Raw genomic sequence first — 144,179 nt, forward strand, 5'->3', positions numbered from 1 at the left:
GGGTTTGATTTATTGTTTTCTTGATAGTCTAGAATTAAGAAAGTGATGGAGAAAATGTTAATAATCCAAATCAAACTGATGTTTACATGAACTCATTGCTAATCATGTACCAACATTTCTGGATCTGACACATGACTGAATCATGCAAATGTATTTGTGGAAACAGAAGGGTTTGTATTGGCAATTCAGGACCCAGACAGTTTCAGAAGAAAGCATAGTACTGCTATACTTAAGAAGCCTGGATTTAATGATAAATGTACATCCTACCTTGAAACAAACAAACAAACAAACAAGCAAACAAAAAGACTCCACACATCTCTCCAGGCTAGAAAAATTGAGTATTTACCAAATATCCACCAATATATAGCTTCTTCTCTCAGAGGCTTGCTATGTTTATTGGATTTATAGGTACTAAACATCACATTGCAAGTAGTACACCCAAAATATCCAAGAGAACTCAATCAATAAACTATACTGGATTGAGGATATTAGCAGAATCTCAATTTTTATCCACAATCACTGAGACATAATAGTGATTCATATGATTTAACAACATTTTTAGTAGATGCCATCATCTCATAGTCAGTTTCATAGTGACATGGAGCAAGGCATTTCCCAAAGCATAGAAATTTGATTGAGGAGATCACAGTCACATGCTACAGGATAAGGTAATTATCTGGATAAGATATAATACTTGGTTATTTTTTCAAGGTCAATTGTTGTTATGGAAATCAGAAATATACTCATAATTTCATCAAAAGTTTTTCCATAATTGGTGGATATGATTGAAAAATGAATATTCTGATTTAGTAAGTTTACCTAATAATGCTCTTCTTTCATTTGCATTTACCTTTTTCTATGGGATATCTTTTTTCACTTTTAACAACCCTTAAGACCAAGAGTTGAAAGAAACTTAACTTAGAACAGACAATCTAATAGCTGTAATACAAAATGGTCAACAAAGATGAATGACACTTATTCTGTCTCATTAGTCTCAAGGCCTTTGGTGCTATCTGTGCTAGAACTGAAATAAAGATGCTTACACAGAACAAGCTTTAATATAAATATTTTATTTAGCGATAATAATAGCAGGATAGTGACTTGTCTCAGATTATTTCTATTTGAATCCTAATGCAAAATATGATGGAAACCAAATAGTAATAGCATCAATAATTGGTATTTACATAGAGTTTTAAGGTTTACATATGTCATCTAATCTATATCTATAATATATGACATTATTATTTATAATATATAATAATCTTATCAATATGATTGTATATATATATATTTTAAATCTATATCTAATATACTAGATAGAGACCCCAGGAAGACCCAGGTTCAATTTCTGCCTTTGAAATATAATTGCTGTATGATGCTGGGCAAATCTCTTAATATCTTAGTTCCCTTGGAAATTTTCTAACATTATAAAGTCCAAAATAGATGCCAATGTTTACTGACAGAGGGAATTTCTTCAAGGAGAGTTTCTACCATGAAATCACAAGTCTAGATAAAATAACCAAACAAAAGCAATAATCCTATGAAGAAAAGTGAACCCTATTATTACACTTGGAGAAGTAAAATGATTTTCTTAGGGTTGTTAGAGATATAACATTTGAAATAAGATCTTCTGGATTTTTGTTCAACTCACTCTCTGTATCCAGTTACCTAAGGTCCCAGAGTTCATAAAGGATCTTCTGATTTCCAGCCCACTGTACTTGACAAATCTTTAGAGCTCTGTACTTGACAAATCTTTAGAGCTTTCTCTCTTATTAATTCGCAGAAAACGTACCTCCAAGTCATCATGGATCATAACATCTGATTCTCTGAACTGAACTTATTACTTAAATAACTGCTTGGATTACATCTGATGAGCCCCTCTGCTGCTGTATCATTTGAAAGACATTATGTTATTCAGCTCCATTGTGAACAATGTTTTTCTTTTGTTCAGTCATGTCTAGTTCTTCATGATACCATTGAAGATTTTTTTGGCAAGAATACTGAAGTGATTTGCTATTTCCTTCTTCAAAGTATTTTTCAGATGAGAAAACTGAGGTCAACAGGATTAAGTGATCTGCTCAGGGTCATGCAGTTAGCAAAATGAAATTTGAACTCAGCTCTTTTTTACTTCAGGCCAGGCACTCTAACCATTGCACCATCTAGCATCCCTATGAAAAAACAGCATGTTTCTATATAGAACAATATAGGATTGTTACAGCTACAAAACTGCTTTGTCAACACCAGCAGAACAAACAATCTTTTCTCCAGGACTATTAAATTAACAGAATAATGTTTAATTTGTATTTATACAGCAGAGATGTGATAATTGAAGCCTTGAGTGTGAATGAGGTTGCCAAGGAAAAGACGGAGAAGAGGAAGAGGTTAGGTGAAGAAGAAGAGCATGGGAATGAAATCCAAAGTCCTTTCCAGGTGTGAATCTATGACTCTAACCTAAACCAGCACAGAACAAGAAGTAATCAAAGTGATTGTAGGAAAATTAGGTGAAAGCAACATTACAGAAAACAAAGGTGTAGACCAGAGGTGTTCTGAGAAATCTTAAACAACCATTTCTTAGGGGGGGAAAATGTGAGCTTTTGTATCATTTACATTAGTGATACATTTTAAAGTGATAACAAAAACATTAATGAAATCCTGATTTATATGTTTGCCGATTTCCAAAGTATAAATATTTGCACTGAAAAAAAAATCTAAGAATTAACTCTTGCAATTCTGTTTGAGTTAGCTCCATCACACTTCAAGAAGACTATCTCCAAAAGGTCTGAGGATGGAGTCAGCAGTGTCAAATGTTGCAGGACAAAGAAGGCTAAGACTAAGATATAGCTTTTCAAAAGGACACCCTCTTCTCTCCTTCCAGGTCCCCAAGGTTGCTCTGTACTCAGGGAATATCAAGAAATGGAGCCGTTAGTGCCTTAGGCCAATCAAATCTTGAGAAATGTCTTAATTATATTTAAAGATATATTAGCCCAGTGTTCATAGGGGTGAAGGTTAAATATTATTTCTACAAGAGTGAATATTCAGAATCCAAGGAGGTAGGGGAATTTTTCTTTTCTTTTTTTAAATTAAAGCTTTTGATTTTTCAAAACTTATGTGTGGACAATTCTTCAACCTTAGTCCTTTCAATTTACAAAACTGACTTCCAATTTACCCCCTTCCCCCATGCCCTCCTGTATATGGCAAGTAGTACAATATATGTTAAACATGGTACAAATATATGTTAAATCCAATATATTCATACATATTTATACAATTATCATGCTGCACAAGAAAAAAAGAGAAGCAAAATAAAATGCAAGCAAACAACAACAAAGAGAATGAAAATGCTATGTTGTAGTCCACACTCAGTTCCCATAGTCCTCTCTCTGGGTATAAATGGCTCTCTTCCACACTGAATAAATGGAACTGGTTTGAATCATCTCATTATTAAAGAGAGCCATGTCCATCAGAATTGTCCATCATATAATCTTGTTGCTGTGTATAATGATCTCTTGGTTCTGCTTATTTCACTTAGTATCAGTTCATGTAAGTCTCCCCAGACCTCTCTAAAATCATCTTGCCGATCATTTCTTATAGAACAATGATATTCCATAACATTCATATGCCATGATTTATTCAGCCATTCTCCAATTGATGGGCATCCATTCCATTTCCAATTTCTTGCTACTACAAAAAGGGCTGCCACAAACATTTTTGCACATGTGGGTCCCTTTCCCTACATTAAAGTTTCTTTGGATATAAGCCCAGGAGAAACATTGCTGGATCAAAGGGTATGGGCAGTTCAATAACTTTTTGAGCACAATATATATAAAACCATAACTTATTTGGCCATTCTCTGATGAGGATCTACTCAGTTTCCAGTTTCTTTCTACTATGAAAAGGGCTGCCACAAACATTTTTTGCACACACAGGTCCCTTTCTATTCTTTAATATCTCTTTGGGATATAAGCCCAGTAGAAACACTGTTGGATCAAAGGGTATATAGTTTAATAACTTTTTGAGCATAATTCCAAATTGCTGTCCAGAATGGCTGTATGTATTCACAATTCCACCAACAATGTATTAGTGTCCCAGTTTTCCCACATCTCCTCCAATATTGGTCATTATCTTTTCCTGTCATCTTAGCCAATCTGAGAGGTGTATAGTGGTATTTCAGAGTTGTCTTAATTTGAATTTCTCAGATCAATAGTGATTTAGAGAACCTTTTCATATGACTAGAAATGGTTTTAATTTCTTCATCTGGAAATTGTCTGTTCATATCCTTTGACCATTTATCAATTGGAGAATGACTTGAACTATTATAAATTTGAGTCAATTCTCTATATAAATAAAATGTTTTCTTGTGGAGTTCTTTTTCTTCTTTAAAATGATATAAGGTGGTTCTCTCTGGGAGAGAGAGCAGGTTCTCGGGGAGGTTTTCTGGAGGCAGCCTTAGTATCAGTTCAGATCAATAATTATCTCAAATGCAGCAGGTGATAAAAATTCAGATCTTTTATTGTCTCCAATATAACCCGATTAGCTTAGAAGCCTACCTCTCTGCTTGGTTCCAAGAGCTCCCTCTGAATGTCTTCAAATCCAAAGGTTTGTCCTTCAGTCCTCCAGCCAGCTAAGTGGAAAATGGAATGGATCTCTCTTGCCTCGGAGAGAAGGCTTCTGGCGTAATTTAGCTGAAATCTGACTGAGAGCCTCTGTCTGTCTCTTACATATGAGAGAGAGGAATTGTGGGATACGAGAGAGAGAGAAATTATGGGTTTTCTCCCATAGTGCTCCCTGGCCCTAAGAGCTTCAAGGGAGGTGTGAATTCACAAAGTTACAAGTTAACTTTGTGAATCTCCCATACTTGTGAATTCCAATGAGTAAAGGTGTAAACACAAGCATTGTATCAATTAGTTCTACTTAGTACCTTGTTTCAGGTTCTGGCCCAAAACATCTTCTTGTAAGATCAGATCAATAATCTATCAACTCTAATGAATTAGCAGTTTGTAAAGATTCCAACATCTCCCTCTTTCTTTTGTTTTAGAACATAGGGTGGTCATGACCTCCCTTATTTCTCAAGGTTCTTCAAGGAGAACCCCCCAAAAAGGTGATCACACTTTCCCTGACACCTCAGGAAGAGAGATGAAAACACCAAAGGAAATAGTAAGTCAAATCAGATTAGCGAGTTTCTGAAAGGGCTCACTTGAAACAGGTACACATAAATCCATCAATATGGGCCAGAACTTTGAACCAGATATACATGATATACATAAATCCATCAATATGGGAAGCATTATACATAATTTACATAAGCACATAGCAATATAACACAGGCTAGTAGTAATGTAACAAATACCATGAATCAACATGAAAATTTAAGTACTGCAATAGTCTCATCAACAATTTTTCATCTCAAGAAATCCAATGATTCTTGCAATTACATAAAATACATAAGCACATAGCAATATAACACAGGCTAGTAGTAATGTAACAAATAACATGAATCAACCTGAGAATTTACACATGTCCATAAGTTCTAGAAATAGTCCAAAAGGATTCCATTGTCTGTTAGTTCATGTGCCAGGAATCCAATAGTTCCTGTAAGCTCTGAAGTACTGCAAAAGTCTCATCAACAATTTTTCATCTCAAGGAATCCAATGATTCTTGCTGGTTTTTCAAGAACTAAAACAGCCTCATCTTGTGTTAGGAAATCCAATGATCCCTGAAGATTTTAAAAGTCCTTTTAACAGTTTCATTGTCAGCCATGCTCTTTCAGTGTCAGATGCTTCTTAAATGTCCTTTGTTTTGAAGTTTTTCTCTTTTTCTATTTCATCTCAGGAAATCCAATGATTGTTGCTGGTTTTTCAGGAACTGAAAGCTGAAGATTTTAAAGTTCTTTTAACAGTCTCATTGTCAGCCATCTGATTCCTTCTCCACCTATGGAAATATAAGCAGACCCTTTTCCCCAAGCAGTTAACCTATATATTTCCCTTCTATTTACCACTTTTGGGATTTCTCCTCATCATCTGGTAATTACATTGGAGCTGTTTGCACTGGATATTGCCTTGTTGTCTTAAAAGGCCTGTATTCTCCCCAACTGTGATCCTGATTGCTTTTTTGTTGGTAGATGACATCAGAGTCCTGAATTTCTAAAGTCTCTTTGGGTGTAACCTCAGCTGCTATCATGCCCCACCTGTCCTTTGACTGATACCTTGGAGTTGGGCCCTGCCTCTCACTTCTCTGGGTCAATCTACATTCAGAGGCCCAATGAAAGCCTGGGTTACATTTTGGACATGGGGTTTTTGGTTTTATCTCACCCTGTCTTCTCATTCTATCTCCATTTCTACAATGAGCTCTCAAATGTCCAGCTTTTCCACACTGAAAACATTGATGAGTTTCTCTAGAATTCCTTTGCCAAGAGGGACCCTGTCTTTCCATGTTCATCATAGCCTGGGCATAATAAGCATTTGTGCCCATTGTGGCACAGTGTCTTATGATCTCCTCTAAAGGAGCATCTTTGTCTATCCCCCATATAATTCTTTTGCAAACCTCATTGGCATTTTCCTTAGTCAAATGTCTAGTCATTATTTCTGTTGCTGCATTGTCTCCAATGGTTCTTATTACAACTGTTTGCAAGCATCCCACAAAATCTGCAAAAGGTTCATTGGGACCTTGCTCTATTTTTGTAAAAGCTTTATTTCCATCTTTCTGTCCAGGGAGAGAATTCCAAGCTTTTATTGCAGCCTTAGAAATTTGCTCATACACTGTTATGGGATAATAATTCTGTTCTGAATTTTGGCATACTGACCTTCACCAGCTAGTTGGTCAAAAACTATTTGTCCAATAGCTCCTGTTTGCCTATTGCATTGGGCTTGAATCCTACATAATTCATGAAACTCCGAATGCCACAATAAATTTTGTCCTGGTTCTAGACATGTCTTAGCTATGGATTTTCAGTCATTTGGTGTTATGAGTTCAAATGTCCAACAATTTGGGGTTAAGATTTCATAAGACAAATTATCTAGTAACATCTTCCCATAAGATGATGTAGCCCCATAAAGAGTGCAACCCTTTTTCAAATCTTTAATTTTTTCCAAATTAAAATGAGTGTATCTTCTCCCTTTTTGACCTGAAGAATTGAGCTCTTCAATCACAGAATATGCATTTATAAAATCAGATATATCTTCTCCTTCATTTTTTGCTTTAATTAATATCTCTTCTAATCTTGTCATATTCTGCTTTACAGAAGACACTGATTGTGTTTCTGCCTCTCTCCCTCCCCCTTCTTCCTCCACTCATGAAGGGTTAATTGAGGGGGGAGGGTCATGAGATGTGGAATGACTTAATTCCTCCTGATGTGAAGTATCATACTCAGAATTGTACTTAACTCCATTCTTATCAACTACTTTAGTTGGCACTTCTCCTTCCTGCTGTTTTTTCTTTTTCCTTATTTTAATACTAATAAAATTTCCTAACACCAGTTGTTTTAAATTATATGTATTAAGTATGTCTTTGAAAATTGAGTTAGGCCCATTTTTATTATAGAATTGACAAAGATCCTCTCCTACCAATTTCCACTCATTTATATCCAATTCCTTTTCCAGAGAGAAACAAGGACATATGTGCTTTAGAGTTTGTAAAAGTTCGGTGATCTGCTATAAAATTATAATTAAACCTTGGCTTTCCATAACTTTGACAATGTTCTCTAAACATTTTCCTTGAACAGAAACAGAAGGCTGTTTTCTAAACATCTGTCCCATCTTAGCTGAAATTCTGCTTTAACTCTTTTAACAAAATTTCTTTGTTGTACTCACCCTAATTTCTGGGTTGAGGAGAATTTCCACTGGAATCAGGATCAGATGCTTTTCCCTGCTCGGTTCTGAGCCTGCAGCTTTGTCCTTTGCCTCTGCTCCCTTCAGCCTCCAGCCAGTACAAAGATGAATCTGTCTCTCTTGCCTTCTGAAGTAATTCTCTCCTGCCTCTAGCTCAACTCCGACTCGTGGCTACTTCTGACTTGACGTTCCCCTCTCCGTGAAATTTGGCTGAATTCTGCCCCATTGGGCCTCTGCTTTCTTCTTAAATACCAGAGAGTGGGATTATGGGTTTTCTCCCATAATGCCCTCTGGCCCTAAGAGCTTCAAGGGAGGTGTGGATTCACGAAGTTACACAATTAACTGTGAATCTCCCATACTTGTGAATTCCAGTGAGTAAAGGTGTAAACACAAGCGTTGTATCAATTAGTTCTACTTAGTACCTTGTTTCAGGTTCTGGCCCCAAACATATTTTTGTAAGAGCAGATACTATCTATCAACTCTAATGAGTTAAGAGTTTATAAAGATTCCAACATTTTCCTAATTTATTACTTTCCTTCTTATCTTCTCTGCATTAGTTTTGTTTGTACTATCTATCAACTCTAATGAGTTAGCAGTTTATAAAGATTCCAACATTTTCCTAATTTATTACTTTCCTTCTTATCTTCTCTGCATTAGTTTTGTTTCTTTTTAACTTAATATAATCACAATTATCTATTTTGTGATCAATAATGATGTCCAGTTGTTCTTGGGTCACAAAATCCTTCCTTCTCCACAGATCTGAGAGACAAACTATCCTATGTTTTTCTAATTTGTTTATAATATTATTCTTTATGTCTAGATCATAAACCCATTTCAACTTTATCTTAATATAGGGTGTAAGGTGTGGATCAATGCCTAGTTTCTGCCATATTAGTTTCCAAATTTCCCAGCAGTTTTTGTGATAGTGAATTCTTATCCTAAAAGCTGGAATCTTTGGGTTTGTCAAACACTAGATTGCTATAATCATTGCTTACTTTGTCCTGTGAAACTAACCTATTCCACTGATCAACTAGTCTATTTCTTAGCCAATACCAAATGGTTTTGGTGACCACTTTATAATACAGTTTTAGATCTAGTCCAGTTTAGATTTACATTTTTTTCATTAATTCCCTTGAAATTCTTGACCCTTTGTTCTTCCAGATAAATTTTGTTGTTATTTTTTCTAGCTTAGTAAAATAGTTTCTTGGGAGTTTGATTGGTATAGCACTAAATAAATAGACTAGTTTAGGTAGTTTTGTCATCTTTATTATATTTGCTCGATCTATCTAAGAGCACTTCATATTTTTCCAGTTGTTTAGATCTGATTTTATTTGTGTGGAAAGTGTATTATAATTTTGCCCATATAGTTCCTGACTTTCCCTTGCCAGATAGATTCCCAAATATTTTATACTATTGACAATTATTTTAAATGGAATTCCTCTTTATATCTCTTGCTGTTGGATTTTGTTACTGATGCATACAAATGCTGATGATTTATGTGGATTTATTTTGTGTCCTGAACTTTCCTAAAGTTGTGGATTATTTCTAATAATTTTTTAGTTTATTCTCTAGGGTTCTCTAAGTATACCATAACATCATCTGCAAAGAATGATAACTTGGTTTTCTCATTACTTACTCTAATTTCTTTAATCTCTTTTTCTTCTCTTATTGCTGAAGCTAGCATTTCTAATACAATATTGAATCCTAATGTGATAGTGGGTAACCTTGTTTCATCGCTGATCTTAATGGGAATGGGTCCACTTTATCCCATTACATATGATGCTTGCTGATGGTTTTAAATAGATGCTCCCGAATATTTTAAGGAAAAGTTCATTTATTCCTATACTCTGTAGTAGTTTTAATAGGAATGGATGTTGGATTTTATCAAATGCTTTTCTGTATCTATTGAGATAATATATGGTTTTTATTAGTGTAGTTATTGATATAGTCAATTATGTTAATAGTTTTCCTAATATTGAACCAGCCCTGCATTCCTGGTATAAATCTTACTTGGTCATGGTGTATTATCCTGGGGATGACTTTCTGTAATCTCTTTGCTAATATTTTATGTAAGATTTTTTGCATCAATATTTGTTAAGGATAGAGGAGTCATCATTTCCAAATATATATAGAGAATTGACTCTAATTTATAAGAAATCAAGCCATTGTCCAAATGATAAATGGTCAAAGGATATGAACAGACAATTCTCAGACAAAGAAATTGAAACTCTTTCTAGCCATATGAAAATATGCTCCAAATCATTATTAATCAGAGAAATGCAAATTAAGACAACTCTGAGATACCACTACACACATGTCAGATTGGCTAGAATGACAGGGAAAGATAATGCAGAATATTGGAGGGGATGTGGGAAAACAGGGACACTAATGCATTGTTGGTGGTATTGTGAACACATCCAGCCATTCTGGAGAGCAATTTGGAACTATGCTCAAAAAGTTATCAAACTGTGCATACCCTTTGATCCAGCAGTGTTTCTACTAGGCTTATACCCCAAAGAGATACTAAAGAAGGGAAAGGGACCTGTCCAAAATGTTTGTGGCAGCCCTATTTGTAGTAGTTAGAAGCTGGAAAATGAATGGATGCCCATCAATTGGAGAATGGTTGAGTAAATTGTGGTATATGAATGTTATGGAATATTATTGTTCTGTAAGAAATGACCAGCAGGATGAATACAGAGAGGCTTGGAGAGACTTACATGAACTGATGCTAAGTGAAATGAGCAGAACCAGGAGATCATTATATACTTCAACAATGATACTGTATTCTGATGGAAATGGATTTCTTCTACAAAGAGATCTAACTCAGTTTCAGTTGATCAAGAATGTACAGAAGCAGCTACACCCAAAGAAAGAATACTGGGAAATGAATGTAAACTGCTTGCATTTTTGTTTTTCCCCCCATACTTTTACCTTCTGAATCCAATTCTTCCTGTGCAACAAGAGAACTGTTCGGTTTTGCATACATATATTGTATCTATGATATACTGTAACCTATTTAACATGTATAGGACTGCTTGCCATCTGGGGGAAAGGGTGGAGGGAGGGAAGGGAAAAATCGGAACAGAAGTGAATGCAAGGGATAATGTTATAAAAAATTACCTTGGCATGGGTTCTGTCAATAAAAAATTATTAAAAAAACAAACAAACAAACAATAGAGGAGCCACAATAAGGATTACCCAGGATCTAACAGCACCCATATTAAAGGATTGAAGGGCCTGGAATCTGATATTCTGAAAGGCTAAGGAACTTAGTATGCAGCCAAAAATCACTTACCCAGACAAAATGAGCATTTTTTTTAAGGAAGAAGGTGGACATTCAACAAAATAAGTGAATTTCTTCTATTTCTGATGAAAAAACCGTAATTAAACAAAAAGTTTCATCTACAAATATGGAACTCAAGAGAAACCTAAAAAGGCAAAAAGAAATCTTGGGAACTATATTTCTGCTATAAAGATATATAAAGAAAACATGTATACTTTGTTCTAGTAACTAGAGGTAGAAAGGAAATTATACCCAGAAAAGGGTAAAGTGGGGGTACTACATCTCATGAAGAGGCAAAGGAAACCTATTATATCTGAGAGAAAGAATGGGGGGGGGGAATGAACATAGTGTGTATCTTAATTTACATCAGAATTTTATCAGAATTACATCAGAATTAAAGAGAAAAGTATTAGACATTTGATTTATGGTGAAACCTCTCCCACCTTATGAAAAGTGGGAGGGGAAAAGTGAAAAGGGAAGGAATAAGCTAAGTGGAAGGGAAAACAGAAATTGTGAGGAAAAGGAGTAAAATAGGGGGAGGAATTCTATGGTGAGGGGAGGGATACTAAAACGGGAGGGCTGTGAGAAGGAAGTGGTACTCACAAGTTTAATACTGGGGAGGGGGGTAAGAGGCAAGGAAGGGAGAAAAGCATAAACAGGGGTTAACAAGATGGCAAGTAATACAGAATTGATAATTTTAACAACAAATGTGAATGGGATAAACTCCCCCATAAAGAGGAAGCAGTTATCAGAATGGATTAAAAGCCAGAATCCTACAATATGTTATTTACAGGAAACACACCTGAAGCAAGGAGATACATACAGAGTAAAGGTAAAAGGTTGGAGCAGAATCTACTATGCCTCAGGTGAAGTAAAAAAAGCAGGGGGAGCCATCCTGATCTTGGATCAAGCAAAAGCAAAAATTGATCTAATTAAAAGAGATAAGGAAGGGCACTATATCTTGCTAAAGGGTAGTATAGATAATGAAGCAATATCATTATTAAACATATATGCACCAAGTGGTGTCGCATCTAAATTCTTAAAAGAGAAATTAAGAGAGCTGAAAGAAGAAATAGACAGCAAAACTATAATAGTGGAAGATCTCAACTTTGCAGTCTCAGAATTAGATAAATCAAACCACAAATAAATAAGAAAGAAGTAAAAAAAAATAGCATACTAGAAAAGTTAGATATGATAGATCTTTGGAGAAAACTAAATTGAAATAGAAAGGAGTACACTTTCTTCTCAGCAGCTCATGGAACCTACACAAAAATTGACCATATATTAGGACATAAAAAACCTCAAATTCAACTGCAGAAATAGTAAATGCATTCTTTTCAGACCACGATGCAATGAAGATTACATGCAATAAAAAGCCAGGGGAAAATAGATAAAAAAAAATAATTGGAAACTAAATAATCTCATACTAAAGAATGATTGGGTGAAACAGCAAATCATAGACATAATTAATAAATTTACCTAAGAAAATGACAATAATGAGACATCATACCAAAATGTGTGGGATGCAGCCAAAGCAGTAATAAGGGGAAATTTCATATTTCTAGAGGCCTACTTACATACAATAGAGAAAGAAAAGGTCAATGAATTGGGCTTGCAATTAAAAGTGCTAGAAAAGGAAAACATTTAAAAACCTCCAGTCAAATACTAAATTTGAAATTCTAAAAATAAAAGGAGAGATTAATAAAATTGAAAGTAAAAAAAAAACTATTGAATTAATTAATAAAACTAAGAGTTGGTTCTATGAAAAAACCAACAAAATAGGTAAACGCTTAGTAAATCTGATTTAAAAAAGGAAAGAGGAAAATCAAATTGTTATTCTTAAAAATGAAAAGGGAGAACTCACCACTAATAAAGAGGAAATTAGAGCAATAATTACGCATTACTTTGCCCAGTTTTATGCCAATAAATTCAATAACTTAAATGAAATGGAAGAATACCTTCAAAAACATAGCTTGTCCAGATTAACAGAGGAAGTAAATTGGTTAAACAGTCCCATCTTAGAAAAAAAAATAGAACAAGCTATTAATCAACTCCCTAAGCAAAAATCCCCAAGACCAGATGGATTTATGTGTGAAATCTACCAAACATTTAAAGAACAATTAGCCCCAATGCTATATAAACTATTTGAAAAAACTGTATTGGAAAAAAAATAGGGATTGAAGGAGTCCTACCAAATTCCTTTTATAACACAGACATGGTACTGATACCTAAACCAGGTAGGTTGAAAACAGAGAAAGAAAAGGACCACTCTCCCTAATGAATATTGATGCTAAAATCTTAAATAAGATATTAGCAAAAAGACTACAGAAAATCATCCCCAGGATAATACACCACGATCAAGTAGGATTTATACCAGGAATGCAGGGCTGGTTCAATAGCAGGAAAACTATTAGCATAATCAACTATATCAATAACCAAATTAACAAAAATCATACGGTCATCTCAATAGATGCAAAAAAAGCATTTAATAAAATCCAACATCCATTCCTAATAAAAACACTTGAGATCATAGGAATAAATGGACTTTTCCTTAAAATAGTCAGGAGCATATAAACCGTCAGTAAGTATCATATGTAAGTGGGATCAACTGGAACAATTCCCAGTAAGATCAGGAGTGAAACAAGGTTGCCCACTATCACTGTTATTATTCAATATTTCATTAGAAACGCTAGTCTCAGAAATAAGAGTTGAGAAAGAGATTAAAGGAATTAGAGTAAGAAATGAGCAAACCAAATTATCACTCTTTGCAGATGATATGATGGTATACTTAGAGAACCCCAGAGATTCTACTAAAAAGCTATTTTAAATAATTCACAACTTTAGCAAAGTTGCAGGATACAAAATAAATCCACATAAATCCTCAGTATTTTTATACATCACTAACAAAATCCAACAGCAAGAGGTACAAAGAAAAATTCCATTGAAAATAACTGTTAGTAGCATAAAATATTTGGGAATCTGTCTACCAAAAGAAAGTCAGGAATTATATGAGCAACATTACAAAACACTTTCCACATAAATAAAGTCAGATTTAAATAATTGGAAAAATATTAAGTGCTCTTGGATAGGCTGAGCAAATACAATAAAGATGACAATACTCCCTAAACTAATCTATTTATTTAGTGCTATACTAATCAAACTCCCAAGAAACTATTTTAATGACCTAGAAAAAATAACAACAAAGTTCATATGGAAGAACAAAAGGTTGAGAATTTCAAGGGAATTAATGAAAAAAAATCAAATGAAGGTGGCCTAGCTGTACCTGATCTAAAAGTATATTATAAAGCAGCAGTCACCAAAACCATTTGGTATTGGCTAAGAAACAGATTATATGATCAGTGGAATAGGTTAGGTTCACAGGACAAAAGAGTCAATAGCTATAGCAATCTAGTGTTTGACCAACCCAAAGATCTCAACTTTTGGGATAAGAATTCATTATTTGACAAAAACTGCTGGGAAAACTGGAAATTAGTATGGCAGAAATTAGGCATGGACCCACACTTAACACTGTACACCAAGATAAGATCAAAATGGATCCATGATTTAGACATAAAGAACGAGATTATAAATAAATTAGAGGAACATAGAATAGTTTATCTCTCAGACTTGTGGAGGAGGAAGGAATTTGTGACCAAAGAAGAACTAGAGATCATTATTGATCACAAAATAGAAAATTTTGATTATATCAAATTAAAAAGCCTTTGTACAAACAAAACTAATGCAAACAAAATTAGAAGGGAAGCAACAAACTGGGAAAACCTTTTTACAGTTAAAGGTTCTGAAATAGGCCTCATTTTCAAAATATATAGAGAATTGACTCTAATTTATAAGAAATCAAGCCATTCTTCAATTGATAAATGGTCAAAGGATATGAACAGACAATTTTCAGATGATGAAATTGAAACCATTACCACTCATATGAAAGAGTGTTCCAAATCACTATTGATCAGAGAAATGCAAATTAAGACAACTCTGAGATACCACTACACACCTGTCAGATTGACTAAGATGACAGGAAAAAAAATGATGAATGTTGTAGGGGATGTGGGAAAATTTGGACACTGATACATTGTTGGTGGAGTTGTGAATGAATCCAACCATTCTTGAGAGCAATCTGGAATTATGCCCAGAAAGTTATCAAACTGTGCATACCCTTTGATCCAGCAGTGTTACTACTGGGCTTATATCCCAAAGAGAAACTAAAGAAAGGAAGGGGACCTGTATGTGCCAGGATGTTTGTAGCAGCCCTTATTGTGATCTGAGTTTGAACTGTTTGCCTTTTTGTTTTTCTTCTCTGTTTTTTACCTTCTGAATCCAATTCTTCCTGTGCAACAAGAGAACTGTTTGGTTCTGCACACATATATTGTATCTAGGATACACTATAACATATTTAACATGTATAAGACTGCCTGCCATCTAGAGGAATGGGTGAAGGGACTGAAGGGAAAAGTTGGAACAGAAGTGAGTGCAAGGGATAATGTTGTAAAAAATTACCCATGCATATGTACTGTAAATAAAAAGTTATAATATAAAAAAATTATATTATATTATATTTGCCCCAAGAGTCTCCACACCTCCACAGATCATAACATCTGAAGGAGTTGCAGGGTAGCCTTTGCTGATGCAGGTGTTGTGGACTAGAAATAAGATAAAGTGGAGACAGAGAGAAGAGGGATCAGACAATGCATTGGCCTCTCAGTGAGAGAGGTCAGAAAATAGCAACTGCCTCTCAGTCTCCTTGTGTCATCCTCTCACAAAAGGAGATCTATTCTGGGTTGGACCTCCAAGCAGCCACTGTCAGGTGGCTCCCATGTGTTTCAGCAGCTCTCTCATATATTCCAACAAATATTCATTAGGGAAATTGGTCTATAATTTTCTTTCTCTGTTTTCTTCCTACTTGGTTTAGATACCAGTACCATGTCTGTGTCACAAAAGGAGTTTGGTTGAAGTCCTTTTCCCCCAATTTTTTCAAATAGTTTATATAGTATAGGAGTTATTTGTTCTATAAATGCTTAGTAGAATTCACATGTAAATCCATCTGGTCTTGGAGATATTTTCTTAGGGAGTTGATTAATAGCTTGTTGTATTTCTTTTCCTAAAATGGGACTATTTAAGTAATTTATTTCCTCTTCTGTTAATCTGGGCAATCTATATTTTTGTAGATATTTCTACCTTTCACTTAGGTTATCAAATTTATTGACATAAAGTTGGGCAAAATAACTCTTAATTATTGCTCTAATTTCCTCTTCTTTGGTAGAAAGTTTTCCCTTTTCATTTTTGAGACTAACAATTTGATTTTCCTCTTTCATTTTTCTAATCAAATTAACTAAAGGTTTATCTATTTTTTTGTCTTTTTTTCATAAAAGCAACTCAGCTTTATTTATTAATTCAATAGTTTTTTTTACTTTCAATTTGATTAATCTTTCCTTTTATTTTTAGAATTTAAAGTTTGGTGTTTGATTGGAGTTTTTAATTTGTTTTTTAATTAGCCTTTTTAGTTGCAAGACTAATTCATTGATCTTCTCTCTCTATTTTATGCAAGTAAGCATCTAGAGATATAAAATTTCCTATTATTTGCATGCATCCCATCAATTTTGGTATATTGTCTCATTATTGTCATTCTCTTGGATGAAATTATTGTGTCTATGATTTGCTATTTCATCCATTCATTCTTTAGGATGAGATAATTTATTATCCAATTACTTTTTGGTCTATTTCCCCCTGGCCTTCTATTGAATGTAATTTTTTCTTGCATCATGATCTAAAAAAATGCATTTACATTTCTGCCTTTCTCCATTTGATTTTGAGTTCTTTATGTCATAATATATGGTCAATTTTTGTATAGGTGCCATGAATTGCCGAGAAGAAAGTGTACTCCTTTTGCTCTCCATTCAATTTTCTCTAAAGATCTATCATACCTAACTTTTCTAGTATTCTATTTACTTCCTTAACTTCTTTCTTATTAATTTTGTCGTTCAATTTATCTACTTCTGAGTCAGGTTGAGATCTCCCATTATTATAGCTTTGCTATTATTTCTAAAGAGGTATTTTTCTAATATATGAGTTTTAAACCCTCATCAGTGTGCTACCTCATTTTCAGTTGACACAAATTGGTTAAACAGACTTACTCTAACTTTTAGAAAAGGGTATTTAATGGGGTCCTAATTAAGAACAGTTGGTAGAAAACATTTTCAATGGCATATAACACATTTGCCCAACAGAGACCAGGGAAAAGTGGGCTTAGAAAGCACATATAGCCAAAAAGTAACTCATAGTGCTTGGTTACTGGAGTCCTTTTCTCTATCATGTGAAGAACTTCTGATGTTCTCCTTAGGAATGGTGTACCTTTTCTTCTGGGCTTCTTGTAGAATTATAAAGCTCTTTTTCCTCATAATGTCTAGTCTGTTCTTCATCAATGATGTCAACTGTTTTGGAAATACCAGGGAACCAATGTGAAGTTCAGGATTATCCCACCCTTCAAATTTTACAAAATCTTCCTCTGCGGAAAGGTCAGGGTCTGGGATGGGAGAAGTCACAGGATCTTGTCATCTCCCGATCACTGCATTTCTTCTCAGAGGTTTGTCTGGGAGTTTTCTCCTTTATCCTAGCAAATGTGTTTAAATTAGACTGCTATAACTAATTATAGTTTCCATAGGATATGAACTACTTGCTCAATCAGATTATTTTTTATATCTAGAGGAAATGATTTTGATTGATTTGGTGAACCTGTGGGGCCAACTTAACTTGCTTGATTCAGTCGAAATGTTAAATCTTGATAAAAGTGTTGGCCCTCACCCTTACAGTGTTATATAATGAAGTTCACAAGTTCCAGAATTTACATTTTATTTTGATTTTAGAAAAAAATTCAAAATATCTAATCAAGTTAATGATAATACAGTTTAATTACTTTGACAACAGAGACTATTTTAAAAAAAATAGCTTCAGGAACTGGCAACTAGTAAGTGCTTAAAATGGCTATATTATTTCTTTTACCATAACACTGGAAGTAAATAGGTTGTTTACAGATAATGAATTTGAGGCATTTAGGGATTAGGTGAATTGCCTATGGAAAAGCATTTCACTTTTGTAATTTACTGGGTGATAAATAGTGGAAATCTATATGCTTTAATTTTAAAACAGTGGCCATAATGTCATTTATTTCATTTCCTTCAAGTGCCATTTAATGTTGCCTTCATTTATGAAATTGTCATCAATATGTATGTATGTGTATATTGTATGTATATACATTGTTACCCTGATTCCCACTGCCTGGAAGGGCAGGCATGTTACATTTCAGTCCTCTCTAGGATTCTCTTGTAGGAGAGAATCTACTACTTCTTGCTGCTGTCTCATACCCAGTTTCCTCAGGTGAGAAGACCTCAGATTATAGGTGTAGTACACCCTGAGCCTTCTAACTCCTGCTGGATGAATTGTATTTCCTGAGCAAAGGCTGCTTGGAGCAGACTGGGTATCATCTACTTTCCTAAAAGCAATCACTTCCATCGGTACTAGTACAAAGTATCTTCTATCTTTTGCTACCTGTTGCCAGTTTAGTCTTCCAACTAAGATGTAGAGAACACCCAATGCAAAGGAGAGCAACCTTTCTTCAGCTTTGGGCCTCCTGTCCTTGGAAGGTAAAAAGACTAGCACCATCACTTCAATAATGAACATTCTCACACCTGATCATATTTTTCACATCCAAGTGAATTTTAAATTTTATAGATCATCATCCAAAATCCACTCAATATTTCTTACCATCTGATTTCTCATCCTCATCCTCAAACCTTCCACTCCAAAGTTTCATTCTAACTCCGTCCTTTCACCATGCGCTCTGGAATGCCTGTTCCATAGATAACAAATTTTCCTTCATCTTAAATCTATTTCTCTTGTAGCCCTTCCAACTGTTAGCTCTTACTCAAACATGATTTTTTGGCTTTGTTACACTGATTCTAGATGTCCAGTGGTGTTATCAGTTTCCTCTTGCCCAATTCTAATTTTTAAGGAATTATTTTTTTCAGTAAGCTTTTTTATCTCTTTTAGCAAATTCTGTTTTTTAAAATTATGTTCTTTGTATTTTTGTGTCTCTTTTTTAAAGAAAAAATTTGTTAATTGTCTTTTCACAATTTTATTTCTTTACTTAGTTTTTTCTCTTTTTTACCATTCTTATTTGATTTTGAAAATAATTTTAGCTCTTTTAGTAATTCTTATTGATCTTATGTCATCACATTTTTCCTTGCTTGAATCCCAAGTAAAATCCCACTTTCTATAGAATCTTCCCTCTAAATTCCAGTGCTTTCTTTTTTTTTTAGTTATTTCCTAATTATCCTATATATAACTTGCCTATGTATATTTGTTTGCATATTGTTTCTTCCTTTAAATTGTAAGTTCCTTCAGGACAAAGGCATTCTTTAGCTTTTTTTTGTCTTCTTTGCACTTAGCACAATGCTATTACATAGTAGACACTTAATAAATGTTTATTCAGTTGAAGTCAATTTGAATACAAATATGTTTATTTACATACCATATAGTTGTACATCTATTTTATGTATTATGCCTGTCTATATATACATACACACACATACATACATCTGTGTGTGTGTGTGTACACCCACATATATGTATGTGTGTGTGTGAAAGAATAATCTTAGTTGTATGATTTCTGATTAAAAAATTATGAACAGCATGGCAACTTTTATTCTAGATCTATATTGCTTTCTAAATGCAATATTGGACAGATCTAATAGTAGCTGCTGAATGTGCTTTTTTTCATGGTCTAGATTATACTGAAGTTTGCTCATCTTTCTTTTTTGATAGGTGTAAAATGATACCTATAAATTGCTTTAATTTTCATATCCCTAAATTTGAATAGATTTACATCCTTTTTAAGAGATTGATGGCTTGTGTTACTTCATCTAAAAAAATGGCCTAATCATAACGTTTACTGCTTCTCAACTGGGATAAAAGCTTTCAAATATTTTTATTTAGGAAAGCTGAGCTTTGTCAATAGCCAAAATAGGGCATGAAAACAATAAGGCTTTGCAATTGACTGATGTGCACAATACAATCAGGAATGCAGATAGACAGAGTTGACCTGGCCTTCTTAGCTTACTTTCTGTTTTGACAAATTCATTTGTAAACTAAGCCAGAAGGGATTTTGGAAAGTCAGAAAGGATCTCAGAAGTACATATGAGTCCCTAATCTTTAATTAGATTGTTATCCATAGTAAAAGTCTTCCTCTGAGATATCAAGGTTGAAAAGAAAAAAAAATCATTAAAAATTAATTAAAAGGCATTTATGGAAGTCAAATTGTGTATATCTATGCAAAACTGTCATCAATATTCTTAAAATTGTCATCATTATTAAGATAATTGGAAAGAAAAGCTAAAAACCAAAATTTCTTTGATTTTAAATAAATTTTAAAGAAAAGAAAAGGAAAAAAAACTAACCTTCGGTTGATGTTGTCTCTGCTTTTTTTTTTTTTTTTTTTTTTTTTTTAAATCTGGGTGCAATGGTCTTGAATAAACCTCCTGGGATATGGGAAAACTTGGACACTAATACATAGTTGGAGGAATTGGGAACTGATATAACCATTTTGGAGAGCATTTTGGAACTATACTTAAAAAAACTTTTTCAACTGTGCATACCCTTTGATTCAGCAGCATCTCTACTAGAATGTATACCAAAAAGATAATACAAAAGGGAAAAGGACCTAACTGGGCAAAAAGGTTTATAGCAGCCCTTTTTTTTAATGGCAAGGAATTGGAAACTGAGTGGATGACTATCAGTTGGGAAATAGTTGAATAAGTTATGGCATGTGAATGTTATGGAATATTGTTCTATAAGGAATGATTAGCAGGATGATTTCAGAAAGACATGGAGAGACTTACATGACTGATGCTAAATGAAGTGAGTGCAACCAAGAAAACATTGTACACAGCAACAACAAGATTATGTGATGATCAACTTTGATGGATGTAACTTTTTCAGGAATGAGGTGATTAAAGCCAATAGACATATAATGGAGAGAGCTATTTGCATCCAAAAAAAGGGCTGTGGGGATTAAATGTTGTCCATAATATCATATTTTCCCCTTTTTTGTTGTCTGCTGGTTTTTATTTTCTTTTTTTCTTTTTTTTTCCTTTTTGATAGGATTTTTCTTGTTCAACATGAAAACAGTGGAAATGTGTATAGAAAAATTGCATATGTTTAACCTATATTAAATTATTTGCTGTCTAGTGGAGGGAGGTGGAGGGAAAGAAAGGAGAAAATTTTGGAATGCAAAGTTTTGGAAAGGTAAATATCTTTGCATGTATTTTGGAAATAAAAAAAATTATAATTAAAAACATAACAGTGAGAAGCTCTAATCTCTATATCCTAGTGGACTGACATTGAGACGGCAGTCTGAAGAGATGAGGGCAGAAGATAGTAGCAGGAAGTAATTCATAGTAGAAACTACATACTCAGCCATTGCTAGACCAATGTCTAGCACAGTCCAACAGGTCTTAGCAGTCCAGTGTGCTCAATGAAGGTAGGACTAGAGACATTTAAGAATCTAGAAGGAGATACAAACTTGACAACAATGTGTGCAACAATTGTAATGATGGAGAGATATGGGTGAAGAGCTCAGTAGAAAAAATTTCAAGAAGAAAAGCCATGGTCATTGAGGAGCAGGCCTAGTAGTGAAACTATCTCCAAGACAAAAATAGAATATAACAAAGGTATGTAGTATAAGAGATATGAGTTCCCTTCTCCCCCAGGTCTTTAATATTCCCCTCATGTGGGTCTTTCATGTGTGATTCCTTTCATGTTTTCTATCCCTACTGGGTTGTGTATATGTGTGGGAGATTGTGCCCTAGGTTTATGTGGGAATCTTTGATTGAAAATCTTATTTTACCATGTCATGAAATCTTTTTGCTTTGAATGAATTATTATGAATCAGACCAGACCGAGCCCAGCCAAGTGATTCAGGTTTGGCACTTCAGGAATGAAATGAGAAATAGGTTAAAAAGGAAACATAGAAAAGATAGTCATCAAGAACATAGCATTAACTCATTTGAGTGCAGTTTACCTATTGGCATACTTGTAAAGCTAGAGGGAAGAGGTTTTGACTTCCCCTAGATTGGCATTTATAACTAAGGCAACTTCTTAGTTGCCTTAGCCACCTAGACTAAGTTTTGGAAGTTTCAAGAAGAGTTTCACTATTTATTTATAGAAAAACAAGGCCAATTGACTTGGAAGAGACTTTAGAATATATTACTTCACACCAATCACATCCTTTGGTTGATTGGAGAAAAAATAAATATATTAATGAACAATCTTACTGAGGGCATGTAGATTCAAGAAGAATTTTAAACTTCAGGTAGCTATTCTAGGGTAAGTCCAGAATATGGGCATATTTCATTTGCTATATTTCAATTACCTATAGATTTTGAATTTCATGCTTTTGGTAGATACATTAAATACAAAGATTAATTTTTAATCTGTCTTTTCTTATTCTGACTGCAATGTTTTTATTTATACAAAAACTCTAAAAATTTTTCATAGAAACTATCTTGTCCTTTAAAATTTCTTTACAGGACAGTTGTTTAAACATCTCTTCCTTTATCCATTATCGTTAAATAATCTTCGATTTTCCTCTTTTTAAAAAATAAAATGCGTGTCAATGTTTAGCTCATTTATCCATTTGGAATTGATTATGGTATTTGTGTGTATTCATTTCCCACAAACTACTTTTTCATTTTCCCAGCAGTTTTCACTAAATAATCAAGATTCACCCCCGTGGTTTTCATTCTTATATTTATTGAGCCATTGTTCAATAAGTGTTTTTGCTTCTAAATCTTCTTATTCTAATCCATTTCACTTATGTCCTATTCTATTATTTTCCTACTACCAGGTAGTTGAAAAGCGACAGTTTTGTAATATAATTTGAAATCTATAAAAGCTAGTTCCCCAGAAAAGATTATGAAAGCATTTTGGAGGCATTTTTTCCCTTGAATCTCCAAAATTGAAGTGGGAATTCATTAAGAGGTTCTTGTTTCTCAGTGCTGTGGAAATGGCACATTGCCCTACTAAGCAAGGTTCTTTCCCAAGCCATCTAGATGACTGTCTTAAAAAAAAAAAAGCTTACCATAAGTACTTTCTTCCCACTTCCAACCACAATTTTAACTTACCTAATTGGTGATTTAAAACTTTCTCAAAAGATTTTCTCTTTTGCCATGTGTTGTAAGCTCTAAATATACTGTTGGAACAGACTTTCAGGTTGATGAAGAGCCTTGTGTATATCAATCAGCAAGGGGCAGTAATGGCTGAGTCCTCTGCCATTGTTTTAATATTAAAACACTTACCACTGATATGTGTATGCCTACTCCTTATGTCAGGGAACCCCAGGAGACAGGGAGCTGTTCTTGGAGAAAGAAATTCCCCCTCTGACCTTATCAATTTCTTCTATGTGACGATTAATAGCAAGTTGTATAGGATAGATTTTCAGTTTCATGTGCAATTGTCTCTTACTACTACTGTTACTAATTATTATACATCATGGAAGTATTTATTTTATTCCATAAATTAAGAAAAGAAAAAAGAAAGAAAATCTACTACCTAAAACTTTGTGGAATGGAACACTGTACTGTGAATCAGGATAACTTGAGCTCATATCTTGACATAAACTAATTCACTTTGTGATCCTGGGCAAATCATTTAATCTCTCTTTGCCCAGTTCCTCATTTGTAAAAGGGGGGAATTGAACCACATGACCCTTGTAAGGTTCCTTTAAGGTCTAAGTATGTGATTACAATTTGGTAGAGGTGATTAGTGTTTTGTTTTATTTTGAATTATTCATTTAGAAAAGCTTCTCAGTTGAAGAAATCTCAGATATAGAGGGAAAATTCTGTATGTGGGGTCGAGGACTCAATCTGGATTGAATTTCTCCTTTTAGACAAGTTCCCTTTGCAGTCTGGGCCTCAGTTTCCTCGCCACTAAAATAAAGAAATTGAATGACAGTCGCTGATCCCAAGAAAATCCAGGGAACGCCTACAATCAGCGTGAGGATGAATCCGCGCGAATTGGGCAATTCAGCCGGTCTGGGCTTGTAGGTGGGGAGCCCTGGCGCATTGTGCGTTGTGATTGGAGAGCTGTCGATATTAAAACCTGCTCCCCGCTCCGCCCTCTGGTGACTTTGGAGTCCAGAAGCAGGTGCCTTGGGCAAATGGTCCTCATTGTGCTCCTGCATCTTCTTTCCTTTAGGCATTTGGAATCCCGTACGGAGGGTCAGAAGCTGAGAAGGATGTGGAGCTGAACCCTGGCTGGGAAGCCGGCCATGAAGCTTTCTCCTCGCAAGCTGATTTGAGTTTAGAAGAATCTTTGCCTGATTTTCTTTGCATCTCGTGGACCCTGACGCAAGAGAGAAGTTTCTCTGAACTTGAAAATTGTCTTGGTCCTAGTTCTTGCGAGCCTTGTAACTGCTCCTCTTTTCTCTTCGTTTGGAGGCACTCCCCTTTCCTTTTCTCTGTCTGTTTTCCCTAATCTTGTGAGGTGCAGTGGAAAGAAAACTGGATTTGGAGAGTTCCGACTCTAGTCGAGCTAGTTACCTCGGAGAAGTCATTTGACTTTGCCCTGCCTGTTTCTTGTCAAATGAGAAGGTTGGACAAGATCACTTTTAAGGTTTTACTGTGCGATACACTTCTAGGCGAGGACCTGCATTGATCCTCTTGCTTCCTCAGTAGGTGAACAGTGGCGCTCAGATCACAGAGCAGGAGCCAAGAAGGAACCGCTCCCTGCAGGTCAGGCCCCAGCTGCTAGTAGGGCAGTGGAAGCTCTCTAGTTTTTGCACTTCCCCTCCCCTCCCCCGCCTCTGCACGGGCTTCCCAGCTTTTCCCTTGCACAGTGGTGCGCCCAAGCGCACCTTCGCAGACCCGCTTCAGCCCACTCCACTGCGCTGTCTGCACTCTTAGTTCGAGCAACTGACCACAGCCTCGGGACCCTGGACAGCTCGAGGTTTTAGGTGCGGGACCAGAATCTTGTGCCTACTTCCTTAGTCCAGTGAGGTACTTTTCCCTGCGCGCCATGCAGTCCCTCAACATCACCTCGGAGCAGTTAGCTCGGCTCCTGCAGGAGCACAACATGAGTCGCGAGCAATTCATCTCCCTGTACGGGCTGCGGCCCCTAGTCTACAGTCCCGAGCTGCCTGGCGCTGCCAAACTAGCCTTCGTACTCATCTCTGTGCTCATCTTTGTCTTGGCACTTTTCGGCAACGGCCTGGTACTCTATGTGGTAACCCGAAGCAAGGCTATGCGGAAGGTCACCAACATCTTCATCGGTTCACTGGCACTCAGCGACCTGTTCATTACCTTTTTCTGCATCCCGGTCACCATGCTTCAGAACATCTCCAGCGACTGGCTAGGTGGTAAGCGTGACTGTGCTTTATCTCTTTTCTCTTCTCCTTCCCTCCACTAAAACCACCCCCATCCCTATCTTCCAATCCATTGTCTTATTCTTAACCAGAAATTCCCAGATCTTTCCTCCCTTTTCTCTTTCTTGGGATTTTTCTGATGTTATTAGAATTTCATTTTTACCTCTGCATTTTGGATAGCCTTTCGTCTCTACTGGCAGGTTCACGTCCCCATTAATGACGGTGACTCCTGTTTCTTTAGCATTTTAAGGTTTGCAAAGTACTTTCCTTTTGATGTTGAAAGACATGAATGAAGGTTTGTCGTATCCCATTCTTTGGAGAAGGACAAGAGGCTGAGAGCTGCAGCTATTCATTCTAGATTGGATCTCTGCTAAGGGTTTGGAACTCAGGATTTCTGACTGAGTCCAACGCTCTATCCACTGCACTGGACTCTCCTGTTTCCCTATGCATTAGCCAAGAAGCCCAAAGCAAGAACCAGGCAGGAGAAATACGACCAGATTACCTTCCTCTCATTTTTAGTTATATCTTAGCCAAATAGGTAGGGAGAAAGAGCCCAGAATTTGGCAACTAGTACTTAAAATAATGGAACTTAAAGTTGGCAGATAATAGAGATTTTCAGTGGAAAGAACTAAGTCAAGAGAGATCAAATGACTTAAGGTTAAATAAAATCAATAAGGATAAAGAACTAAGATTTGAATCCAGATTTTTTGACTCTCAATTCTGTGTGCTTCCTATTACATCAGTTCACCTCTCAAAAGGTGTGGTCAAGGTGTAAGCTACCTACTTCAGCTTTTCAGAAACAAGGATAGTACTAAAGGACAGACATTTGGGTACACTGAGTTAGAGACTCTTGGGAGAGACAAGCAAAAGGAGGAAATTTAGTAGGCCTTGAATAGGATGCACCCTGTTAGGCTACAGTCCATTCCTTTTCAAGTATAAATACTGGCTTTGTCCCTTTTGGAGCATCTTCTGTACTTGAAGTGAATATAGGACTGGTGCTAGGCACGAAATCAAAGTAAATAAACTGGCAACATATTAATGGACATGAGGGAGATAAAGGATAATTGTTTTGTGGAGTTTTATTTTAGCTAATCCTTTAGTAATTGCCCACAGAAAAATCTTAAATTCAATTCCTAGTTCATAACCTTTGATTTCTATCTAAACAATGCTTGACTTCCATTTAACTTCATTTGGCAGGGGATCTGTTCTACTTAATAAATGTGCTAAAAGGATTGTTTGCCATCTCTTTTGGTACTGGAAGATTTTCTAGACCTCATTACTCATTAGGCTCACAGTGAGAGCACAATTTAAGGTTGCAGGAATGATTGGCTTTCTTTAAATATCATGATAGAATTATTCTACATAAAGTTTATAACATAATCATTGTTTTTCAATTAGCACAATGAATGAAAAGAGCCAGGCTGTGAGTTAAACCATTGAAACACATCAAGAAATAGCCTACTTTGACCTTCAGAGTTTTTCCTGTTTAACTCAATGCCTTCTGTGGTGCCTGACAGACTTAATGAAAGCTTTCAGAATTGAATTATAAATTTGCTTTTCATGGTTACAGTCTCCATACTTACATTTAAAAAATAATTGTTTTATTTTTCTGGCCATACCTGTATATTGATTTTTTAACACACATTTCTTTATTAATCATGTTGGGAGAGAAAAATCAGAACAAAAAGAAAAACCCATGACAGAAGACAAAACCAGAAAAAAGTGGACATAGCTTGTGTTTTAATTTATATTCAGTCTTCATAGTTCTCTTTCTGGATGCAGATGTCATTTTCTATCAAAATTTTATCAGAATTTTCTTGGATTTCTTAAATTAAAAAAATAAATCTACTAACTTTCATTAAAAAAAAAACTGAGCCCCAAATTCTTTCCTTCCTTTTGCTCCCTCCCCTATCATTGATAAAGCAAACAATTTATCAATAAAAACATGAAAATATAAAAAACACATTTCCATATACACCATATTAAAACAGATTTAAGTAAAAATATGCTTCAATCTGCACTTTGGGTTCTTTTTTGTGGAGATGAATAGCATTTCTCATCATGAGTTCTCATAAAGTGTCAGACATATAGGAAGCCCTGTACAAATAAAAGATCTATATAAATCTTCAAATATCTGCTGTTACCTCAATAATAATAATTGGGAAGTAACTAATATTTATAGAGCACTTCTGTGTGCCAGGCCTTATGTTAACCACTTTACAATGATTTTTTTCCCTAGTAAATTGATTTATTTTTAATACACATGGCTTTATGAATCATGTTGGGAGAGAAAAATCAGAGCAAAAGGGAAAAACCATGGGAGAGAAAAAAAAAACAGAAAAAAAGAAGTAAACATAGGAAGTGTTAATTCATATTTGGTCTCCTTAGTTCTTTTTCTGGATACAGATGGCATTTTGGTCCAAAGCCTTTTGGGATTGGTTTGGATCATGGAACCAATGAGAATAATCAAATCTTTCATAATTGATCATTGCACATTCTTGCTATTATTGTGTACAATGTATTGCTGATTCTGCTAGTTTCACTCAGTATTAGTTCATGAAAGGTCCCAGACCTTTTAAAAATCAGCTTGTTCATAATTTTTTATAGAACAATAATATTCCATTACCTTCATATACCACAATTTGTTTAGTCATTCCTTAATTGATAGGCATCTACTCATTTTGTAATTCTTTGCTACCACAAAAAGAGCTGCTACAAACATTTTTGCACATGTGGGTCCTTTTCCCTCCTTTTTTTATTTCCTTGAGATACAAATTCAGTAATGGCATGGATGGGTCAAAAGGTATACACAATTTTATAGCCCTTTGGGCATAGTTCCAAATTGCTCTCCAAAATGGGTGGATCATTTCAAAACTCCATCAACAATGCATTAGTACACCAGTTTTCCTACCTCCCTTCTAATATTTATCATTATCTTTTCCTTTCATCTTAGTCAATCTGCAAGGTGTGAGGAGACATCTCAGAATTGTTTTAATTTGTGTTTTTCTAATCAATAGTAATTTAGAACATTTTTTCATATAACTATAGATGGTTTTAACTTCATCATCTGAAAATGATTTATATTCTCAAACATTTATCAATTGGGGAATGACTTGTATTCTTATAAATTTGACCCAGTTTTTATATATATTGTAGAAATGATACCTTTATCAGTAACACTGGCTGTAAAGATTTTCCCCAGCTTTGTACTTCCCTTTTAATCTTGTTTCCGTTGGTTTTCTTTGTGCAAAATCTTTTTAATTTAATGTAATCGACATTGCCCATTTTCCCTTTCATAATGTTCTCAAGTTCTTCTTTGGTCATAAATTCCTTGCTTCTCCAAAGATTTGATAGGTAAATTATCTCTTATTCTAATTAGTTTATGATGTCATCTTTTATGCCCAAATCATGTACTCATTTTGACATTATTTTGGCATGGAGTGTGAGATGTAGGTCTATGCTGAGTTTCTGACATTATTTTTGTCAAACAGTGAATTCTTATTCCAGAAGCTGGAATTTGGGGGTTTATCAAATACTAGATTGCAATACACCTTGATTATTGTGTTGTGTGTATCTAATCTGTTCCACTGATCCACCACTCTATTTCTTAGAAAGTAGCAAATAATTTTGATTACTCCTACTTTATAATATAGTTTTAGTTTTGGAACTGCTAAGCCACCATCCTTTGAATTTTTTTTTTTACCATTAATTCCCTTAATATTCTTGACTTTTTGTTCTTCCAGATGAATTTTGTTGTTTTTTCTAGTTCTATAAAGTTATGTTTTGGCAGTTTGATATGGCATTGAACAAGTAGACCAATTTTTTTTCCAATTACTTAGATCTGGCTTCATTTGTGTGAGAAGTGTTTTGTAATTGTGTTTGTATAGTTTCTATGTTTATCTTGGTGTGTAACTCCCAAGTATTTTATTTTGTCTACATTAATTTCAAATGGAATTTCTCTTTCTATATTTTGCTAAAGGGCTTTGTCAGTAATAAATAGAAATGCTGATAATTTGTGTGGGTTTATTTTATATCCTGTAACTTTGCTAAAGCTGTGAATTGTTTCTAGTAGGTTTTGGGATGATTTTCTAGGATTCTCTAAGTATATCATCATATCATCTGCAAAAAGTGATAGTTTTATTTCTTCATTGTCTATTCTATTTCCTTTCATTTATTTATTTTTCTTATTGCTAAAGCCAAGATTTCTAGTACAATATTGAATAATAGTGATGATAATGGGCATCCTTTTTTCACCTCTGATCTTACTGGGAATTATTGGTCTTCTCTCCATTATACATAATGTTTGCTGCTGGTTTTAGATAGATACTGCTTTTTATATTAAGGAAAGCTCCTTTTATCCCTATGATCTCTAGTGTTTTTTTTTTAATATGAATGGATGCTGTATTTTGTCAAAAGCTTTTTCTGCAATCAAGCCATTCTCCAATTGATAAATGGTCAAAGGATATGAACAGACAATTTTCAGATGATGAAATTGAAACCATTACCACTCATATGAAAGAGTGTTCCAAATCATTATTGATCAGAGAAATGCAAATTAAGACAACTCTGAGATACCACTACACACCTGTCAGATTGGCTAAGATGACAGGAAAAAATAATGATGAATGTTGGAGGGGATGCGGGAAAACTGGGACACTGATGCATTGTTGGTGGAGTTGTGAATGAATCCAACCATTCTGGAGAGCAATCTGGAATTATGCCCAAAAAGTTATCAAATTGTGCATACCCTTTGATCCAGCAGTGTTTCTATTGGGCTTATATCCCAAAGAAATACTAAAGAAGGGAAAGGGACCTGTATGTGCCAAAATGTTTGTGGCAGCCCTGTTTGTAGTGGCTAGAAACTGGAAATTGAATGGATGCCCATCAATTGGAGAATGGCTGGGTAAATTGTGGTATATGAATGTTATGGAATATTATTGTTCTGTAAGAAATGACCAGCAAGATGAATACAGAGAGGCTTGGCGAGACTTACATGAACTGATGCTAAGTGAAATGAGCAGAACCAGGAGATCATTATACACTTAGACAACGATATTGTATGAGGATGTATTCTGATGGAAGTGGATTTCTTTGACAAAGAGACCTAACTCAGTTCCAATTGATCAAGGATGGACAGAAGCAGCTACACCCAAAGAAAGAACACTGGGAAACAAATGTGAACTATCTGCATCTTTGTTTTTCTTCTGGGGTTATTTTTACCTTCTGAATCCAATTCTCCCTGTGCAACAAGAGAACTTGTTCAATTCTGCAAACATATATTGTATCTAGGATATACTGCAACATATCTAACATATATAGGACTGCTTGCCATCTAGGGGAAGGGGTGGAGGGAGGGAGGGGAAAAATCGGAACAGAAACAAGTGCAAGGGATAATGTTGTAAAAAAATTACCCTGGCATGGAGTCTGTCAATATAAAGTTATTATTAAATTAAAAAAAAGTGAAAAAAAAAGCCTTTTCTGCATCAATTAAGTTCATCATATGATTTCTGTAGATTTTATTATTGATATGGTCAATTATGGCAATACTTTTCCTGATATTGAACCAGCCCTGCTTTCCTGGTATAAATCTTACTTTATCATTTTGTATTATCCTGCTGATAAGTTGTTGTAAGCTCTTTGACAATATTTTATTTAACATTTTTGCATCAATATTCATGAAGGAAATTGGTCTGTAATTTTCTTTTTCTGCTTTGGCTCTTCCTGATTTAGGTGTCCGTATTATATTTGTGTCATGGAAGGAATTTGTCAATACTCCTTTACCTATTTTTCCAAGTAGTTTATATATTATTGGAATTAATTGTTCTTCAAATGTTTGGTAGAATGAACTCGTAAATCCATCTGGCCCCAGAGATTTTTTTTTTTAGAAAGTTCATTAATAGTTTGTTCAATTTCTTGTTTTAAAATGGGACTGTTTATGTAATTTATTTCCTCCTTTCTTAATCTGGGCAATTTATATTTTGTAAATATTCATCCATTTTGGTTAGATTGTAAGACTTGCTGCCATACAGTTGGGCAAAATAGTTCCTAATTATTGCTTTAATTTCTTTGTCATTGGTGGTAAGTTCACTATTTTCATTTTTAATGCTGGCGATTTTTTTCTTTCCTTTTTCTAATCAAATTAACCTTTTAAAATTTATTTTAAAATTTATATTTTACTATTTTTATTTATAACAATTATTTGATTAATTATTATTATTTTATATTTAATATATAAATTATTTTAAAAATCTATTTTGTTGGTTTTTCATAAAATTAAATCTTAGTTTTGTTTATTAATTTAATAGTTTTCTTAATTTCAATTTTATTAATCTCTCCTTTAAGTTTCAGAATTTCTAATTTGTTATTTAATTGGGGCTTTTAAATTTGTTCTTTTTCTAACTTTTTTAGTTGCATGATTGCTTTCTCTATTTTATTTATGTAGATATTTAGAGATACAAAATTTCCCATAAGAACTACTTTGGCTGCATCCCATAGATTGTGGCATATTGGCTCATTATTGTTATTCTCTTGGATAAAATTAGGGATTGGTTCTTTGATTTGTTGTTTGACCTACTCTTTTTTTTCAGTTATATTATTTGATTTCCAATTGAGTTTTAGTTTATCTTTCCTTGCCCTTTTATTGAATATAACTTTTATTTCATTGTGGTCTGAAAAGGAAACATTACTATTTCTGCCTTTCAGTATTTGATGGTGGTATTTTATGCCCTAGTTCATGGCCAATTTTTTTGTGTAGGTGCCATCTACTGCCAAGAAAAAGGTGTATTCCTTTTTATTTAATTTTCTCAACAGATATATCATATCTAGGTTTTTTAGGATTCTATTAATTTCTCTAATTTCTTTACTGTTTATTTTGTGTTGAAATTTATCTTGTTCTGAAAAGGGAAATTTGAAGTTCCTGAATAGTATAATTTTGCTGTCTATTTCTTCCCTTAATTGGCTTAAAATATTCTCTAGAAATTTGTATGCTCTACCACTTGGTGCATACATATTTAGTATGGTTATTACTTTATTGTTTACAGTACCCTTTTTATTTTTACTTTTGCTTTATCTGTGATCAGAATTGCTATCTCTGATTTTATTACTTACCCTGAAGCATAACAAATAATGTTTCATTCTTTTACCTTTTTTCTGTATGTGTGTCTCTGTATCAAATGTATTTCTTATAAACAACATATTGTAGGATTCTGTTTTTTAACCCATGCTATTCACTTCCATTTTATGGGAGAATTCATCCCATTTACAATTATGATTACCAGCTCTGTATTTGCCTTCAATCTAATTTCTCCCTATATATACTTTTATTCTTTCTTTCCACCCTGTTCTTTGTTATGTTTTTTTTTTAACCACCCTATCCACTTATGTCCTATTACCCTTCTCCCTTTTTCTTAGTAGTGTTTTATTTTTAACCCATGTCACCCACTACCTTATCTTCTATTACCCTTTCCCTCTTCTCTTATCTTTTCCCCTAGTGTTTCTACCCTTCCTTCTATTCTGTCCCTTCCTGGCTGTTGTTCCTTGATATTTGAAATGTTTTTGTTTGGCAGCTTGTAGTATTTTTTCCTTGAGATTGTAGTTTTGCAGCTTTGCAACAATTTTCTTTGAGGTTTTCCTTGTGGGATCTCTTTCCAAAGGTGATTGATGGATTCTTTCAATAAGTATTTCTCCCTCTGTTTCTAGAATATTGGAGCAGTTTTTTCCTTGATGATTTCTTCAAGAATGCTATTCAGGCTCTTTTTTTTTTTTTTTTTTTTTTTTTTTTTGATTTTTACATTGTCTCTTCTGGTTCTATTTTTCCAGATCAGCTGATTACATTTTTTTTTCCATTTTTCATTCTATTTAGTATATTTTCTTTGCTTCTTCATGTCATTAGATTCCATTTGCCCTGTTCTAGTTTATAATGTATGATTTTCTTCCCTTAGCATTTGTATCTTTTTTCCTTTTGTTTAATTCAACTTTTTAAGGAGTTGTTTAATTCAGACAATTTTTTCCTTACTTTTCCAAGCTATTGACTCTCATTTGCATACCTCTCATTTCCCTTCTCAACTTTTTTTTTTCTATTTCACTTATTAGTCTTTTAAAGTGTTTTGTGAGCACTTCCAAAAAGTGTCTTTGGGCTTGAGACTAATTCATATCAGTTTTTGAGATTTCTTCTATGGATATTTTGTCCTCATCTGAGTTGGTGTTTTTTTTTTTTTTTTGTTCCCTGTCACCAAAGTAGCTTTCTGTGGTCAAAGTTCTTTTTTGTTTCTTGTTCAATTTCTTTCATTTTCTTTTGATATTTCCTCTTTTGTTACTTTTATAGTGAGACTCTGCTCTGGGGCTAAAGAGATCACTATCTCAAGATTCCTGTGCAGCTCTGAGCCTTGGCTTTGAGTACAAGGGCTTCTTGTGTTTTCAGGGGGTACCTTTGCCTCCTTTTTTTTCAGGAAACAGCCTCATTTCTGAGTTGGGCCTGGAGGCTATCTCAGTAATCTATTTCTCTATTGAAGCAGGATTGAGGGTCTAAGTTGCTGATTTGCTGTCATTAAGATCTTCTCATTGGTTTTCCCAAAGTCTATCTAAGCTGCACTGAATACCGTTTTCACTTCAGTGAAGCTAACTTTTCTTAAAGTGTTTCTAGTCTACCTTGAGCTGGAGAGTGGTTTTATTCTGTCAGATTCCGTTCGAAGGTTTGGTTTCATGTAATTTTAAAGGGAAACTGGGAGAACTTGAGAAGCTTCCTGGCTTTCTTCTACTATCTTGGTTCTACCCCCAGAATTCTCAATTGTCTTCACAATTGCATGTTTAAGGAATCCTAAATATTGCTGTTTGATAGGCAAAAAATATCATCCAGATTTTAAAAAAAAATAAAAGGGAGAGGGGATTTATACTCTTCTTTGAATAGATAGATAGACTTGATCCCTGGAAAAATGCTAAATTAGATAAAGTGGTGATTTGTTAGCACCTTAGGAAAACAGTGGTCATGCTGCAAGCCAGCATGGACTTATTGAAAACAAGGTATATCAGATTAATATCATTAAAAATATAAATTGACATGGAAGAAAGATCACAGCAGTGTCAAATATTTTGTACACATAAATCTTAGTAAAATATTTGACAACCTCATGCTAATATATGAGATTTAGGAATGAAGAATGGATGTTGTACCAGTTAGATGGGTTTTGAACTATTTGAATGACCAGACCCATAGAGTAGAGGTTTGTTAGTTGTTGCCATCTCAGGAAGAAGTTTAGAAGTAGTGTACCAAGTCTCTGTTCTTGGCTCTATTTTGTCCAATATCTTTACAGATAAAGACACATTTCTAGATAAAAAGAAACAAATACATTATATGACAGAGTCTTTAGCTCTCCCAATTGGATAGCTTGGGGATCAGAGTGCAAAAACTCATAGAGTCATAGAAGTTTAAGTCAGAAGGACTTTTAGATTAGAATAATAAAGAACTGATTAAAGGTCGTCTAGATCAAACCCTTTATTTTACAGATGAAGAAACCCAATGAGAAGAAAGATGATTTAACCAAGGTCACAAAGACAATATGGCATTGTTAGGATTTCAGATCCTCTTATTACAAACCCAATTTTTTTGTCCTTATACTACATTTTATACTATACACAAAACAAATATGTTCAAAACTGTGAGGAGAGGAATGAAACCAGATTAAGAGTGGTGGAATTGTTGGGGTAGGTGGATTATAGGTCAAGGTGAGGATGAAGAATACTTTTGAGAGGATTCATATGGAGATGGCATGATAGAGAACTGCAAGAGGATAGAATTTCAGAATTCAGGATTGTGGAGATAGGTAGCCTCATAGTATGGAGTGAAAATGAAAATGTAAGGCTAGATGGCTTCTGTGCTCTCAATGTGTTGCATTTAACAATGCAACATCTAAGACATAAAAATTCTCTTATTTACCAAGTCTGCCAAATCAAGAAATGAGCTTAATCTGGCTTGACTTGTTGATGAAACTATATTCACTTGTAGGAGCAGCTGGGTGGCAGAGTTCTGGACCTGGAATCAGAAAGACTCACCTTCCTGAGTTCAAATCTGGCCATAGTTACTTATTAGCTATATGACCCTGGGAAAGTCAGTTACCCCTGTTTGCCTCAGTTTTTCATCTATAAAATGAGCCAGAGAAGGAAATGACAAACAACTCCAGCATCTCTGCTAAGAAAATATCAAATGGGGTCACAGTCAGACATAACTGAACAACAATAGCAACAACACCAACAATTATTTTGTATTGTGATCCCTGTTTCTTGACAGTGCTCACTAACCATCCCTTTCTTTGTTCCAGTATTTTCTCAGGAATACATTGAAGAGCAAATATTTTTCTTTTTTTTAAATAAAGATAATATTTGCCCACCTCTACATCACTAATCTGACTACATTCCAGTCCTGCAGCATAACCATCATTCTGCAATTAATGAATTTGAGGTATATTAAGATTGAGGTCTTGGGAGTTAAGGAGGGCCTCAAGACAAGGGTAGAGATTGACATGTCAATCAATTTGTCAATAATCCTTTGTTAAGTTCTTACTATGTGTCAAGCAGTGTGCTACACATCCTATAGAATAATGAGTGAGGTGTAGAATTCCTTAAGAAAGGAGCAAGAATGACTTTAATATTGGTAGATGAATGAAACAATGATCTTGATAGAGTAATATAGATATATGGATGAACTGAAAAGGAGAGGTTTCTGATTGAGGCATCTGCAAGTGGTATCCAGGAGCAAGGAATATGTCTACTACTTCTGTTGACCAAATATTCAAAAAAACATAATAACAGTTAGTTAAGAAGTGGTCAGGAATTAGTATCTTTCTGGAGCATTATGCTTCCATAAGTGATAGATGATGTGAAGGGTGTTAGTTGAAAAAAACATCAAATTTTTAAAAGAATGAAGGGCACTCTGTTAATAGTAGAAGTTTGGGAATTTGAGAGTGGTTTTAGAGAAAAAAATGAAATGAAAAACTACATATAGATTATGCAGGTGTAGGCTGAGATAAAGATAAAATTAAGAAATATATTGATGAAAGGATGTGGGAGGAGACTGAAAATCACAGGAAGGTAGGGGTGCATTTGATTAGAATTTACCAGCTAGATGATGGGGAGGGGCTGGAATACTGAGGCTCCCATCTCTAGGTGTTCTGTGATGAATGAGCATATCAGTCTTGGGAAATGACATCTTCCAATTCTTGCCACTCCAAACATTGGGGAGATAGTGTGTAGGTGGTAGGGAGTTTTGTCTGGGTACCTCAGTCAATAAATACCTGGTCTTCAGGTATCAAGGATAAGATTGAACTCGATCTGGAAGACTACTTCATACTTGAAGGATAGGGAATAAGACCTTCTCAGAAGGTATCTTGTATGTGGAACATGTGACTTCATCAAGATTGTCACATGGCTAGGAACTCTACTTTGAGTCCATGGAAGGCTAGATCTATGGTACTTTCAACAGTCTAACACTGGGGATCTCTGATGGAACTGCTCTGGCTTGCTTATGGTTTGTCATTCTCTTTGATTCAGTATCTCTGCATTCCTGAGGCCCAGGATCTCTTATGGTAGGTATCTGGGTGATGCAGTAGATAGAGTATTGGACTTGGAATTCAGAAATCCTACGTTTGAATCCTGCCACTTACTGTTTGTGTGACCTTGGGCAACTCATCTCACATCTGTCACCTTCACTTTATGTGTAAATGATATTCTTATTATCAACATTATCAATTTCTTTATTCAAAGACCCAATTGGAAGTTTCTAATGATGATTGTGGATGGGTTTTCATCAATAAAAGTGGCTGAATGGAAGCCAGTTATGACTAGTACAAGAAAGCACTATCTCCATTCACTATTTACACATCCAGGTCCCCTTGTTGAGTTAAGGAGACAATTCAAGCTGGAAAAATTGATTGTACTAGATGGCTGTGGTGCTCCTTTACAGATCTCAGATTCTTAATCATAGAGTAAGAACAAAAATATCATCAATGTATCCTCCCTGTAACCTTTTGAGGTAGATATGGTAGATGATATCCATTATCATAATTAGGAAGTTGAAGCTCAGAGAAATTTTGTCTTGATCAAGATTGTCATATGGCTAGGAGCTCAGCAGCTGAGTATTTCTGAATTACAGGAATGTGGTGAGTCTTTGCTTGGTAGGAGTATGACAGGTGCTGAAGATAGAATTCTGGTCTTTTAAGTATTAAGTCTGTGTTCTTTCTACTACAATGTACCAACATATCATTTTAGAGTATATTGGATTTTGAAAAAACCCCAAAATCATTCACCTTCAAATCTGTTGAGTAATGTGGGTACAAAATATAAGTGATATAGTATTTGATTTGAAAAGTTACTGGAATAGCTTTTTTTCTGTAATTTGAAATTATTTTGTGTAGGAGATTTTGAAAAACATCTCCAAATTACTCAAGCAATGACTGCATCATTGACATGAGTACTCTGTTTCTCAAAGTGGTTACTTTGAAGAGTATATCCCTCCTAGGATCAGAGTTATATCTGCCAGGGATTTCAGAGAACATTTTGTTTGGCCCTCTCATTTTTTTTTTTGATGAGAAGATTGCAGTCTAAATTTATATTATATTAAATTAAATTTTTTTTGTATAAACAAAACCAACAGAAAAGATTAAAAGGGAAATACAAAGTTGGGGAAAAAATTTCCAGCCAGTATTTCTGATAGAGGTCTCATTTCTAAAATATATAAAGAATGGTGTCAAATTTATAAATACACAAATCATTCCCCAAATGAGAAGTGGTCAAAAGATACGAAAAAGCAGTGTTTAGATGATGAAATTAAAGCCATCTGTAGTCATATGAAAAAATTCTCTAAATCACTATTTATTAGAGAAATGCAAATTAAAACAGCTTTGAGAAATCATCTTATACTTCTCAGATTGCCTAAGATGACTGGAAAGGATAAAGATAAATGTTAGAGGGGATATGGGAAAACTGTGACACTAATGCATTATTGATGGAGTTGTGAAATGATCCAACTATTCTGGAGAGCAATATGAAACTATGCCCCAAGTGCTATCAAACTGTACATACCATTCAATCCATCAGTTCAAAAGAACTCATAATACTCTAAGAACTCAGAACCAGAACAATTGACATTGTTCTCTGTGTCAATTACAGAGGTTACACTCACAACAACTCTGCACAAAGTCACAGCAGCAACAACAAAGGAAAATAAAGGGACACTAAAAGACATTAGAAGTCAGATCAATGCAATAGTTAGTCTTCATTTCTGAACATCAGAAAAGAAACATAACTTTTTCCCCTTAAGTAGAAACATAGTGTGAGATGTGATGGAACCCCTGTTTCCCAAGAATTAGGGAAAAAAGTCAACAATTGGCTTTATTGGCTAAAGAAAAGGAAAAAGCTTAAGCTTTGCTCCCTTGACAGTTCTCTGTTGGTCTGTAACTATGTGAGCCTTCTGGTCACCAATAGACATAAAAAGTCCTACCCTTTTGGAAAAAGACCATTTTGATTTAGTGAATATCTGAAAATTAGAAAAGTAACCATACTCAGTCTTTGTGAGAAGATAATTTTCCAAATAGAAGTTGGGGAGGGGGTACATCTATGAAGCTACATGCCACTGTATCCTCATTACATATGCTATAGTAGGAACAATTAACCTTCTGTTAATTGTTCAATTACTTTTGAGTACCTCATTTCATCTCAGTGTTACTATACTGCTAGCCTGGTAATTCAGTTTAAGTTAAGTTAAGTAAAACTTCTTTGTTACAAAAGAGTTCTATTTGGAACTTACTGAGAACTGACATTTAAAATAAGTGAAGAAAAAATCTCAAGACATTATCTACAACAGTTACCATAACTCATGTTCATACAGCATCTTAAAGTATGCAAAGCACTTTAAAAATTGTCTGAATTCTTCATTTTATACATTCACAATGGGAATGTAATTTGTCCACCATTTTGCTACTATATAATGCAGCTGTGAATATTTTGGTATTCATGGAGTCATTCTTTCTGCTCTTGATTTCCTTGGTATGTAATCACTATAGCGAGAAAACTAGTTCATTCATTATGCACAGATTAATAATTTTTTCATTTCATTCTAAATTGTTCTCCAAAAGAGTTAAACTAATGCATAGCTCCATCCAACAGTATTCTAGTTTTCTTGCTTTCTCACTTACCCTTCAATGTTGAGTATTTTCATCTTTTATAACTTTTGTCAAGTTGATGCATATAAAAGGATAACTTAGAATTTATTAAAAATAATTTATCTTATAAGTGATTTGAAACCTCTCTTCTCCATGATTGTCAACAATTTTCCTTTTTTTCTGAAAATTATTTCTTCTTATGTTTCAGCCACTTTATTGTTAGGAAAAGGCTATTTTTAGAGAATTATATCAGTTTCCTATAGATTTTGGATGTTGGTTAGATAGCATTTATTAATCACTTGGGCATATGCTCATATTATCTTAAGCACTGGCTACATAGTTCTTTCCATGCCCCCAACAAAGAATTCACATTATAATGGGAGAGATAAAATCTAAATAACTATGTATAAACAAGACACATGTGGAATAGATTGATGATAATCTTATACGGGGAATATTCAAGTATGGAGGGGAAAGAACGTCCAGTAGAATGCTGGATTTGAGCTGAATCTTAAAGAAAGCCAATTAAACCAGGAGGCAGAGGTGAGATGGAAGAGAATTCCAGGCAAACAAGAAAGCCACTGAAAAGGAATAAAAGCAATTTATTTAGTGTTCTGTGTAAGGAACATCAGTAGGTCACTGTAGCTGACTCATGGAATCTCTTGAATGCATGGAAGGGAGTAAAGGATTAAAATGGACAGGTAGAAAAGAGCCAGTTTGTAATATCAAATAAGCAGACCTTATAGTTAAGCATGAACTGTCAGGAAACTAGCTTTTATTGAGCAGGGAGGGACATATTTGTATAGAGACAGGAAGACCATTTAAAAGGCTGTTGTAATAGTCCAGGCAAGAGCTGATGAGGTTGAAATTGAGATTGTAAGCCTGTGTGTTGGGAAGATTCCAATTCCTTTCACAGTAATAGGAAAGTTTGGAAGAAAGTCTGGAAGAAATTATATTTTAGACATAATGAGTTTGAGATGCTCAAGAAACATTCAATTTGAGACATTCAAAAGGTAGTTATTGATGCAGGAATGGGGCTCAGCCCTATTATTTAAAAATAATAGGGCTGGGTATATAGATCTGGGAATCATTTACGCAGAGATGATAATTAAGCCAGTGGGAGTGAATAAGTTCACCAACTGAGATAATGCATAGAGAAAAGGGGAGTCCCAGGAGAGTGTCTTGGTCTCACAATTAATATACTTGATATAGATGAAGATCTATTAAAACAAAGATCTATAAAAGCAGTAATCAGATAGGTTGAAGAACTAGAAGGAAGCAAAGTCACACAAACTTAGAGAAGAGAGATTCTAGGAGAAAGTGATCAACAGCATCAATTGTTGCAGAGAGATCCAGAATGATGAAAACTGAGAAAGAGAAATGAGAAGACTTCTCCATTTTAAGAATAATTATTTAAAGGGCAGCTAGACGGTGCAGTGGATAGAGCACCAGCCCTGAAGTCAGGAGGACTTGAGTTCAAATCTGGTCTCAGACACTTAACACTTCCTAGCTATGTGACCCTGGGCAAATCACTTAACCCCAATTGCCTCAGCAAAAAAAAAAAAAAAAAAAAAAAAAAAAAAAAAAAAGGCAAAAAAAAAAAAAGAATAGATATTTAACCAAATAATTAGTAACTTTACAGAGAGAGTAGTTTCATTTGACATATGAGGTTGGAAATCAAGTTGGTATCTTGTTCAAGTACCATGGTAGAACAAAATAAGGTACTTGTACTTCACTCAACAATCAACAAAAAGAAGTTTACTTAGGCATAGCATAGAAAGAACATTCAACAAGGATAGTATAGTGCTTAACTTGGGTAATTTGGGTCCTCTTCAGCTCTATGTGGAAACAGGTCTGATTAGTAGGGCCAGACTCCTGTGCTCTTGAAAAATCTGTTGAGTTTGAAGGACTCTGACTTCATATTAGTAGAACTTTTTAATGCCCTTAGATGATCAGAGAGCCACATTAATATAACCAGATGTTTTCAGGAAGGGGCATCAAGGTAGCTTTAATCTTAGCACTCTGGACCAATCAAGTCCCCAGGATGAATATGTGCAATGAATGTGAATGAGGAAGGGTTCAAGGACAACATTAACATAGCAAGGGTGACTGATTGGAATAATGTATTAATACAATATTTGATAACAGACAATTTGGAAAGAGAGAAAGATTTAGGAAGAAAGATAATGAGTTCTTTTTGGATATGTTGAATTCATCTAATTTAAGATGTCCAGACAGCAATAAGTGATACAAAAATGGAGCTCAGAAGAGAGACTAGGTCTAGATATGTAGAAGTGTGACTCATCTATATAAAGATGAGGATTTAACCTATGGAACATACAGACCTATATATATATACACATAATATGTGTGTGTATATATAATATATTAGACCAAAATATACATATACATATATATATATACACACCTACAATACTATATATTCATATGCATATGAAGAAGAGTGCCAAGAATAGAAATTTGGAGTTATATGAAAAACAGGAGGAGACTGAGAAGCAATGGCCAAACAGGTAAATAGAAGAGAACTAGGAGAGAATAGCATCATGAAAATATTAAAGAAGAGATATTACTAGTAGGAGATGGTGATTGACAATGTCAAGGGCTGCAGAAGTTAAAGCCATTATTTTTAACAATTAAGTAATTGACAACTTTGCATAAAGCAGTTTCAGTTGAATCATATCTATTATAAATGTTGACTACTGTACTAGTTATCTAGTGTAAATGGATTTTTAGGGAGTTTAGCCAAGAAGACAATAAAAGATTTGAATAATAGATAATGGAGAAAGTCTACTCAACTGAGAATTCTTTTTTAAAGGATGAGGGCAATGTGCCATGTTTGTAGATGGCAGAGGAAACTGTAGATAAGGAGATACTGATTTGAGAGTTGAATTTATTAACTCTTTGACAACATTTTCACTGTTTTTCTTATACAACTAATGCTAGTATGTGGAGTTTAGATAAAATATTTCTCACTCCTTTATAGAAGGATCTTTCCATGGGTCTGTTTTATAAAAAACAATTTTTTAAACATAAGTGACATATTTTGTTTAAGGTTTTTTTTGGGATCTATGTCAAAATAAATATGTGTGTTGTTTTACTTTTCCTTCTCTTTAATCAAGTCATTGTCAAATTTCCCTAATATTGAAATGTGCTTACATCAATGGTATAAATCAGCTTGATTACAACAATTTAAAAAAATTAGTTGCTATAAATTTGGAACTATGCTCAAAAAGTTATCAAACTGTGCATACCCTTTGATCCAGCAGTGTTTCTACTGGGCTTATACCCCAAAGAGATACTAAAGAAGGGAAAGGGACCTGTATGTGCCAAAATGTTTGTGGCAGCCCTGTTTGTAGTGGCTAGAAGCTGGAAAATGAATGGATGCCCATCAATTGGAGAATGGTTGAGTAAATTGTGGTATATGAACGTTATGGAATATTATTGTTCTGTAAGGAATGACCAGCAGGATGAATACAGAGAGGATTGGCGAGACTTACATGAACTGATACTAAGTGAAATGAGCAGAACCAGGAGATCATTATATACCTCAACAATGATATTGTTTGAGGATGTATTCTGATGGAAGTGGATCTCTTCGATAAAGAGAGCTAATTCAGTTTCAGTTGATAAATGACGGACAAAAGCAGCTACACCCAAAGAAAGAACACTGGGAGATGAATATAAACTGCTTGCATTCTTGTTTTTCTTCCCGGATTATTTATACCTCCTGAATTTAATTCTCCCTGTGCAACAAGAAAACTGTTCGGTTCTACACACGTATATTGTATCCAGGATATACTGTAATCTATTCAACATGTAAAGGATTGCTTGCCATCTGGGGGAGGGGGTGGAGGGAGGGAAGGGAAAAATCGGAACAGGAGTGAATGCAAGGGATAATGTTGTAAAAAATTACCCTGGCATGAGTTCTATCAATAAAAAGTTATTTAAAAAAATTAGTTGCTATAGTTTTTAAAAAGTAGAATACATCAATGTCTACTAATTATGTTGATCATAGTCAATTCTGAATAAGTACCTTTGATTTCAGCTACCTTAGAAAACTTCTCTTGAAGCAAAGCTTATAAGTAGTAAGCAAAAGGAGTCTAATACTCACATGTGTAATACTTATTTAAATAATATTTCTCTCTCTGTTATCTCCTTAGGTTCAGTTTTGTTCTTCTAAAGTATACAGATTGATGACCGTGCTATGTGCAAGTTTGGGCAAGGCTCTTGCCTTTTCTGAGCCTAAATTTCCCCATTTCTAAAATTAGGAGTTTAGATAAAGGAAACCATCTTTAAGTTTCCTTTCATCTCTAAATTCCATAATCCTTAGCCTTAGTAAAGGGAAGAGTCACATTTTCTCAATTTGGAATGAGGGCTTGTGTCAGAGGTGTGGCTCTAAGGCTAACACCTGAGATAAAATGAGGCACTCGAAATTCATTGAGTATTTTACTATCAGGAGGTTTATTTTGTCTTAATACAGCAACGATATGCAACAAAGTTACAGTGGCACTTTGTTTCTCTTTAAGAAATGTTCAAACTATTTCTTCAAGTTCCATGTAAAAACAATTGTTAACATTCATTTAAAAAAAGTTTGAGTTTTAAATTCTCTCCCTCCCTCCATCCTTCCTTGAGAATTCAAGCAATTTGAAATAGATTACACATGTGCAGTCATACAAAATAAATTTTTGTATTAGTCATGTTGCAAAAAAAAAATCAGACCAAAAAACTCCAAGAAAATTAAAAAAAAATAAAGAAATAAATAAGTATGCTTCAATCTGCATTTAGATTCCATTAGTTCTTTCTCTGGAGGTGGATAGCATTTTCCAACATAATTCATTCAGAATTGTCTTGGATCACTATTTTGCTGAGAATCGTTAAGTCTTTCAGAGTTGATCATTATACAGTTTTGTGTTACTGTGTGCTATGTTCCCCTGGTTATGCTCACTTCACTTTTCATCAATTCATATAAGTATTCCCTGTTTTTTTTCCCCTCAAAACATCCTCCTTGTCATTCTTAGAGCACAAAAGTATTCAATTACATTCATACACCCCATTTGTGCCTCCCTTCAATTTTCAATTCTTTGCTACCACAAAAAAAAAAAAACTTCTATAAATATTTTTAAAAATATAGGTCCTTCCAATTCTGATGGACCTGGCCATCCTCAGCAATGAGATGAACCAAATCAGTTCCAATGGAGCAGTAATGTACTGACTCCCAGCTACTCCCAGCAAAAGAATTCTGGGAGATAACTAAGAACCATTATACTGAATTCCCAATCCCTATATTTTTGCCTGCCTGAATTGTGGATTTCCTTCACAGGCTAATTGTACAATATTTCAAAGTCCGATTCTTTTTGTACAGCAAAATAACGGCTTGGTCATGTATACTTATTGTGTATCTAATTTATACTGTAATATATTTAACATCTACTGGGCATCCTGCCATCTAGAGGAGGGAGTGGGGGGAAGGAGGGGAAAAATTGGAACAAAAGGTTTGGCAATTGTCAATGCTGTAAAACTATCCATACATAAAACTTGTAAATAAAAAGCTATTAAAAAAAGAAAATATAGATCCTTTTTTAAAAAAATCTCTTGGAATACAAACCCACTAGTGGTATTGCTGGGTATGCACAGATTTATTAATCTTTTAGGCATAGTTTCAAATTGCTATCCAAATGATTGGACCACTTCACAACTCCACTAACAATGCATTAATGTTTACATTTCACCATATCACCTCCCAAGATTTGTTATTTTCTTTTTCTGTCATATTAGTCAATCTGATAGGTGTGAGGTAGTAGGATTTTAGAATTATTTTAATTTTTATTTCTCTAATCAATAGTGATTTGGAGCATTTTTCATGTGACTATATATAGCTATTTTTTGCTATATACATTTGTCATAAGTAGAACTTCTTATTTTATTTCTTCCTTTTGTTGTGAATCTATAGAAATGCTAATAATTTCCATCTCACCTCTATATGGAAACTTTCTGTCTTCAGGAGAGGGTATTTATTCAAATGGGCTTTAAAAATCCACCAAGTATAAAGTGCCTAAAATCCACATGGGAGCAAATTTTTGTGCCTTTATATTTATTTTTTCTCATTTACTGTTCCTTGTGTGATGGTGGTTGATATGTTTTCCATTCTTTGAGTTGCTTGTTTCACTTTCCTTTATTTCATTAAGACCATTTCAGATTTCTTTGTAATTAATCTCAATTGCTTCATAGCATTATGTTATAGTACCATTTTCATTCACTGGATAGACTCCTGACCTGTAAAATGGGAAGACATATTAGAAATAATATGTTCCAATCTTTTCTTTTTATGTCTTGACATGTCTATATCTGTTTTTTTCCTTTTGTGATGACCTAGCTCTAGCCTATGTCATATCCCTCAAATAATGGGCACTCTATTTTCAAGGTATTTTTTGTCCTTGCAACTCCTAAAACAATAGTATATAAGTATCCCATCACCCTCAATATGTTTACCTTTAATGACCAAAAGATATAATAAATTCAAAGAAAAGGCATGTTCATGAAATGGATTAGAAATAAATATAGCAACAAATCACTACTCTAATAAACTTGTGACACCATCTCCTATAATTCCCACAATTACATATAGGGAAACAAAATATGCCTTCAAAACTGCAGAGCATCTGATGTCTTCTGGTCTTATATCCCACTGTTTTCAACAAGCATTTTCTCAGCTCATCCCTACATAATGCTGATTGGCTGGACATTGTTACATCAAAAGCTGCTCCACTAAATTTATTATCTTTATCAGGCTCTGCACTGCGGGAGTCTCTTCTGATAGAAGCAAACTATCTTTGTAGTTTTTCTTTGACTCCAATTTCTAATTCTGCTGTTTTTCTTTCTTATTAGAAGAATTGACTCCACCATAATTTTTTAGCTTACTGCCAATAGGCTTCTTTTTGCTACAGATCTTTAGAAACAGAATAAATCTTTTTAGTGAATGGCATAAAAACCTGATTTTAGCTTACCTTTCTTGTTCCCGATAGTCTTGGATCTAACTTGCATTCCCAATAAGAAATTCTCACACCAGGAATATAGGCTAATTAGAATAGGTTAGGATGCTTTCTAAGTAGCTAATATTCTCACACTTTTATCTTTTATTTTGGACTTGCTTTACCCCTTTTAATCTGTGGACTTGGGTATCTCTACTGGAAATCTCACTCTAGCTTATGATGATTATGTTCTTCTAGTGCCTTCCTAATACATAATTTGTTTGTACATAGTTGTTTGCATGTATTTGTGATACATTTTCCTTTATTTATTAGCATTTTCCTTATTTTCTCCACTCTTTACATCTATTTCCTTCCTATTTCTTTGGTCTCTTTCCTTGTGACATTTTCCTCAGGTTTATTGAAATAACACTTTTTCAATGTTTCCATGAATAAAAGCATTCATAAGTTTTAGCACTGTATGACACCTAGTGAGACAGGATTAAGAGTATGTTTCAGTTTATTAAGGTAACTCTAGAGGGAGCTCAGGAACACTAGGTGACTCAATAACTACAATGCTGGAACTGCATTCAGGAAGACTTGGGTTTAATTCCAACTCAGACTTTCTGTGTAACTCTGGGCAAGTCACTTAACTTCTCTTTGTCTCAGTTTCTTAATCTATAAAATAAGAGTAATAACACCACTTATCTCCAAAGATTGTTATTAGGATACATCAAGTGAGATAATATTTTAAATGTATTTCATGAACTTTAAATGTCAGACAGACATCTCTGCAAATGTCCTATTCTGAGGTTTCATCCCAGCACAGAGGTACCTTGGATTTTCAAAGCCACATTAATACCATCTACTACAGGAAGCCTTTTCCTTCCTCTCTTCTAGTGTTTTCTTTTTTTTAAAAAACTTACTTGTGGTGGTCTTTTTTATAATATAATGGTTCTTTGTAGGAGCAGGTTTCTTGGGGAGATTTTCTGGAGGCAGCCTTAGTTTCAGTTCAAAGTAAATAATCACCCCAAATGCAGCCAGGGATTAAAGTACAGTCTTTTATTGTCTCTTCCAAAATCTTATCTCCTTCACTTGGGGCTTGGCTAGTTTTCTGGAGGCCTTCTCTCTCTTTGGTTCCAAGAGCTCTTGCCTCTAGTCCTTTGCCTCTGCTCCCTTCAGCCTCCAGCCAGCAGAAAGGTGGAAAATGGAAAGGATCTGACTCCTCTAGCTGAACTCCGAATGTCTCCAGCCAGCATCAAAATGAAAGTTGGAATGAATCTGTCTTGCCTCCGAGAGAGGGCTTCTGGCTCTCCTAGAATGCCTCTGTGTCTGTCCCAGAGTGTTCTCTGGCTCTAACAGCTTTTTGCTTATATGAGCTCTCTAAAGGTGTGAATACAAGCATTGTTTCTATCAGTTCTACTTAGTACCTTGTTTCAAATTCTAGCCCATAACATCTCTTTGTAGGATCAGATCAATCATACTGAACCATGCTAAATTAGATAATTATTGTCTCTATCAACTTTAATGACTTTACACTTTATAAGGATTCCAACAATTACTCCTTATTTATCCTGTATATAACTCATTTTTACACATCAATTTGCTTGTTTTTTCCTTCCAGATTGTCAGTTCCTTGAAAGTAAAAAATATTTTCCCTCTTTATTTTCCCAGCATAGTGCCTGGACATTGTAGATACTTAATAAAATCTTACTGAGTTACTGATGTGTCACTATACTTTACACACCAATGGAAAACAAGTTGTCAGGTTCTGCCAAAATAGAAAAGTTTCAAGTATAACTCCAGTAATACATCACAGGACCATAGATTCAAAGCTGAAATTACTCTTATGGGTCATTCATTAAACCTGTTTATTTAAAAAATGAGGAAACTGAGCTCCAGAGAGATGAAATAACAATTGAGTCCCACAAGTAGTTCATAAGAAAGTGATGATTGCAACTTTGGTTTTTTTACTCTCAGTCCAGCTTTTTTTACTTGGCTCCATGATATTTCCTTTGTGTGATGTATCAGTCATGAGCATAGCCAAGTTTGGAAATGGACAGCCTTAATAATTTATAGAAACTGCCTATTTAGGTATTGAGGTAATTTATTTGGCACAGATATAAGGGAAAGTAGGACAACAGTGAAATCCTAGTTTCATGAGGGCATGTGCCAGGGAAGTTCCAGTTGACTGTATCTCATGTGAAATTAAAAAATACTCCCAAATGATAGGAATATGAACAGATAATTGAACTCTAAGACTATTGTTTTCTTCCCTTAAAGATCAAAGGAATCAAGAGACCAAATTCAATAGCATTGAACTTAATAGAAAATCAATTCTACTACTTCTGAGAACTAGGATTTTATTCCTCTATGTAGCTCTTTATTATTATTATTAAAGAGAGAAATAATAAGAAGAAAGGAAGGAAGGAAGAGAGAGAGAGAGAAAGAAAAAGAAAAAGAGAAAGAAAGAAGCAAAGAAAGAAAAGAAAAAAAAAGAAAGAGCTGTCTCATTCTCACTTCTTCAGTTAACAGAGAGCAGAGGATGAATCTAGATTCTGAGAAGGTTTTCACTAAAAGACCATGGACCAGTACACTTAGTTAAATCATAAGATTACATGTCTGTGTCATTCTAAAGCTTTTGCAGCCGAAAATACCTTATGATTTCTTTGGGCAGATGCTCTCATTTTGGAAGATAGCTATTTAATCACATTTGGCAATTTCACTTTGTGTAAAATGTTTTCTATGTATTATGGATAACTGGTAACTGTGGAGATTTATATATATATGGAACTGATAGCTGCATTTACAAGTTTCTTTTATTTTTTTCAAAATTAATCTTATCTCTGTAACAATGAATTACATGTTTACAAAAAGTCAGTCAAAATATTTATTAATTATGTGTCAACCATTGTGCAAAGTGCTGGGAATATAAATGTACGCAAAAGACAGGCTCTGTCCTCAAGAATCTCAGTCAAAAGGGGATGATAACATGCAAATGATTATATAGAAACAAACAACTGGCAGAAAAAGTTGAAAATAATAAACACAGAAAAGGACAAGAATTATGGGATGGGGAGCAATAAGAAGGAAGTAAAAATTAATATTCCAGCACGACCTATAAATGTATTTCCCTATATTCACTGAATAGAAGGTATATTCCAAAGATAGTGAGAAAATATCTCATATAATTCAGTGCTTCATTTTTTGAAAATCTTTAACATGTTAAATGGTGAAGGTGTTATTCATTACAGGTTTCTTTTTTTAATGAAAGCATGACAAGTTTCTGATACTAAATCTAGCACCTTGGTTGTATACTATGTTAATCAAATGTGAGGGAGAACAAGGAAGGCATGAAGGGAAAAAGGAAAGAAGGAAGAAAGGGAAAGGGAGAAGAGCAGAAAACAAAAAAAAAAGAATCTGATCATAGGAAATTATTATGGTGGCAGGAAAGACTAAGACATAAACTCAGAAAAGGACAAAGATTAAAAAAAACCCTCCAAAGATAAATTGGAAATTGTTTTAAGCCCAGAAAAACTCATAGAAGAGTATGAAAAGAAGCTTAAAATTATATAACAGAGGTAGAAGAAAGATTCAGAAAGGAAATGAGAGTGATATAAGAGAATCATGAAAAAATAGTCAGTAGCTTAGAAAATTTCTTAAAGAATAGAATTGTCCAAATTGAAAAGAAGATACAAAAATTACTGGAAAAAAACAACTCCTTAAAAAGCAGTTGGCTAAATAGAAAAGAAAGTAGAAAATATAATTGAGTAGAACACCTTACTTGCCAGTTCAGCAAGTGAAAGCTAATGATTCTAGGAGACATTAAGAATCAGTCAAAGAAATTCAAAAGATTGAAAAAAGTGTAAGATATCTCATGGAAAAACAACAGACTTGGAAAATAGATCTAGGACAGACAATATCAGAATCAGTGGACTACCTAAAAATCAAAATTCTGTTTTTAAGGAGTTTTTTAAAGCTAATTATTTTGTTTCCTTTTCCAAGATATTGACTGCATTTTCATAATTCTCTTGCATAACTTTCATTGTTATCTGATTTTTCTCCTCATTTTTATTTGATTTTAAAAATCATTTTTGAATTCGTTTAAGAGGACTTTTTGGGCTTAAGACCAATTCATATTCCCCTTTGTAGGGTTATATGTAGGCATTTTGACATTGCTATTGTCTTCTAGGTTTGTGTTTTGATCTTCCTGTTACCATAGTAGCTTTCTATTGTCAGAGTTCTTTTTTTTTCTTTGTTTGTTTGTTTTTTGCTCATCTTAAAAAAAGTTGAACTATGTTTCTGAGGTACTGGGGCACTGGCCCAAGCTTCTTGCACTGGGGACCAGTGGGTCTGGTCACTGATTATCTGTGCCAAGTCCCTTTAGAATTGGTGGCATGGCTAATGTGTTGATATAGCTTAGTCTAGTTGTTTCTGTTGTATTGTGGGTTCCAGCCTGGCAGTTTGCCTACTGTACTTGGGCCAGAGGCCTCACAGCTAGTCTTCTGTGCCAATGGCCTGCTGAACCAAAATGGCAGAACTTCAGTTGTTGATCTGTGTTGATCTGAGCCTCCAACTGGCTTGCTTGGACAATGTAAGTGCTGGGTCCCCCCTTTTATACAAGACAGACTTTTCCTGAAATTCCTCTATGCTATCTTGGGCAGGAAAATTGTTTCACTGTTTATTTTTGTGGATTTTGTCACTCCAGAATTGTTTTTAGAGGCTTGATTTAATGTTGTTTCTGAAGGAAACTGGGGAGAGTTCAGGCAATTTCCTAGCTTCTTTCCACCAAATTGGCACTGCCAGTCTAACAAATATTTAAAGAGAGCTATCTTGTCTCCTATAAGTTTTCTATCCTCCAGGCTAAAATAGCCTTCTTTCCTTCAACTAATTCTTATATTGTTTTTTCTCTATTTCTGTCACTCTCCTGGATCACCTGAATTCAGTCCAATTCAACCAAGCATTTATTAATCATTAGTCTTAATGTCATGCAGTACTAAACATTGAGCATATGAAAAAAAAAACCACCAAAATTTCATTTATGTCTTTTCTAAAATATGCTGCTGTTACTATGGCTATTGGAAGAGAACTCCTCTACTTCTATGAGCTATTGGGTACTTTGTACCCCCAAATATGAGATCTTTAGGCCTTGATCTTTGTGAATACCAGAGAATAACTACACAAATTTTTTCTCTAGGGAGATATGTTTAATAACGTCTATCAATACATGGGAGTTAGATGGCACAATGCATATAGTGCTTGTCCTGGAATCAAGAAAAAATGGATTCCAAATTCAGCCTCAGACATCTACTAGCAATGTGACTTTGAGAAAATTACTTAACCCTGTTTGCTTCAGTTTCTTCTCTGTAAAATGAAGTGGAGAAGGGAATGGCAAACTACTTCAATATTTTTGCAAAGAAAAGCCGAAATGGGATCACAAAGAGTCAGCCACAATTAAAAAGACTCAATTGACTTAACAAAAACAAAATCAACACATGATCCCCTACTCTCTACCATGCCACTTTCAACTATTTCCATGGCATGATGTCTGTACTTTATTCTCTCTTCCTCCTCCTCTCATAAAAAGTAGTCTCTTACTCAGTGGATACTAGACTCTGATTGCTGAGCTTTTGACATGTTCCCAGACCCAGGCTTGCTATGTTCTTTCCTAACCATCTTCATGTCTCTTACTGTCTCTTCCATAACCCTTCAAATGCTGTTTCTGAGAACAGTAATGAAATCAATCTTGTTATTCCTAGATAGGCTGTGTTCAACAATTTCCTTATTGCTCTATCATTCCTCTGACTTTACTATCTGAAACATTCCTCACCTTGACTCCTCTTGTGTATTCCTTTTTCTATATTAGAATACAAACTCCTTGAGATTAGGAGTTTGTCTTGCTTGCTTGTATTTGTATTCCCAATGATTGGTACAATACTTTGCAAATAATAATTGTTTAAAATTGCCTTTTTTTTCCTTTCACTAATTTGTAATATACTTTAAGGAAACTTAACAGAAAAAAAAATCTTAAAAATACTATATTATTACATATTCATTTATTTATTCATCAGTTCACATATCACAGAAATGCTTAGCTGAGTAATTCACCACAAAATAGTGGTACAATGAAGAGTAACCTGTAACAATAACCCCAAATTTGCAAGGGCCACAATTATTTATGGATCCAAATCTTTCCCTAGCATCTGCTACTAGGGAAATATGTGGATGACCAAGAGGGAAACAAGATCAAGACTCCTGATGCTCTGATGAACCTGAGAGACAAGAAATAAAAAAGCAAAGTATAAGGAAATCTTCACTTCTTTGTTCAACAAAAGGAAGTGGGGAGAATCAAAGATATAAGGCTGTTTCATTGTAGAAAAAGGGTTTTTAAAAGACTGGAATAGTGGCTAGATGACCAATCACTTTTATGTTCAATAATTAAGGAAGGGCAAAGAAAAAGAAGAATGTGTTGATCATTGAAAATGGGGCTCTCAAACTCCTAAATTGCTATCAGAAATGAACAAAAATGTTGCAGGTACAACACAAAATAACTATAAGGAAAGAAAATGAGAAGTGAGTTTAGGAGCCAAACTTCAGGTAGTCTGCCAATTATTTCCAGTCAAACCAGATTATATTATTTTAACCATGATGACTCTTCATCTCTTCCCCTACAAGAGCAAAACAATGCCTATTCATTTTAGAAGCTCTTCCAAGAATACACTTTGGGTTGAGGTGACATTGAACCCATTAAGTGAAAGAAATTTTCTCTCTTGGTCCAATCCTCATGAATCCTTGGGATGTGTCATTCTATCAAAAAGATCCTGATCCATTTAAGAATGGAAAATCATTCATTTTGTGGAACATTTTGTTCTGGGCTTGCTAAATGGCTGAGACAAATATGGTCTCAAATACTAGCTTCATATATCTGGGTAACTCTGCTATTTGCTCAACAACTTTTTTTTTGTAAAATGAAAAAAAAATAATAGTTCCCACTTCTCAGAGTTGTGAAGATTAAATGAGATAATACTTGTAAAGTACTTTTCAAACCTTAAAGTACTTTATAAGTGCTGGATTTAAAAGAATAGAGAATGGGATGGACTATTTTACTAGCACCTTCCCATTCAATAACTAGAAGGTATCAACTATTATCTATGAGAGTACATCAGGTGTGGTCTGATCAAGGTATTGACAGTAAAACTCTCTTCTTCCTTGTTCTCAACATTTGCTTTTCTTAATGAGCCATTAGTTTTTCTATATGCCATGTCCCACTATTGACCACTATTGAACTTAGAATCCATTAACACTCTTAGATCTTATTCTTAGATCTTGTTACTGTCCACGTCTCCTATATCCTTTGTTTTTAAAGTTCTTAACTTTGAACCCAAGCTTAGAACTAATTTACATGTATCTCTATGATACTTGATGTTATTTGGTCAAATCCAGCACTCTGCCCTACTGAGGTCATTTTGACATTGGGGTCTGTTATCCAATATACTAACCAGTATTGGTTTCTACCTCTTTTCCATGCTCCATGTACTTTGAAAATTTGATAATTCCTTGATACAAAATAATAGCACAGGAAAAGGCACATTGCACTTTTTAAATTGATACCAACTCTAATTTTACTTCTGATTATATTTGGGAAATAAACTGATGCCAGTTAGGATTCTTTAGATTTGTTCATGAAACGATTTCTACATTTATCACTTTTATTTTCATTAAATCAGGAGTCTGTTGGAGTTAACTTATGGGTTTTTGAGAACCATTTGTTAAATTTTCAGTATGAACATTTGAACTTTAGAAATTGACAAAAGCTATAAATCAGGGTTTAATTTAATTTTTCTTGATTGGTTAGACTTTAGTAATGGAGAAAAAGTTAATGCAGATTCAATTTAAAATTGTGCTGTGTGTTGTTGGAGAATTGGTTGTTAAATATTTACTCACAAACACTATATTTAATCTAGGCAGGAAAGTATGAAATACTTTGTCAAATACTTGGATGGATTCTGAATCTTAGATAAAGAAACCAAGACTCAGAAACATGAAATGATGAGCCCAATGTCATACAACTACTTAGTGGCAGCATCTTCATATCCTCAGACTTCAAATTTAGGATTCTATTTGTTACTTCATAGAGCTGGTGGCTGGTTAGTATGTTTAATCTGTATTAGTAACCTTTTTTTCATCACTTTCTTAAATCTAGACAATCAATGGAATAACATCAAATGCTGACTTGTAGCATATGTTGATTTTCAAGGTGTGATTGTTTATAAAGAAAACTTGACAAGCTACTCACTGAATCCTTGTTCTTTAGGTGCCTATATCCTAAAAGAAGAATGCAAAATCAGGATCAAAAAGATACCATTGAATATTTTTCTGTATAGATCAAAGGGAAATTGGATGTGAGCAATATAACAGTGTGTTTTTGGAAGAGAAACTATGAAAATTACTAAAAGAATGTACATAGTGAGGAAATTAATGAACATTAGAAAATTTGCTGGAAAGAACTAGGGCAGACTTTACATATACAACTCAACTGAACAAAATTTTTTTTAGCACCTGCTATTTGTAATCCACAGGTACTCTAGAGATAAAAAGATAGAATTAAATGGGTGTTACCTCAAATAGTTTACATTCTACTGAATCTCACAACTCTACAATTGTACCACTCTAGTTTTGTGGTTATTGGTTGATAAGGCTTTTTGTAAAAAGTTTGAAATTATAAAATATTTTAAAATAGTAAATACTATTCCTCAGATGTGATGAAATCACTTTTCAATACTTAAAGGACACTATGGATGTATTGTTAATAATAATAAAAGTGACATATAAAAAAAAAGAAAATATTTTCTATACCATGAACTTTAAATATGTGAAAAGTGCAATAGGGAATTTCACTCTGGCGGTATTGGGTTTTTCAATGTCTTGAATGCAGTGATCTGAAAAGAAGAGGCCTTAGATCTTTCATTCTTTTGGTATTTTGTCTAAATCCCCATCCAAAATTCTCTGATATGCTACCAAAAAGCAAATGTTTATCACCTAGAAATTTTAGAGGAGAGAACTGGGAAGTTTAAATGAAATTATACAAAATCAGAAGAACTGAAATATATTATAATTGAACAAATTATTCTTAGTAATGAGTTTTGGGTTTGTTTTGTTTCAGGGGGAATCTCTGAAGCAGTGAAAGAATTGTACAATTTTCCCAGTGCAATTAAGTTTATTTTCTATGGTGCTTTTGCCCATTGTCCATGTCTATGGATAAAAGGGAAAAATACTGCTTCCTGGCTAAAAGTCAGATGGGTTTGGAGTGATTGAATAACCAGGCTGAGATAGCTATTAATAGGCTAATGTTTATTTGAACAAAGTTCTCTAGTGGAACATTCCAGATACATATTCTTGGATTTGTTTTATTTGACATTTTTATAAATGACTAAAACAAAGGAATACATTGCACCCTTAGAAAGTTTGTGGATTACATGCACCTGGAAGGGATAGCTAACACATGGATGGCAAAATAGGTTCTACAAGGATCTTGACAGTATAACTTGATGGAATAAATCTAATTAGGATGAATTTAATAGGCATAAATGTGACAGAAACTAGGAAAGACAGGACCAGACAGTAGTTTGTGCTAAAGGAGTGAGATTTGCAACAAAATTGTTATGATTTGGCAATGTGGCATGATAACTTCCAGTGCCATTGTGATCTTAATCTGATTGCATTAAAAGTGAGAGTCCAGAAGAAGGATGAGAGAGAGTTTCTGTTCTCATTCTCTGCACTGGATGGAACATATCTGGGATCCTATCCTCAGTTCTGGACACTGAATCATACAAAAGGCATTGATTGACAAGCGAGAAGGTATCCAGAGGTGAAAATGAGAGGGATGAGAATTACTAGAAGACTTGGAAACAGTTGATATCATGATTGATTGAAGGGATTGGGAATGTTTCTGTGGAGAAGACTAGAGAAGACCTGAAGGCCATCTTCAAGACTTTGAAGGGCTATAGAGGGAGAAGTCACATCTTCCATGCTGGAAGGCCTCCCTCTTCCTCTCTGACTCAAGTGATATAAAAAACAATAAAGAACAATGGATAAATAAAGAAATCTGATCAGGTTTTGGAGTGACTGAAGTAGGGTTATGGCATTTAGCATTTTTCAATAATTTAAATGTAATCATTGACAAGCTTAATGGCTTTTATTGCTGTTCAAAGTTAGAAATCAAAAAATATTGCAGAATTCTGTGACTCCCTGTCATTTTAAGATTAAAATACAAGTTCTTCTGGCATTTGAAGCCCTTCACAATTTAGCTATGTCCAACCTTTTTAGACTTATTGTGCACTGCTCTTCTTTGTGTATTCTATGTTCCAGTCAAACTAGCCTCCTTGCTTCTCCTTATATACAACATCCCATGTCCCATCTCCATGAGATTTAAAGATAGGTAAATGGCCTGGTGGATAGAATGCTGGACCTGAAGTCAAAAAGATGGGTTCATATATGGTCTCAGATACTTACTAGCTGTATGATCCTTGCAAAATCACTTTTCAGCTGTCTGCCTCTGTTTCCTTAACTGTAAAATGAGAATAATAATAGCTTTTACTACCCAGTGTTGTTGTGAGGATCAAATGAAATGATTTTTATAAATTACAATAGTGCATGTTATACATGTAATAAGTGCTTAATAAATATCTGTATTTTTCTGTTTCTCTTTGTCTTTCCTTTTCTTTTTCCTCCTCCTCCTCTTTTCCCTCTTCCTCCTTTTCCTCCTCTTCCTTCTTCTCCTCTTCCTTTCATCCCCTTCACACTTTTTCCATCATGCACAGAAAATACTACCTCTTTTCTTCCTCACAGAATTCCTTTCTTCAAGGTCCAGTCAACTTCTAAATGATATCTTTCCTAAATGAGAGTCCCCAAAACTCTATTGCTAGTGCCTTCATTAAAGTTATTTTGTAATTGAAAGGTCTCATGGTGTTTTTATTGAAGCATGTTTTTTACTTTTTCACTTTCTTTCATTCTCTTTTTTGTTTGAATCTTCTTGTACAAAATAACAAATATGAAAATGTTTTGCATAATTGTACATATATAACCTACATGAAATTGCTTACCATCTCAGTGAAGGGGGAGGGAAAAAGAAGGAGGAAAGGAAGCATAGACTTTGTATCTCAAAATTTAAAGACAACCACAACAAATGTTAAAAAAATATTTTAATTTAATTGGGTGAAAATAGAATATTATTAAAAAGGCAAGAGTTTTCTTAAAACCAGGAAAACTTGGGTTCCAGTGCTTCCTTTGAGAAATACTATCTCTGTGACCTTGAGCAAGTAATTTAATCTCTCTAAGTTTCAGAGATCTGTACCAGTTGAGAGAATTTCTTCACTAGGGAGTTCTGTTATATAAATGAATTCATAGGTAAAATCTTAATGGGGAAAAAGAAAGACTTTTCTGCTTGGTCCCAGAGGGTACATTGTTACTGAATTTTAAACTTTGTGCAAGGGAAAATATTCCTAACAGAGTGATACAAAATAAAATGGGATGGTTTGGGGCACCATGGGCTTCTATGTAGCAATTTTCAGGCAAAGGATGCATGCCCATTTTTTTTTTGCAAGTTGTGGATGGGATTTTTGTTCAGCTGAGAATTTGAACTAGAGTTCTTTTCAACTGTGAAAATTTGTGATTCTCTCTTTGTGGGGAAGGGAGGAAAGAAAGGATTTTGATTGTCTCTAAAGATGCTTCTAGCACATGTTATTGTCCCATTGTGATAATGGTATTTTTCAAGGTTTGGTTTTGTCAATAAACTTTTTAAAAATTCAAGTTCTAGTTTAAGAGAAATTTATATAGAAATATCTAGAAAATCCAAATTCAGAAGCAATTGAAGAAGGGAGTCCAGTGTTTAATACAACAAATAAGATAAATTCCTCCCTATTCCAATAGAACCATTGGCAAAATGGGGGGAAAAACCTCTGGCAGAAATTAAGATTAACTGAGAATCTTGGAACATATGTCACCTTAACTCCAAAATAGATATGTGAGCTAAATATAAAATCGGAAAAAATTTAAAAAATAAAGTAGAACAGAAGCCATCCAGTCTATTAACACTTAACTGCCTATTATGTTCTAGACATCATGCTAAGCACTGGGGATATGATAAAAATAGATCTTTCTCTAAAGGAGCCCACAGTCTAATGGGAGTGACAATACATATACAGGAACAAACAAAATCTATACAGAACAAATTGGGTCTGGTGGGAGAAGAAGGGCACTAAGATTAAGAAAGAATAGAGTAGATTTCTTGCAGAAGAAGAAACTTTAACTGAGAACAGAAGTAGCCATGTTTCACTTTTATGAGAGGGAGAAATTCTTGACATTAAAACATGAACAAAATCAGTACAAGTAGCTAAGTAGAGAAATTCTTGAGTGAGGGGAAAAATATTTGAATTGGTTACCTTTGATATAAATTAATACACACATATAAATACATAAATATCCAAATAATACATATATTAAAAGTTATTCTCCAATTTGACATAGGATTCAAAGATTATGAATAGTTTTCAAAAGATAGACTGCAGACTTATAACTTTACAAAAGAATATTTCAAATGAGTAATAATGGGATAAATGCATCTACATACAGTTCTGTGGTTTTACTTTATACTTCTCAAAGTGAAAAAAAAGACAATGAAAGAGAAAAATATTCAATGTTAGAGGTGTTGTGGGAAAACAGGCATGCTGAGGCATTTTGGTATGTATGTAAATCAAATCTGGGAAATAAAATGGAATCACAAGAGAAAAAACTATTTATATTCTTTGACTGAATAATACCACTACCAACTGAATATCTTAAAGAATCCAAAGACTGAAAGACAGGTTTCATATATACCAGATGGGTATCCATTAATTGCAGAATATTTGATCTTAGAGGACAGTTCCAGGAGCTGTTGGTGAATGCTACAGAGACAAATTTAGAATTCAATTACAAAACAAAACAAAAAAATCCAAATGGACTGGGCTTCTTTAAGAGAGGGACTTCTTTCCCTGTGTATGTTAGATCACTTGCTTGTTTTGTTGGAGTTGTGATTCTTTTTGGACATGAGCTGCACTGTATGGCTTCTGAGTTCTCTTCCAACTCTCAAATTCTGTGATTCTGTGCATAACCACCTAGTGGATGGGTGTGAGCAAAGACAAAACACCTTTTTTTCCAATCACCATATTTGGCCTGGCTGGTCTGTATTATCTGCAATGGAAGTTCTTGAGCTCTGAGAAGTGGTACAAAGTATCTTTCTTTCCCCTTTCTAAGGGAAGATCCCCTTAGATTTTCCAGGTCTTAGATATTAGATCCTGGGAGAGGAAACTAGCCATTCCAAGGTTTCCTTAGGCTAAAAGCAGGATTTTTAGCTTTACACAGTGAGACTTTTCTTACTTTGCTATTCTTTTTTGTTAGTGCCAGATTAAATTTACTCTTTTATCTAGGCTTCATTTAGGATTTAAAAAAAACCCAACTTTACCACATCATTATTAAATTGAAATTCTCTCTAACTGGTTGGCTGCCATCTCAGCCAAAGAAGAAAATAAACACAATTCCCTCTCCTCCTGTTCCCCCCAAGCTGAGACTTCCTTCCCACTCACAATCCCCTCTTCATTTAACAACCAGTATTAACAGGTAGGGGTTGACAGTATTCAACTTTCTTATAAAAGCAGTAGATCCAGAACTGGAGACTAAGACAATGGTTTCCAATGCCATCATAAAAGCCCAGAAGATTTTGGTGGTCTGTCCAAGATCAGAAAGTGTCTACAAAGTGGCAGACTTGGGATTCAAAGTCAAATTCTCTGATTCCAAAAAACAGTGTTGTTTCCAATATATTATGGGACCTCAAGGAAAAATTCATGAAACTTTTCATATTAGTCATCCCAGGATGCTGCTCTAATAGCCAGTCTGTACCCTCATTCCTGCTCTTTCCGGTCAGAAAGAGGCAGAGTAGAAATTTCATAGACCTTCCTGTCTCTATCTTCCAGGCTATCTCTGGGTGGGGATTGTTCCTCTTCTCTCCCTTTCTTCTTTTCTTTCTCCTTCCTGAAGCAGGGGAGAGGTAGAAAAAAGTGCATAAAATATTAACAAAAGGCCAGAGATTATAACACATTCTCTATCTAGGAAGAAAACATTCTATCAGAAACCATTTTAAGATTACCTACCCTTTTTTCATGATCTCTATGGGACTGTTAGTAAAAATTAAATTAAATTAAAGGTTGGCTCAATTTCTTTTCCAGGTGATTTAAAAAAGTACCATGCTGGAAAAAGAAGGCTTTGGGATTTGTACTCTGAGGAATTACATCTCCATGAGCTTATGCTACTTTATATTTTAAAAATTATACAAAATGAAATGCACACCTCTGAAAATGACCACATATGTTTATGTGACAAGACAATTGAGATAAAAAGGAAGATAAAATATAAACAGAGAGTAGATTCTAAAGGTTTATATGATATAGCAGACAGTTGGGTGAAAGGGAGGAGGGAGTTGAAGAAATAAACTTTGCAGATCTTTTCCAGGTTCCTAGCAAACATAGTCAAGCTTCCTTTATTATAGAGTAGAAGTCCAAGTCCAGAGCACCAATCTTTGCACTTAGTCCACTGTTCCAAAATGACAAAGTTTTCTTGATTATTCAGTATTATTGCACACAAGCCATCTCTGTCTCTCTTCTTTTTCCAATTTCTCTAATTCTCATGGGCTGAATAATCTTTCCAATAGCCTTTCAGTCTTGGCTAGGAAGAAAGCAAAAACTCTTAGCCCCAGAAATTTTAACTATGGATTAGGCCATCCTTGATGAAGAGAGAGGAGAAGTGGAAAGGTAAGATTGAGTGAAAGATGAAACTCAGAGAATATGTTACAAAAATAGAATTGGGGGAACTAAAACTGACTAGTAACAACATTTGGTCCAGTAGCCAAAAAGGGAGGGGTACTGAGTTAAAGGACTGACTAGCAAACAGTGGGAAAAGAATGGATTCTTTATGGACAGATGGGAGATGGGAAATACAGGTATTGGTACCTGGGCTGGTATTTGTTATTGGTCCTAAGATCTGATTCAGGCCATTATCTAATTTTTTTCTCTAGTTTTTGCTTGGTCAGAATTCAGGTCCACACTTGTGCTCAGCTCCTAATTCACTAATGTCTACTCTTTACCATTTTTTACCATCACTCTTCTTTGTGCTCCTATGATACATTTTAGAGACCCAGATACAGTATATCATGACATTTTGTCAGTCTTCCTGCTCCCAATAGCATTTCCTTTGTAGCTGTCTTTTTAGCTTCTTCCTTGAATTTTGTTCAAGGTCAAGACCATAAAACCTTAGGAACTTTGGTAGTCTATCTGGCTCTAGACAAATTCTTTGTTTCTATGGCAATAAATATTTGGGTGGGGACAGGACCAATTTACACATCAATGGATAAACAAATTGTGGTATATCAATACAATGAATATCATTGTGACTTACCAAGTGTGAAGAATGGTTAATTATGATGGTTAATTATGATCAATATCAGTACTAGAAAACTGATGATAATACAAATATTATTCCTCTCAAGTCAACAGTTAGGAGATGGAAAATATGGCATACATTGTCAGAAATAATTGTTGTTTGTTGATTTTGCCCTGGTGTTCTTTATTATAGGGGAAGATTCAGTAGGGAAGAGTATTGTTCAGGGGAAATGACTTGGGTATAAAAATACTAGTAACCAAAAAATTAAAAAAATAAAATTGACACAATGATGAATTAAACAAAAAGAAAGAGCTAAGATGACAGGAAAAAATAATGATGAATGTTGGAGGGGATGCGGGAAAACTGGGACACTAATGCATTGTTGGTGGAGTTGTGAACGAATCCAACCATTCTGGAGAGCAATCTGGAATTATGCCCAAAAAATTATCAAATTGTGCATACCCTTTGATCCAGCAGTGTTTCTATTGGGCTTATATCCCAAAGAAATACTAAAGAAGGGAAAGGGACCTGTATGTGCCAAAATGTTTGTAGCAGCCCTGTTTGTAGTGGCTAGAAACTGGAAAATGAATGGATGCCCATCAATTGGAGAATGGCTGGGTAAATTGTGGTATATGAATGTTATGGAATATTATTGTTCTGTAAGAAATGACCAGCAGGATGAATACAGAGAGGACTGGCGAGACTTACATGAACTGATGCTAAGTGAAATGAGCAGAACCAGGAGATCATTATACACTTCAACAACGATATTGTATGAGGACATATTTTGATGGAAGTGGATTTCTTTGACAAAGAGACCTGAGTCTCAATTGATAAATGACGGACAAAAGCAGCTACACCCAAAGAAAGAACACTGGGAAACGAATGTAAACTATCTGCATTTTTGTTTTTCTTCCCGGATTATTTATACCTTCTGAATCCAATTCTCCCTACGTAACAAGAGAACTGTTCGGTTCTGCAAACATATATTGTATCTAGGATATACTGCAACATATCCAACATATAAAGGACTGCTTGCCATCTAGGGGAGGGGGTGGAGGGAGAGAGGGGGAAAAAAATCGGAACAGAAACGAGTGTCAATATAATGTAATTATTAAATAAAAAAATTAAAAAAAAAAGAAAGAAAGGAAAGAAGGAAGGAAGAACGAACAATAGAAAGAAAAAAGAAAGAAAGAAAGCATATTCCATGTGCTAGGCACTGAAAATATAAAGATAAAAGTCAAACAGTCCTTGCAGCTTACATGTTCATGAAGGATCAACATGAACATACTTAAGTATATACAACTTATATATCTATATCTACATCTATATATAATAAGATAATTTTGGGGAAATTTTAGAAGCTTGATGGATTAAGAAAGAGTTCACATATGTATTACTTGAGCTGAACCTTGAAGGATATCAGATATTCTAAAAGGAGAATATGAGGAAGAAATACATTTCAAGTATGAAGTATAGCCAGTATAAATATTTGTATAGAGATGAGGGATTTCTGTGTGTGGAACATCAATTTAATTTTTCTTAAGTGTAGATCATTCATAATTTATAGGCTTTTGGATGAAATGGTAGACCTGTATGATGGGAATATGTAGGTTCTCTTCAGTTTTGTGGTGATACTTTGTGGGAGGCTGCTATTCTTCATTATTGTTTCATTATTGGTTTTTCTAGCCCATCAGTAGAGTCAATTTGAGTTGGCTCAAGTTATCAATGAGTTAATTTTCCTTGCTGGTGTAGAAGAGATGGGCTTTGAAAATCAGAAAATAAAAAAACAAATGTTCACTCAGTCTTATGTTAATAATTCCCTAATTGGGAGTTTGTGGGAATCTCTGATTAGAAAGTGCTAAGGTAGGATCTTATTTGCAAGCTAATGTGCAGTGCATTTTATCTACATGTATTAATTTTTAGAAAGCCCAATTGACTTTGTGATTATTCTTTATGGATACAGGTAGAGTGACTAAAGTAGCTAGTGGAATTCTATTTAGAGTATTGTAAAAATGCAGGTTTTTTTGAGCATTTTGAGCATTTAAAAATTAACTCATTGCCTACTTAAGAGATTTCCACAGTTATGGTTGGGAAGCTACTGAAGGTCTAGGAAACATTTAAATTCTCCTTAGTAACTCTTTGAGGTAAGATTTTATCCTATGATTTGAATGCTTTTTCTCATGAAATATTGTTCACTACAGAAATGTTATTTTTTTTCTCCAGATGTGATTCTGGTCTTTCCAATCCATGGGATGATCTTAGAAAAATCTTCTTCTTTCTTGGGGTTTCTTCTTTATCTATAAAAAAATCAGACTTTTTCACAGACTGGTCTATAAGGCTATTCATTTCCACTTTCAACATTCTAAAATGCTACAGTATGAAATCCTAGGATGCTTCAGGTCTCATTCAGTTTTTAAAAGTCATAATTCTTTGATTCTGCTCTGTTCTTACTTGATATTCTTTGTGACTGAGTATTTAATAAACTCTTAGTTATAAGTTCTATTCTCTATAGCCATTAACCTGTATGAGCTCTCTCCTTTGTCACCACCTTCAATTTTTGAAAGAGCAAGAAAGGGAATAAAATTTACCTGCTATTTCTGGAAAACTAATGGTATAAGTTGAGCCTTGTAAGAGACTTCAGAAGTTAACTAGTTTAATTTTCTATCTACTGTCCAACTTTCCCTCTTCTTGTTCTAATATTTGAACAATTTACATAAGCTCTTTGGTAGAAGGAGTATAGGACTCCAGATTTGATGTAGCGCATCATAAAACAAACACTTTAATTATTGTTTTCTACAGAATACTAAATTGAATGGGAAGAAATTAAGAATTTACAAAAGGCCCTGGATCTTCAATTTTCTTAAAAGTTATAGGATATCAGGGGGGTCTTGGAGGATGTTTTGTCCATTCCATTATCTCTCATAGAATTACAAAACCATAGAGCCAGAGATATACAATTCTAAGTGTGTATCTAAGTCAACATTGTCTGAAAGAGAAATCATGATTTCAGAAACCTAACCTGAACCACAAGATCTCTGGTTGATTGATCAATCACCAAACATTTATTCAATACTTATTATGTTCTAGGCACTATAAACTGGGATAACAAAGAAAGGTAAAAAATAGCTCCTGTCCATAATGAGCTTATAATCTAATGGGAGAGATGACATGTAAACAGCTCTGTAAAATCAAGCTATAGAGAATGAAGATGGGAGGTAATCTCAAAGAGAAGGCACTAATATTTGGGGAGAAAGGAATGATCCATGAAAGGCCTCCTATAGAATGTGGTATTTGAGTAAAGGCACTCAACTATATTCTGAGAGTTAATAGAAATATAATGACAAAAACTGGAAAGGACAGAGAAAAGAGATGGAGAGACCTTTATTGATGGAATTATTTTTATTTCTATTTTTTGAAGATGATTAAAAAAACTACTTGGGAACATCTTACTTAATATTTTTAGTGAATTGAATTGTCATTTTTTAAAAAAGAATTCACTCTGTTATAGTGATAGTTTGATATGCCGTTGGTCACATTCTTTTTCATTGCTAAAATATTAAAAATATTTGATTTTGGTGTTTTATTGTATATATATATATATTAGTGAATTATATAGTCAGCAGCTAACTGTGTTTAATCTTAGGAAATTAGAGCTTTCAATATGTAGAGAATATAAAAAAAATTTCTTACAGGAAAAGAAGTTTCTCTGATTTATCAAATTAGAAATATTTAATAAGTTGGAGTAGGGATTCTGAACTAATTAATGTAAAGGTGCTGTAATTTCTAATTAAATAAGAAAATATGTAAACATACTCTTGATTACCATGGTGTTCTTGTTGGTTTTCTGGAGGTCTTGGAGCAGCCTTTGTTTCAGTAGAGTTATCACCACAAGAATAGCCAGGTGTTAAAGTCAAAATCCTTTATTATTTCCTTCACAATCTAGTTTCCTTGCCTGCTCCCTTCTTCAGCCCCCCACCAGCTTTTTGGAGAGCCTTTCAGACCAACCTTGGTCTCAGTGGGGGAAGTGCACGAGGCCAGCCACCACAGTGGTGTGAGATGAAATGAATGAATCTGGCTTGTGCTTCAGCCTCTAGCCATCACAAAGGCGATGAATCTCTCTCTCAGTCTCTGTCGACTGTTATATACTCTATTATAATTACATCATCATAGGTGTGAATCTTGTAGAACTATATTAAGTGTTAAATACATATACTGAATTAGAGAACTATTAATCACTATGCTAAACACGATAACCATTGTATTATCCACTGAGTTAGCACCTTGTAAGAATCCTTGTTTTAAGTACAGAGTTCTGGTCCATAACAGATTACCAAAGGATTCATGATGAGAATGGATATGATAGTCATCCAAGGGCAATCTAAAAGGAAATATGGGAAACCTTGGAATATGCTGTTACATAAATATACACAATAAATATAAAGAGAATAAATAAAAATAAATATAAGGTAGTTAGGGAGACAGAACCCTAACATTTGAAGAAGTCTAGAAAAGTTTCATATAGGATATAGTGTTTGAGCTATATTTTGATGGAAGAGAGTAATTTTTATGGGGTACAAGTAGGGAAGAAAGCCATATTAGGCATGGAAGATGGCAGGTACAAAAGTACAAAGATGAGAAATGTAGAACCATGTGTAAAAATCAGAGAAGTCCAGTTAGCTGGATATTAAAATGAAGATTTGGGAACAGCATATCATGAGGTTGCAAAGATTGGATGCAGTTTGTACACAGATTTACAAGGTCAATTTATATATATATATATATATATATATATATATATATATACATATATATACATACATACATACATATATATATGTGTATATATATACATACATACATACATATATATATGTGTGTATATATATATGTGTGTGTATATATATATATATATATATATATATATATATATATATATATTAAAACTAGAAGAAGTAAAAAGTCACTGAAGTTCATTGAGTAGGGGAATGATATAGCCTGAAATGCACTTAAAAGAAAATGATCTTGGCAACAGGGTGAAAAATAAACTGCATTGGAGAGAAGCTTGAAGCTAGAAGAACAATTAGAAGGATGTTGTCATAATCTATTTAGAAGTGATGAGGACCTGAATCAATGTGAGTAGAGGGAAAGATTTAGATGTAATATGATATGAAAACAGAAATGGCAAAGTTTGGCAACTTTTCCATTAGGGGCAATAACTCAATATTCAATAAAAACTGCTGGGAAAATTATAATCTAATTAGGTAAAGGTTAATATCTTACTCTTTATATCAAGATATTCTGACGAGAGAGGTTATCTCTGTTGAAACATTCCAATGTTTGATAGCTCTTATTTAAAAGAACTTCACCCTGATATTAAGCTTTAGTTGGCCTTTTTGCACCTTCACCATTTATTGCTCCTTGTTCTTCATTCTGGGTCATGCAGAACAAAATTAATCATTCCTCCATGAGAACCTTTCAGATCCCTAAATAAAGCCATCATGTTGCCTTTGGTCTTCTCCTGTAATGACCGCGTATTTAAAATCAGCCGGAGTCAGGAATTCAGGTTAGGGAAAAATCTTCAATCTTTATTCTTTGTGGAAGTGAAGAAGGATCGGGATAGCAATATGAGCAGCTGCAACAAGATGCCAGCTGGCAGCCTCTCTCTCTGCCCCCTGCCTCCACCCACCAAAATTGTCATTTCCTATACAACACATCAGGACTTGTACAAAGAGTGGGTGGGGGCCATTCTTTTCTCTAAGCATATATATTAATAGAGTATGGTCCAATTACTATTTAGCCTCACAGTTGGGATCTCAGTGCATCAACTTGAGCTTCAGTCCATTACATTCTCCTCTCCAGGCTAAATATGTCCATTACCTTAAAGCTTTCATAACTCATGAAACCAAGCCCTTTCATCATTTTAGCTACCCTTCCTTTGTCCAGTTTAGGAATATCCTTCTTAAACTATAGTAGCCAGAATACAATGCAATTATGGTGCCTTAAACAGAACAAGGAAATTTAAAAGGGGTGGGTTTTAGATATTTGCTTATAATATCATTATAGTAAATTCTATAGTATAAATCATGGGCCTTGTCAAAAATAAGTTTGATAGAATTCACTTTTAAATTCATTTCATCTTGGAGATTTTTTTTTCTCTCTCTTTGGGCATTTTTTCTGACTTGTTCATTTTTTTCTCTTAAAAATATTCATCTTTCATTTAGATTGTGAGATTCATTGACATATAGTCTGAGAAAATAGTTTCTAATAATTGCTTTTATTTTTTCTTCCCTAATTGTGATTTCATCTTTTTTCATTTTTAAAATGGCAATTTGGTTTTCTTCTTTATTTAAAAGAATCAAATTAGCTAATAATTCATCTGTTTTATTGTTTTTAAATTTAGTTTTATTTACTAATTCAATGTTTTTTAAAACATTACACTTTATTAAATTCATTCTCAGAATTTCTATTTTGGTACTTAACCAGAACTTTATAATTTGTTTTTCTATTTTTTAGTTGCATACTCAATTTGTTGATCTGCTTGTTTTTTTAATTGATGAAAGAGTATAGAGATAAACATTTTCCCTTAATTACTACTTTGGCTGAATCCCACAGATTTTGTTATATTACCTTATTGTTGTCATTATCCTTAATGAAATTTTGGTTTGTTTCTATAATTTGTTATTTGGCCCCCCAATTCTTTAGAATTAAGCTTAGTGTCCAATTAATTGTAAATCTTCGCTTCAAAGGTCTTTTACTGAGTGCAATTTTTATTACATTATAATTAGTAAAATATACTTAAGATTTCTACTTTTCTGCATTTATTTATGAGGTTTTTATGCCCTGATACATGATCAGTTTTTGTGAATGTGCCAATTTCATCACGAATGCTTAGAAGTTTTCTATTTCATTACAAAGCCATTTTTCCACTATAACATTATACTCAATTTTTCTGGATAGAATATTCTTGGATTTATAAAGCATGTTCAAAGCTCTCATTTCCATTATACTGGTGATTTCTAAATCTTATTTTATTCTGATTGTGACTTTTTGATACTTAGATTATTTCTTTCTGGCTAATTGAATTATTTCTCTCTTAACCTGGGAGATTTTTCTTTCTTTCTTTCTTTCTTTTTTTGCTGAGGCAGTTGGGGTTAAGTGACTTGTCCAGGGTCGCACAGCTAGGAAGTATTAACTGTCTGAGGTAGGATTTGAACTCAGGTTCTCCTGACTTCAGGGCTGGTGCTCTATCTACTGTGCCACCTAACTGCCCCCAACCTGGGAGATCTTAATTTTAGATATATTATCTCTGGGAGTTTTCATTTTGGCAGCTCTTTCAGGAGATGACTGGTGAACTTTTAAAATTTCTACTTTGACTCTAGTTCTAACATTTGAATAATTTTATTTTATGACTTAAAAACATGATATTTAAGCATTTAGGAATTTCAGATAATTCAGTAATTCTTCAATTATCTGTCCTTCATTTATTTTTCAGGTCAATTGTTTTTCCTTTGAGATATTTAACTTTTCTCCTATTTTTCTACCTTTTGATTTTATTATTTCCTGTTGTACGATAGACTTATTAACTTCCATTTAACCACTATTCAGTTTCAAGGATTTTTTTTTCAATTAGTCTTTGTACCTCTTTTCCCAAGTTGTTTTCATATCTTCCATGCCCAAACTCTTTTGATATTTTTTGCCCTTCTCTTGCCTCTTTTCCTATTTTTACTATTGTTCTCATTTTATTTTTAAAATTATTTTTAGCTCCTTATTTAACTCTTTAAGCAAGTCTTGTTGGACTTGTGTTGTAATTTGTGCTTTTTTTGATTCATTCTTTTGTATTTGTGTCTTTAACTTCCCTGTCACAATTAGATCTATATTGAGTTCTTCCAGCCTACTATTTGACTTTGGAGTTTTTTGTTAGTTCTGGGCTCTATACACTTTTGGAGAGTCATGTCACACTTTAGTTTCCATTGTCATGTCATTCTGATCCTTTCGCCACTCTGACTACAAGATTTCAGTTCCTCCAAAGTTGTATGATCTTTGTAGATCTATTTTTGCAAGTTTCTGACATTCATTTGGGTCTGTCACTTTGTTCAGTGTACAGAGTTTCAGCAGATTGTTATTTGATTGCCATTATTGATCCTCTGGCTGATTCTACAATGCACAGCTACTGTGCTGCCAGTTCCATTTTAGTATGAACCATTGTTCTCTTTTCTCTGGGATTAGAGCTACACAACTACAATTTGGTTTCAGAACTTGATCTGCACAGATAGGACTCAAACTCATGATCACTCTTGGCCATATATCTGTGACATGGCACTGGGTGGAGGGCAACAAAGTTTCTAGATGGCACACATTCCTGTACATAGGGCTTGCTCAGTAATTCCTTGGAATCTTTATGGTGTCTTGTCTCAGCCTTTTATTAGTCTCTGGATACTGCAATGCTCTCCACTGCTACTTAAGCCACCACATGGGTTCTTTGCCACCCCTTATCTCAATGTACACAGATCTCTCTATCTTACTTAGCCTCCTTGATATGGATAAATGATATATAATACAATTGAGAAACTTCTTATTTCGCAGTCTTGATGACTAGACTAGAAGTTACACTATGACTTTTCCTTGGCTTTGCCAATTCGTATTTGGTGTAGTTCATCCTTTAGATATTTGTTGAGGAGGTTTGAAGGAGTGAGCTGGACTCTAATAATTCCTCGCCTTCCACAAGTCTGGCTCCCTTTTGTATGAGATATCTCAACATGCATATCCAATCAACATGTTTGAAATATGGCTTATTATGTTCTTTTACTCTGCTCTTTCTTCAAACTTCCTTATTCGCTACCCCTTCCTTCATTTGAAAACCACACTTTATTTATGAAGGTTATTAGAAATAACTATTTTTTTTAAAGTAAAAATGAAAAAACCCAAACAAAATGTGAGAGTTCTCCTCTCACATTTTCCTTCCTTGTAGGGTTGTATATCTAAGACAAAAAAAAGTCAGGCTTGGCTACTACAAAAGTATTTCTACACAAATGAAAAATAAGGATTTTATTTGCAAATCAGTTTGCAAAGCTCAATGCACTCTGAACACACGTTGTTTTCCTAAGATCAAGATGGCTTATACAGACTCAATTGTGACAAGCTTTTTTTTTTTTTGTACCTCTTAAATGTAGCATGTAAGACAGTAAACTAAATGAAAAAGGTAAGATTCTGAGAGGATGCTATAGGGGAGAGCTCACTGAGAGGAAAAGCCCAGAAGTTTCTGCCTGAGCAAGAGTGTCTATCACTAGCTGATGGGTTGCCCTCAACACAAAATGCTCAATTGCCCAGTTACCTGGGGATGAAGGGTCATCAGTTTACTAATGGCATCATTTCAGGGATGTTCTATGTTCATTCTACTGGCACAGCTACTTCTGTCCTTAAAAGAGAACACAGGTAGTGGGTAACACTCCCCTTCCCCTTCAGAATATTTTTATATGGGAATCCTTGTCTATCCAAGCAGAGCCAGAAGTGGTTTTTGGAGAGTCCCCAGTTTACTATTATTTAAAAGTCATTTGAGAAAAGGAAAGCAGAGATGACAGCTGTAGCAACAACTAGCATCTACTGAAATGATCCTTCCTTCCAGATCTTGAGATCTGTCATAAAATAAATAATCCTGCAATGCAAAAAGAATCATGTATTTAATATTGGATCATATAGCTAAGTTCAACTACATGTTTCCTCACACTAACCTTCCTCCAAAGTATTGTGTTTTTCTTCCTTCAATTGACTTTCTTTTTCTTCAACTGACAATTCACATTCAAGAAGAAAGAAAAGAAATCTACACAGAGATCAAATTCTTACAGTGACATTTGGATGACAGAGGAGCCAAGATTACAAGGTAGCATGCCAGGCTTACAGAAGCATTTCCAAATTGCATGCCCTCATCACAATGCAGGGTCTGATTGTTTGATTCCTCCTCACAATGCTAGGGGAGAGAACACCTGGTAACATGCTAAAGTCCTCACTTCAGGCAGCTCCAAGCTCTACCAAGTACTAACTACATCATTGGTGGTCCCACTTTTGGTTTTGCCATCTAAAAAAGCGTTTTTTAAAAAAGTACATCAGAATTTTTTTAAAAATGAAGGCCCAATAGGTATGAAGTCATTTCAATTTTTACATAGTTATATGAACAATGTTCACCTCTCTTTGATTAGAACAATTTTCCACCATTATTAGTTAAGAAATCTTTAATATAGTCTTTTTCCTTAACTCCAAAACTTCAAGCCCAGGGGGGAGCCAAAATTATTAGTTAAGCAAATACTTTTATGTAATATGTTTTCTTTTTCCTTTAAGCAATTTTAAAGTTTTAGAAAATGCTTTTCTATTTCTTATGTTTGTGATTCAGAGTAGGATAACATTATCTGATAGATTAATTGTCAGTCAATCACTATAACATGCTCTTGCTGCATTGGAGGCAGAGGAGAAGGAATTATCTTCCACACACCTCAGTTTTCTTACCAGAAGATTATAGGTTTGTCTTATTGAGAGATTCATTAAGTTATGTGGGTGGTTTTACCATCAGCAAAGGACTTTATTTATTAAAAGGACATTTATGCTTGACATTCAACTTTGGATGACAATTTGATGATGAGATTTATAACCTTGAATTTACTCTGATATTTGGATATGTTCCCAGGACTTCTGTGCCACATTCTGGAACACTACCACCACCTCTGGGTTCTGCATTGCTGAAGCACTTCTGGGTCACTAAGAATATCATTCGGCCTAAGTATTCCTGTCATCTTAGCCATGGCCCCTCTCATTCCAGGTATGCCTCCAAAAATCCCAGGCTTACCTATAGGAAAGTCTGGAAAAGAGACAAACTGGACTCCTGAAGTTTTCTGGGCTTCTATCTGCTTGTGGGCTTGTTCATGTTCCTCTGGGAACACCCTTTCTTCACCCTTTCTAACATTGATGTCTCATTCCACACACTTTTCCCCCTATTTCCCCTGATGTTCTGCAGTGTTCTTGGCTGGACTTTTTCAGCATAGCATTGGTATAGTCATCATAGTCCAGTTTGCAAGTCATGGCAAAATCATGGGCTGATTCCTCCCAATGGCCAAGTCTGTGGGCTTTCCCTCACAATTTGTAGGGTTTGTTGGAGTTCGGATTTATTTAGATCGTTCTGTCAACAGTCTCGTATAGTAGCATTGAGCTTGTGCAGTTTTATAAAAGATACTGACTCAGCATAGAAAATGGACAAACAGAGAGTCAGTTTGGTGATTCCTGTAAGAAAATGAATGGCAGTTTTAAGATCACCACAATTGAGGAAGTCAATGGCCTCCATTTTCTTTTTGCTAGCCTGAGCCATCATCTCATCTATTGTCCTGACAATTTTACTTCCCATTTCCTGAGAGGAATCAGTATCTGCTTTAGTCATTCTTTCATTATCAATCTCTGTGTTACTTTCCTCACTCTTTAGTTTTTCTACTTTGGGGGATTCCTCTAATTTCTTACGTGCAGTCTTTCCCTCATTTTTTTCCCCCTTCTTATTTCCCTTTACGTGGAATATGTGGGATATTACTGACTCTCCACCTAGTCCGGGAGAAACCTTGGCTCGTCTGTGTGCAAAAAACCCGGGTTCTGCTGGCAGAGCCTGATGAAAGCCTGGAGCTGCCTGAGCTTGCGACTGTCCTTGTTGGGCAGAGTGGGGGTGACTGGGGTCAGAACAGCGGGTTCTCGAGTGCCGGCGGGCGGCTGCTCGCATTAGCACTCGCACGAGACGAAACCGGCTCTGGCGGAGATAGGGGAGGAAGAAAAGATGGGCAGGTAGACCTGCGACGTGAGAGAGAACTGGGTCCGGCACGGCACATCCAAACTTACCCTATTTTTGTTGAAGGCGCTATCACACATACAGTTACACAGATTTGCAATCTCAGTCATCATGGAGGGTTCTCTTTCTCTCACTTTATGTACCTAAGTTATTATCAGGTCTTGCCAGTTTTACTCTCTCCCCCCTGCCCTTTCCCCCAGCACTGCCACGACTTTCCTTCCTCACACACTCTTCTTTCTACTCACATAGCCAGGTTCCCATCATCTTTTGCCCAAACTTTAACAAATCTCCTTATTCCATTGGCTGCCCTGACACATTTTCCATACAGCTACTAATATAAACTCTATCAGACACAGCTATTACTAGGTCCATATTCTCACAAATTGTCAGTATCTCGGGTTTGCCTCTAGGATAAAATGCAGGGTTATTGTAAGGACTAAATGAGCTTAATGTAATAAACATCAGTTATTGCTATCATCAGTCCTCTCTTCAAAACACTTTGCATATGCATGGATGATATGTAGAGCTTCATTCATTAATGTTGTACCTTCAGTATGGCATAAGTTCTTTGAAATAAGGGAATATTTTATTTTTCTGTTTCAGTATTCCCAACGCCTTACACTTATCTATATTTAATAAATACATAATTGTTTGAATTTGTTAGACTAAATTTGATAGCTATCCCAAAGCAATGAAGTTACCTTGTCCTATAATGGGTTCCCCAGCATCAAGAATTGTTTATGCTTAAGCTTATTGACAATTTGTTACTGATGTAACAGAGGAGATTCTTGAATTAAGCAGAAGATTGGATTGTAGGCTTTCTAAGAGTCTTCCAAAAAATGGGTCTCTTCCATGTATGAGATTCTCTGCCCCTGTAATATATTTAAAATATGCATCCAATGAGAACACTTGAAAAGACATATGTAAAACAATTTATAATCTGAAAGTAATCGATAGGTTTAAGGGGGTGAGGTAGTTAATCTTTCACAAACCTAATACGGAAATGGGATCAAATAATGAGATGTAAATCTCACTGTAACAATTCAGCCTTACTAGGTGATCAACTTTTCCAAGGTATAAATGAGTCCCTTGAGTGAATCAGAAAGAAAGCAATGCCCTAGGGTGAAAAAAGGCAACCTCTCAGTTAACCTTTAAAAATTAATCCAGAAGAGGGACTTGATGGGTAAACTAATTCAGAGTGTACAGTGGAAAACACATGACTCTTTAAAAAAGGAACTGATAAAAAGTGAGAAGCACAGACAGGGAGGGAACTGCGACAAAAAAGGAGGCAGGATTTTGGGAGCAAGACTCCTTTTTTTACTTGGGTATGAAGACCATTAGGATTAGGATTAGGATTATTTTTATAATAATATGTTATTTATAATTCCGGTGATAAGCATTTATTAAGTGCTTATTAAGTGACAGACATTGTGCTAAGGGCTGGAAATACAGAGAAAAAGAAAAAAACATTCTTCTTGACCTTAAGATGTTTGTGTGTTATGGAGGAGACAACATGTTAAGAATTACGTCTATATATATGATATGTTTTATATTCAGTATAAATGGGAGATAAATTCAAGTAGAAGAAACAAGTGGTGGTGTTAGGATAAGGGGAGAGGACTAAGAAAGCTCTCTTATAGAAAGTGAAATTTGAGATGGGTCTTGAAGGAAGATGGGAGCAGGATAAGAAGGGAGAACATTTCAGGCATGTGAGACAGTCAATGAAAAGGCATAGATTTGGGATGGGGAATATTAAGTTTGAGAACCAGTAAGAAGGTTAATATTACTGGATCATAAAATATATTGAAGAGAATAAAGCAAAAGAAAATTGGAATGGCAGATAAATGCTATATGCTAAAATGTCTTCCCATCATCTATTTGGACTTGATAGTATTTTTTACTTTGTATGCATAGATTCCCTCATGCATATCTGAAACTTTCCCCATCTGTTAGCTTTTCTTTGTTTTAGACATTTTCTTTATAACCAGCATTAATGATTGATGTTTACTAGTCTAAGTATACTATCAAGAAATACAATTGGGAAGAGACTGAAGGAAAAACATCTCCAAGGAAGAACCAGAGATAGAGCTAACAAAGTCATTTTGCCAGAATTATTGTCTCTGGTTTGGGGCTCAAAGCTGACAAATCAGATAAAAGAATTACAATTTTTGTAGTATTTAAGAGAAAGAACATTTTTAATCAAGAGTGTTAGGGAGAGACAAAATGGAGTATTTGAATAATCTCCTCAACTCACAACTACACACTTTTATTACTAATATACTATTACAGTAATAATTTGTCATTACTATTCGAGATTGATTGGATTCAGGATAGAGTAAAGTAAAAGATACCAAGTAAAAGTATTGTTTTCTTCCAAAAATGAATGTATGGTCTCATAATGAATCCCAAGATAGAAACAGATTGAAATGACATTTTTAAGGAGGCATCCTTTTGAGTGATTGTTTCTAGACGTGAAGGAAGAGGAATAGAAGATGTTAAGATGATTTTTGGTTTGATTGTGTGTGTTTTTTTTTTTTTTTTTTTAGCATAGGGATTGTAGCCTGGTAGTATCATTAACCAAAATTTTAAGGCTAATGCTTTAATGATATAATCTCATCTGAAGAACTCTATGAAGACTTCAACATATATTCACCTCTCCTTTCTCTCTCCCTCCTATTATAGTTATCATCTATTTTATACAAATAGTTTCTGATAATTTGCTGTTTTGTCTTCTGTTTTTACTGAATAATAATCAATGGTTTATAAGCTTAACTAAATGGGAATAAATTGGATGAATCAAAATCTAAATGGAGTGATATGACAAACATGCATGAAACAAGTATTCTTTCTGATTTTATAGTAATGTAAACTAACACAGCATGCCATTGTGTGTAGTGTGCTAAGCTTTGTTAGAAAGGCAAGGTTCAAATCCCATCTTTGATACCACCTAGTAGTGTGACCCTTAGCAAGTCACTTAAATTTTATGTGCTTCAGGTAGGCCCCAAGGGGTTTATATGGATTGTGTTCATACATTTAGAATTACTGTCCTGCATAAGTTAAATATAATGCTTGTGGGTAAATATTTAACAACTAGCTTTCCAATGACCTACAATACAACTTCATTCTTCTCATATATATAAAAGATACTTCTCATTTCAAAGAGTAGAAAAGGAATTATTTTCATTAAAAAACTCATAAATTTGAGAAGCAACACATCTTCTAAAATAAAATGTTGAGGAGAGACATACGACTGTTCTCAGGTTTAAATAAAGAACTGTTCCTCAGATGAATGTACTGAGGTGACCTATTTAAAGGCAAACCAATTACTGAGGTAATTGCTGAAGGACATTGTGGTCCATCAACTAATTTGAATGTGATACAAGCAGATACCACTCCCTTCACGTCTTGTTTTTCAGGAGTTATTATGGTTTAAAATATGGCCAACTCACACTACAATTGTAAGAGTTTCAGAATTTTTAAGGCCATAATTGAGAAATAGTAAACAATATAATTAAGAACTATGAGAAAATTATTTAAGGATTTTTGGAGTCAGAATTGACAAAAAAGTGGAATTTTTCAGTTTCATATCATAAAAGATGGGCCATCTTTATTTATTTATTTTTTTAAAGAAATCATTGCTTTGAGATAATGAGAGAAAGTAGTGAATGAAGAAAGAAAGTTGAGTGCAAGGGCAGTTGGGAAGGAGGTACAGAAAGTGATGAAAAAAAGTGCTTGCAGAAGACAATATATTGCAAGCTAACTGGAGTCTAGTCAGGTTGGATATCTGATTGAAGACTGATAGTTCATTGGAAAAAAGCTGAATCCTGTCAGTATGTGAAGAACATAGTGATTTATGGATCCCTAGTCCTATGTATAGCCTAAGAGAGGGACAACCTCTTTTGTTTCTCTCTACTTCCTTCTCTGATATGAGAGGGAAAGACAGAAGAAAAAAACGATTTAGATGTGAAATAAAAAATAAAGTTTGCTGAGAGCTGATTGGACAAAGTAAAATCCTTTACTATTTGTAGATTTGAGCAGATTGGCAGTTATCTGGCTTAAGGGAACTGCTTGTTTCTAAAAGAGTGTTACACTTTGTCTATCCTTTGCCAGTTCTTGCTGTGTACTAAAAGAGTCTGTTACTTCTTCAGTAACTGGAGTGATGCAAAGATTGAAAAGAAGCATCTTTGCAACCAAGCATATAACATAGTAGGTATTTTGCCCAGAAGTAATACATGTTGCAAATTATCTATATTTATAAAAAATATATATTCATTTTAAACATCCATTTAAAAATTTTAAGTTCCAAATTCTCTCTCTCCTATCCTATCACCATCCCTTGAGAAGGCAAGCAATATGATATCAAATATACAGTTGAAGTTCTACAAATCATATTAGTTATGTTGCAAAAAATAAAAAGTGGGAAATATAAAGTTAAAAAAGTATGCTTTAATCCACTTTCAGAGTTCAATAGATGTTTTCCTGAAAATGGATAGCATTTTTTGTCATGAATATTTTGTAACAATCATTGTATTGACTAAAATAGCTAAGTTTTTCACAACTGATCATCATTACACTATTGCTATTATTATATGCACTTTTTTTCCTGGCTCTTTTCTTATTTTATTTTACATCAGTTCCTATAAGTCTTCCCAGTTTTTTTCTGAAACTCTCTTCATTATTTTAATTTTGATAATATTCTCACAATACTATTCCATCATAATCATATACTACAACTTGTTCAGCTACTCCCAAACTAATGGACATCCTCTCTATTTCTAATTCTCTGCCACCACAAAAGAGCTGTTATAAATATTTTTGTACAATTAGGTATTTTCTCGCTTTTTATTTACATTTTTGAAATATAGACCTAGAAGGGGCATTACTGGGTCAAGAAGTAAGCATATTTATAGCCTTTTGGACATAATTATAAATTTTTCTCCAAAATGGCTGGTACAATTCACAACTCCATCAACAATGCACTAATGTGTCTATTCTTCCATATCCCCTCCAGTATTCATAATTTTTTTTTGTGTCATGTTAGCCAATCTGATAGGTTTGAGGTCATAATGCAGAGTTGTTTTAATTTACATTTCTCTAATCAAGAGAGCATTTTTTCCAGGTGACTATTGATAGCTTTAATTTCTTCTTTGGAAAATTGCCTATTCACATTCTTTGATTATCAATTGAAGAATTACTCCTATTTGCAAACAGTTATCTAACGAGACATAGGACATCAAGACATACTACCCTAAGTTCTGAAGTGCCCCAAACACACTTATTCTCCTATTCAGAAGCATCCTTGAATGGTTTCTGTAAATTGTATGTCCATTCTTTGACAGAGAAAGTATGTATACAGATATCAAAAAAATGGTCCAGGTTTATGTGTGAAGTAACATTTTGATGGTATCTGCTCTTGCCTTTTATTGAATAAAATGTTATGATCATTCTTATGTTTGTTTTATTGTTAAGTAAATGTTTCACATAAATGGTGTTTGATTTTATGTAAACAAGAGACTCTCTGCTGGGGTCTTAGGTGTTACTTTGGTAAGTACTGGGAGTATATCTCTCCCATATCATCATTGTCTCATGACCTTGGGAGACATGTTGACATGAAGTCATAGACTTGGTCTATTGGTCCCATTGTGGGAAACAAATAATTCTAGACTTGCTAATACAAAGGCACAAGTTGATGAGTGAGCCAAATCAGAAAGAAAAGGATTTGTGAGTGCCATGTTTAATGTTATGTCTATGAGCTAGGCTACTTGTACAGGTGAGCCAGTGTCAAATCTGAATTATATTTTTATGATATAAACTAACAAAAACTTGTAAGTCTCAAATTAATTGATCATGCTTGTCACATATTGCTTAAATGAGATTTATTTTTAATGTCTTATTTTCCTCTTTTTCACAGGTGCCTTTGTTTGCAAGATGGTACCATTTGTGCAATCTACAGCTATTGTTTCTGAGATTCTGACTATGACTTGCATTGCTGTGGAGAGGCATCAGGGAATTGTGCACCCTTTGAAAATGAAACGGCAGTATACCAACAAAAGGGCCTTCACAATGCTGGGTGAGGTCACAAGAAAATTTGGCTATTTTTATGCTTATACTATATTCTATTCAGTCAGAATGCCCTGGACAATGATGTTTAATAACTGGCAGAGAATCCTTTCCTGGCACCACCCTAAGATGCCAAGTAAGGTCATATATTTCTCCTTAGCTTCCTTTTAGTTTCAAGGAAAGAACTTTATAAATCTTAATGCATCATATAAATGTGAGCTATTTTGTGCACCTATATTTCAGGATTAGCTAGTATAATAATTAATAATAATAATAATAATAATGATAATGATAATAACATTATCTTACTTGAGGCTCACAATGATCCTGGGAGGGAGGTACTGTTATTATAGATGAAGAAATTTAGTCTCATAGGGGATAAACAATTTCCCCGTGTACACATAGTTAAGAAATTTCAAGGATAGATTTCAAATTCAGATATTCCTAATTCCAAGTTCATAACTCTATACTTTACCGCATAACTTCTTCAATTTCCTTCTTTTTCCAATGATAGTATTAATATAGTCATAATGCTCCTCCACAAATCTCTCTCCTAAAACCTTATCGTAGTGGAAAGGTATTCATGGGTTCTCTAGAATTATATAGGCAAAAACAAGCTTTGGCAGGTCTTTCCAAGCTGGCTTCACTTCAGTCTACTAGCACTGACACAGCAATGTCTTTCACATCTGTCAGGCCGGATATGCCTTTTTTGATCCCCATAATCCATGAAGGCCTATGTGTTCAAGTTTTAGTATTTGCCTCCATGCAAACAGTGCCAAAAGAGAGCAGATCAAAATCCTGAAGTTTGGGCATCTGAATCCACACTGAAATAATGTACTAATCTTTACAGAGTACTTGATTCACAATAATTCTGTAATAATCAATTTTTTTTCAAGTGGTAAAACCTGATAAAGATTATTTGTGACTTCCTCTGGTCCCCCATAGTTACTAAATTCTGGAGATGTAATTAGAATAGAGATCTTCTGACTTATATACAGTGATCTTTCCTTGAGAAGAGCATTAAAGTTTAAATTAAACAACCTGGATTCAAATCTCAGCTTGGCTACTCATTGACTATATGACTTGGGCTCTCTGAAGCCCAGGATTCTCATCCGTAACATGAGGTGACTGGACCATATGATCTTTAACTTCAAAATCTGTTATATTGTGTGATCTATATCTGGTCTGAAGTTACATAGGTTATAAATATCAGAGTTTGAATTGGAATGCAAATATTCTGAATAAAATTCAGCATTTATTATATCTCACTGCTACTGGAATTGGCTATAGAAAGGCTATGTTAAAACCTGTTATCAAGAAAGCTTAAAAGGATTTATTTTGTTACATGCTATGTGATGGGAATGTAGTAATGGATATCTTCAGAGCCAAAAAGACCTGGGTTCAGCTTCACCATCTGGCACATGCTGGCTCTGTAACCCAGAGAAACTCACTAAACTTAGTATTCTAAGTAGCTCATCAAAAACTCTACATGATGATTGCCTAAAGTAAAAGGAGTTTCCTCACCTAGGAAGTCCCCATAAAATTACAAGACTAGTTTCTGCCTTTGTTAGACTAGTATGATTGAGTTCATTTGATTAAGGAATTAGGGTTGTGAGTTGGTTAAGCCAAAGGAAAAGATATAGACTGGAACAAATTCTAAAGACATGTATGGGGAATGGGAAAAGGACTTTTGGAAAATGTTGGAAAGAAAATACAACCTAAGAAAGAAGGTTTAGTTGAAATTTTAGGGAGAAAATCAAATGAGTAGCTATTTGCTGACACCTGGAATCTAGATTCCTCAGAATTGTGTTAGGAAAGGTCCTACAGCTTTCATTCCCTCTTTTTTGCCAGGTTCTTTCATGACTGTTCTGCCTAGGAAGAATAATGGACAGGAATTTAGAATTAGTTAAGAAACTTGAAAGGATGTCTTAAAGCTCAGCACAACAAAATAGGGAAGGTTCTTGGTTCAATAACATACATTTAATTATCTTAGTAAATTTCCTTGAGAGTTATGTTTGTCTGCTCACAGTAATGATTCACCAATCAATTTTGTTAATATTCAGAGAAAGAAAATTCTCCTAATCTCCCACCTGGGAAGAATAATTCAACTTATATTTTTAGAATGAGAGGCAGTGTTGGACCAGGGAATAAAACCATCTCTACAGATTTGTTAATTTTATGTTTTTTATAGAAATATCAAAATAGAGGAAGAAATCAATAGGGAAGACAACTGAGCAGACTCACTGTATTTATTTTTATATTTTTTTTCCTCCTGCCCTCTGAAGAGTTCAAAGAGCTGGCACTAAAAAGAATTAATATCCCTTTTATATCATTAACCTCAGAAAACAGTAAAGCTTCTTTATAGAAAGTTAAGCCCAACTTGTCAGGAAAAAATACTTTTAGTCCTTTCCTGCCTCTGTCCTCTCTTCAGTCTTCACAATTGTTCCCTCAGAACAATTAAGATTTCCAATCAATTTAGAGATTTCTTAACGAATGACATTTAAATTCCTACTTCAAGATCCCATTGCCTCTAGAGATAAAGAACAAACATCAATATGGGAGAAACCATTGTAGTTTGGTGTCAATTTCCCTTCATGATCAAATAATTTCATTGCCTGAGAATCATTTGAGGGTATATCAAATTTAAATTATATCAAAGGCAATATAAATATAATTTAATAGGCTGCTTCAAATAAGAAGAAAGGAAATACAACAGTAATAACAATAAAGATAACAATATACATTCATAAACTGCATATACATTTAAAAAGTACAAAGCACTCACACTTAACACCGTACACCAAGATAAGGTCAAAATGGGTTCATGACCTAGGCATAAAGAATGAGATTATAAATAAATTGGAAGAGCATAGGATAGTTTATCTCTCACATCTGTGGAAGAGGAAGGAATTTATGACCAAAGAAGAACTAGAGATCATTATTGATTACAAAATAGAAAATTTTGATTATATCAAATTGCAGAGTTTTTGTACAAACAAAACAAATGCAGACAAGATTAGAAGGGAAACAATAAACTGGGAAAACATTTTTACAGGCAAAGGTTCTGATAAAGGCCTCATTTCCAAAATATATAGAGAATTGACTCTAATTTATAAGAAATCAAGCCATTCTCCAATTGATAAATGGCCAAAGGATATGAACAGACAATTCTCAGACGAAGAAATTGAAACTATTTCTAGCCATATGAAAATATGCTCCAAGTCATTATTAATCAGAGAAATGCAAATAAAGACAACTCTGAGATACAACTACACACCTATCAGATTGGCTAGAATGACAGGGAAAGATAATGCGGAATGCTGGAGGGGATGTGGGAAAACTGGGACACTGATACATTGTTGGTGGAATTGTGAATACATCCAGCCATTCTGGAGAGCAGTTTGGAACTATGCTCAAAAAGTTATCAAACTGTGCATACCCTTTGATCCAGCAATGTTTCTACTGGGCTTATATCCCAAAGAGATACTAAAGAAGGGAAAGGGACCTGTATGTGCCAAAATGTTTGTGTCAGCCCTTTTATAGTGGCTAGAAACTGGAAAATGAATGGATGCCCATAAATTGGAGAATGGTTGAGTAAATTGTGGTATTTGAATGTTATGGAATATTATTGTTCTGTAAGAAATGACCAGCAGGATGAATACAGAGAGGCTTGGCGAGACTTACATGAACTGATGCTAAGTGAAATGAGCAGAACCAGGAGATCATTATGTCCTTCAACAATGATACTGTATGCGGATATCTGCTGATGGAAGTGGATTTCTTTGACAAAGAGATCTAACTCAATTTATCAAGGATGGACAGAAGCAGATACACCTAAAGAAAGAACACTGGGAAATGAATGTAAACTGTTTGCATTTTTGTTTTTCTTCCCAGGTTATTTGTTACCTTCTGAATTCAATTCTTCCTGTGCAACAAGAGAACTGTTCGGTTCTGCACACATATATTGTATCTAGGATATATGGTGACATATTCAATATGTATAGGACTGCTTGCCATCTAGGGGAGGGGGTGAAGGGAGGGAGGGAAAAAATCGGAACAGAAGTGAGTGCAAGGGATAATGTTGTAAAAAAAATTACCCAGGCATAGGTTCTGTCAATAAAAAAGTTATAAAAAAAAGTACAAAGCAACATGGTATATAATTTTATAATGAATTAAATTTAACTGAATGAATAACCATTTCTGCAACATTATAATTTAGCCAATATAATTTATTTTTTGTGACCTATTGACTTTTTCTATATGTGCACTTAAGTTGGTTGATAGGATAACCACACTGTCAATATTTCTAAAATGTGTTTTTCTCTCCATCTTAAGGAACTCTACTGAAAAGATTTTATATGTTAAAGCTATGGCCTTTAGGTTCAGCCCTTCCCATCTTGTCTGAATTATATATTCTTATCCCTAGATAAAATTACTAGTTTTTATATACAGTGTCTTTTTATATGAAAAGATGCTTTATTATTTTTCCAGGATCTCTCTGTGCTATCTTGGAAGTAAGCTGAGCCTCAATATTCTTCAGCTGCTGTTTCAATATAATAGTTTCATTTTAATCATCATTTAAGTTCTCTTGTCTGATATTGATGATCTTGTTTCAGTGATAAACTGTCTTTTGTAACTAAAATATGAAGATTGTGAAGGTTTTTTTAAATGTGGTTCTTTACTCCACTTTCCAATTTCTCTTTCAGCTAAGATGTCATAGATTAATTTTTTTATTTTCACAAATGAAGATTTTTTTTCTGATTCCACTGTATTGTAAAATTGTAAAATCCATTTACAAATTCTTTATAAAATGGTCTTTAAATCTGTTACTATCTGGATCCCTTTTCATGCTTCTTTAAGCCAAAAATAAGAGAATATTTTAGAGCTAGGCAATATTGAGTTATTCCAGATAGTTATTCCTTTGGCAGCTCTGCATTCACACTCCATCTTGACTACTATGTCTATCAACTTTTAAAACTTTGGAAGAGCCAGGTACAGAGTAATATCAACTTGATGTCCAGTTGTTTCCAATTTGTCATGACTCCATTTGTGTTCTTAGTAAAGACACCATAGTGGTTTGCCATTTCTTTCTTCAATTCATTATATAGATGAGGAACTGAGTTGAACATAATTAAATGATTTGTTGAGAGTCACATAGCTAGTGTCTGAAACTGAATTTGAACTCCTGAAGATGAGTCTTTCCAGCACTCTATCCATTGGCCATCTAACTTCCTCTTAATATAACCTAGATGCCATCTAATTTCTGGGCTATATATCAAGTTATACCTTTAGTCTAGTCTAATCTCAGGTTTTACTACTCCCCTTTGTATTTCTTGCTTTATTTTTTAATATGAACTACAAAGTTAGTAATTTATTCCTCTTTATACTGAGCAGTAATTTTAACAAAACAATTCTATGCTTCCTTTGATATCCTACCAATCCTCTCTCATAATTCTTATGAACAGGTTTACCATGTGAGTCTAGGGTGGATGTCTTTTTTTTTTTTTTTTTTTTTTTGGTATGAATGGCTATTATAAGCCTTTATTATATCAAGGAAAGTTTACACATGGATGAGATGATAGATTTATCAAATATTAAAGCATTGAAGTATCACAGTCTATTAGGTTCTAAACTCCTTGATGACATGGACCATCTTTTGTACCTCTTTGTATCCTTAGCACTTAACCAAACGTGCCTGGCACAAGGTAGGCAATAATACATTTTGACTCACTGACTACGTATGTACGTAGTAGAATAATTGAAAGGGCTATAGAGGAGTATAGTAAAATGGAAAGAATCCTGAGTCTGACAAAAAAGGATTGATTAAAGTCCTGGCTTTGTCATTTACTATCTGTGCACTTTGGGGCAAGAAACATTTGCCTTTTGGCTACTTCATTTCCACTTCAGTCTCAACCAGTAAAATAAAGAGGTTGGACTAAATGATTTTGAGGTCCTTTCCAGCCTTAAATCTATGATCCTATGTTCTCCTAGCATTTTTACATCTTACCAGCATTACCACTTTAAAATGTCTAGTATAAAGATGATTTTCTTTCTTTTTATGCTTGACATTGTTATTTCTCTGCTTTCCAAATATGGGACCTTGTGGTTATCATTCCCTTTCCCCTTTTTCTCTCTTCACATATCCAGTTGGTTACTGAGTCTTACTAACTGATCCTTTGTGTGATCTATAACAACTCTCCCCTCGTCTTCATGTCTACTGCCACCACCTGTTATAAACCCTCTTTGTTAACTACATAGATTTTTGAATAGCTTCCTAAAAGAAGATTCCTAAAAAAGGCACTACAATTCCTTTATCTAATTGATCTTTCATACCAATGCCAAAGTATTTTTTCCTCATACACAGTTCTGTGCATGTTACTTTTCTTCTTAAAATCCTTCTAAAATATCCCTATTAAAGTAAAGTTCAAAGATTTTGATTACCTATGTCCAGGAAAAGTTCCTTGAAAGAAAGAAGCTAATCCAAAGACCTGGCATACGATAGAATGGCATCTCAAGGATATTTGTCTCTTGCCACACTACCTTTTCATCTTATATTCTTATGTTTTCTTACTATACTTTTATACTTCCTCTACTCTTATATTTTTTTTTAACAGACTCTATGCTGTAGCTAAAGTAGACTTCTCTTGGTGTCTTGAACATGCCTTTGTTCCATATACCTGGAATTCCTTCTTTTTTCTATTTGTCTGTTAAAATCCACTATATATCTTACATCCTCTATAAAATCTTTCCTGAGTAGTTCAATCAGTAAAAGCTTTATATGTCATAAAGAACTTTGTTTTTGGAAGCTTCTGATTAATTTATAATATTATTTGTTATTGCTATTTATCCTTTTGTCCTTATTAGGTATAAGCCCCATGAATGAGTGAGCTCAATACCTGGTACAAAAAAATGTAAGGACTCATATGGCAAGAGCAAGTCTCTCCCTGATAACCCCAGAGTTAACAGCTGTACAAAGGCTCCCTTGTTGCAAAGCATGTCAGGTCCTTTCCAGTTCTGGAGCACCATCTCAGCCAGAGAATCCAGTTTGAGATGGACAGTTAGGTCTGTGGTCATTTGTGCACTTAACTCAGTCTCTGCTTACAAAGCAGCAGGGTCCAAGGCCCATTCAGAGAGGCAGCCCTCTCCATGGGGGAAGGATGAGGCTTGTAGTACTCCACCCGTCCCCACCCAGAGAAACAGAACTTCTATTAGAATACAGATTTCTGAGCAGATTATGCAGTTAGACCATCAAGGCAGGCAAACTCCAAACTTTTTAGGTGCCTCAAGCCAAACTTCAAGGTCCTTTGAAATGCTGAAATACTTAATGAACTGGGGTTACAGGAATGGAAAAATAGATCAGAGAGACTGCCAGTGTCAGGACAGGTGTCTGATTTCTAAAACTTTTCTAAAAAAAAATAATCCCAAAAACTGAGTCTGCCAGGGCACTTTTAACAAAATAAGGGATTCTAAAACTAAAGCATCCAAATTCAATCTGAACTAAGTGAGATCGGGGGTGGGGCAGAGATGCCTAAGGCAAAGTGAATAGGAAGCTAGGGGTTCCCATTCTTTCAGGTATTTTGAAAAAATATATCAGTTTCCCCAATGTTCTATCTCTACCTCCCTTTTTTTTTCTCACGGAAAGGAATTATCAAATGACCATTCCCCATATAAATCCCAAGAGCAAATCAAATCCCTATACATAACAGACTAATACAGTAGCATTTCCTAAAAAGGCCTAAAAACATATCAGCAATAATTACATAGTTTTAACAAATCCCATCCCAAATCTTAAAACACACAGTAATAGATGATCCAGATAAAGTTTAACAGTCAGTCAACCATTCCCAAAGTCCCTCATATCAGTCCAAAGTACACTCGATGCAGGGTCCAGTCCATGGTCTCATTTTTAAAACTCTGCTTCAGGCCGTGAAGTGATAGGAGTGTCATGCTTTCTTGCAGAGTGGGTGTGTCATGCTGACAATCAAGGCTGATCAAAGCTGATCCAGGTTCCAGAAGCAAGCCAATATCTGTAATTTGACCAAAATCTAGAACAAAAACACAAATCTAACACATAAAGATTAGATCAGTCTCAGATAGACTCAGTTCACCAGACTGTTGCAAAGTACTAGGAGGCCAAAATAAATTGACGAGCAGTTTCCTACGTGAAGAGATGAGTTTGCTTTACAGGCCAAGCAAATGGCTACAGTCTTACAGACCCCTGTTAATTGTCCACTTATCATGTAGAAACCTTAAAGGAACAAAACACAAATATCCAGTAACAGACAGATGACCAGGTGAAATACCTAGTTGCCCAAGCATTTAGGATACAATGATTACATATAACCAGACTGAAAATAGCAAGGCATGACATAATTGAATTGCAGTAACAGTTCTATTGACCATTGCTCTGATCAGAGAGAGATCAGTTACAAAAGGAAAAATTCAAGAACATAACTATAACATAACATAAGCAGTTGAGTTTTAACAGCTTATCAATCAATTGTCCCAGTAACTGTCACAGGGTGGAGCTTTAAAACTCCCAAATAGCATTAGCTAATTAACTCTAAGCCCAAAAACTCCAATAACAGATGTCATCAAATTTCGGATAAATCTTAAACAATCATTTATCATATCCTTATAAGTCATACCCAATACATAGAAAAACATCCCAAATTGCATATTGTCCATAACAAACATTTTTAAAAGGACAAAGAAAAACTTATGTCCAGAGGCCCTTTAAATAACCTCAGAATGACCCAATACAATCAATTTAAACTTTATACAAAAGACCCAATTCCACATAAAAGAATTCAAGGTGGTTTTTTTAAACATAGCAATTAAACTCTTAGAAATATTCGTACCAAAGTATGGATCACATTTATGACCATATTCCTCAACCAAGAAAACTTATCTATCTGGGGAAATTGGTATATTTTTTTAACTTTCCGAATTTTCAAATCCCTTTCAATCTATTTTTTTTTCCTTTTTTTTTTTTTAATTTCTTCCTTTCTCTCCCTTTTCTCCCTTTTTCTCACAGGCTGCTGCAGTCAGCCAGAGACAGAGAGAGAGAGAAAGATTTTTCAAACTTCTTGATATTTTCTAAGCCTGCAACACAGAGGCTGAATCCTTATCTCTTTCTTACAAGCTTACTAACTTTTAACAGACACACAGAAACAAACATGGAGCTCCAATTTACTATGCACAGTTGCAACGTTGTTTTCCAACCAACAACATAACAGACAAACCACACAGAACATAGAACATATATGACAGACTACACAGTTATAACATTAAGCAAACATATACCCAGAGGATATTCTCCAGCGTCCCAGAAAATACCCGTTTCAGAATTTTTAAACCCGTCGGCATTTATTCTGAGACCACAGGTTGCTAGCAACAGAACAGACCAGAACCAGAACCAAAACCAAATGGTACCCCAAAAGGTACCCAGACAGACTTACTCTCCCGAATGCCGAATCAAATGCCGAATCGATTTCGTTGTCCACTGTAGGCCGGACTGAGGCTGAAGAACCGCTTCAAGGAACAGACCCAGGTCCTGAGCCCCCCTCAGGTCTAGGTGGAGACCGAGAGATCTCTAATCTCTAATCCAGTTCTCAGTTTCTATTATCTCGGTAGGACCTCCAAATCGTAATGCCAGAGAAACTGAGGCAGGAGAGAGATTAGAGAGTTTTTAATATTTTATTAATGGGAGAGTAAGATTGACTGGACAGGACTCTCGTCCCAGATTATCCAGTCAGACAGAGATAAGTATACTGGGACCAAGGAATCCATATTGGTCCCAGGGCTGGAGGACCCAAAGAATCCAGCGTCCAGCATACAGCTGCCAGATGCCATTCTCCAGCCGGTGGATGTCTTTTGAATCATATGCAAGTTCAGAAGCTAAGGCATTCAATTAAGCTAATTTTTAAAAAATATATTTGGTTTCATGGTGATGATTTTATCTTACTGGATCAAATTTCTAGCAATTAATCCCTGGAAAATATGATATTTTCCTGAAGGTTTTCTAACATTTGTTTGCAATGCCTTTCTGCAATGATTTATCTAATTTTGGTTTTCATACAGAGACTTGGCATCTTAATAACTGAGGAGATTTAGCCCTTTCTTTTCTCACAGATGAACCATCTTTTTCTACCATAGGAAACCTTTGTGCAATTTTTCAGGAAGACACTCTAAGGCTACATGATTTTTCCAACCTTGCATTCATTATTCTCTTAAATAGAACCAAATATGGCTCCCATATTCAAGGAGTGAAACTAAGACTTCTTATTAACCACTCGTATATAATGGCATCAAGCCATTTAGTTCCACTGAAGAGAATGGAGGGAACAAATTAAATAACTCCTTCATCTTTTGCAGCATTTCTCCAATATTATATAAAAGTTATTCAGATCCCATAAGTATGACATTCTGAACAAACATGAAGAAGGGTGGATACTGAAGTCTTTAAGCTTTAATACATAGCTAACTTTGACATGTAATCAAGGTAATATGTACAAATACTTTGATCTCTGTAATGTTCTTCTCTAAATTATAATGTTCTCTGAGAGCAAGTTTCTTGGGGGGCTTCTGGAAGCAGCCTTAGTTTCAGCTCAAAGTAATAATCATCTCAAATGCAGCCAGGAGTTAAAGTCCAAATCCTTTATTGTTTCCTTTTAAGTCTTGTCTCCTTCCTTGGGTCCGGTTAGCTTTCTTAGAGGCCCATCTCTATCCTTGGTACCTGTTGCTAGTCCTTTGCCTCTGCCAGCTTCAGCTTCTAGCTCCCTCCGAATCTCTAGCCAGCACAAAGGTGGAATATTGCATGAATCTGACTCCACCTCCGAGAGTGGGCTTGTGGGCTAGTGGGCTTCCTCTTTAGTGGGCTTGTGAGCTCTTCCTTATATATGCTCTCTTAAAGGTGTGAATCTTGTGGAACTCTAATAAGTACTAAGTACATCTAGAGCACTGTTAAGCACCCTGTTAAACAAAATGAATCATAAACGTTTAGAAGGAAAAATATTATATTAATTAATCATAGACCTTATTGTCCTAAGGTAGTTAAAGAATAGATTAATATTTTCATGCTAAAAGGGAGAGAGAGAAATGGCACAGTCTCAGAGGAGATGATACAGAGATTGTTGTTGTTTGTCCTTCTTTCTCAGGGAGGACCAATTATATCATCAAGATGATGTCTTGAATTACAAGGGAATTGTATTTAAGTGAGGCAGAATGGCACAAAGTTGTCAGCCTTAGTCCTTCAGTGTTTTTGGAATACATGGGAAAGATAAGAGCCAAGACAATTGGCAATGTGCCAGGATACAGTGGGTAATTTTGGCTTTTTTTTTTTTACCTTAGCCTTTTCTAAATTAGGTCTTTCCCAGGTTACAGTTATTCTGAAGCAACAGAAGTTAAAAAATATTCAGAAATATTTTTGGGATAAATAAGCATTAACGCTTCACCAAGCAATAAAAGCAAAGTATATGGCATTAGATTTGTCCCAATGTAACCTCAAGGAGTGTTCCTCTAGTTGAAATCTAGTTGAAATTAAGTGAGATCTTAAAATAGAATCCAAAGGCACTCCTTGAGTAATATCCTTGGGAATTCAATCAACACTATGTTGATGATGGGGAATGAAAAGAATAATTAAGTAACACACATTTCTTTGGGAAACGAAGGAACTTAAAATGGTAATAAGGGACTAAGGATATTGCTATTAGAAATTATAGCAGCATTAATCTAGAGCCCAGATTAGCAATTTATTTAAATTTTGCAAGGAAATGGTGAAGACTGTAATCTGGTGATGACATATTTATGCTCCATATCAACCTCCTTAAGTAGACATTAGTCTGGCCCATAGGATTATGGGGGAATCTCTCTCTAAAGAATTCACCACTAAATTATCTAGAAGTACTGTGGCTACATGGCAGCTAAGTGGATAGAGTGTTGAGTCTATAGACTCATGAGTTCAAAATCTATATCCAGACACTTACTAACTATATGACCCTGGACAAGCCACTTAACTCTGCCTCAGTTTCTTCATCGGTAAAATGAGCTGGAGAAGTAAATGACAAACTCATCCATGTTTTTTTGCAAAGAAAATCCTAAATGGGATCACAAAGAGACAGGTACAATGAAAATGATAGAAAAAAAAGTTGTGGTTACTGAGGGCCAAAAAAAATACAATAAATTACTAATAACATTTAAAACACAAATGGTCTCAATTACATTAAAATATAGAGTTATGGAATGGATAAAGAAATTTTTCATAATATCTAGTGAATGCACATTTTATACAAATAGTTATATCTAGATTAACTTTGATAAAGCCAGTTTTCCCCATGATATATATTTTAAATGTTTTATGAAATCTGTATTATACATGAAATTCTCTGATATGGATATGGAAATATTCAATATGAAGGATATGGAAATTTTCTGGTTCCTTATATATTTACAAGGAGATCAACATAACAAAATGAGAGTTAGGTCAAATATTCAACAGAAAGCTTGCATGCTATTAACATAATGGAAGGCAGAATAGTTATAACAAAGGAGATCAGTAAAATGCTAAGTTTTTTGCAAAATTGGAAAATGATGAAACTGGATAAGATTCATAATTATTGGCTCAAATGCTTCATGATGGCTTATAGTATATCTGAATTTGAAGTTGTATTCATGGGTAACACTCATAAGGGTCATCCCAAGGAACTTATTTAGATAAGTCTTGTCCTTTGAAATGATGATGCAGTGCCCTATTGGTCATTCAGTGAGTGACTCAATCAGAGGGAAAGAGAATGTGGAAGTAACTTTCGAGTTTAAGAGGTCAGGGAAGGGATGGGGAAAAAAAAAAAACCATTTATTCCAGGTACTGTTTACAAATAAAATTTCATTTGACCCCAACAAAAACCCACACAAGGTAGTAACTATTACTGTTAGTATTTGAAGTTGAGAAAAACAGAGACAAAAAGTTTCTTTAGAGACCCAAAGTTCATAAGTGTCTGCAAGTGTATTTGAATTCAGGTCTTCCTAACTCCAGGGCTAGTGTTCCATCCATTGCCACTGTACCATTATCTGCCTCTGTTAAATTGGATATCCTCTATATTTTGATCTTAAGATCATCAGAAATGAAAACCACATGGACACATAATAAGGAAGATGTGCCTCTTGTCCTATCAGTTACTGGAACCTTTCTGAAGATAATCTTTCATTTGATATTCTAATTTAGCTACCCAAAATCAGCATTTCATTGACTCAAGTAATAGTCTGCAGAACGCTGATTATAGAACAATAAAGGATCACGAATTATACTTGGATAGTTTCCATAAAATTCCATTTTTGTATAATACAGGTGGTAATTTGTATATTATAGGTGGGCAAATCTTTTAACTTCTAGCGTCATTTTCCTCACCTGTAAAGTAGAAATGTTCTACCTGAAAGGGTTGTTATGAGGACTGAATGAGATAATATATAGAATTTTTGAAAGCCTTTAAATTGAGAGGGCATATGTATTATGGAATTTAATATGCAAGTGCCTCAAATTTTTAAGAAAATGGTGATGACAGATGGAGGGGTGTTTATGAATGATCAGAATGCTCCATAAGATTTTAGTATAGAATACTTTCAGTTACCAGCTTATAGTCGTGAGTAGGTTAGAATCTTAAGTCCAAAATAAATCATGATTGCAAATATCTTCCACTTCTATAGCTTATCTTTGAATATAATTATTGAGTAACTGACATATGCAATTTGATCATCTTAAAGTAGCATATTGATGCTAGTTATTATTATAATTAATTATTATTGTGGTTGCTAATTACTTGATGGTTTTTCAGGTATTGTTTGGCTGGTCGCTGTGATCGTTGGATCTCCTATGTGGCACGTGCAGCAACTAGAGGTATACAGTCATATAGCTATTTCATTTTGGAAATTTCCCCACTTGCTGTGAAATTTTTGCGTGTTCTCTTTCTTTTGCAATACTCTTCACACTCTTAAGTATTTCCTTGGGAATCTTCCAAGAGGCGCAGATAGGAAGGGATTATTTTTAGTAAATGGGGTCAAAGAGTATTTCATCCAAGCTCTTCTTTGCTATTACTTTTCTTGGGAAATTATTACTTAAAAAATAGATGCTAAGGCCTCTATCTCTCCCGTCTCTGCTCCCTTAGAGTGCTTTTTCTCATTCACTTGTGCTACCCCCAACTTTATAGTGGAAAACAGTTTCCATTAAGTAGTAGGACTTTTGCTCATTTATTATTGTGATATTCCCTATCACAATTGCCTAGCAATTGCTGTCCTGTGTTGTTTACATTAAAAAAATCTAATTGATTGATTTTATACTCAATTTCCCTCTAAAACCCTGGATCCTCATCTCCATAGCTTCAGAGCCACATAAATAGTGATTTGTATTTCAATTGCATTTTAATTTTTATGGAACATTTTATATACATTGACCCTGTAAAAGTCCAAGGATTAGTTCCATTTTAAAATCATAGAGTGAGAATTAGAGGATCTCCAACAGAGAATGTAAAAGGCTTTGTTGTTCTCTATTTCTTTTTTCTCTGGGTGAAGAGTCAAGCCGTCAAGAGAAAGCTGACTGCTATTTCTAGTCTGTTGGATCACAAACTCCTGGTTATATTCTTCCTTAGCAAAAATTCTACCTTCTATATTCTAAATGAAAGATAGTGGGGCCATTGGAGTTGTACACACCTCTGCCCCCATTTCCCTCCCAGGAATGAGTTTATCATTTTCTTCAAAGAATCTTTCTCTATTAACAATAGAAAGCTTTCCTCTAGGCATATAACTCGTCTGTCAAATTTGATCATTAGGCGAACCTAAGAATTCCTACATTGTTAAAAGCAGAAAACCAACTACTCAACTGAATTACTTGATTTGGTTTGGGGATCATTTTACTGAGATGTATTCTTTGCCTGGAGCTGGGTAAGAAGGTGAGACCTTTTATATACTGACTCTTCCTTCTCCATTTCTACTATCTTACAATTAGCTAGAAGGTAACTTGGTGACAGTTAAAATTATGAGCTAGCTAAGGAAAACTGAAGGAGTAGGTGCCTAGAGTGATGAGTAATGTCAAAGTCCACCTTCAGATCCAGAGTTAGAAGGTCAATAGAAATTTTTAATGGCAATGATTCTCAAAGGGGATGTCACCAGTTTTGCTAGATGTGTTATGGAACTCATCTTTCTATCTCAAGGCTTCCATGTATTCTGTCCCTTACTTCAGAGATCCTTTTTGTATTCCCAAGTCTGAGACACCCTTCTTGCTTCCGGTGTCAGGACATTCCATTTCAAGAAGTGAATAATAGACCTTGCATCCTGGCTTATCAAGAAAATCACAGTATAGTTCTCTCTATGGAGGCTCAATGCTGCCTTTTCCAGTGTGAATGTCAGGAAAGCAAAGATAGAAATAGGGAAAGGAAAGATGGATATCCTGAGGATTTCCAAAGTCTGGGCAATGTATCTAGATGCCTGGACAATGTTTTTAAAGCTAACTTAAACATTTGTTCTTCCAAAGAATGCTGCAAAAGGAGTGATAATCAATGATCCCAAACCTGCATTTCCACTGGAGGAAAATGCAACTAAGCAAAAGCATAATTTTTAAAAAAAGCTTTTTTTTTTTTTTTTTTTTTTTTTTTTTTTTTTTTGGTACTAAGTACAACAACTATCATCCATCCCAGGGAGGTGCCTCACTTTTTTGTTTCAGCTTACAGGTCCATTTATTTAAAGAATCCTAATATTCTTGAACCTTGCAACCATCACAAACCTGAAAGAGCTTGAATATCCCCTGAAGATGAAAGGTCTATTATTCACTTCTTGAAATGGAATGTCCTGACACAGGGAGCAAGAAGGGTGTCTCAGACTTGGGAATACAAAAAGGTTTTCTGTATTCACTTGGGTTAGCACAGAATCATACCATCCACTGATCTCTCAGAGCTCAAAAGCAGACATGTGACTCTAAGAGATTTAAAAGTTACAAAAACAAGATATGTTTTACTAGAAATGAAAAATTGAGAAGCAAAGAGTGATGGGTTTGGAGTGAGGGAAATCAGAGTCAAATCATGGCTTTATTTCAGTAGCTACATATTCAAATCTTGGGTTAATCACTTAAGTTTTCTAGGTCTCTGTTTCCTTATTTGTAAAAATGAATATTTTGAACTTCATTTCAACCCTGAATCTATTACCCTATGATTTCATGATTGATGGTGATGGGGAAGTACCTTATTGGGAAAAAAAATCATTCTTCAATCATTTTGATTCTTACAAGGTAAGTTACCAGTACTTTAAAACTCATTAAATTGTATAAGATAATTTTGAATGATATATTAACACAAAGAAGTGGACCATAATTTTTTTTGGATTTTGAGTACGAATTCCTTTTTTCTTTTATAGATTAAATATGATTTCTTATATGAAAAAGAACACATTTGTTGCTTGGAAGAATGGAGTAGTCCTGCCCACCAGAAAATATACACCACATTTATCCTTATCATCCTCTTCCTATTGCCTCTTGTGGTGATGCTTGTCCTTTACAGTAAAATTGGCTATGAGCTTTGGATTAAGAGAAGAGTGGGAGATTCTTCAGTTCTCAAAGCTATTCATGGAAATGAAATGTCAAAGATAACAAGGTTGGTTTGTTGACAGATTTGCTCCTACTTAAAAGATATTCCTATAAATGGCATAATAAAAACAATCATTAATATAGCTATTTGTATACATCAGCTTATGAAAATCTTCTTAATAAGTCTTTGAAGTAATATTATTCCCTCACTTTACAATTGTAGAAACTGAGGCTCAGAAAGCTCAAGTGACTTCTCTAGGATTACAGAGCTCAGATATATTAGACACAAGATTTGATTCCAAGTCTTTCCTGATTCTTAACTATAGCAAAGGACCTACTTTTCAAACTCTCAGGTGAATTCAATCAAATTGAACTGCAAATTGAAAGTAGCTAAGATAAATCCTAGGTCTCAATCCTAAAGATCTAGCGACACAAGAATGAGTACTTGGCACACATTTACCAACACTTTTTGTCACTCTCTAGTGGAGTTTTCATTCTTTACCAACTCTCAGTTTTCCTAGTCATTCCTCCAGATGAAAATCACTCCCTCCAACTACCTTTAATCTGTCCCTCCTCTAAACCAATTTACAGTTTCCCTCCCAAACCTCTATATCACTTCACATCCAGTAACCCTGTTCTTTTCCCAGGTAATTCTCAGTTCACCAAAGTTCCTTGAATGTCCAATGAATTTCCTAAGGTTGCTTCCTAAATTACCCAGGTGAAAGGGAATAGTGACATCTCTTCCCTAGAACTGCAGTCCAACTGTGGCCTTGATATAAGTGCATGGTTACATACATGCATGCAGGCATACAAGCATACATGTGTTTTGGAGCTGGTTCCAACACATCATTGAATATTCACATGCATATGCATATGTCTGTATTGTACAATGCATTTATATGCATATTTATCTATTTACATGTACAAAAATAGATATGTATGTAAATGTATATATGTATGTATCCCAACTACCTACACATGCACATTTATACATATGCACATGGTGTGTGTGTGTGTGTGTGTGTGTGTGTGTGTGTGTGTGTATCTTTAGGGGTATATTGGAGCCAGCTTAAACTGCTTTTCAAAAGCCAATTGTTAAATTTTTAATGTGATGTGTATATTTCAGAAAATGTTGCTACAAATCAGGGTTTGATTTTTGTTGTTCTTCTTGGTATTATTGATTGTCTAGACTAAAGAAGGTGATGGATATAATACTAATAATGCAGGTCAGACTTAAAAGTCTGTCTTGCAAATATGTTTTGGTGTGAGGGAAACAGTTGCTAAGCATTTACCAGAAGATACATACATGTGTAAATACATATATAAATATATGTCAGTTATCTATTATAGTGTAGCAGATATACACACTATATTTTTTTGCTTCCAGCACTAAAATTTTTGGTTTATCCTATATGTTCACAAATATAGATATGTGTTTACATGTATATACATATACACATATGTAATCTTTTTAAAATCTGCATTTTGTTTAAAGTACTTGGTGAGTGGACAGAAGTGTAATTATTTTTGAAGTATACATGTAGCAAACTCTAGTGGCTTGTATGTTAAACATTTGCTTTCCACTTTCAATTTCCTGTTTTTCTATTCCTTTTTTTTTTTTTTTGTTCAGTTATTTTTCAGTCATGTCTGACTTTCCATGAGTCCATTTGGGATGTTCTTGGCAGATACTGAAGTGATTTGCCATTTCCTTCTCCAGTTCATTTTGAGGAAACGGAGACAAACTGGGTTAAGTAATTTGACCAGGATTACACAGCTAGCAATTATAGCAGTCCAAAAGTAGAATGGAGTGCCTTAAAAAGTAATGTGTTTTCCTTTACTTCAAGTGTCCATATGGTTGCTGGAGACATCACTGAAATAGAAGTTCAATTTGATGAGCTTGGCAGTTCCTTCCAGTCCTGCTATTCTGAGATTGAATCCTTTTTTTTTTTTAAATGTTACTTTATATTACTCTTTTATTATGCTTTAAATATTTTCAAATATTTCCTTTTTAGAACAAATATTTCCTTTTGAAAAAGTGACATTAAAATAGAGCTTAGAGAATCTGAGTTTTTCTTAAAAGAAAAAAAAATCATTAATAATAATGAATGAATGGCATATATTGAATTTTTCTCAGCTTAAAAATTGCTTTGTGTTTAACAGTGCCATGTCTGGGACCCAGTTCCTCTTGTTCCAATTCATGTGTTCTTTCTACTAAATATATAAAACACTTTTCAAAGTATAAAGCATTAAATATAAACTGGTTATTATTGTTGCTGTTATTTACATATTTCACAGTCAACTACCCTAGGAAACAGACTTATGTTTTATCTTTGTTCTTTTTTTAAAGCCACCTATTAGATAGCTCAGAGAGTAGAATGCCAGACTTGGGTTCAGAAAGATCTTAGTTCAGATTCTGCCTCTGATACTGGCTGTGTGATACTGAGCATGTCATTATAGCTTACATTTACAAAGCATTTTCAAATCTGTGAAATGTATGATATTCATTATTTCATGTGACCCTCCTTATGAGGTATATATTGTTCTTATCTCCATCTTATAGATGGAGAAATTGAGGTTGAGAGATGTGAAATGGTCTATCTAAAGTCACATGGGTAGGAATTCTCTGAAGTAGGATTTGAATTCTAATCTTATAGTCCAGGTTCAATATTATCTAATGTGCTATAGTGCCTCTCTCATGAAAGGAAGACCAAAGTTAACTTTTCTGCTAATGTCTTGAGTAGTATTTGAGAAATGGTGAGTGAGAATTCCTGGCCAAGTAGGCTAGCTAGCAGATAAACACATTCATTTACAAAAGAATCAGGATCACAATGACAATAACAAATGTAATGATGCATGGATTCACAATCATTCTGGAGCTGATTGCTTTTTTCCTCCCAGGAAAAAAAAGCGAGCTGTCATAATGATGGTGATGGTTGTTTCCCTCTTCACTGTATGCTGGGCTCCTTTCCATGTAACTCACATGATGATGGAATATAGTAAGTGCTTATCATTCCTAGTCTCAAGATATTACCATTTTCTTGCTTCTGATAATGAGTTATATATTATTTTATATAACTCATAAAATAAAAATATAATATTATGTAAAACATGTTATATAAAATAAAAATAATAACTAATAATGTAATATATTATAACAAATAATTATCAAATGATAACAATAATACAAATATAATAATAATTTACAATAGTAAAAAATAAATAATGACCAAGGGTAGAAATTGCTTAATATTTAACACTGGCCCCTTCCCTATTCTTTCAGAAATATGCCACTATCAGACTCAGGGACCTAGATAGTAATTAGGTTGCATTCCTGCAGATAGGACTTGAATAATTGCAGATATTATGGAAGAATTTAAGATTGTCTAGGCATATTAGTTTATCACACATCCCCAAAAGTGAATCATTCCATTTTCATTTAGAAAATGTACACATTGTGAAATCTAAGAGACAAAGTTTTAATCTGTCCTAATTTAAGTCTTGACTTGAAGCTGGTAGAGCTTCCAGTGTCCTGGATTTCAGCCAGAAATGTGTAGGTTACATTTTCTTTTGTTTTTTAAAACCTTGTTTTTCCACATTGTATTTTTGCCCTTACAATCTATGTTTTACTAATATGCCAGTGAATGTCAGAGAAGCTCAGAGAAAAAAACACATACTGTTTAAAGTCTACAGCTTTCAAGTTGACCTCATTGGAATTGATTATATCCTTAACAAGGAAGATAAGGACGTGGAACTCTTTTGGCCAAGGATCATCTATGTCATAAAGGATATGGGTTGAATTTTAAGGATTTATCATTTCTCTGGATTACTTGCCCTCTAAGGTCATCATGGTACCCCCAATCTACCACCACTAAGGTTATTGTCATAAATCCTCTTTGCAATCATGTGGATCAATAAGGCTCAAAGTATGAACTGGTTTCTTTCTAGGATAAATAAAGCAAATGAGGTTTTATAGACCTCTTAAGAAATGAGGACACCTTTGTGTGAGCCACTTTAACAAGAAATCTGAGGAACTTTGAGTCATGACCTTGGTAGTCTTCTAGGAAGTATTGATCCTCAGTATGATTCTTTTGTAGAAGTTTTGATGATTGCTCCTAATTGGTATTCCACTCACTTCCCAATTCCTTTAAATAGTTATATAATACAATGTAGTTTATGGCTTTCATTGCCGTAGATGGAAGGAAGACCCATTTTGGGTCTGCTGCTGACCAAGGTATCAGTACATCTCTCCACAAGATAACATTGTCTTTCTTTTGCCATTTCCAGGCCATGGTGAAATCAGAGAGTAGTCCAAGAACCACAGGATATATTCTAAAATTACCTTATCTTGGCAGACATACTTGGCCTTCTGAATCCATCCCCCTCTTAATTCTGACTTCCTACAGACTTTCTGAATTGTATCTTTATAGATCCTTCTCAATGTGTAGAACCACTTAATCCCTGCAGATCTTTTAATTATATCCCTGCTCTCAGAATCAGATGGGATCAGGATTGATTGCTCAATGCTTCTCCTACCCCCACTATCAAGACAAGTAGTCTTTTTTTGTTATAGTTTTTTTTTTTACTTACAAAACATATGCATTGGTAATTTTTAAACACTGACTCTTGCAAAACATTCTGTTCCAAATTTTCCCCTACTTCCCCCCCATTCCCTCCCTTAGATAGCAGATATTCCAATATATGTTAAAATATATGTTAAATCCAATATATGTATACATATCCATACAGTTATCTTGCTGCAAAAGAAAAATTGGATCGAGAAAGAAAAAAAAATCCGAGAAGGAAAACAAAAATGCAAGCAACATCAGAAAGAGTGAAAATAATATGTTGTGGTCCACATTCAGTTCTCACAGTCCTCTCCCTGGTTGTAAATGACTCTCTTCATTACTGAACAATTGGAACTAGTCTGAATCAATTCATTGTTGAAGAGAGCCATGTCCATCAGAATATAATCTTCTTGTCACCATGTACAATGATTTCCTGGTTCTGCTCATTTCACTCAGCATCAGTTTATGTAAGTCTCTCCAGGCCTCTATGAAATCATCCTGTTGGTCATTTCTTACAGAACAATATTATTCCATAACATTCATATACCATCATTTATTCAGCCATTCTCCAATCGATGGGCATCAGTTTCCAGTTTCTAGTCACTACTAAAAGGCTGCCACAAACATTTTTACACATATGGGTCCCTTTTCCTCTTTTAAGTTCTCTTTGGGATATAAGCCCCATTGTAACACTGCTGGAGAACAAGTAGTCTTATGTGTCTCAGTGACTCCAATCAATCTAGAATAGGGATTCTTATTTTTATGTCACAAATCCTTTTGGCAATTTGGTGAAATCTATGGAACATTTTTCAAAATATCTTTTAAAATTTATACTTGAAGGAGATGCTAAATTTCATTTAGTGAAAATAAAGATTTTTTTTTCCTGTCTAAGTTCAAGGACCCCTTGAAATCTGTCTACAAACCACTCATGGACCCCAGATAAGAAACCCTGATCTAGAGACTCACCAGAGCCTCCAATTTAAATTTGCATTCTTATTTGCATCTTTCAATTCCAAAAGTCTCTTGGGGTAATACTGGGTGGAATTATTCAAATCACCTGAGCCTGCTTTCCTTGACATACAGAATAGAAAAGTGGGAATGAGAAGAAGGGTTACCAAGCCCTTCTGCCTTGCCAGGAAGAAAAAAAAATTGCAACCTCCCATGTGACAGATACCTTATTATACCAGATGATTTTAAAATCCACAGATATATGTACATAGTACTTAAAAGTACTTTAAAGTACATAGAAGATGTAAAAGTCTAAAGAAATCTTCTTGTGAAGTGTACTAAATATTTTATGGCTTGGTAGAGAAAATACTGGATCTGAAATCCAAAATCCTAGTTCTGAGTTCCAGCACTATCATTTAATGACTAAATGTACCCAGAGAAGTTGCTTAACATAACCTTTAGTTTACTAATCTGCAAATAGAGGTGATTAGAGTAGATGATGTGTGTCCCTTCTGCCTCTAAAATCGAATATTTAGTTTTAAGATTCTAGGTTTTATTCAGAATGAGTGTTTCCTTCAGCCATTAGGTAAATGTGTTCAAAAGTTGCTGTGGCCTAAAACAATTTACTATCTTGAAATATAAGTAGAGGGATTGGAATGAGGTTTGAAGTGGACTAAGATAAAGAAAAAAAAAAACCCTTAACAATTTCAAACCAGATCCAGAATCCAAGTTATTCCTAAGTAGAAAGTGGAGGTGATTGTCAGAGTAAAAAAGGTATGCTAGATAGTGGGTAGGGAAGTAGCATGGAGGCCTGAGTTCTTGCAAAATAAGACAAATCTCATTTAACAAAACTGCTAGATCCAAAGAAGAAATTCTGAGGTACTAATAGCCATTCAATCAGATTGTTACGGTTTAGAAAGTGCTTTTTCCACAATACTTTCTGGAAATCCTTAAAAGTGAGATTAATAAAATTGAATATTAAAAAGTCATTGGATTAATCAGCGAAGCTAGGAATTGGTCTGATTCAAGAACTATTACATGATTAATGTGGAAATACATTTAATATGATTGTACATGTACCTATTTAAGGTTGATTATTATCTTGGGGAAGGCTGAGGGGAGGGAGAAAAAATTGAAATAAAAATTTTACCAAATTAAATGTAAAACATCTACTAAATAAATGAAAGAAAAACCCAGTGTATTTTTCCATTTTGTGAGTTGGAGCCTGAGGACTTATATGTGCTCACAGAGTCAATGGATTTCAGCACTCAAGAGGCAAATCTTAGCTTCTGGCACTTAGGCCAATGCACTGCTCATTGTACCAGAATATTTTTTATAAAACAAGAAAAATGAGTAGGGCTATTTTATTACTGGCCCTACTTGATGAATCTGTGTGCTAAACTATTATTCTTTCTTTTTAGGTAATTTTGAAAAAGAATATGATGATGTCACCATCAAGATGATTTTTGCTATCGTGCAAATCATTGGCTTCTCCAATTCTATCTGCAATCCTATCATTTATGCTTTCATGAATGAAAACTTCAAAAAGAATTACCTATCTGCGATCTGCTTTTGCATTGTCAAAAAGTCCCTCTCTCCAGGTAGAAGACGGGACAGGCTGAATCATCGAAAAGGTGCAGTGGAGGAAATGAGGAAAGAAGCCTTCAGTGATGGCAATATCGAAGTCAAATTGTGCTAGCAACCAGAAGTAGTACAAAAGCCTGAAGGGATCTCACCCTGTATAACACTGATTTTTAAGAACATTCTCTATTCAGAGAACTCTGTATGTGGAAATGGAAATTAATTGTCCCTTGCATTTGGCACTTTTATGTATTATACAGAATCATTTTGGATGATTTCCATTTGGAGGAAGAAAGGTCAAAGGCTTTTTGTCAGCTTTGAATGGTAGACTATTTAATGGATCTGTGGTTATTTTGGACATTTATTATAGTGAGAATTGGCTTGGAGTATATCTGAAAGTGCTAATGTTTCCAGAAGTTGCTAAGGGAACTAAGTGTATGTTTCCATGTGACAGAAGCCAAATAGACATTACTGATTTTGTTGGATTTCTAAAACATGAAACCATTTTTAAAAAAAATGGTTGCTAAATTTCTGGGAAAATATTGTAGGGTTATGGGTGCAGAAATATGTAGAGATCTTCTGGTATTAGAAGTAGCTATTCATTACAAGGATAACTGGGTAGCATAGTGGATTGAATGCTGGACTTGAAGTGAGGAGAATTCAACTTCATGAATTCAAATCTGACCACAGATACTTATTAGCTATGTGATACTGGATAAGTCACTTAACCCTGTTTCCTCATCTATAAAATAAGTTTGAGAAAGAAATGGAAAACTACGCTAGCATTTTTGTGCCAAGAAAACCCAAATGGGGTTGTGAAGAATTGGACATGACTGAAAAATGATTTAACAACCAAAAAAATCCATTATACATCTGATGATAGGAAGTCATTAAAAAGGAATATAAAAGCCTTGCAGGATTATAAAGTAAATTTTAGTAAATTCATTCTTCACGTCCTATCCAACCAGTACATGTTAACTCCAATCTAATCTAACTGTACTAACATTTCATAAAGATGAAAGTGGGGATGTTGAGAGATGAAATAACCTATTCTTGTTCCACATGTACTTGTCTCTGTTGAGATCCTATGTTTGTACCTAATTTTGTGTAGAGAGCTCTGGAACATACCCCAGGGCTTCCTGTTTTCACTGAATATGTTTTAGGGAATGAACCATTGCCTCACAGAGAACTCCAGCTGATCTCCTGGTTGTGGGCAGGAGAGTGGTTCCGGTAAGAGATATCAGGCTTTGTCTTGACAGAGGTTCCCCATTCCCTTCCTAGGCAAGTTTGGCCCCAGAGTCCTAGATGTTCTTTGAGATATCCCTTCCAGTACTGTTATTCATGAAGTAGAATGAAATCCTCCTATGATGGCTATGATGGGTCCCAGCTTTCCTATTCTCACTTCCAGTATTTCAAGGAAGGGGAGGATTCTTTTTCTTACTGGAGATTTAGCACCCTGGTTGTATACAGGACTCTGACTTGAAGGGAAAAGGAAAGGAAGGATTCTCAGGAGGTCCATAGGTAAGGGAAGAGCTTTTATGGGTGTAGCTGGAAGAATCATTGACTCACAGATAAATTCTATGTGATATGCTCTAGGGCCCAAACAACATTAATAGCAAAAATATTTTTAATGGTCCAAGATTAATTTTTATTGGTTTGTTTGATTCTCATCTTGAAGAATATGTTGTCTGTTGAACAGATTCCTATATTGAACTTTATCAAGGTCTGATTTATATGTGTTTATATATATATATATACATACATATATCTATCTATCTATATGTATGTGTGTAGATGTATTTATGCATATATACACATAGACATGCACATTCATGTACACATGTACTATAATTTATATATCTATCAATCTGTTGTCTGTCATCCAGCTTTGGTACTAGGTTGCCCCTTTGTCTAAGTCAATTACAAGTGTTAGAAGAAAAAATCTGCCTTTTCTGGGACATTGATCAGGAAAAAAATTCTTTGTTGGATCCTACCAAAATTCATTGTGAAAAATTATTAAAAGTAAAATAAAAATCAGTTTAATTTGACATTCAGAATGATTTCCCTGAAGGAAGGTGAATGTTTTGAAACCTAATTGATTTTAGGAATTCTCATCTCAGACAGACAGTGATTTCTTCCCATACTAAGCAAGACTGAGACCATTCTGAGTGTTATAATAAGAAGATTGTAGCCAAGCTAACAGCAGCAAATGTGGTGGAGGCAGAAAGATGGAAGTGATAGAGGAGAGAAGCTCTATGCCAGCATTGTGACAGACTAGAGTCTAAGTATCATAGATTTGACTTCAGTGACCACAGCTTCACCTCAAAACCAGTCACTTGTGAGGATGCTCGAATTGACTGAAGTTGCTGGCTCTTCTTGCCTTTTGAGATCAACAAAATGGGAGGTTTAATTGATTTCTCCAATTCTTGTCAGACAAGGATGATTATTTTCTAAATAATTTTCTCTGTCTCTTTTTAAAAAATTTCTTTTAAATGCTATTAGCCTTTTATTTTTCAAAATAAATTCAAAGATAATTTTCAATATTCATTCTTGCAAAATCCAAATTGTTTTCCCTCGCTAAAACCACAAGTTTCCAATATAAGTTAAATATATGCAATTCTTCTAAACATATTTCTACATTTATCATGCTGCACAAGAAAAATCAGATCAAAAGGGGAAAATGATAAAGAAAAAAACAAGCATGCAGTAACAACAAAAAGGTGAAAATTCTATGTTGTAAATCCCATTCAGTCCCTATAGTTTTTTCTCTAGATGCAGATGGCTCTCTTCATCACAAGTCTCTTGGAATTGACCTGAATTGTCTCATTGTTGAAAAGAGCTACATCATTAAACTCATCAGAGTTTGTCATCACATATTCTTGTTGCTGTGTACTAGGTTCTCTTGGTTCTACTCACTTCACTTAGCATCAGTTGTAAGTTTCTCCAGGTCTTTCTGAAATCAGCCTGCTGATGATTCTTATAGAATAATAATAGTCCATTACATCCACATACAATAACTCATTCAGTCTTTCCCCAACTGATGGGCATCCACTCAGTTTCCAGTTCCTTGCCACTACAAAAAGGATTGCTACATTTTTGCACATGTGGGTGCTTTTCCCTTTTTAATGATCTCTTTGGGATATAGAATCAGTAGAGACACTGCTGGATCAAAGGATTCTCAGGTTTATAGCTCTTTGGGCATAGTTCCAAATTACTCTCAGAGTGGTTTGATCAATTCACAACTCCACCAACAATGCATTAATGTTCCAGTTTTCCCACATCTCTCCAATATTTATCATTGTTTTTTTTCTGTCATCTTAGCCAATCTGAGAGGTATGTAGTGGTATCTCAGAGTTGTTTTAATTTGCATTTTTCTATTAGACAATGATTTAGAGTGATTTCCCATATAATTAGAGATGGTTTTGATTTCTTTGTCTGAAAATTGTCTTTTCATATCCTTTGACTATTTGTCAATTGCAGAATGGCTTGTATTCTTATGAATTTGAGTAAATTCTTTGAATATTTTAGAAATGAATCTTTTATCAGAACCTTTGGATATAAAATCCACCCCCCCACACACATTTTCTACTTTCTTTCTACTCTTTGTTTATACAAAACTTTTTAAATTTAATATAATCAAAATTGTCCATTTTCCATTTCATAATGTTCCTTAGTTCTTTTTTTCTCTTTCTATAAGTGCCTTTAAATTTACAATTTCTTTCATATAATTGTACTGTTGATCGATCATACTGTTTTTCTGATTCACACTTGAATGAATTGTACAAAAGGAGACTGCAAGAGAGGAAGCCAGTAACAAGCTTGTGGTATAGAAACAGAGGAAGAATAGATGAATCTTCCTTGTCTGGCTGTCAGGGCAGCAGGGAAATGCATTCTTTTCTTCCCCCACCACCTACTCTGAACTAGTTACAGAGAATTTTATGCTTTTGAATCAATAACTGTTATGAGTCCCTCAGTAGCAGAGATAGAAAAACTACAGAACAGAGGACCTGCACTATAAATCCATTGGTAAACCATATTCGGGAGCTTAGAGTGAGAAAAGTCTTGATTATGATAAAAGGGACAGTATAGAGATGTAAAACAGGGGAATGTCCCTTTCTAGGACATTCAATACCTCTCAGTTAACTTCCAAAGGTGAGAGGGAAAGAGGGACTTAAAATTTTACTGCCATGTCCAAACTCTGCCTGACAATGCTATCTGCTTATTATTGTTATTGTTTTGTTGTACTATTTGCAGTAGCCTTTCAGGTACACCATTGCTGACTGGCCAATGGCTTCCTCTTTTCTATAAAGCTTCCAAGATAGCCTGGCTGTTACCCAGGTCTCCACAATCCCAGTAGAAAGAATTTTTAAAATTATATTCCATCTTTAGCTGATGATTTAAAACTTTGTTTTTAATTTAAACAGATTTATTTTATTAATCCAGATTGTCCCTGATGATCGAGTGGGACAGGTTACAAGATAAGCCTTAGGATCTTAAACATTTCCCACATTCATCAAGAACTGGTTGTAGATCCATCCATCCATCCAACCATCCATTTATTATTGTTGGCATGAACTTTTTTATTATTTCATGACTAGAGACTATTCATGACACAGATTCAGAAAGACCTAGATTTAAATTTAAGCTCATATCAGCTGCATGTACTTAGAAAATTGACTTGACTTTGTATGACTGTAAGCAGTTTTTAAACTATAAATTGCAAGGAAATTATCACTTTGCAGTGATAGCAGTTGTTATCCCATCTAAGATTTCCTAGGATGTCATTCTTCTTTGTCCTCACCACAGGTTAAACATCCAAGATGAGAGGGGAATGAATGAGTGAAAAGATGGGTGGATAGTTTATGCCTTCACTTGCTCTGATCCTTGGAGGAAAATGTCCTCAAGGCTTTTCTATTCCTATACTCTCCATTCATGCCCTTGGTTAGGGATCACAAACCTGAGCTTCTGCCTTAGTTTGAAGTCCTCTGACCTAGGGCCTATTCTGAAAAGCAGGATCTCATAACCTGGGCTCTTCCCTGAGTCCTTGGCTTATCTCATGGAGAAGAGAGCATTGAGTTCTTCTTGCTCTTTCTAATATTTTTGACCTTGCTCCCAGGAAGAGAGCACTAACTGAATGGTCTTCTGTGACTTTGATCTTGCCTTCTTGAACTGCTCAGGGAGGCAGAGCTTAACAACTGGTTTCCTCTTCTTCTTAGTTCTCTTGTTCCTTCTATCCTCTTTGATTATGCCCTGCTCTGGTTTTAAACTTAATAAATATTGTTCCCTTTCCAGTCTTCTTAATCCTTTATTTTTCTGCTGATCTCCAATTTCACATTGGACATTTTAAATTGGATGTCCCATAGACATCCATCTTCAATGCTATCTCTCTATGTATGTATGTGTGTATGTATACACACACAGATATATATAATAAACTGAACTTATAAGGCATCTCCATCATCCCAATCCTTCAGACATCATCTTTGATGCTATCACCCCTATATTCAATTTGTCATAAAGGGCTATTGATTTTAGCTACAAAACATCTCTCCTATTTATCTTCTTTTCTTCTCCAACATAGTTACTACCATGGTAAAAATCCTAATAACTTCATGCCTAGACTATTACAACAGCCTACTGGTTGTACTGCTTGCCTCAACTCTTTTTCTACCCTTGCCCATCCTCCATTCAGCTGTTAAATGAGCTCCCCAAAGTGCAGGCCTAACCATGTCACCCTTCACATTCAATAAACTCTCTTGTCTCCCTCTCAACTCCAATATCAAATACAAAATCTTCTGTTTGGCATTCAAAGCCATTCATAACCTTCCTTCCAGTTTTCTTAAGCTTGCTACCCCATCCTGTACTCTTTAAACCAGATATATTGTTCTCCTGATTGGTCCATGACCAAAATACTCAATCTCTTGGATTCCAGCACTTTTTTCTTCTGTTCATTTAAAACTTAAATGCAAAATAGAAAAAGAAAAAAAAGCCATGTACATAACAGAACTAAGAGAGCATTCAAAATATGAAACAATAAATTCCCATCTTAAGAAAGCTTATATAATAGATATTGGACATTGAGTTCAGAGTTAGTATTTTCTCTGATATCCCCAATCCTTGGCTCTCTCTCCTTCTTAATTTTCAATTCTTTGATTCCTTCCAATGCCATTCAAACCTCACCTTCTATAAGAAGCCTTTTCCAAAGTCTTTTAATTCTACCTGGAAATAATTTCTAATTTATTTTCCCAATATTTTATATCTAGCTTATTTGTACATAGTTGTTTGTGTATTATTGCTTCCATTAGAGTGTGAGTTCCATGGAGGCAGAGCCTAGATCTCTTGCCTTTCTTTTGTGTTTTCAATGCTTTTAATAATGCTTGGCAAAAAATGGTGTTTCATAAATGTTATTGACTGACTTCACAATTTTACAGTTAATCGATATTGATCTTTTTGCTGTTTCTCACATATCACATTCCATTTTCTGACTCTGTGCTTTTTTCTCCAGTTGTTTCCTTATGCTTAGAATGACTTTCTGACCTCATTGGACTTCCTTTAAAACTTAGCTCAAATCCTATCTTCCCAGGAGGCATTTCTTTCTTTTTTCCTTTCTTTTCCACTGCAGGTGCATTGCTTCAGAGATTACCTTCATTTTACACTGTATGTATCTTGTATGCATATAGTTATTTGCATGTTATTTCTTTCATTAAAATGTGAACTCCTTGAGACAAGGGATGTATTTTTGCCTTTCTTTGTATTCCCAGCGCTTGTTACACTATCTGACACATTATACATGTTTAATAAATGTTTATTAAGTAACTGCTGTTATCTGTGTCCTATTCCATTTTTTTAATGAGGATTTGCATTTTTATTACTGAAGTTTTATTACATTAATCTGGCTAACATGTTAGCCTTCTTAGATATATTTTAATTTTATTAGAAGCTCATGGAAATTGAAAATGCTTTTGAGAATTCTAGGGACTGATGATACTATGTTATAAGTATCAAGATGAATTATGGTAGTGGGAGAGATATTTATAATTAGAGGAACTTTTCTTAAACCCATCAGACATAAGTTTTCTCATGCAAACTTATGGAATTGAATTAAATTCTTTTTCTCATGCCAAATTAGTTGTCTTGTACAACATTTAATCAGAAGGTAGTTCCGTATTCAGAATGTCAACACTTTATAATTCCAGTTTATTAATTTCCTCTACTTGTAAATTTGTAAAGTTTCTGTGGTACAGGACAAGAGGGGCAAGTTTCTCTGTAATCTGCCCTTGTTGGGGCTATTGTATTCAGTTTGGGGAAAATCATAATTTAGTAAGGATACTGATCAATTGGATAATGTCTAAAAGAAGGCAAACAGTGGTGAAAAACCTTTAGTCTCTTAAGGATTAGTTGAAGGATAAAGGTTGGAGTGGTAACCTGGAGAAGAGTAAGAAGTGGTAAGTGGGTAGAAGGCACAAGTGCCAATTTCAATGTTAAAGTCTTCATAAGAGATATTTAAAAGTGTTCTGCTTGGCTCCAGAGGCCACAAATAAAAGCAATGGATAGAAGATGCCAAGAGGAAGATTTAGGCCCAATGTCAGGAAATACTTCCTAACAATTAGAGGTATCCCAAAATATAATAGGGAGAATCAATAGGTCATGGGTATTTTATCCTTGGAAGTCTCCCGAGACTAGAAATCCCTTGCCAAGTATTTTATAATGGGGATTCCTTTTATGCATGGGATGACTGACCTTGAAGACTCCTAATCTTCCTGGAAACTCAAAATTGTGATTGATTGAATGAAAAACTATTTATTTAGTGCTTCCTATATGTAAAACTATATGCTTATTATCCTAAGCACACTGGAATAGGAATTGAAAAGCAATGAAAGTTCCTGCTCTCAAAGAACTCAAATTCTAATGAGGGAAGCAACAATACAATAGATGTTGGTAGATGGAAAAGTTCTATAGTCTTTGGCATAAGTAAGAAAGCAGAGAGTTTACATGTTCATTGATGGTAGGTGGTCAGATGCTAGTGTTGGTGCTGATGAACTTGGCAGGTCTATTCTTCACAGGGGATACTCTCTTTAATAATGGTGATAGGGGCCCAAATTAGACAGAAGAGTGGTAGACTGGGGGAGATGACATAGCTACCAGTCTACCAATCTTCCTGATTTTCTGGTTGTTTCCATGATAGTTGATATGATGATGGTAGTTTGATTTTCTGAGTACATCACTTCTTATCACTCTCTTAGATTGCTTTGCTGCTCAAGCAAGAGTGACTTATTGATTAAGGAATATTATTAAGATTTGAGCTGAATTTTGAGCCTAATGGCCCATCAGTTGATTCCAGATGGCTTTTAAGCAGATTTGGTCTGTTTTTAAGCTTTAAATCATATAATTTCAGGTATAGATAAGAATAAAAATGATATTTAAAGCCCTTTATTAAGTATATTTTCATCCAAAAAGATTTTTTCTACTAATTATGAAAAAGTAATTCAATAATACTGGTAATAAGATGCCAGAAACAAATGCTATCTTGTTCAAAGCATCAGACTTCAGAAGAAGTTTCTTTTTTATTGAAGATTTTTATTTTCAAAATATATGCAAAGAAAATTTTTTGCCATTGACCCTTGAAAAACCTTGTGTTCCAATTTCCCTCCTCCCCACTCCTTCCCCTAGACAGCAAGTAATCCTATATATGTTAAACATGGTAAAAACATATATAAATCCACTATAGGCATACATGTTTTTGGAATTATCTTACTGCACAAGAAGAATTAGATCAAAAAGGAAAAAAAAATGAGAAAGAAAATGAAATTCAAACAAACAACAAGAAAAGAAGTGATCCAAGCTTGGTTCCCATAGTCCTCTCTGTGGGTGTAGATGGCTCTTTTCATTACAAGATCATTGAAACTGGCCTGAATCATTTCATAGTTGAAGAGAATCATGCCCATCAGAATTGATCATTTTATGATCTTGCCATTACCATGTACAATGAAATCCTGGTTCTGTTCATTTCACTTAGTATCAGCTCATGTAAGTCTCTCCAGGCCTTTCTAAAGTCATCCTGATGATCGTTTCTTATCGAATAATAATATTTCATAACATTCATATACCATAATTTATTCGGCCATTCTTCAACTGATGGGCATCTGCTCAGTTTCCAGTTTCTTGCCATTGCAAAAAGGGCTGCCACAAACATTTTTGCACATGTGGGACCCTTTCCCTCCTTTAAGATCTCTTTGGGATATAAGCCCAATAGAAACATTGCTGAATCAAAGTGTGTACACAGTTTGATAATCTTTTAGGCATAGTTCCAAATTGATCTCCAGAGTGGTTGAATCCACTCACAATTCTACCAGCAATGTATTAGTGTCCCAGTTTTCCCACATCCCCTCCAATATTTTTCATTATCTTTTCCTGTCATCTCAGCCAGTCTGAGAGGTGTATAGTAGACCTCAGAAATAGCAGGTAGAAACAGATAGAAATGAGATCCCAAATACCTTGAAAAATCTGTGGGCTGAGTTTAATAAGATGAAATTTAATAGTGATAAATTTAAGACCTATATTTTGATTTTTAAAAAAAGACCAAAACTCATATAAACATACTTTGAGTAAAGTGTGACAATTGTTGAGACAATAGTGCACGAGAAACAGTGTTTTTAGAGTCTGATAAACTCATTAAGATCAGGATTATTCAGTTGATCTCTATTTCCTCTAAGATGAAAGTGAATTTCTCTGGTTGGCCTTTAAAAGTCTTTCACATTTTGGCTCCAACTTATATTTTAAGGCTAGCAACCTCCTATCTTTGATATGTTCTTTCTATTCCATTTATCCCAGCTGGCCTGTTCTTCAACTAATTTTTGTGGACTTTTCCAGCTCTGACTTAGGAGAACACATTGGCAAGGGTTTTCACATCTCAATGGTGTCATTGAATAAGTTGAAATAAAGAAAGAGCAATAAAGAAAGCTTACTTTGGTTATTATGATGAAGCTGTATGAAACTTGTCATAAGTACCTATATCTTCCCTAAATCCTTACAAAGATGACATTGGAACAAGGACCAATTCAGTCTATTGAGTCAGGAACCCATCAGATCTGGGGACAATATTACATTATGAACTAGAGGTTAGCTTTGATATTATTTAGTATTGGCTCATTTATTCATTTCTCAATTCAAAAAAGTAATTCAATTCAGAAAGAAGTATGATATAACAAAGAATCTATTTTACAACTTTGCCATATGTGATCAACTAGATTAAAGTCACTACAAAGTGTCTAATTCACTATTGATTAGAGAAATGTGAGGTACCACCTCACACCTATCAGATCGGCTAAGATGACAGGAGAAGATAATGATAATTGTGGGAGGGATGTGGAAAAACTAGGACACTAATGCATTTTTGGTGAGGTTGTGAAGGGATCCAATCATTCTGGAGAGTAGTTTGGAAAGAAATAAGTCAAAAGGGCTACCAAAATGTGCATACTACTGGGTCTATGTCCTAAGAAAATCTTAAAGAAGGGAAAAACACCTGCATGTGCAAGAATGTTTGTAGCTCTTTTTGTGGTGACAAAGAATTGGAAAATGAATAGATGTCTATCAATTGGGGAATAGCAATCCAGAAATAAATTAAGGTATATGAAAGTAATAGAATAGTATTGTTCTATGAAAATAATGAACAAACTGGTTTTAGAAAGACCTGGAAAGATGTACACAAACTGATGTAGACTGAAACAAAAGAATCAGGAACACATTGTGCAAAGCAACAACAAGACTGTTCAATGATCAAGTATGATAGACTTGGTTCTTCTCAGGGGTTCATTGATCCAAGGCAATCGCAATAAATTTTGGATGTAAAATGCCATCTGCATCCAGAAAGAGAACTATGAAGATAGAATATAAATCAACAATGCTATGTTCATTTTTTTTCTTTCTCATAGTTTTTTCTTTTTGTTGTGATTTTTTATCTTCTAACATGATTCATAAAGAAATGTTTATTTAAAACATTAATACACATGGGTATCCAGAAAAAATAGAAAAATTAAAAAAGTTACTATGAAATGAGATGCATTTAGTAGCCCTTTATTTTTGTGATAAGCTAATGTAGATTTAACATTTAAAAATGTTTTAATAAGTGATTGCCCTGTTTTAATCAACTGTTAATTCTCTTTTAGACTTTACAGGCCTATTAGAAGTTTATACAAGTTCAAATACTTCAAATCAGGAAGATAAGATTGGGATGGAAAACAAGCAAATGGATCTGGCAGCACAGATCATAGCTTGCCATTAGATGGAACAAATCTTCCTTACAGATAATAGTTCTAGGCTTTCATGGAACAGATGTGCCACCTACACAAAGAGACTGAAAAAAGTAGCTAACCTGATTCAGAATCATTGTGATCAGAAGAGCGTGATTTGCTGCTGCTGCTACCCAAACCCAAGCAATTGCTATTTCCACTGCTGCAGGTGCTACTCTCACTCAGGCTTGTGACCCCTCCTGCTTCCTTGGACAATTGAATTTTCTCAGAATAAAATTCCTAGGTCTGTTTCTCAAACAGGCCATGATGTATTTCCCAATTCCCTCAGGATTGATGCTTTTAGTGTTTCAAAAACAATTTCTATCCATTAAGATTAGAATTGCTTAAAGATGGCTGTCTTGAGTCTATGGACCATACATTCAAGCTTGTCTCTGGGGAGTTTGTTTGTATCCAGGCTTGTCATTTTTCATCAAAATTCATAGACTTAACATGATCTGAATCCTCAGTTTTATATGTCAATGTTTGATGGCTGGCCTTTTTTGGCTGGTTTTCAACTTTTTCTGTAGTTTTATTTGCTTAATTTTTTTCCTCTGAATTTCATCTTTGTTGATAAATTTCTTTTTTCTTTAACATAGCCTATTTTAGATCTTTTGTTCTTTTTCTTTAGCTTGTAGTAATGTACTTAAAACAAAACTTAATTGTTGATGAATGGTTTTAAGGTGCTCCTGAAACTTTGCAAGTTACTATACCTGTTCATCAAGTGACTTCTTCAGAAAAATTGTCTTTAGAGGAAGCATCATTACTATTTTCTTTATAAACAAAGAGCCTTTGTTATTTCTCTTTTCCTGTAACATTTAGGCATTCTTTCAGTGGGTTCAGCTGTGAGCTACCAAACTGTATATCAAGAACATCCTAAAAGGTTCTTTCCATTGACACAACCTCATTATCTGGAGGCTTATACTTATACAATTCATAAACATTAACTAAACATCAGCAGCAAATTCATGTGCATCCTAATATTTTTGTTTGTCTATGTTTCATAGTTGTTCCAAGTTCCATTGTATTTTAATTGTATTTTTTATTATAGCTTTTTATATACAAAACATATGCATGGGTAATTTTTCAATATTGACCCTTGCAAAAACTTCTGTTCCAACTTTTCTCCTCCTTCCCCCCACCCCCACCCCTAGATAGCAGATAGACCAATACATGTTAAATATGTTAAAGTATATGTTAAATACTATATATATATATGTATGTATATATATATATATATATATATATATATACACACACATACATATATACATATTTATACAGTTATCTTGTCGCACAGGAAACATTGGATTTAGGAAGAAGGTAAAAATAACCTGAGAAAGAACAAAATAAAAATGCAAGCAAATAGTAACAGAAAGAGTGGAAATGTTATGTTGTGGTCCATACTCGTTTCCCAGTGTTCTTTTTCTGGGTGTAGCTGGTTCTGTTCATTACAGATCAATTGGAACTGATTTGGACTTTCTCATTGTTGAAAAGAGTCATGTCCATCAGAATTGATCATCATATAAACTATTACGTTGGAATTATCTCAAAGCAGTGACTGAGAAGGAATGATGCACTGGGTGAAGGAGGAAAGGAATATGAAGAATGAATGAAATTACATAACCAAATCATCATGTAAGGAAAAGTTTTAACACTAGAGAAGAAAGTAGAGGAGGGATGCAGGAAACACATAAATCTCACTTTCATCTGAAATAGTTCAAAGAGGGAAGAATATCTCTATGAGTATATATACATATGTATATATATATATATATATATATATTTTCACATACATATATATACACACACATGTGTATATATATATATATAATAAAGACATAATAATTTATGCACACATTTATACTATTATATTTATATATATTTCCATATATCCATATACATGTTTTGTAATACATATATATTCTTATATTGAATATAAACAAATACACAATTGGATATAGATATTCATTGCCCCTATAGAGAAATAGAAGGAGAAGATATAAGAAAGGGAGGTTTGTAAAATGCACAGTAGATGAAGGAAGACACAGATGCAAAGCTAAAAAGATTTTTGAAGAGGGAACCGGGTAAAAAAAAAAAGAAAAGGATAAATAAGAGAGATTAAAATAGAGGGAGATGCACAGCTAATGATCATAACTGTGAATGTGAGCGGGATGAACTCACCCATAAAATAGCAGATATTATACTGGATTCAAAACTAGAATCTATCAATACGTTGTTTACAAGAGACGAACTTGAAATATAAAGAAGCACAGAGTTAAAATCAAGGGCCAGAACAGAATCTGTTATGCTTCAGCTGAAGTAAAAGGCAGAGAAGTGTCAAGATATTAGAAGAGACCCTGTTTTCCAGAGTTAAGGAAGCTGTACCCTGAGTTTGGCATAATAACTGGAAGATTTTACTCTCTGGCAAAATTACATTAAAAAAATTCTTTCTTTCATTAGCACCAAGTGTTCTAAGACTGGATGAACTAGAACAAGTAGCAGTCATGAAGCCCTGCTATGAATTAAATTTATCCTCTTATTACTGTCCTCATTGTCAGGGTTACAGGTTCCTGCACAGACATAAGTATAAGTATTGAGATATGACTTTGCTAAAGTGGGTCCCCGAATTAGGTGTAGAGTCCTGGCAAATGTGTCTAATTTCCCTACTTGCTTGCAAGTTATTTGTATATTATAGTTAACTTTGCACCAAAACTCACATGGAAATTACATTTTTATTTCATTATATTAAATTTAGTTTATGACAAGTCAGGAATATGTTTTCCTAATAAGACATTAGTTAATAATTTGTGTAACCTTTGCTTTAAAATTTTTTGTTTTCTTATTTGGTGGGCTACAGTTAATAAATCCTCTTTTTAATAAGAGCTGCCATTTATATAGCACTTTAAGATTTGTAAAATATATTATATTATGTCATTTGATTCTCAGAACAACCTTGTAAGGAAGAAGGCACTGTCAACTCCATTTTAGAGGTGATCAAACTGAAGTTGAGGTTAAATTCCATGGTCAGGTCTCACATTTATAAAGCATCAAAGGCAGCATTATCTTTCAAGTCTTTGGGACTTCAAGTCCAATGCTCTATCCTTTCTACCCATTTGACCCCCTCCTTTTAAAGGGAAAATTATAATGGAGAAAATTGAGACCACTCTGGAATTATAAGATCATACATTGAAACACAGAAGAACCTTAGAGATAATTATCTGGTCTTTGACTCTCATTTATCAAGAAGCAAGTTGAGTACTAAAGAAGAATCTCACTCAAATTTGAGAAAGCACCTGTGAGTGGCAGACAGGATGAATGATTTTCCTTTTGATGAAGAAAATGTGTTAAACACGCATTCATGATCCTAATGTCAGGCTAGGTACTGATAAGGGTAAAAAAAAAGTACAAAGCCCAGTTTATGCGAATGGTTTCTAATTTAATTTAGAAATAAGCTATAGAGAGGTTAAATCATTAAATAGCAAATAAATCATGGATCAACTTTTCTGTCCAATAATGCAATATAATTTCAGAGAGGAAAGTGATCAGTGTATTCTGGACAAGTGGAAACAGGTTTTGCGAATTAGGTGGAACTTCTTAGGGAGGAAAGGAAAAGTCATTCAAACCCAGAGAGCGAAATGCAACATCATAGAAATGAGAATGAGAATTTTGAGTGGGGAAATTAATGGGGAGACCAAGTTGGATGGAATAAAAAAGAGAATAAGTTGAAAATGTAAAAACTTCATGTTACTAAGAGTTTTTACAGAGAAGAGGAAGAGGCACTATGGTCTGGTGGATAGAGAGCAAAGCAGACCTAGATTTCAGTCCTGTGTGATACATACTGGTTGTGTGACCTTGGATAAGCCCAATGCTCTAGGCCAGTGATTCTCAAAGTGTTGTCCAGGGAGACATGAGATCCTGAAACCCTTACAAAGGGTCTATGAAGTCAAAATCATTTTATAATGAGACTAGTTTTAATATGATAAATATCAATAGATATAACCCATAAAAGTTCTTTATAACCTTCAATAATTTTTAAGGATATAAGGAGGGTACAGAGCCATGATGATACAATATAGATAGCAAACTAGCTGAACTCTTCCAATATTCCCCTACAAACAATTTTAAAATAACTTCTCAAATTGAATTTTGGAGTGGCAGAGCTAGCAAAAGGTCGGAGTGATATATTTTTTCAGCCTAAGACAATTTTGAGTATGTGACACCAGAGTGGGGGCAAGCCTGTAGCACACATGGTGGAAGCACAAAAAATGAGATTTGGAGATATCTGAGCCAGCGTTAGCAGCAGTTCCAGCATCTCTAAACCCAGAGAGGATAAAGGAGTTGGATGACTAGTCAGAGGTCACAGGGGAGATTCTTTGCTGGCACTGGATGCAACTGATGCTAATTGGCAACACTATTCTTCTTACCTAATTCTGGGTCACAGTTCTAGGGCAGAGGGAGACACCTGTGGTCAGTCACAGGGAATCAGAGACCTTGGCTTCATTTCCAAGGAGAGAGAAACACTAGTATTTGGGGCTGAGTAAAAAACAAGGTAAAGACCAGGTTTTTCCATACCTCCATCTAGATCACACTGTCTTAGAGGCATCAAAAACTTGCATACTCCTAGAACTTGTTATGAAAACAGTAACAAAAAATATTGAAACCTGGGACCGTGCCTCCCCACTCCTAGATGAGAAACTTTAATATAAAGTGCAAAGTCAAGAAATAGACTGGGGAAATGAGCAAACAGTAATAACAAAAAAAATCTTACTATAAAAAACTAAGGAGGTGGCAAGGAAGACCAAGACATAAACTCAGAAGAAAATAAAAATGTAAAAATGTAAAAACAAAAACGCCTCAAATTAAAATGTTAATTGGACCCAGGCTCTACCCCACCACCATCCAATTTCTGGAATAAATAAAAGATAACAATGGTAGAGGAAGAATTGGGAAAAGAAATGAGTGTAGCAAGAAGGTTATGGTCTATAATTTGGTCTCTAGTTTTCTTTTTCTTTTCATTGACCCTACTTAGCTTAGGTATCAGCACCATATCAGTGTCATAAAAGGAATTTGGTAGGACTCCTCTTTCCCAATTTTTTCAAATAGTTTGGATAGTATTGGAATTAATTGTTCTTTTAATGTTTTGGTAGAATTTACTTGTAAATCCATCTAGCCCTGGAAATTTATTCTTTGTGACTTTATTAATAGCTTGTTTAATTTATTTTTCTAAAATGAGACAATTAAAGCCACTTTTTCCTCCTGTGTTCATCTGGACAATCTACATTTTTGAAGGTATTCCTCCATTTCACTTAGATTCTAAGATTTATTGGCATACAGTTGGGAAAAATAGTTCCTAATTATTGCTATAATTTCCTTTGCATTGGTGGAAAGTTCACCCTTTTCAGTTTTGATACTAGCAATCTGATTTTCTTCTTTCTTTTTTCTAATCAAATTAACTAAAAGTTTATCTATTTCATTAGTTTCTTCATAAAACCAACTCTTAGTTTTGTTCAATAGTTTTCATGCTTTCAATTTTGTTAATCTCCCCTTTTGTTTTCAGAATTTCAAATTTGGTATCTAATTGGAGGTTTTAAATTTGTTCTTTTTCTAGCTTTTTAAATTGCATGTCCCATTCACTGATCTTCTCTTTCTCTATTTTATTCAAGTAAATATTTAAAGATTTAAAATTTTCCTGAAAAACTGCTTTGGTTGCATCCCATAAATTTTGATATGTTGTCTCATTGTCATTCTCTTGAATAAAATTATTGATTGTTTCTACGATTTGTTCTTTCACCCACTCATTCTTTAGGATTAGATTATTTAGTTTCCAAATACTTTCTGGTCTATTTTTCCCTGGTACTTTATTACATGTAATTTTTATTGAATCATTATTTGAGAAAAAATCAAAGAAAATTAACAGCTTAGTAAAAGAGGTACACAAATCTTGAAGAAAATAACATCTTGGTCAAAGAGGCACAAACATTCATTGAAGAGAAGAACTTCTTAAAAAGTAGAATAGGTGGAGGTATCTAGGTGGCTCAGTGGATAGAGCACCAGCCCTGAAGTCAGGAAGATCTGAGTTAAAGCCTTGCCTCAGACACTTCACACATCCTAGTTGTGTGACTCTAGGCAAGTCACTGAACCCCAATTACCTCAGGGAAAAAAAAGTAGAACAGGCCAAGTGCAAAAATTCACTGATGAAAAAGACTATTTAAAAATTAGAACTAAGTGGAAGTTCTTGACTCCATGAGACTTATGGCACAAAAAAGTTTTAAAAAATGAAAAAAAAAAATTGATGAAAATTTGAAATATTGCATCATAAAAACAATAGAATTAAAAATAGATCAAGGAGAAAAAAATATTGGGCTGCCTGAAAGCCACGATCAAAAAAGAGCCTAGACATAACATTTTAAGGAATTATCAAGGAAAACTGACTGAATAGTTTAGATCCGGGGAGTAAAATATAAAATGAAATAATTTACTGATCACCCCCAAAATGAAAACTCCCAGGAATTTTATAGCCAAATTCTAGAGTTCCCAGATCAAGAAAAAATATTACAAGCAGTCAAAAAGAAACAATTCAAATATCATGAAACCCCAGTCAGGACTACCAGCTTCCACCTTAAAGGATTTTCCATCTCCCATTTTAAAGGAGAGAAAGGTTTAAAATATGATATTCCAAAAGACAAAGGAGCTAAAATTAAAATCAAGAATAACTTATATAGCAAAACTGAGTGTAATTTTTCAAGGGGAAAATTAATGTTTGATGAAAGAGTACTTTCAAGGATTTTTGATGAAAACACAAGAACTGAATAGAAAATTCAAGATTCAAACATCAGACTCAAGCAAAGCACAAGATGGATCCTGCTGTTTCTGTGCCTATGCCTGAAACACTCAATAATCTTTTGACCAGTGAGTACCATATATTACAACTTGGACTCTAAACTTCTGAACCTTGTGTCTATGGTATTTAAGGATGAACTCAGGAACTTCCTTTATGCTACTAGAGACCATTTTAGTTTCTTAGTATAAAGCAACATGGTAGAAGAAAAGAAGAAATAAATTATGCGCAGGAGTACAGAAGGCCCCACTCCAGACTGGTGGATATGCTCCCTCCTAAGCTCCAACTTTGGGAAGGACTGAATCTTAAAGAGATTCAAAGGGAAGCATAGATCTGGGATTATGTGAAATAGAAAAAAAAATTATCTCAGCCTATCAATACCAATCTGGACCTCCTGCTTCTGCCTAGTATTTTTCTCTCTCACTGTCTCAGTGTTTGTCTCAACATTTCTATCTTTCCACTTGTCTCCATCTTCATATCCTATGTTTCTTTGATACTTTTTCTGTATCTAACTCTTTCTGTATTCCTGATACTGTAAAGTGATAAGAATAGATCAGACAAGGAAAGTTATATATAGTTGGGGGAGGAGAAGTATAAAGCAGGAGTTAGAGATGGGAAAAGGGTAAGTTTCTGCTTCCCCTTTGGTTCCAAGTTCCTAATCTACTGCAGCAGCTTCCATAAATTCTTGTGAATAAAAAGTGCCCTGGGTCTGCTCTTCTGGTGAGGTATTTTATCCCTCCTGTAGTTGGGTTCTCTTTCTTTTTGTCAAGTTACCCTTTGCAGCTTTTTTATATCATTCTCTTCTATGTAATTTGTACTCCAGCCAGATTAGTAGAATCTCTGCTGTTATCTGTCCATATCAAATACTAGCTGGGAATTCCTTCCTAAATATTAACTGTGTAACCCTGAGCAAGTCACTTAATTTTCTTTTTAAAAATTTCTATTATTTTCTATTTTTAGGTAATACATGTACATTCATTTTTGTATATTTCAATATGAATCCTGTTGAAAGAAAAAAATCAGAACAGGAGGAAAAAAAAACAAAAAAAGGTAAAAATAATATGTGTTGATCTACATTCAGTATCCATAGCTCTCTCTCTGGATGCAGATGGTACTTTCTATCCCAAGTTTTATTGGGATTGTCTTGGATCACTGAATTGCTGAGAAGAACCAAGTCTATCATAATTGATCATTACACAATATTGTTGTTGCTGTGTATAATGTTTTCCCTGTTCTGATTGCTTCATTCAGTATCAGTTCATGTAAATATTTCCAGGCTTTACTAAAATAAACCTTTTCATAATTTTTCATAGAAATAATATTTCATTACTTTAATATGCCAAACTTATTCAATCGTTCCCTAATTGATGGGCATTTTCCAATTCTTTGCCACAACAAAAATCCCTGCTATAAACATTTTTGCACATGTGAATCCTTTTCCCTCTTTTATGATTTTTTTTTTTTTGTATACAGACCTAGTAGTGAAACTGCTGGATCAAAGGAAAGAACTATGATAGCATAGTTTCAAATTGATCTCCAGAATGGTTAGATCAGTTCACAATTCCACCAATAATACATTAGTGTTTTGGTTTTCCCACACCACCTCCAACATTTATTATTACATTTTCCTGTCATTTTATCCATTCTGATAGGTGTGAAGTGCTACCTCAGAATGTAGTTAACTTTCTTCTATCTCAGTTTCCTTATATGTAAAATCAGGGGAAAAATTGAACCTATATCATGGGGTTTTTTAATAAAACGAACTAAAGAATATAATCAATTTTAAGCATTATGTAAATGTTAGATATTATGATTATGATCATGATTCAAGCAATTATATGTGAATTGCATAGCCTTGCTAGAATTTATGCAGAAGTTAGACTATCAAGCTTTTCCTGAGTTAGAAGTAAATATTAAAGATTTTCCTTAAATGCAACATAAAAAGCTATCATATTAAATCCTGAGGAGCCTAGACAAACAGAATCAAAATAAACTATGATCATCATTGCAATGACAAGAAATTAATTGCAATATTGATTCTCAACCTTCAGCAAAAAAAAAAATCCCTTAAGGAATCATGATTTTCTGGATGGGATGTTGCTTCCACCTTTGTGAATTGCAGTCATCCTATAAATTATATGAATATCTTTATGAGTTTCTCTGTTGGAAAAAATGTATTTTCATCTGGTAATATGGCTTCTGGTAATAAGATAGACTCTCTAGAAATAAATAAATAAAAGATATACAGTTGTGTGTATATATGTGTGTGTATGTATATATACATATATATATTTCTTCTGTATGAGAGTCCAAACCTTTTATGAGGCTGGAGATCTATTTGTGATTTGAGAATAATAAAGGGACTCACTGGGATGTTGGGAAACTGTTCAACTTTATTTCTCTTTCAAGGACAATCTAAATTCAAAAGATTATTCTATGAATCTGAGATAGTATATCATGTAACATATTTGAGGGAAGGTGGAATTCATTGGGGAGGAATAAGGAATTGAATTACTTACCCCGGGGTTTCTATAAAACCTCATTGTTGTTGAATTTTTTTATTTTTCATGAGAAAAATAAAGGTTATTCTTTATTCCAGTGAGTGCTTACATGGAAGTTAGGAAGCCTTTAAACGTGCATATATATACCTACCTACATTATTACACCTACATATCCCTACCTTATGCTTCAATTTGACTGGCAAAAAAACTGGATAGGGAGAAGCATATCAATATGATTTTGTTGTTGTTGGAGAGTGCCCCCAAAATGCAACCTGATCTATGCTCCTAGAATCAGAACAACAGGGAACTTTGTTAGCTGAGCCAGTGTCCTTTTTGTATTATTTTTTTCTGCTTACCCTAAAACTTAATTTGGGTAAACTTGTCTTCCTAGATACTGGATTTAAAAGGTTCTTATGTCTGAAGAGAAATAATAAATAAATATGTAGTGGCACTCACTATTGGAGGCAAAGTACCAGTATTTTTCCACTAAAAATGCTACAACTAGTCACAAAACAAAAAAAATTTACATTTTTAAGGGTAAAATGTAAGTTTATCACAATAGGATGAACTTAATAAGGCACCAGAATTTCTCTTATTAAATTATAAATTCTTTTTAAAATTAACCATAACTAAGAATCTTGGCACTTGGTGTTGAGGTGAGTGTGATGAATGCAAGTCTGGGAACTGTGCAATAATTCTATATCTTTAGTTCTCCAAATCCAAGGAGAACATAGAAAGAGGAGAAAGTGTCAGACAGGGTATCTGGTCATAGACGGCAGGTTATAAAAGAGAAGTTTTCTAGTGGCAAAATGATTTGGAGGGCAATGGCAAAAGTCTGACCAGTGAAGGAAAGAAGGCAAAATAACTTAAAAAAAGAAGATGATTCTAGAATTATAGTACCTGAGAACAAATCTCACCTAATACTTGTGTGATAATTGAATAAACTATTTAAACTCTATGTGACAGAGGTAAAAGGAGAGGTTGGACTGGTTGACATCTGAGATTCCTTCCAGATCATGTTCTAAGATGTATCCAGTAACACAGCTTGAGACAGTGGCCTCTGTATATGGTGACTTATCAGATGTTACCCTTCTTTCTATATAGTAGCTATTGTTATCAACAACCAGGAAAGGGAGGGTCCGGGACACTGGGGAACTTTGAGAACATATCATATGAATATTAATACAAGCACCTAAGGTTGTCCAACCTGGAAAAAGACAAGACACAGAAGCTATTTCCAACTATGCATAAGACTTTGATGTAACTAAGGGATTTGATAGTTTTTTTTTTTCTTGGCAGTAGCAGACAGAACTAGAATTAATAAGAAGTTGCAGAAAAACAGATTCTAGCTCAATGTTAAGGAAAAACTTCTGCAACACCACTTTTAATAGCCTTTTCCACAGAGATGGCTGATATGTATACATTTAAGAAGTTTTAGAAAGCTAAGGGGTTGACAATCTAATTGCCATTATGTGAGAAAGCAGAGATTTCAGGGGAATAGGGTTGTTGGAAGTGATAGGCTAAAAGAAGTCTGAGAAAAGAGAAAAAGAAGAAAAGACCTTTCCTGATGGGCCTATTTTCATTTTCTTAACACCTTATAAAAAGGAAAAGAATGTTTTTGAGTAGAGGTTTCAACTGGTATCCTGAGTAAATTGAATAGTATGATAATGCTTTTAGAAGTGATGAGAAGTCACTTGCAATTATAATGAAGCATCTTAAATATTATATATTTACATTTTTGTTATTTGTGGTTAATAGATTGTGTTATCACTAATTTTGATAGTTATTTAAGCCTAGGGGATATATAGGAGAAAGAGAGAGAGAGAGAGAGAAAGAGAGAGAGAGAGAGAGAGAGAGAGAGAGAGAGGCAATTACTAATGAGAATAAACATTTAACTAGTTTATTAATTTAATTATTAATATTTACTATACTGATAGGGGAGCTTAGAACTAACTCATTATTGAGAAAGATGTTATAATTTTAATATTTATTAAGGAAATATCTGAAGATACCCTTAGAATTCATTTTGGCTATCACACAAATTGTAGTGATGCACATAATGACTTAAGAGTTACTATACCATGTAGGTTAACCATTGAGTGAGGTTCATCTTAAGAGCCTATTATTTATATGTGGGTTTTTGGTCACATTTTAAAATATTTTATTCTCTTTTCTTCTCATAGAAATATTCTCACAGATTCCTAAGCTTTTGACAGTACTGTTGCTGCTTAGTAATATTAACTTCACTCTTAAACCACTTTCTTTATGGATGGGGTCTGGACCTGAGATTTCATTAGTATGGGGAACCTCTTTGTAAAAAATCTCCTACCAAAGTAATTCAATTTATACTATTCTCTTCAATTTATACTATTGAAGAGTTGTATAAGCCACTGAGAATTTAATTGACTTGCCCTGGGTTTAACTTGCATGTTAGAGTTGGAATGTAAATGCAGGTCTTTCAAAATCTGAGCATAGTTCTCTGTCTGCTATGCCATATCATCCTCAAGTTGGTGACATATGATATTCATTTCATTATTTGTTTTTGTATAGATTTATGGGTTAGAATTATTCATTTATTCGCTTTGAATTTTATATTATCTCTATTTCAAAATAAAAATGTATATGTTTAGCATTGTCAATTTTTAAAATCTGGAAATAAATAGAAGTCTCCTGATTTTAGTCCTAATACAAATAAATACAAATAAGGACATTATAAGAATATTTAAAAGTTAAAAAAAAAAAACTTAGGACATTGCTAGGTAACTTTTGGCAAAGTCAATACCCTCTTACAAGTGCAGAGAAGATGGCATTACAGAAGCTGAGGCTCAAATAATCAGCATTAGAAAATGAAGATAGCATAGAGATGGAAGTTATGACCTAATCACAATATTATAATCATAACAATTTGGTATAAGAATATTACCTTCAAGATATGAACAGAGTATCAGAAATGTTTTATGTTACAAATATGACTAGATGACCATTAATATATTAGTTGCTTTAAAGAATATATTTATACATGCAAACATTCATTTATAAATACATACATATATATTACAAAGCTATGATATATAATACACATATGATTGCTTTGTTTTTCTGAAATGTAAATGCAATGTTATATGTACATAAGGGATTGCTCCATACATTTATTTATTATTATTATTTTTTAATAATTTTTTATTGATAGAACGCATGCCAGGGTAATTTTTTACAGCATTATCCCTTGCATTCATTTCTGTTCCAATTTTTCCCCTCCCTCCCTCCACCCCTTCCCCCCAGATGGCAAGAGTCCTTTACATGTTGAATGGGTTGCAGTATATCCTAGATACAATATATGTGTGCAGAACCAAACAGTTTTCTTGTTGCACAGGGAGAATTGAATTCAGAAGGTATAACCCGGGAGGAAAAACATAAATGCAAGCAGTTTATATTCATTTCCAGTGTTCTTTCTCTGGGTGTAGCTGCTTCTGTCCATCTTTGATCAATTAAGGCTCTCTTTATCAAAGAGGTCCACTTCCATCAGAATACATCCTCAAACAGTATCATTGTTGAGGTATATAATGATCTCCTGGTTCTGCTCATTTCACTCAGCATCAGTTCATGTAAGTCTCGCCAGTCCTCTCTGTATTCATCCTGCTGATCGTTCCTTACAGAACAATAATATTCCATAACGTTCATATACCACAATTTACTCAACCATTCTTCAATTGATGGACATCCTTTCATTTTCCAGCTTCTAGCCACTACAAACAGGGCTGCCACAAACATTTTGGCACATACAGGTCCCTTTCCTTTCTTTAGTATCTCTTTGGGGTATAAGCCCAGTAGAAACACTGCTGGATCAAAGGGTATGCACAGCTTGATAACTTTTTGAGCATAGTTCCAAATTGCTCTCCAGAATGTCTGGATGTGTTCACAATTCCACCAACAATGTATCAGTGTCCCTGTTTTCCCACATCCCCTCCAACATTCCCCATTATCTTTCCCTGTCATTCTAGCCAATCTGACAGGTGTGTAGTGGTATCTCAGAGTTGTCTTAATTTGCATTTCTCTGATTAATAATGATTTGGAGCATATTTTCAAATGTCTATAAATAGTTTCAATTTCTTCGTCTGAGAATTGTCTGTTCATATCCTTTGACCATTTATCAATTGGAGAATGGCTTGATTTCTTATAAATTTGAGTCAGTTCTCTATATATTTTGGAAATGAGGCCTTTATCAGAACCTTTGATTGTAAAAATGTTTTCCCAGTTTATTGTTTCCCTTCTAATCTTGTTTGCATTTGTTTTGTTTGTACAAAAACTTTTCAATTTGATATAATCAACATTTTCTATGTTGTGGTCAGTAGTGATCTCTAGTTCTTCTTTGGTCATAAATTCCTCCCTCTTCCACAGGTCTGACAGGTAAACTATCCTATGCTCTTCCAATTTATTTATAATCTCATTCTTTATGCCTAGGTCATGAACCCATTTTGACCTTATCTTGGTGTACGGTGTTAAGTGTGGGTCAATGCCTAGTTTCTGCCATACTGATTTCCAATTTTCCCAGCAATTTTTGTCAAATAATGCATTCTTATCCCAGAAACTGGTGTCTTTGGGTTTGTCAAACACTATATTATTAAAGTTATTGGCTGTTTTGTCCTTTGAACCTAACTTATTCCATTGATCAACTAGTCTATTTCTTAGCCAATACCAGATGGTTTTAGTAACTGCTGCTTTATAATATAATTTTAGATCTGGTACAGCTAGGCCACCTTCATTTGATTTTTTTTTCATTAATTCCCTTGAAATTCTTGACCTTTTGTTTTTCCATATGAACTTTGTTGTTATTTTTTCTAATTCATCAAAGTAGTTTTTTGGGAGTCTGATTGGTATAGCGCTAAATAAGTAGATTAATTTAGGTAGTATTGTCATCTTTATTATATTTGCTCGCCCAATCCAAGAGCATTTAATATTTTTCCAGTTGGTTAGATCAGACTTAATTTGTATGGAAAGTGTTTTGTAGTTTTGCTCATAAAGTTTCTGATTTTCCCTTGGCAGATAGATTCCTAAATATTTTATACAATCAGTAGTTACTTTAAATGGAATTTCTTTTTGTATCTCTAACTGTTGGGTTTTGTTAGTAATATATAAGAATGCTGATGACTTATGTGGGTTTATTTTATATCCTGCAACTTTGCTGAAGGTGTAGATTGTTTCTAATAACTTTTTGGTAGAATCTCTGGGGTTTTCTAAGTATACCATCATATCATCAGCAAAGAGTGATAATTTAGTTTCCTCATTGCCTATTCTTATTCCTTTAATCTCTTTCTCAACTCTTATTGCCAAAGCTAGCATTTCTAATACAATATTAAATAGTAACGGTGATAGTGGGCAACTTTGTTTTACTCCTGATCTTATTGGGAATGGTTGCAGTTTGTCCCCGTTACATATAATGCTTACTGCTGGTTTTAAATAGATGCTACTGATTATTTTAAGGAAAAGTCCATTTATTCCTATACTCTCAAGAGTTTTTAATAGGAATGAATGTTGGATTTTATCAAATGCTTTTTCTGCATCTATTGATATGATCATATGGTTTTTGTTAATTTGATTATTAATATGGCCAATTATATTGACAGTTTTCCTAATATTGAACCAGCCCTGCATTCCTGGTATAAATCCTACTTGATCATGACGTATTATCCTGGGGATGATTTTCTGTAGTCTTTTTGCTAATATCTTATTTAAGACTTTAGCATCAATATTCATTAGGGAGATTGGTCTATAATTTTCTTTCTCTGTTTTCAACCTACCTGGTTTAGGTATCAGTACTATGTCTGTGTCATAAAAGGAGTTTGGTAGGACTCCTTCATTCCCTATTTTTTCAAATAGTTTGTAAAGCATTGGGGCTAATTGTTCTTTGAATGTTTGGTAGAATTCACATGTAAATCCATCTGGTCCCGGGGATTTTTTTTTAGGGAGTTGATTAATAGCTTGTTCTATTTCTTTTTCTGAAATGGGACTATTTAAGCAATTTACTTCCTCCTCTGATAATCTGGGAAGCCTTTATTTTTGGAAGTAGTCATGCATTTCACTTAGGTTATCAAATTTATTGGCATAAGTTTGCTCCATACATTTATAAGGAAATTGGTCACAAAAAGAGGAGTATAAAAATAACTTTTATATAAAATTGACAAAATCTTCATCTAAAGAAGCATAGTATTTTCATGGAAACATCAAGGTGAGACATTCTTTAAGAATGGGTAGCAAAGTGCGTCATGCATAAATGTACTGAGAGAAACTCTTTAGAGATAAAGAAATGACTGAGACTACAGAGAATTTTGTCTCCTCAACTCATTTAGAAGCCTTTGTTTTGGGGAATTTGAGAGTAAAATTTGACAATGTGGTCAACTAAATTACTTTTTTAAAGTAATAGAGTGATTAAATATAAGGAGTGTGGTTTCACTCAGTGATGAATAGGTAAATCAAATGAGTTATATCTAAGAGCAGATATAACATTGACCGCCAAGAGACTGATTTGAGGTGCTGCGAGTTACTGGGAGGAAAAAAAAAAACAGATGCAAAGAAGGTAGGCAGTTAAGATAAGAAGAAATGGTGTAAAGAATCCAAGAATGAGATTCATTAGACACAAAAACTTCCTAATTGCTATGCTGGGAGCCTGATGATTAGAAGAGCTGAATTCTGCTGCAGTTTGAGGTATTGCCTTCCACCATCATCTGTAACTTTTGTGAAATAAAATCTTTCAAAATTGCTTGGGTGCTCTCATCTAGCTTCTCTGGTTTGGCAGTACCAACAGAGAGGAAAGAATAGACTTTGCAGTTTATTTGCTTTAAGAAACACTTGAATTTGATTGGACATTGCAGAGCCCTGCTTAGTGATAAAATGCTGGTTTGGTTTTCTTTGTTAGACAGCGAATGTGTGTAGCTTAATAGTTGTCTAGTTTAAGAGATTGTTGTTGTTGTTCCCTGTTTGGAATTTTCTTGGCAAAGATACTGTAATGATGTGCCATTTCCTTTGCCATTTCATTTTATAGATGAGGAAATTGAAGCAAAAAAAGGTTAAGTGATTTGCCCAGGTTCACATAGCTAGAAAGTGTTTGAGGCCGGATTCAAACCAGTCTCCTCTTCTCTTTAGTCCCTTGCTCCTTTATAATACTGAATATCTTTCCCTGCCAAAGCCTAACTTTAGATCATGTAATTCCTCAGTTTAACTTTAGGCTAAAGTCCATCCCTCTCTAGCCAAATTTCCCAATGAAAAGGAATTTTTGAAAGTCACTGGACAGGCAGCAACATACCTGATCTGATTCTATTCCAATTGATATTTACAAGACATAGAGTTCAGTGTGTGTTGAAAAAAAAAGATTGAGGTTTTCTGGGTTTTATGGCAAGAAAATGTTATCCTCCAGTTGTTTAAGGATACTTCTATTGCCCATCTTTAAAGAGATAAAGAAATGACAATCATGGGTGGGGGAGTATCTCTCTGTCATCAATGGCAAGATTCTTCCCAGAGTCCTACTTTACCAGTCCTTTACCTTGAAGATGGTCATATACTTGAGAGCCAGAACTCAGAAAGATCTGAGGAACAGTTGATATGGTGTTTGCTATCCAACAACTCTAGGAGAAATGCCGGGAGTAGAACAGAGATCTGTAGACAACATTTGTCTATCTGCTCAAGGTCTTTGATACTATCAATTGTGAACACTCATAGAAAGTTATGTCAAAATTTGGTGCTTGGAGAAGTTGATCATAAAGTACATCAATTTTGTGATAGCATGCTCACAGATTCTGAAAAGTGAACAATATTCTTGTGCTTTCTCAGTCACCAAGGGAATGAAGCAGGGCTGTTTGCTCCCATGTTTTTTAGCAATGTTGTCAGATACTTTTAATGAAAATGAAGATGGCATCAGTATAAGTTGCCACACTGACTAAATTGTTTAACTCGAGAAGGTTACAAGCCAAAACTAAAGTGGAAGGTTGATGCATGATTTTTTTATTCACAGATGATTGCATACTAAATAGAACCTCTGTGGCTGAGATTTAACAAACTATGGATCAATTCTCTGCTGTTTGTGCTAATTTTGGCCTAACAATTAGTGCCAAGAAAACAGAGGTTCTGTACCAGTCACTACCATATTATCATCCATGGCACCATTGGTAACAGCAAATGGAGGATATTGAATGCTGTGATAAGATCACTTACTTTGGTTGTAGACTTTCCCAGATGTACACATAGATGATGAGGTTCACACACTCACCTTGCTAGAACTAGTTGAATGTTTGGGAGGTTCAGAAAGAAAGTATGGCAAAAATGATATTATAATGCTTGCCAAAATGAAGATCTACAAAGCCTTTTTTAACGTTTTTAATGTGTGATTCCCTTCAATTATCTTTTGCATCTCTTTTTCCATTTGGTTTATTGTAGTATTTAAGAAATTATTTTCTTCAAACAATTTTTTTCTTCTTTTTCCATGCTGTTCATTCTCTCATGCATACCTCTTATTTTCTTTCTCATTTTTCTTCTACTTCTTTTATTTGTTTTTTGAAATATCTCATGAGCATTACAAAAAGCCTCTTTGGCTTGAGACCAATTCATATCATTTTTTGAGAATTTCTGTTTTGAGTTTCCTTGTCAGCAACTAAGACCCAAAATCCTGGCTCAGAGTAGTAAATCAGTGAGGCAGCTTTCAGTCCCAGCTCAGAAGGCAAACTCTGCAAAACCAGGCTGTTTCCTGAAAAGAGCAAGCAAAACTACACCCTACAAATACATGGGATCCCTGTGTTCAAAGTCAAGGCCTGCACAGAAGCTTGGGATACTGAAGTGTCCCTTTGTGAGTCTAGTCCCTGCCTAAACCCACTTAAATCAGCTTCCTTTTTAAACTTCCTTTTGACACACGTGGGCAAAAATGTTTGCAGCAGCTTCTTTTATAGTATCAAGAAATAGCCCATCAGTTGGATAATGGCCGAATACATTATGATATATATGAACGTTGTGAAATATTATTGTTCTAAAAGAAATGATGAGCAGATTCAAGAAAGCCTGCAAAGACTTATATGAATTGATACTAAGTGAAATGAGTATAACCAAGAGATCATTTGTACATAGTAACAACAAGATTATGTGATCAGCTTTGATAACTTGGCACTTTACAGCAATCCAAGGCAATTCCAATATTTGGGATGTAAAATACCAACTACATTCAATGAACTAGGAAGACAAGATGTGAATTGAAGCAGAGTACTTTTATTTGTTGTTGCTATTGTTATTTATTTGCTTGTTTTTATTATTTCCCCCTTTTGATCTGATTTTTTTGCCAGCATGACAAATATGGAAATATGTTTAGAAGAATTGCACATGATTAAGCTAATCAGAGGGTGGAAGGGAAGAAGAGGGAGAAAAATTTGCAACACAAGGTTTTGCAAAGGTGAATGTTGAAAACTATCTTTGCATATATTTTGAAAAATAAAATACTATTAGAATAAAAAAAAGAAATGAGTAAAAGAAAAATACATTATAAACAGCTAGTAATTACAGTGGGGTCAAGGACAGCTGAACAGGCAAGCACTAACATTACTTAACTGTATCTGAGAATTAGTTATGTGAATTCATAAGCACTGAGAATGGCAGCCCTGGGTAGAGTAAATCATTAAAAGATCCAATGCTGAGTTAATAAGTAAGCCAAAATGGGTTCAAAGAAAATTAGACAAAAGGAAGCTTAGACAGCACTAGATGCCAACACCAGAGACCATGGTAAAAATCTATGAATATGACATTTCTGACACTTGTACCCAATTCCCCTGTACTAGTGTTCTGCCTTTTATGTCCTATCTAATCTGTCTTGATGTTTACTCATGGTATTTCCTAGCAAAGCTTCTTTAGATCACCTTAAATGGCATACACTATAAGTGGGGAGAAGGAGGTGAAGGAGTAGAAGTAAAATGATCCCTGTGATCTACTTTCAAGGTCTTACTATTATTCCTTCATTTCAGTCACATTCAATTCTTTGTCATCCCATTTGTGGTTTTCTGGGCAAAGATACTGGAATAGTTTGCCATTTTCTTCTGCAATTCATCTTTACAGATTTGAACTAGGTCTTCCTGACTCTGGACCCCATGCTCTGTTCACTATGCCATTTGCCTGCTTCTTTCAGTCTTTAAGTACTCTAGAAAGTAGACAGGGAATGCCAATTACAACTTGAAAAGGGCTTATAAATTGGGGAATCAAATAAAACTAAAACCAAAACAAAACAAATAAGCCCCTCTCCCCCACAAATTCCATGTCATCCTGGATGGAAGAAACCTTGGAAATCATCATTTCATCTGAACCCTTTATTTTATTGATGAAGTGAACTGAAACCCAGAGAGGAGAACAGCTTATTGCCAAAACTCATACAGGAGGTATGGATTCTGATGCCAATCATAGTTCCTTTGTGAGATACAAGAGAATCCTGGCACGTTAATACAACATAACATCCCCTCTTGAATTCCACTTTGATTTTTGATGAGTTTTAAACAAAAAAAATAATGGGAATATGTGTGCTATAATGGCCATTTTAGATCACAAGTGAATAGGTTTGGAAATAGCCAAATGTGATCCAAGTATCTTTGGCACAAAATTGGGGATGTTGAAGTTCCCCAGGCTAGAATAAGTTGAAATTATTGAAGCAGCTAGTTTTGAGATTTACTTAGTCAAAATTTGGACTTTTCTTCCTTCTTTTTTCTTTTTTCACATGGTTTTCAATGTTTTGAAAAATGACCTTTTGTCTTTGACATTTCAGAAACTGCTGTGGTTATATGAAGCAACCTAGCTTTGTTAATATTTTCTGAACCCACAGGGAGGAAAGAATGTTTAAAACAGCTTCAGAAGTAAATGAGGCAGTACAATTTCTGAAACAAAAACCTGAAACTAGGGACTACAGAGCTCAGATTTCAGTTTGATAGAGGGAGAAGGTTCAAATGGTGAAAGACAGAGAAAGGGAAGGAACCAAGTGATCATAGGTAAAAAGTTAAATGTTACTTAGAAGAAAATCAATTTCTCTCTTCTTGCATTTTGCACATAAGGAAATTGAGGCACAAAGTGATGAAGTGAATTTGTCTAGGATCATATGGTCACTAAGTATCTGAAGCAGGATTTGAATCTGTCTTACTGAATTCAAATCCAACATACTTTCCACTAGGTTCACATGACTTGTTCTATACTGTCTTAATCAACAAGGCTCAGAGTAATTTAAGATACACATATCTCTTTCTTTCTCTCTCTATCTTTGTCTCTGTTTTTCTCTACCTGTTTCCCTCATTTACTTTCTTCTCTCCAACTTGGAAAAATTCATTATTTTGTTGGAGTGTGTATGCATTTACTTCATAGATGTAGATCACAGTTCCTCTATTCCTTCACTTAAGTTTCCTGTCTATACTTCCCCACAACTCTTCCAAGAAGGATCTATTTGCACACATTAAAAAATCTTTCCTATTTTGGTTTAATAGGAAATCCACATCTCCATTTCTCCTTCTTTCTCCCCAGTTCACTGGAAATGAGTCACTATTGCGTAGAGATATGAAAGTGAAAGAATTCTAAGTCAACTGTACTTCTTATTTGTTATTTCTCTTCCTCTCTTGTTTTCTGAGACAAAAAAAAAAATGGAAAATCCAATTTCTTATTAAAGGACAAGAGGAGAGAAGCAGTGACAGGCATCTATTGCTTATTTAGGGATTTGTTTTGATTGTAGGGAAGGGAGTTCACAGGGAACAATCCTACCCATTATTGAATCAATACCAGAACATTCATATACATATAGGAACTTCATTTATAGGATTTTAAAATTATTTCCCCTGATTGTTTGAATATTAAAAGTCTATTAAATATCCATTTTGCTGTTGAAATAGACTTTTTAAGCAGGTTCCTTCACAACCCAGAAGCTGGTGACATTGTGGAACACTTTTACTTGGGTGATTTCTTTTTCCTTGATTCTTTCAAATTGTGACATGAATATTTGGCAAGATTATGTGTCTTTTAAAAAAGATTTTCTAGGGGCAGCTATATGGTGCAATGGGTAGAGTCCTGAAGTCAGGTGGACTGAGTTCAGATCTGGTCTCGGACATTTAACACTTCCTGGCTGTGTGACCCTGGGCAAGTCACTTAATCCCAATTGCATCAGCAAAAAAAATAAATAATTTTTTTTTAACACTAATAAATTTTTTACCCAAATAATTTCTAACACTAATAAATAACAAAATATTTTTATGATTCTTCAGAAGTTTTTCTAGACTTGATTTAAAAAAATTATTAGTTTAGTTTTATTTCTTTTAACCCTATTTATTATTTTAATTTAGCTTATGTTTTTGTTATTTTTTGTTCTTATTCCTCTCCTGCATTCATAGGACTTATATACAAAAGTGTCTGCTATCATTATTGGTAATTAACAAATTAAATTTAAATTGATAATTAAAATATTTTATATTAACCCGGGTTTCTGTAGTCATAAATTTACTTGCATTATGTAGTTTATATGAATCTTTTTTTACTATAAAAAAGGTTAATATAAAATATTTAATTATCAATTTTAAAATAGCTTATAATAAAAATACATTCATGCTCTGTTTAATCATATTAAGATTGAATACATTTATTTTCATGCTATAGCTGCTATTGCAAAGGAAAACTACTGTCTTCGTTTTCAAGAGATTAAAAAATTTTTTTTTTCCTTTCTAGGAAACTTGTGTAAATCATTTAAGGTCCCAATTCTTTCCATTACTAGGGCAGCTAGGTGGTGCAGGAGTTTTGGACACCTAAAAGAAAAAAGATCTAGATTCAAATCTGACTTCACATATTTACTACTTGTGTGACCTGGGCCAAGTCACTTAAAGTTCTTTGCCTCAGTTTCCTCATCTATAAAATGAGCTAGAAAAGGAAATCAAACACCACTCAAGTCTTGTAAATGTATATGTAATTGTATGAAGAATTCATGAATGCAAACTCTTGGCCATTCTTCATTTACATATTTTTCATTGCCATAATTTGCTCTGTTCCTTTGAGGATTTCTAGCATACACAGTTAGCTATAAACTTCAACTTGCTCTTTATAGGAGCTTTCTATGAAGAATTAGGTTTTTGAACAAAAACTCCTTTGGCAAATGATATTGTCATAGCCAACTTAATACTCCCCCCTCCAATATAGAACCACTAGCTTGTATTTATGCATTACATGCTCTGTTCAAATAGTGTTAATTCTCTTGTTCCCACATGCTGCCCATCTTCTCCTACTTCTTGGTCGATAGTCCTGTTGAGATTCATTCTACTTAAGTGAATGGGTACTAAAGTTTTGGATTACTAGACTGACAATCAGTGATTGCCTTTCGTGATAGATACTTTCTTGCTAGAAGTGATTTTCTGACAATAAGCAGTGTGGGATTGCCTTTCTTTGGGGCCATATTTTTCTCCTTATAGGAAATGAAATTTTAAAAAACTATGGTCTCTAAATTATTTCATCTTTCCCCTGTGATCATTTCCCCTCAAAATCCAAACTCTTAGAATCTGTTTTCTTAATTTTCATTAAATTTGTTCATAGTATTTATTTCAAATTGTTGGGTGTCAAAATAATTTTTTAGTGATTCTGCCACATAACTAATCCAAACTTTGCATATCTATGTATATCTATTTCCCAGGAGTCCATAACTCTTTCTTTTTTTTTTTCCATGACTCTTCCCAGAAAATATTCCTGACTTGGGCCTATAATATTACTTAATTAATTTAAGAGAATTTATCCCTCAGTCTTATTTATAGGTGAGTCTTTTTTTTTTCTGACTCAACTATACTTCTCAGTATAAATGTTGGGCATTTATTTACTGAGTTAAAAACAAAAACCTTATTTATTCTTCTTTCACAAATGATGGGGGGGAAAAAGCAAGTGTAGAAATTTCATCAAATTATAGACTCTAAAGGCTTAACATTCTGCCGCAAGGAGTAGTTTACTTTTATGAATAGTACACTGTTGTGTACTCTATGTAAAGAATAATCAATAAGTCTCATTTTAAAAAATCACATTTTAGATCATTGGAAAACTTTAACCACAAATTGAGGCTTGCAAAGTAAAATAAATCAAGACCACATCAGAAAAGACTACTTCAGAAGTGTTTTGTGAAATAGCTGACTCTTTGATTTCCCTATTCTGGCTGTATTCCTGCCATGCTACTACTGCTCTTCTACTCTGCTTCTGAGTCTTGCAATTCTTGCTTTGCCTTCTGAATGCTGAGAATTCACCATGTGCAATCATTCCAAACTCACAATGTTGTGTTTTGTCCACCTTTCTTAAATTTCACAGCCAGCATTATACTTTATGCTTTTGAACAGGGCTTCTAGCTTTCCCCTTGGGGCCATGTTTTCCTAATTAGATGGGATTTGTCATATCTAGTTGAACCTAGAACCATGCCATTTTATTTTGGCTGTCTTCCTATTGTAATATTGTCTGCTTTTCACCCCTTGTTACGAGAACAGTGTTCAAATCAATACTACAATTCTTGGAAAAGTCATATCAAATAACTTCACTTGCCACCTTCATATATTCTCTAAAATATATCTTTCTGGCTCCCCCTCATTTATATCTGTTGTTTTCCCACATAAATATCTCGAAGAGAGAAATTGTCTTTCTCTTTGTATTTTAATCTCCAATATTTAGGACAGTATCTGACCCATGGTAAGCACCTAATGCATTTCTTTCATTTAATGATTCAAAAATTCATGATAATGATGACAGTAGGAAAAAATATCTGGGAATTGATTTTCAGAATTCATCCCAATGAAGGAGAAGAAATTGCTTAGAAAAGTAAAGATCTTAATGAGAACCATAGAATTGCCAGGAAATGAAATACATACTTGAGTCAGAAAAAAAAGACTCACCTACAAGTATGGCTGGGGGACAAATTCTCCTACACCAGAGCAATATTTTTTAGGCTTTTTAGAAACCTTTTATGGAAAGGAACCATAGACCCCAGGGAAACAGCTATACAAAATTTGGATTAGTTATGTGGCAGGATCACTACAGCCTTGACAGGAATCTGAGATAGAAAACACCCGTAGATTGAGAGAAGATTTTAAAGGAAAAACTTTTGTTTTTTGTTCAGCACCTGTAAGCTGCAGAGACTGAAATCACATAGCAAGTAAGACAGCAAAACCTGGTCAACAGTGGGATTCCAAAGCAAGTATATGTATATATGTGTGTGTGTGTGTGTGTATACATACATACATATATATATATATATATATATATATGTGTGTGTGTGTGTATATATATATATATATATATATATATATATATATATAGAGAGAGAGAGAGAGAGAGAGAGAGAGAGAGAGAGAGAGAGAGAGAGGAGAAAAACCTTCTGCTTTTGTCATTCAGGTAAACATTTGATAATAGATTCTGGTACAAAAAAGAACAATAACTGAGAAAGAGGATAAAGTACTTAAGGTATGATAAATAGTTATGAATTGTAATTGATCCTCAAAGGTCTTGAGTTACAAGGGATACCACCATATTTTGCCCAATTGATGGAAACAGTACTTATAATGAAGGGTAGGTATCCAGTTGCATAAAAGGATTCATTGTTTCATAGATACTTAACAAATACTTATGGAGTATTTGATTGGCTTTAGGAAGGCCCAACCTCAATTAATTCTGGTAAATCTTTTTTTTTAATGTACTATAGTAGCAAAAACATGGAAATCACATTAAAGATACAGATCCAAAGACACTAGACTATATATATCTTTTGAGAGACATAATCATGGACAAAATTGTTCTATTTGGAAAGACAAAGGTTCAAAGGAACAGAAGCCATGATAGCCTGATTCCAGATCATCAGCAACTCAGTCAGAGAGACAGAACTATTTGGGTTAGATATCTGTTAGACTAGATGCTTTCAAGATGAGAATGCAAACTTTATTCAGTGGAAGTTGATATCTATAGAATTAGCACTAGGTAATAAAGATTGACCTAGAGCTGAATGCCACCATGAAAATAGAAGGTATAACTTAATTTTCAATTGCATATGAATCCAATTCATATGGAGGCATAAAATCTTACACAGAAGTGATAGTAAAAACTGAGAAGGTAGAATTCATTGATGTCTTTCTGTTAAGGATATAGTCATATGGTCTTGCAAAGAGCCCAAAGAATATAGAAATGCTCCTGAATTCATCCCATCAAAAATCATCAAAATCTAAAGGATTTGCAAGTTGTTTTTCCAAATTTGTTATGAGTGGGCTGCTATTACTAAAGCACTGTTTGAACATAACATAAACATGTTTGAAGAGAGCTAGAAGCAGGAATATATAGCCATATTACTCTAAAATCTATGGAGACTTATGGAAATGGAGGGACAAATTTAGAGGATGAGAGGGAAGGGAAAATTTACTAAACATCTGCTATGAACCAAAATATTTTACAACTACTCTTTTTTTTTTCAAAGTTTGTAATGATTCGGTTGAATATCTCACCAGAGCACTACTTATGGTAGTCTGCATCACTTGAGGGGACAGTTCTCCACTGATACTGATGGCCTTCATATACTAACTTCACTCATCAGCAGAGAACTTGGTGGCAGTGAGATTTTCTACCCATTACATAAACTGTTTTTTTTTTTTTTTTGGTTTTAACTGTGTTCTGAAAAGTATGAAAAGTGTTGGGCATAGATCAACACTTTCAAGTATAACTGGTAAGAATTCACTAATTTACCTTTTGAGCAGTATTTCCTCTTGTAGCAACACAAGCCTTCTCAGAAATTCACATATACTGTTAGCTAGGCAAGCTTGATCCTATTACAAGCAAGAATTATAGAGATGTGGCTCTTGGGTAGGCAAACTAGAGAGCTGATGGAAACAGTTTTTTATCTCATCAACTGTGCTGATAAGAAAAGCCTGTTTCCTTTTTTGAAAATTGTGAAACCTTTTATGATTTTTATATGTTGTACTTTTTCATAAAGCACTTAATATGGATGTATTTCATTAAAGTATTCTTTATACTACTGAGAAATTATATTCTCAGTATATATACTGGGGGAAAGTATATGTAATTAATATTTTTTTTCCTTAATCAAAATCTTTATTTTAAAATTTAGGTAAACTACATTGAAGGTATTTGCTTCTTCTACTAGTTTAGTAATCCTGTTTTTTTTTTTTTATTTAATAATTACTTTATATTGACAGAATCCATGCCAGGGTAATTTTTTTTACAACATTATCCCTTGCACTCGTTTCTGTTCGGATTTTTTCCCCCTCCCTCCCTTCACCCCCCCCCCAGATGGCAAGCAGTCCTTTATATGTTGGATATGTTGTAGTATATCCTAGATACAATATATGTTTGCAGAACCGAACAGTTCTCTTGTTGCATAGGGAGAATTGGATTCAGAAGGTATAAATAACCCGGGAAGAAAAACAAAAATGCAAATAGTTCACATTCATTTCCCAGTGTTCTTTCTTTGGGTGTAGCTGCTTTTGTCTGTCATTTATCAACTGAAACTCAGTTAGGTCTCTTTGTCAAAGAAATCCACTTCCATCAAAATATGTCCTCATACAATATCGTTGTTGAAGTGTATAATGATCTCCTGGTTCTGCTCATTTCACTTAGCATCAGTTCATGTAAGTCTCGCCAGTGCTCTCTGTATTCATCCTGCTGGTCATTTCTTACAGAACAATAATATTCCATAACATTCATATACCACAACTTACCCAGCCATTCTCCAATTGATGGGCATCCATTCATTTTCCAGTTTCTAGCCACTACAAATAGGGCTGCTACAAACATTTTGGCACATACAGGTCCCTTTCCCTTCTTTAGTATTTCTTTGGGATATAAGCCCAATAGAAACACTGCTGGATCAAAGGGTATGCACAATTTGATAATTTTTTGGGCATAATTCCAGATTGCTCTCCAGAATGGTTGGATTCGTTCACAATTCCACCAACAATGCATTAGTGTCCCAGTTTTCCCGCATCCCCTCCAACATTCATCCTTATTTTTTCCTGTCATCTTAGCCAATCTGACAGGTGTGTAGTGGTATCTCAGAGTTGTCTTAATTTGCATTTCTCTGATCAATAATGATTTGGAACACTCTTTCATATGAGTGGTAATAGTTTCAATTTCATCCTCTGAAAATTGTCTGTTCATATCCTTTGACCATTTATCAATTGGAGAATGGCTTGATTTCTTATAAATTTGAGTCAGTTCTCTATATATTTTGGAAATAAGGCCTTTATCAGAACCTTTAACTGTGAAGATGTTTTCCCAGTTTGTTGCTTCCCTTCTAATCTTGTTTGCATTAGTTTTTTTTGTACAAAGGCTTTTTAATTTGATGTAATCAAAATTTTCTGTTTTGTGATCAGTAATGGTCTCTAGTTCATCTTTGGTCACAAATTTCTTTCTCCTCCACAAGTCTGAGAGATAAACTATTCTATGTTCCTCTAATTTATTTATCATCTCGTTCTTTATGCCTAGGTCATGGACCCATTTTGATCTTATCTTGGTATATGGTGTTAAGTGTGGGTCCATGCCTAATTTCTGCCATACTAATTTCCAATTATCCCAGCAGTTTTTATCAAATAATGAATTCTTTTCCCAGAAGTTAGGGGCTTTGGGTTTGTCAAACACTAGGTTGCTATAGTTGACTATTCTGTCTTGTGAACCTAACCTTTTCCACTGATCCACTAATCTATTTCTTAGCCAATACCAAATGGTTTTGGTGACTGCTGTTTTATAATATAATTTTAGATCAGGTACAGCTAGGCCACCTTCATTTGATTTTTTTTTCATTAATTCCCTTGAGATTCTCGACTTTTTATTGTTCCATATGAATTTTGTTGTTATTTTTTCTAGATCATTAAAATATTTTCTTGGAAGTCTGATTGGTATAGCACTAAATAAATAGATTAGTTTAGGGAGTATTGTCATCTTTATTATGTTCGTTCGGCCAATCTAAGAGCACTTAATATTTTTCCAATTATTTAAGTCTGACTTTATTTGTGTGGATACTTTTTTATAATTTTGCTCATATAATTCCTGACTTTCCTTTGGTAGATAGATTCCCAAATATTTTATGGTATCAACAGTTATTCTGAATGAAATTTCTCTTTGTATCTCTTGCTGTTGGGTTTTGTTGGTGATGTATAAAAATGCTGAAGATTTATGGGGATTTATTTTGTAGCCAGCTACTTTGCTAAAATTATGAATTATTTCTAATAGCTTTTTAGTAGAATCTCTGGGGTTCTCTAGATATACCATCATATCATCTGCAAAGAGTGATAGTTTGGTTTCCTCATTGCCTACTCTAATACCTTTAATATCTTTCTCGACTCTTATTGCCGAGGCTAGTGTTTCTAATACGATATTAAATAATAATGGTGATAGTGGGCAACCTTGCTTCACTCCAGATCTTACTGGGAAAGGTTCCAGTTTTTCCCCATTGCATATGATGCTTACTGATGGTTTTAAATAAATGCTCCTGACTATTTTAAGGAAAAGTCCATTTATTCCTATGCTCTCAAGTGTTTTTATTAGGAATGGATGTTGGATTTTATCAAATGCTTTTTCTGCATCTATTGAGATGATCATATGGTTTTTGTTTGTTTGGTTATTGATATAGTCAATTATGCTAATAGTTTTCTTAATATTGAACCAGCCCTGCATTCCTAGTATAAATCCTACTTGGTCATAGTGTATTATCCTGGTGATGATTTTCTGTAATCTTTTTGCTAATATTTTATTTACGATTTTAGCATCAATATTCATTAGGGAGATTGGTCTATAATTTTCTTTCTCTGTTTTCAGCCTACCTGGTTTAGGTATCAGTACCATGTCTGTGTTGTAAAAGGAGTTTGGTAGGACTCGTTC

At 34.4% G+C, this 144,179-nt stretch overlaps 1 protein-coding gene across 1 annotated transcript; it reads left to right on the forward strand.

Moving 5' to 3' along the window:
* The first annotated feature begins 25,188 nt into the window (after positions 1–25,188).
* On the forward strand, positions 25,189–103,792 carry QRFPR (pyroglutamylated RFamide peptide receptor). The gene is made up of 6 exons (XM_051965548.1): positions 25,189–25,528; positions 79,868–80,026; positions 93,846–93,907; positions 96,412–96,647; positions 99,479–99,576; positions 103,515–103,792. Exons 1-6 carry the CDS (start codon positions 25,189–25,191, stop codon positions 103,790–103,792), a joined length of 1,173 nt encoding a protein of 390 aa, XP_051821508.1.
* Positions 103,793–144,179: the final 40,387 nt, after the last annotated feature.

Source organism: Antechinus flavipes, chromosome 6 (genome assembly GCF_016432865.1).
Source record: "Antechinus flavipes isolate AdamAnt ecotype Samford, QLD, Australia chromosome 6, AdamAnt_v2, whole genome shotgun sequence".
NCBI classification, from domain to species: domain Eukaryota; kingdom Metazoa; phylum Chordata; class Mammalia; order Dasyuromorphia; family Dasyuridae; genus Antechinus; species Antechinus flavipes.

Bases quoted from the DNA above. Each gene is read 5' to 3' on its own strand.
- QRFPR (XM_051965548.1), top strand. From the start codon at position 25,189: ATGCAGTCCCTCAACATCACCTCGGAGCAGTTAGCTCGGCTCCTGCAG. The intron at 25,529-79,867 runs GTAAGCGTGACT...TCTTTTTCACAG, and splicing joins CTCCAGCGACTGGCTAGGTG to GTGCCTTTGTTTGCAAGATG. The intron at 96,648-99,478 runs GTTGGTTTGTTG...TTTTCCTCCCAG, and splicing joins GAAATGTCAAAGATAACAAG to GAAAAAAAAGCGAGCTGTCA.